Here is a 140,842-nt window from a genome sequence, read left to right as displayed (position 1 = left end):
CCGGGCGAGGTGGCGGGCGCCTGTAGTCCCAGCTACACAGGAGGCTGAGGCAGGAGAATGGCATAAACCCGGGAGGCGGAGCTTGCAGTGAGCTGAGATCCAGCCACTGCGCTCCAGCCCCGGCGACAGAGCGAGACTCCGTCTCAAAAAAAAAAAAAAAAAAAAAAAGGGCAAACATTAGTTGGGTGTGGTGGCACATGCCTGCAGTTCCAGCAACTTGGTAGGCTAAAGCAGGGGCATTGCTTGAACTCGGGAGGCATAGGTTCAGTGAGCCGAGATCACGTTACTGTTCTCCAGCCTGGTGACAGAGCGAGACTCTGCCTCAAAAAAAAAAAAAAAAAAAAAAAAAAAAAAGAAAGAAACAAAACAAAACAAAACAGAAACACAAAAAGCAACAACAACAACAAAAAACTAAGAATAATGCTAATGTCCGTTCAAGTTCTTTTTTTTGAGACAGGCTCTCGCTCTGTTGTTGCCCAGGCTGGAGTGCAGTGGTGGAATCACACAGCTCACTGCAGCCTCAAACGCTTTGGGCTCAAGCATTCCTTCCACCCTTGCCTCCCAAAGTGCTGAGATTACAGGTGTGAGCCACCAGCCCTGGCCCCATTCAAGTTCTTAAACAAACGTATATACTTCATTGACACATTACAAAAAAAAAAATTTCATGTTATTATATTCCAAAATAAATTACACATCCTGACAAATTACACATACAAATTGCTTTATCAAACTACAGTCCCTTCCCTAAAGATTCTGATAAATCCCCTAAGGGAACATACACTCTAATCTATACCTAATACAAAATAGCTGTTTTATAAGGAATGATATTTTGGGCTGGGCGCAGCGGCTCACACCTGTAATCCCAGCACTTTGGGAGGCTGAGACGGGTGGATCACCTGAGGTCAGGAGTTTGTGGCCAGCCTGATCAACATGGTGAAGCCCCGTCTCTACTAAAAATACAAAAATTAGCTGGGCATGATGACGGGTGCCTGTAATCTCAGCTATGCGGGAGACTGAGGCAGGAGAATCGCTCGAACCCGGGAGGCGGAGGTTGAGGTGAGCTGAGATCACGCCATTGTACTTCAGCCTGGGCGACACAGCAAGACTCCATCTCAAAGAAAAAGATAAATGATATTTTAAATGTAACACTGTCAAGAAAACAGGATACACAACTATTTTCATGTGTTTTTTTGCCTACAGCATTCTGAAGGCTAGTAGAGACTCCCAATCAATACATCCTGTACAGTATGGTATGAAAATCATTTCCTTTTTTTTTTTTTTGGAGATCGAGAGTCTCATTTTATAACCCAGGCTGAAATGCAGTGGAACAATCTCAGTTCACTGCAACCTCTGCCTCCTGGATTCAGGTTATTCTCCTGCCTCAGCCTTCTGAGTAGCTAAGACTACAGGTGTGTGCCACCACGCCTGGCTAATTTTTGTATTTTGAGTAGAGACGGGATTTGACCATGTTGCCCAAGCTGGTCTCGAACTCCTGACCTCCAGTGATCTGCCCACCTCAGCCTCCCAAAATGCTGGGATTACAGACGTGAGCCACTGCACCCGGCTCCATTTTTTCTTTCCTCTTGTCAAATGGACACTGAATTGAGTTTGGAAATCTGAATTCCTTCTGAACAGCCTCTGCAACAGGTAGGGGGATAAGAGGAGGCAGAAAATTTTATCTTGGGATATTGGATGCAGCACAGCCTAGAGCTCAGATACCTCTAGGCTCTTCGCTCTCACTGTTTGACCCTGGAAAATTAACTGATGTTTCATTTTCCTTATCTGTAAAATGGGGACACTACCCGCCTTAGCAGATTATAAAGATTAAATGTGAAAACAAGTAGGTTAACACTATGCACCAGTAAGTATTAAACAAATGGTAGCTATAAACTAATCCTTATCTAAAAATGTCTTTGTTGATTGTCTATTTATAGAAATCATAACTTAAATAAATGAAACCTATCTCAAATCACATTTCCTACTATCTGTTTTAGATAAGTGTGGTGTAACTTCTAGTTAAGACTTAAAGTATTTTTATTTATTTACTTTTAGAGATGGGGGTCTTGATATGTTGCCCAGGCTGGTCTTGAACTCCTAGCCTCAAGGAATCCTACCACTTCGGCCTCCCAAAATACTAGAATTACAGGCGTGAGCTACCGTGCCCAGCTTTAACATATATATATATATATATATATTTTTTTTTTTTTTTTAAACTTCACCCAGAAACCTCTCAACATTATTGTTCTAAGAATACTCTGAAATTTAAATGTTAGTAATATCCTACATATCTTTAATGCAGTAATGGGCAGGAGGAAGAGTAGGAAAAAAACCAAAGCAGAAAAGATTTTCCCAGAGACCTAAATTACCTACATAATCCAAGCCCAGAATGAAGTGGAATATGTACATAAATGGACTAGAAGTGAATACGTTTTAATTTCTTTTTTTTTTTGAGACAGAGTCTCACCCTGTTGCCCAGGCTGGAGTGCAATGGCACAATTTTGGCTCACTGCAACCTCCACCTCCAGGTTCAAGTGATTCTCCTGCCTTGGCCTACCGAGTAGCTGGGATTATAGGCGTGTGCCACCACATCAGGATAATTTTTTGTAACTTTAGTAGAGACGAGGTTTCACCATGTTGGTCAGGCTGGTCTCGAACTCTTGACCTCATGATCTGCCTGCCTCAGCCTCCCAAAGTGCTGGGATTACAGGCATGAGCCACCGTACCCGGCCTTAATTTCTACAACAAAAATGGATCTCCACACCTAAATATATCTGGTAAGTGCGAACATTTAATCAAAACTACATGGATACTGAATAAGTCTCACAAGACTAATATTCAAATTTAATATATCAGAAAACAAGGCCAGGTGCGGTGGCTCAAAAAAAAAAAATATATATATATATATACACACACACACACATACACACAAACATAGATTAGAACAACTGTCTAACACATTACTATCAAGAACTTAGGGCCAGACGCAGTGGCACTAGCCTGGGCGACAGAGTGAGACCCGTCTCAAAAAAAAAATTTATGAGCTACCTTTTTCAAAAGCTAAAGCTAGCCTTAACTGAATACTTAAAATGCAAATATAAAATGATACAATCACTTTGGAAGACTGTTTAAGCAGTTTCTCATCAAGTTAAACACAAACCTACCATATAACACAGTAATTCCACTTCTAAGTATTTACCCAGTAAAAGGTCTACGTACTCCTTCCCTAGAGGTAATTACCTGTCCTATCCAGAACACTGCTTCATGATAAGCGCAATTCCTTTTGTTCACTGCTGGGCATGGATTTGACTACATGAGTGCAATTCTTTGTTTCCTAACTGTGAATAAGATGACCAGCAACAGCAACTGCAAATCAAGGAGATCACCACCTTCAAGGAGTTGATCACATGTCTTCTGGAAGCCAAATTACAAACTGGTTCTATTACAAAAACTCTTTTATAAAACAGACCAGGCACGGTGGATCACGCCTGTAATCCCAGAACTTTGAGAGGCCAAGGCAGGATCGCTTGATGCCAGGACTGAGAGACCAGCTTGGGCAACAGAGACCCCCCACTCTCTACAAAAAACTTAAAAAATTAGCGGGGTTTGGTGGTCCCACCTACTCAAGAGGCTGAGGCAGGAGGATCCCTCGAGCCCAGGGCAACAAGGCTGCAATGAGCTATGACTGCACCACTCTACTCCAGCCTAAGTGAAAGAGCAATACTCTCTATCAAACAAATTAAAATAAATAAAATTTTAAAAACCCATACATCTCTTTCTGTAGGGGTAAAACAGACTCTCCCCACACGATTTAAATTATATTGTTAAATCCAGTCATGGGGAGAGCAGGATCTATTCTATTAGCTATGGACACATCCTCCACATGCTTAATATTTTTTTAGGTAAACTATACTAGCATTCTCTGCCCCACACACCCCACACCACTTAAGAACAGGATCTCCACCTAGTATTGAAGCTTGTAAGGCAAATTATTTTGGAAAACAATTACTCAGAGCTTTTACGTAACCTGAAAGTTCTAAAGAAAGAAAAAAGAAGCAGCTGTGAAAAATGAGGACATTTTTAGGGCTTCATTCTAAAAAGCTATTTCTAACACTGCTTTTTGGCATTCAGTTAAGCACTCCATTTAAAAACAAAAAAGGCGGGCGGGCGCGGTGGCTCAAGCCTGTAATCCCAGCACTTTGGGAGGCCGAGACGGGCGGATCACGAGGTCAGGAGATCGAGACCATCCTGGCTAACATGGTGAAACCCCGTCTCCACTAAAAAATACAAAAAACTAGCCGGGCGAGGTGGCGGGCGCCTGTAGTCCCAGCTACTCGGGAGGCTGAGGCAGGAGAATGGCGTAAACCCGGGAGGCAGAGCTTGCAGTGAGCTGAGATCTGGCCACTGCACTCCAGCCTGGGCGACGGAGCGAGACTCCGACTCAAATAAATAAATAAATAAATAAAAACAAAAAAGGCTAACATATATAGAAAAATAAAAGGGCTCATTAATCCTTCAGGTTTAAATTTAGTTAAATAGGATAGTTTTCCATTTAATACATAATCAACCCAGACAGGCCCAAAGAATGAACATTTTGGTGGTGGTAACTCTAGGAATGAGGGCACATTAACGAGTTATTGAGGCCAGTCACAGTGGCTCTCGCTTGTAATCCCAGCATTTTGGGAGGCTGAGGTGGAAGGATGACTTGAGCCCAGGAGGTCAAGACTGCAGTGAGCTGTGCCAACTGCACTGTAGCCTGCATGACAGAGTGAGACCCTGTCTCAAAAAAACAAAACAAAACAAAACAAAAAAGAGTAATCCCAGGACTTTGGGAAGCTGGAGGCACTCCTGAGCCCAGGAGTTCCCAGACCAGCCTGGGCAACATAGGGAGATACTGTTTCTATGAAAAATATGAAAAATAAAACTGGTGGGGCACCCTTGTGGTCCCAGCAACTTGGGAGACAGAGGCAGGAGGATCAGTTAAGTCCCAGGAGGTCAAGGCTGCAGTGAGCTGTGATGGTGCCACTGCACTCCAGCCTAGGCAACACAGTGAAACTATCTCCAGAAAAAAAAAATTAATTAAAAAAAAATTTTTTTTTTGAGATGGCGTCTCACTCTGTTGCCCAGACTAGAGTGCAGTGGCACAATCTCAGCTCGCTGCAACCTCTGCCTCCCAGGTTCAAGCAATTCTCCTGCCTCAGCCTCCCAAGTAGCTGGGACCACAGGTGCATGCCACCGCATCTGGCTAATTTTTGGATTTTTAGTAGAGACTGGTTTCACCATGTTCAGGCTGGTCTCGAACTCCTGACCTCAGGTGATCCACCCACCACAATCTCCCAAAGTGCTGGTATTACAGGCATGAGCCACTGTGCCCGGATGAAAAATGTAAATTGTACTGTTACTTTAGCAAAACACAAAATCTGAACAAACATCAGGATGGCCCAAACATAACTATAAGAAACAAAAATGGTTCCACCATTAAAAAGGAGTCAGTTTCGGCCAGGCGTGGTGGCTCATGCCTGTAATCCCAGCACTTTGGGAGGTTGAGGCAGGTGGATCACCTGACGTCAGGAGTTCGAGACCAGCCTGACCAACACGGTGAAACCCCGTCTCTACTAAAAACACAAAAATTAGCCGGGCATGGTGGCAGGTGCCTGTAACCCCAGCTACTCTGGAGGCTGAGGCAGGAGAATCGCTTGAGCTGAGACCACGCTATTGCACTCCAGCTTGGGCAACAAGAACGAAACTCCGTCTCAAAAAAAAAAAAAAAAAAACCAACCAACCAACCAACCAACCAACCAAACAAACAAGAATTCAGTTTCCCAAGATGGATTTTGGTTTCCTTTTCTACACAATAAAATGGTCTCCACGATCTCTAAAGCACACTCTAGGTTGGCTGCAGTGGCTCATGCCTATAACCCCAAACTTTGGGAGGCTGAGGTGGGAGGATCACCTGAGCCCAGGAGTTCAACATAGGGACACTCCGTCTCTACTTTAAAAATAAACAAAAATAAAGTACCCTCCAGCCTTACGATTCTATGACAAATGATAAAAGATAAAGTCTAAAATGAATGAAGCAAAACATATTATTTAGGTTCTGAAGTGTTAAAACACTTAGTCAAGGCAACAACCTTATTAGTTTTGAGTTTCTGAATTCTTTTTTTTCTTTTTGGAGATGGAGTCTCGCTCTGTCGCCCAGGCTGGAGTGCAATGGCGCGATCTCGGCTCACTGCCACCTCTGCCTCTCAGGTTCAAGCGATTCTTGTGCCTCAGCCTCCCGAGTAGCTGGGATTACAGGGGCATACCACCACACCCAGCTAAATTTTTTTGTATTTTTAGTAGAGACAGGGTTTCTCCATGTTGGCCAGGCTGGTCTTGAACTCCTGACCTCAGGTGATCCGCCCACCTCGACCTCCCAAAGTGCTGGGATTACAGGCATGAGCCACTGCGCCCCGCCGAGTTCTTTTTTTAATTAACTTCAGCATACCCTGAAATGAATTTCTGAGTTCTTATGTTTAAATATGCATGCACAGTTTCCAGTGATGCGGGTTCAAAAATAAAATATAATATGGATGCATTGGAGCTAAATTTCAAAATGTAGCTTATATAATCATCACGGACCAAGAGCGAAGTGCAATTACTGTAATTATTCTACAGTGGTGGACTCAAAATCTCCCAGTACACATATAAGGGGAAAGAAAGTAAGAATCAGCAGCACGTCTCATACTCCAGCAATCAGCCTTCTATTCCAAAGGGGAAAAAACAAGAAGCGTTCCTATGCTTGCAAAACCCAGTATTCCCGAGTCTGTGGCAATTTTCAAAAGAGTGATATTTTTATCATAAGCCCTATCAAAACTTCCGGAGATCAGGAAACAACCACACACGTCGATCTATTTTAAACGTGGAAGAATGAGAACCTGGCACAGCAGTCCCTAAAAATGACAGAAAAGGCTGTGAAGGTGACACACTAAACGCTAACCGAGAAATGTCTGATTAAAAAGTATAATCCTGTGTTCCACACGGAAGTATATTGTATTCTCGGACCCTGAGCGGCGCGCCCGAAGGCTCAATGTCACCTTCGCCGAGGCGCTGCAGGCCGGCGGCGGCCACTCTCGGTCATGCGGCCGCAGGGTCGGCGCCGGGGCAGGGTCATGGCCCGGGAACCGAAGGGGAGCGCTGCGTCCCCTCCTCGGCGCTCACAGCAGGTCCACATCTGACCTGTCCGCGGTGGCAGAGCCAAGAAGTTGCCCGGAGGGAGGCCCCGGGGGACCGCTCTCAGGTCCTCCACTACTCGAAGCGGCGGCCAGGGCGGCCCGCGGTCACAGGGTTCAGTAACCATTGTAGGCAAGGGCTAGGCCGGGGACAGCCCGCCCCGGAGTGGCGGCGGGGGCCCAGGTCACCGCAAGGACACGAGGGCGCGGGCAGTGGCAAGCAGGGACCTTACCCGCGGCGGGGCCGGGGGTCCGGGCGGAGTGCAGCAGGCCTCGAGGGCCGGCCCAGGTGGTGGCGGCCACAGCGCAGCGGCGGAAAGCGGCGCCCAGCATGACGGCGATGGCGGCGCGCAGGCTGAGGGTAGAGAGAAGCCGGTGTGAGCTCGCGGGTTACTCCGGAGCTAGCAGGGGCCGGACAGGCGCACGGCGGGCGGAGCACGTAGGCCCGCCCACTGCGACTCTGGCGCGTGGGTGAGAAGGGCCACCGTGCGGCCGCCGGCGGGCTACGGCGGCGCGCCGAGGACAAACTGTTAGCCTGGCGTCCCGCCTTGTCTCTTGTCAGGTGACCTGCAGCCGCCATCCTGGAAGTAAGAATGGAGGCGAGGGAGGAGCAACCGACCGTGCACTTTTTCGAGTCAGGCCCAGGAGGGCACTTAATCACCTCAAAATAGGAATGACAGCAATAACAACAAACTATAATAAAAATACCTACTTTGCGGCCGGGCGCGGTGGCTCACGCCTGTAATCCCAGCACTTTGGGAGGCCGAGGTGGGCGGATCACCTGCAGTAGGGAGTTCAAGACCAGCCTGGCCAACATGGAGGAACCCCGTCTCTACTAAAAATACAAAATTAGCCAGGCGTGGTGGCGCAACCCATGCCTGTAATCCCAGCTACTCGGGAGCCTGAGTCAGGAGAATCGCTTAAAGCCAGGAAGCGGACGTTGCGGTGAGCCAAGATGGTGCCATTGCACTCCAGCCTGGGCAACAAGAACGAAACTCCATCCCAAAAAACCAAACGAAACAAAAACCTACTTTGCTTAGCCCCGCCTTCTCGTTGTGGCATAAAATAAAACAACGAATTGGGGGAAAATGCTGCTGGACGCGGTTGCTCACTCCTGTAATCCTAGCACTTTGGGAGCCCAAGGCGGGCGGATCACCTGAGGTCGGGAGTTCGAGACCAGTCTGACCAACTGGAGAAACCCCCGTCTCTACTAAAAATGCAAAATTAGCCCGGCGTGGTGGCGCATGCCTATAATCCCAGCTATTTGGGAGGCTGAGGCAGGAGAATTCCTGGAACCCAGAAGGTGGAGGTTGCAGTGAGTTGAGATTGCACCATTGCACTCCAGCGTGGGCAACAAGATCGAAACTCCATTTCAAAAAAAAAAAAAAAAAAAACCTATATGTAAGGGACTTTATTAGTACATATATATGTACTAATATATATTAGTATTATATATTAGTGGCGCGGCGTGATCTCCACTCACTGCAAGCTCTGCCACCTCCCGGGTTCACGCCATTCTCCTGCCTCAGCCTCCCTAGAAGCTGGGACTACAGGCACCCGCCACCACGCCCGGCTAATTTTTTTGTATTTTTAGTAGAGTCGGGGTTTCACCGTGTTCGCCAGGATGGTCTCGATCTGACCTCGTGATCCACCCGCCTCGGCCTCCCAAAGTGCTGGGATTACAGGTGTGAGCCACCGCACCCGGCATGTCCATATTCTTATATCACAAACCAGCTTACATAAAAAATGAGTTCAACTACTTCATTTCACAGATTAGGAAAGAGACTCAGAAATTAGGTTGCTGCTGGCAGTCAAGGATATTGTCGCCATATTCTCAGTTCGGAGGACTCTCACCTGAATGTTTCTGCCCCATCTCCTACAGGAGGGCTCCTGAATCAACGATGGCTCTGAAATAGGGTCGATCAAGGTCCAAGGTTGTTGCATCTGATCTCACTAGCTACATCCTAACTTTGAGCCCATGGGCAGTCGGGGACATTTCTCCCAGGCCTGAAGTATCTGGATGCTGCCCAGAGTTAATGAGACATTCTGTTCTGTCTTGCTGTCTCCCATTCTCTATCCCTGGGCACACTGAGGAAAGAAAAGATGGACATTCACATGCCACTTCCTCACTTCAGGCCGACTCTCCAGGGCTTCAGCATCTGCCCTTCTCTTTTTCCTTCCTAGCAGTGTGGCTTCAGTGGGTAGGAAGCTAGCTGGGAAAGGATTTTAAAAATGTTTTCAAAGCACCTGCCCTCACCTTTTCCCACCAACCTAGTGTTGAGGCTTAGAAAACAATGCCACAAAGTGAAGGCCTAGGAAGCAGTTTCTCTCTGACCTTCTGCCCTCTTGTCTCTTGCCCCTTACTCTCCCTCCAGACATGCCACAGAAACTAGAATCTCTCCTCCCCAAGAGAGGGTCATAGGAAGTAGAACCCCTTTGCCCCAAAGCCAGCCATAAAGCCTACAAATATTGCTATAACCTCTTTGCTTTTCTATGTAACAGTTGGCCATAAAGGAATTAAGGCCGAGCACGGTGGCTCATGCCTGTAATCCTAGCACTTTGAGCGGCAGAGGCCCGGAGATCACTTGAGGTCAGGAGTTCGAGACCAGCCTGGCCAACATGGTGAAACCCCATCTCTACTAAAATTACTAACATTAGCCAGAAATCCCTTGAACCCAGGAGGTGGAGGTTGCAGTGAGGCAAGATCGCACCACTGCACTCCAGCCTGGGTGACAGAGTTAGACTCCGTCTCAAAAAAAAAAAAAAAAAAAAGAGAAAAGGAAACATGGCCAGGTGTGGTGGCTCATGCCTGTAATCCGAGCACTTTGGGAGGCCAAGGCAGGAAGATCACCTGAGGTCAGGATTTTGAGACCATCCTGGCCAACATGGTGAAACCTCATCGGTACGAAAAATACAAAAATTAGCTGGGTGTGGTGGCACACACCTGTAATCCCAGCTACTCTGAAGGCTGAGGCAGGAGAATCACTTAGACCCAGGAGGTGGAGGTTGCAGTCAGCCAAGATCGCACCACTGCACTCCAGCCTGGGTGACAGAGTGCGACTCCATCTCAAAAAAAAAAGAAAAGAAAAAAAGAAATTAAAGCTGGGCGCGGTGGCTCACGCCTATTATCCCAGCACTTTGGGAGGCCAAGGCAGGTGGATCACCTAAGGTCTGGAGTTTGAGACCAGCCTGACCAACATGGAAAACCCCGTCTCTACTGAAAATACAAAATCAGCCGGGCGTGGTGGTACATGCCTGTAATCTGAGCTACTTGGGAAGCTGAGGCAGTAGAATCGCTTGAACCTGGGAGGCAGAGGTTGCAGTGAGCCGAGATTGCGCCACTGCACTCCAGCTTGGGCAACAAGAGCAAAACTCTGTCTCCAAAAAAAAAAAAAAAAAAAGAAAATAAAAGAAAAGAAATTAAGACACTCATTCCAGAGGGATCATACCCCACAGTAGGGAGGACAGGGAGGAAGAAATGATACAAAAGAGAGGCCAGAAGGATTTGAACAGACAGGCTTTGCTGGGTTTTCCCACTCAATCCATTTCCATTAGCTTGGACCCTTTTTGTCCAATCACAAATCTACGTATGTTTTATTGAACCTAAGCATAAAAATGGACGATTTTCCTTCTATCTATGGGTCTTTAATCTGAAGCCTCCCATGTCACATAAAACTATGATCAATAAACTTGTTATGGTTTTTTTCTTGTTAACCTATCTTTCGTTATGGGAGTGTCAGCCATGACCCTTATGATGGGGAGGAAAAGGATCACCCCTTTCTGCCCCTACACTGGCCAAAGGCGACGGGGAAAGCTTTGACCTCCCTGCAGTTCAGTTAATGTTCATCAAATCTCCAAGTGCTAGAAGCTTAGGATGAGGTCAGGGTAAGAAAGTAAGAAAAGTAAGAAAAGCAAGTAAGAAAGCACTGGGGTATATTGCATTCGAATCCCATCTGGTCTCCCTGCTGTCAGAGTCCCTCCACTTTGCCTACAGTCACTTAGATTGGCTACTGGTGTATTTTTTTGCTTTTTAAAATACAATTATGACTATAATTTACAATGTGCCACTACCTGCCACAAACTATTATCCCATTTATGCCTCATAACAACTTTGTGAGATAAGTTTTTATCCCTAATTTATTTTTAAAATTTATTTTATTTTATTATTATTTTTTGAGGTGGAGTCTATCACTCAGGCTGGAGTGCAGTGGTGTGATTTTGGCTTACTGCAACCTCTGCCTGCCAGGTACTAGTTATTCTCCTGCGTCAGCCTCCCGAGTAGCTGGGACTACAGTGCTCACCACCATGCCCGTCTAATTTTGGTATTTTTAGTAGAGACGGTGTTTTGCCATGTTGGCCAGGCTGGTCTTGAACTCCTGACCTCAGGTGATCCTCTCACCTTGGCCTCCCAAAATGTTGGGATTATAGGCGTGAGCCACCGCGCCTGGCCTATCCCTAATTTATTGATAAAGGAATAGATTTAAAGGACACTTGCCAAAAATCGTACAGCTAACAAATAGTGGTACTTAGGTTTCAGTCCCCACTTTTCTGACTCCAGAAATTGTTCTTTCCCCATCAGTACTGTAGGTAGGTTTTGCTTATCTTTCAGGCAGTTCTGAATTCTCTGCTACCTTGACAGCAGTTCACAGCCCTAATTGCCTGCATTAATTTTTTGTTGCTTCATAACAATTTATCACAAATTAAGCAGCTTAAAACAATATTCATTATTACCCCTCAGTTTCTGTAGGTCAGAAGTCCACGTATAGCATAACTGGATTCTCTACTGGTTATCACAAGACTGAAATCAAGATCTCGGCCAGGTTTGAGGTCTCATCTGGAGCTCAGAGGCCTCTTCCGAGGTCATTCAGGTTGTTGGCAGAATTGATTTCATTGCAGTGGTGGGACAAGGTCCTCATTTCTTCTTGGTAGCTGTCAGCCAAGGACACTCTCAACTCCTAAAGAGTGCCGTGATATCCTCTCTCAACATGGCTCCCTCCGTAGACCCTTCTTACAATCTTGGAGCTTATTTAATCCAGGCAGCAGGAAAGTGTCTCTCTGACACTTCACCTGCTTTTAAAGACCTCACCTCGAGGCTGGCGGATCACTTGAGGTCAGGAGTTCGAGACCAACCTGGCCAACATGGTGAAACCCCGTCTCTACTAAAAATACAAAAATTAGCAGGGCATGGTGGCGGGCATCTGTAATCTCAGCTACTTGGGAGGCTGAGGCAGGAGAATTGCTTGAACCAGGGAGGCAGAGGTTGCAGTGAGTTGAGATCTCTCCATTGCACTCCAGCCAGGGGGACAGAAGAAGACTCAGTAAAAAAAAAAAAAAAAAGAGAGAACCTCACCTGATTAGGTCAAGCCCACCAGGGTAACTTTTTGATTCACTCAAAGTAGACTGACTAGTAGACTAGTCTTGGGAATGATATCTAAACAGATTCTGCCCCCTACTCAAGAGGAGGAGATTATACAAGGGCATGTACACAGGGGGCATGAATCCCGGGGCTATCTTTGAATTCAGCCTACCATATCACTAAGGCAGGGGGGCCCTTGCTTGTTTCCTAGTTGGCCCCCAGATTTGTCCACAGGTTGAAGTCCGTCCCATTGCTGGAGGGTACTCCTTCCCTGATGGGCTCAGAGCAGACATACATGGTTCTCACCGAAGGTCTTCAGGGTCTTTTGTCTCTTCCTGCCATTTCCTACCCTGAAATCCTTCGCTGTGCCTCTGGAGAAGCTACTTCTTCTTTTTGAAAACACAACAGCTGGACTTTTAATGGCTCAGAAATGTCATCATCACCAGTGGATCAGCCTATCAGCTTTCTGCTACAGCTCAGGGCCTTCATTCTGGAAAAGTGGTGATGAGGCATTCCCTCTGATATGTGTGTAGGATGGAATGACGTTACTGAGGAGTTTGCGAGGACAAAGACACTGTTCCACCATGTGAATTTCTAGTAAAGGTAAGTTCACATGCAAGAAAAGCTCTTTTTTTGTTGTTTTTTCTTTTTTTGTTTTTCTTTTTTTTGAGATAGGCTCATGCTGTCACCCAGGCTAGAGTGCAGTGACAGAATTATGGCTAACTGCAGCCTTGACCTCCTGGGCTCAAGCAATCCTCCCCACCTCAGCCTCCCAAGTAGCTGGGACTACAGGTACGCACTACCATTCCCGGCTAATTTTTGAACATTTTTGTCGAGATAGGGTCTTGTTTTGTTGCCCAGGCTGGTGTCAAACTCCTAGCCTCAAGCAATCCTCCTCAGTCCCTCAAATTGCTGGGATTACAGGCATGAGCCACCGCACCAGACTAGAAAAGCTCTTATTTTCTCTGGTGGGAATTAAGCCTGTGCTCAGGAAAAAGAGGGCAGGGGAAGAAAGAATCCTACCATTTTAAGACTGAAGGTGGCCCCTGAGGCCATTAGTCTACTAAGTCTACATTGTTTCCATTTCCTCAGGCCCCTACTTGAGCATCTCCAGTGACGGGGATCTCAATACTAGACTGCTTCGAAAACTGAGACAATGAAAAAAGGCACCCAAGAGAATGACACCCTTACCGCTGTTAAACTACAGTTCTGCCTTATGCCCTTGGGCAAATTATTCCAATTCCCTGAACCACTGTTTCCTTGTCTAAAAAATGAGAATAGCTGGACATGACAACTCACCCCTGTAATCCCAGCACTTTGGGAGGCTGAGGCGGACGGATCACCTGAGGTTGGGAGTTCAAGACCAGTCTAACCAACATGGAGAACCCTGTCTCTACTAAAAATACAAAATTAGCTGGGCGTGATGGCGCATGCCTGTAATCCCAGCTACTGGGGAGGCTGAGGCAGGAGAATCGCTTGAACCCGAGAGGTGGAGGTTGCGGTGAGCCAAGATTGCGTCATTGTACTCTAGCCTGAGCAACAAGAGTGAAACTCTGTCTCAAAAAAAAAAAAAAAAAAAAATTCGCCAGGCGTGGTGGCACGTGCCTGTAGTTCTAGCTACTTGGGAGACTGAGACAGGAGAATCGCTTGAAACCTGGAGGCAGAGGTTGCAGTGAGCCGAGATGGCACCACTGCACTCCAGCCTGGGCGACAGAGCAAGACTGTGTCTCCAAAAAAACAAAAAACATAACAAATGAAACATGGGATAATAATGGAACCTACCTAATAGGTTAATAGATTGTTGGGAAGATCACTTCAGAAAATGTACATAAAACACTATGTCCTGGCTGGTACACACTAACGGCTCAATAAATGCTTACTGTTGCTCTCTAAAAGAGCATTTTCTTGTTGTAAAATTGTAGCGAGGCAGGGCAAGTTGTGAGATGGGGATATTTTAGTCTGTTTTGTGCTACTATAACAGAATGCCTGAGACTGGGTAATTTATTTATTTATTTATTTTTTGAGACAGGCTCACCCAGGCTGGAGTGCAGTGGTATGATCTTGGCTCACTGCAACCTTGACCTCCTGTGCTCAAGCAATGCTCCCATCTCAGCCTCCTGAGTAGCTAGGACCACAGGCATGTGTCACCTTGCCCAGCAAATTTTTGTACAGGTAATTTATAATGAACAGAAATTTATTGGCTCATATTTCTGGAGGCTGAGAAGTCCAATACCAATGGCATCTTGTGAAAGCCTTCTTGCTGCATCATCCCATGGCAGAAGGCATCACATGGTGGAATGGCAAAGAGAATGCAAGAGGGAGTGAACCCACTCCCTTGATGAACAAATCATTCTTTTTTTTTTTTGAGATGGAGTTTCACCCTTCTTCCCCAGGCTGGAGTGCAATGGCTCAACCTCGGCTCACTGCAACCTCCGCCTCCCGGGTTCAAGCGATTCTCCTGGCTCAGCCTCCCAAGTAGCTGGGATTACAGGCACCTGCCACCATGACCAGCTAATTTTGTATTTTTAGTAGAGACGGTGTTTCTCTATGTTGTCTAGGCCGACCTTGAACTTCTGGGCTCAAGCAATCCTCCCACCTCAGTCTCCCAAAGTGCTGGGATTATGGACCACATCCAGCCTAGTTGTTTCTTGTGAGTGGCTTATAAATGGTCATCTTCTTCCTGTTTTCACATCGTCTTTCCTCTATGTGAACACGTGTCTGTATCCTATATTCTAATGCCCTGTTTTTTTTTTTTTTTTTTTTTTGCGATAGAGTCTCACTGTCACCCAAGCTGGAGTGCAGTGGCGCGATCTCGGCTTACTGCAACCTCCGCCTCCCGGGTTCATGCCATTCTCCTGCCTCAGTCTCCTGAGTAGCTGGGACTACAGGCTCCTGCCACCACGCCCAGCTACTTTTTTGTATTTTTAGTAGAGATGGGGTTTCACTGTGTTAGCCAGGATGGTCTTGATCTCCTGACCTCGTGATCCGCCTGTCTTGGCCTCCCAAAGTGCTGGGATTACAGGCATTAGCCACTGCGCCAGGCCCCCTCTGGGTTTTAAGCCACACATCCTGTGGTACTTTGTTATGGCAGCTAGGACTCTAATACAATAGGTGTTCTCGTAGCCTTCAGTGGGAATAGGGAAGATGAATGTGGGGTGTTTGCCAAGGCCCGTTATCAGAATTTGTTAAGTATATATATATATATGTATATATATATACACTTAACAAAGCAAGATGCGTCTTTGTAGCTGTTTGAGCTGAGCCTTCCTCCTTCATCCCCATTGAGAACCAGGGCTCCGGGTGGGGTAGCTTTATGCTTGCAGTCCACTAATTGCTCTCCTAAAATGTTCTCCCTCCTTTCCCTTCCAGCTACCTGAGCCCAGAGCTAGAGGCTCTATTTCCCAGCACCACCTCTAGTGGGCAGCTCCTAGCAGTTTTGTTTTGTTTTGCTTTTTATTTTTTAAGACACTGGGTCTGGCTATTTTGCCCAGGCTGGTGTTGAACTCCTGGACTCAAGCGATCCTCCTGCCTCAGTCTCCCCAGTAGCTGGGACTACAGGTTGCGCCACCACCCCAGGCTGTGGCAGTTCTTTTTTTTTTTTTTTTTGAGACAGAGTCTTGCTCTGTCGTCCAGGCTGGAGTGCAGTGGCCGGATCTCAGCTCACTGCAAGCTCCGCCTCCCAGGTTCACGCCATTCTCCTGCCTCAGCCTCCCAAGTAGCTGGGACTACAGGCGCCCGCCACCTCACCCGGCTAGTTTTTTGTATTTTTTAGTAGAGACAGGGTTTCACCGTGTTAGCCAGGATGGTCTCAATCTCTTGACCTCGTGATCCACCCGTCTCGGCCTCCCAAAGTGCTGGGATTACAGGCTTGAGCCACCGCGCCCGGCCTGTGGCAGTTCTTTAACAGTGTTTCTCTCCAGAAACATTGTTCAAACCATCACTGAAGGTGAAAAGTAAGAGAAGGGGATTTAATTTTGTGCCTATCTTACCACTATAAATGTGGCTACATAACATCTCAGAGATAATTTTGATGAACCATCAAAATCAGCTGAAGATCTTATTACAATGTATATTCCCAGGTCCCTCCTGGGAGAGTCTGATCCTGTTGGTTTAGAGTTTAGCCCAGGTAATCTGTTTTTTTTCTGTTGTTGTTGTTGTTTCATTTTGTTTTTTTGTTATTGTTTTGTTTTGTTTTTGAGATGGAGTTTCCCTCTGTTGCCCAGGCTGGAGTGGGGTGGCACAATCTCTGCTCACTGCAACCTCCACCTCCCAGGTTCAAATGATTCTCCTGCCTCAACCTCCCAAGTAGCTGGGACTACAGGTGGTTGCCACCACACCCGGCTAATTTTTATTTTTAGTAGAGTCGGGATTTCGCCATGTTGGCCAGGTTGGTCTCTAACTCCTGACCTCAAGTGATCTGCCCACTTTGGCCTCCCAAAGTTCTGGGATTATAGGCGTAAGCCACCGTGCCTGGCTTGTTTTTGTGTTTTTGAGACGGAGTATAGTTCTGTCACCCAGGCTGGAGTGCAGTGGCATGATCTCAGATCATTGCAACCTCTGCCTCCCGGGTTCAAGTGATTCTCCTGTCTCAGCCTCCCACGTAGTTGGGACTACAGGCACTGGCCACCATGCCCAGCTAATTTTTTTTTTTTGTATTTTTAGTAGAGACGGGGTTTTGTCATGTTAGCCAGGCTGCTCTCAAACTCCTGACCTCAGGTGATCTGCCTGCCTTGGCCTCCCAAAGTGTTGGCATTATAGGCGTGAGCCATTGTGCTGGCTTTTTTTTTTTTTTTTTTGACATGGTCTTGTTCTGTCACCTAGACTGGAGTGCAGTGGCGCAATCTCAGCCTACTGTACCCTTCACTTCCCGGGTTCAAGCAATCCTCCCACCTCAGCCTCCCGAGTAGCTGGGGTTACAGGCCCACACCACCAAGCCCCAGCTAATTTTTGTATTTTTAGTGATGGTGGGTTTTCGCCATGTTGGCCAGGTTGAACTCCGGACCTCAAGTGATCCACCCACCTTGGCCTCCCAAAGTGCTGGGATTACAGGTATGAGCCACCAAGCTCGCCCAGTAATCTGTATTTTTAAACTTGATTTTAGCCAAAAGGTGGAGAAGTGATAGTAATCTGTATTTTTAACAAGTGTCCAAAGCGATTCTGACAATGAGCCAAGGTTAAGAGTCCTGGTAGTATTATCTCCCTGATCTCCACAGTAATCTGGTTTATTTTGCAAACAAGAAAACTGAGGCTCAGAGAAGAATTAAGTTGCCCAAAGCCTCAGTCATACTGACTTCCTCCAAAGCCTATGATCTCTTGCATACAACATCAGACATAACATTTGTTGGCACAAGACTGCAAAGCAGAGACCTTCCCACTGTGCAGGGCTGGAAATTCTGATAACAGGGGCCTTGGCAACCACCCCACATTCGTCTTCCCTATTCCCACTGAAGGCTGTGAGAACACTTGTTGGATTAGAGTCCTAGCTGCCATAATGAAGTACTGCAGGCTGGGTGGCTTAAAACCCAGAGGGGGCCAGGTGCGGTGGCTCACACCTGTAATCCCAGCCCTTTGGGAGGCCGAGGCAGGTGGACCACCTGAGGTCAGGAATTCGAGACCAGCCTGGCCAACAGGATGAAACCCCATCTCTTCAAAAATACAAAAATTGGCCAGGCGTGGTAACGCATGCATGGTAACGCATCCCAGCTACTCAAGAGGCTGAGGCAGGAGAATGACTTGAACCCAGGAGGCGGAAGTTGCAGTGAGCAACTGCTGCTTTGTCATTGGCTGGATGGTTAAGAATTGTGATGTGACATGAGAACAGTTCAGAAACCTGGCTCAGAAAGTCTTTTTTTTTTTTTTTTTTTTTTTGAGACGGAGTCTTTACTCTGTCGCCCAGGCTGGAGTGCAGTGGCCGGATCTCAGCTCACTGCAAGCTCCGCCTCCCAGGTTTACGCCATTCTCCTGCCTCAGCCTCCCGAGTAGCTGGGACTACAGGCGCCCACCACCTCGCCCGGCTAGTTTTTTGTATTTTTTTAGTAGAGACGGGGTTTCACTGTGTTAGCCAGGATGGTCTCGATCTCCTGACCTTGTGATCCGCCCGTCTCGGCCTCCCAAAGTGCTGGGATTACAGGCTTGAGCCACCGCGCCTGGCCAGAAAGTCTTTTGCTTGTTTGAAACAGTGGAGTAATCATGGCTCATTGCAGACTGGACCTCCCAGACTCAAGCAATCCTCCCACCTCAGTCTCCTGAGTAACTGAACTGCAGGCACACACCACCACACCCAGCTAATTTTTTTTTTTTTTTTTTTTGTAGAGATGGTGTCTCACTATTTTGCCAGGGCTAGACTCGAACTCCTGGGCTGGGCTCAAGTGATCAGAGTGCCTACCTTGGCCTCCCAAAATGCTGGGATTACAGGCATGACCCACTGTGCCTGACCAGCAGCAAGTCCATTCAATCAACAACTCTTTAAGAGCTTCTCATGTGCCAGGAGCTGGGCAAGGAGCAAGGCAGGCAGGATCCAGTCAATTATGGGCTCATGGGTTAGTAGGGTGACTAATAGCCAAAAGGTAGGACTAATGAGGGCACACTTACGAACTAGTATCTGTGCTCTGAAAGGAAGGAAATTGATGCCTTCGAGGAGACCCTCCTGCAGTTGCATTTTCCTCCCTTCCTTCATTCTCCTTCCCTTCCTTCATTCTCCTTCCCTTCCTTCATTCTCCTTCCCTTCCTTCCTTTCCTTTGCCTTTCTACCATTCTCTTGTGTTTCAAACCTGCGAGTGTCAACATCTCAGTGAAATAGAGGGACTAGAGCATCGCCTAGTGGTCAGTGTGGGCATAGCAATGACCAAAACTGAATAATCAGCTTGGGAGATGAAGGGCAAGGGGTGGGCGGGGGGCAGTGTATGTCTGGCCCAGGTATGCCCCTAACAGTGCAGTGAATACACTCTGGCATATTCATGGCAATGGACAACAGCTCTTAGAGATTTACCAATTTGAAGCTGCAGATCCCCACCTCCCACAAAAAAGAATCACTCCATTGTTTGGTCCTGACATAGCATGTCCCCTGGGGTGCCAGAAAGGCAGACCAAGTCCTGACCAGGCAGGGTTAATGCTCAAGGAGAATCCCTCCCATTTACTGGCTGTAATGGCAGCGAAATCCTACCTAGCCTGGGTAGCTCTCACATCTGCTCCCATCTCCCTCCACATTGCCGCTGTCTCATCTCTTATCCCTGCATTGTCTCTAGGGTCTAATCAGACCCCTTCTGATCCATTCCCACCTACAAAGGTGTCAGAAGGATCCTTCTCAAACACCAATCAGACCTGGGCTCAGAGCACTCCCTGGCTCCCAGTGGCTTCCTCACTTCCCTGTGACCTGGCTCCCACCTACCACTCTAGTTTACCTGCATCTCTACATGCTACCCTCTGCCATCTCTTCTATCCATCAGACACCTGTGGAAGCCTCAGCATCATATGCACCCGCTATTCTCTGCCTGGAGCTCCCTGTCCAGTCTTGGTCAGCTGGCTAACTCCTAATCCTTGGAGAACCAGCTCCATCAGCACCTCTGGGCAAGGTATGTGCCCCTTCTCAGAGCTCCCATCTTCTATCATCACACTGTGCTGTAACTTCTTATTTGTCTTTCTCTCCATTAGACTAGGCCCTTTTTTTTTTTTTTTGAGATGGAGTCTCACCCTGTCACCCAGGCTGGAGTGCAATGGTGCATCTCAGCTCACTGCAACCTCCACCTCCTGGGTTCGAGCAATTCTCCTGCCTCAGCCTCCTAAGTAGCTGGGATCACAGGCGCCCGCCACCATGCCCGGCTAATTTCGTATTCACCATATTGGTCAGGCCGGTCTTGAGCTCCTGACCTCAGGTGATCCCCCCGTCTCTGCCTCCCAAAGTGCTGGGATTGCAGGCGTGAGTCACCACGCCTGGCCAAGGCTGGGCCCTCTTTGAGGTACAATGTCTGATTATGCTGTGAGTCTGTACCCAGCCCCACCCCATTCCTAGACTGGGTCCTGGTACAACAATGAACGCTTGCTGAATGAATGAAGGCCCAAGTGGAAGTCCACCACCCATCTGACCATGAGCTCTGGGCCTTGCATTATATACTTTTATGTTTCCAAATGGATTTTATTTTTGTGAACTAACAGTTTTCTAGGTGTGAGACTTCACTGCCACTCCTAGTCTGGAAGTGTCCTAAGGCAGGGCCAAGGCAAGCACCAGGCTGGGTCCCGGAAGTTCCTGGGTAGAGACCACTATTGGAAAAATGGGGTCTCACAAGAGGGGCTCTCCCACTCTGCCACTAGTTGGCTCTTGAAGTGGGCCTTGTCTCTGAGGTGCTCCCCTAGCCGCCCCTCCCTTTATCCCAGGACTTCTGAGGTTCCCACTTCAGCCTTGGTGGTTTGGAGCTGGTAGAGGAACATCTGTCACCTTCTTTTGGAGCCTGCTCGTAGGTCAGTGGGGCCAGAAATCAGCAGGGCAGAGATGGGGTGCTCATACATGCTGGGTCCCATTGGTGAGTCAGCGCACCTACTTTCGGAACCAAAGCTTCGGACCTACAGCGCACCTACTGAAAGCTTCGGAACCAAACTTGCTGGGGTGTCACGGGGGTGCAGAAAAGAAAGTGTTTCGTTACCTGCTTGGGGGAAGATTAATGCTTTGATGCTGGATAAACATGTTCCTCTCTTCTCTATCCCCCAGGATAGGTTTCTGGGCTGGAAGGGAACTTTTCCGTCTCATCAAGAGAAATACACTGCAGGCTGGGGGTGGTGGCTCACCCCTGTAATCCCAGCACTTTGGGAGGCTGAGGCAGGTGGATCACTTGAGGCCAGAAGTTCAAGACCAGCCTGGCCAACATGGTGAAACCCCATCTCTAAAAAAAATACAAAAATTAGCTGCTCATGGTTGCCCACACCTGTAATCCCAGCTACTCAGGAGGCTAAGGCAGGAGGATTACTTGAACCTGGGAGGCAGAGTTGGCAGTGAGCCAAGATTGTGCCACTGTACTCCAGCCTGGGCGACAGAGTGAGACTGTCTCAAAATAAAATAAAAAAATAAAAAGAGGTCGGGTGCAGTGACTCACGCTTGTAATCCCAGCACGTTGGGAGGCTGAGGTGGGTGGATCACCTGAGTTCAGGAGTTCGAGACCAGCCTGGCCAACATGGTGAATCCCCATCTCTACTAATAAAAAAATTAGCCGGGCATGGTAGTCCACACCTGTAATTCCAGCTACTCCGGAGGCTGAAGCAGGAGAATCGCTTAAACCCAGGAGAGCTGAGATTGCACCACTGCACTCCAGCCTGGTGACAGAGCGAGATTCCTTCTCAAAAAATAAAAAAAAAATTAAATAAATAAATAAATAAAAAGGCTGGGCATGGTGGCTCACACCTGTAATCCCAGCACTAGGTGGGTGGATCACCAGAGGTCAGGTGTTTGAGACCAGCCTGGCCAACATGGTGAGACCCCGTCTCTACTAAAAATACAAAAATTAGCTGAGTGTGGTGGTGCATGCCTGTAATCCCAGCTACTCGGGAGGCTGAGGCAGGAGAATCACTTGAACCCGGGAGGCAGAGCTTATAGTGAGCAGAGATTGAGCTACTGCACTCCAGCCCGCGGGACAGAGTGAGACTCTGTCTCAACAAAAAATAAAAATAAAAAAAGAAATCCATTGCAGCCTTATCTCCGTAACAAGACTAGCAGGCCCTTCTTTCTTTTTTTTTTTTGAGACGGAGTCTTGCACTGTCGCCCAGGCTGGAGTGCAGTGGGGCCATCTCGGCTCACTGCAACCTCCACCCCCCGGTTCAAGTGATTCTCCTGCCTCAGCCTCCTGAATAGCTGGGATTAGGTGTCCACCACCATGCCTGGCTAATTTTTTGTATTTAGAGTAGAGATGGGGTTTCACCATGTCGGCCAGGTTGGTCTCAAACTCCTGACCTCATGATTCACCCGCCTTGGCCTCCCAAAGTACTGGGATTACAGGATTACAGGCATGAACCACCACGCCCGGCCTCAGGCACTGCTTTCATAGTCCTGGTAACCCAGCAATCAGTCACTAGTGGTCTTGGAAAGTTGGCCCCTTTTTAGAACCAAGACCAGTCTCCCTTAAGCTTCTACCATGCAGGACCTTGTCCAAGTTTTATCACTGCCTTTAGATGCTGAAGTCCAGGAGAAGCTAGGGCATCTTGTCAGGACAGTTTACATTCTTTCCATGCTTCCTGGGCCACCCCTGAGAGGGTCAGACAAGCACAACCAAACCCCTTGGCCCTCTCCAGGGACTCATCAAGAGCAGGAATTTGGGGAGAGCAACGAGGGAAAAAGTCTGGATGACAAAGCTCACTGATCCAAAGCTCAAGCAGAGATAACTGCAGGAGAGGGAAACCTCCCTAAAGAGCCCCTCCAGTCAGCCACAGAACGTATCTCTTGTCACCAGCAGGATTTATTTCAGGGTTCTGCCAGCAAAATGACTTATAAATACATTCTTCCGCATCTCCCCCTTTCCAGGGGTGCTGCTGAGTTGCATGGGATGAGATCTACTTCTGAGATCCTGGGGCTGTATCCCACCCCCAACTCACCAGAGCTCTTCCAGCACACAGCACCACCCCCACCCCCCAGCTGGCTTAGAGTTGGGCAGAGAAGCTTATGAGGCTGTTATCTCTCAACAGACAGCTGTGCAGGGCTGGAGGCAGCAGCTTATCAGGAGGCCTGCAGTGATTCACAGCCCAAGTCCCAGCTTCTCTGCTGAATAGTAATTTCCAGCAGTGGATTTGCGCTCAGTCTCTCTCCTCCCCTTTTCCCAAGGGTGTGCTGTCCTTTCTCAGAGAGAGGGCAGTGAAGGGGAGATCCTACTCACGGAGCTGGGGGCTTTGTGCCAGCCTTCTGGGTAAGGTTCAGTTTATTGTCTGGAGGCTGCAGGTTCAGGGACCTCAGCAGGGTCTGCCACCCTTTGCAGTGACCTCCAGGAGAGTTCATCCATGCTCTCCTTCCACTCCTTCCTTTCCCTCCCAGAAAAGCAATGTGCCACTCCCTTTCCCTTAGTGGTGATGTACAGGGGAGCATGGGCCCCCCATGGGCCACAGCCCCTGAGGCCAGGGCCAGCCTGGGAGGGCAGAGTGGGGGAGGAGAGAGGAAAAAGCCAGGGACTGGGAAGTGCTTTGCACCATTTTGAAGCTGTCCAGTCTCTATGCCTGACCCTGAAGACTCCAAAGGATCAGGACGCAAGGCTGGAGGGGAGGGGAGACACAAAGGGCCAGGCCAGAGCTGTCTCTGCACAGGCGGGTGGTTAGAAAAAAATTTGGGGACAGAGCCATTTTTGTGCTTGTTTTATTGGAAGCAAGACTCCAGTTGCAGGGCTGGGGGAGGAGGCCTGGAGAGTTCAGTCCTGGGTCTCCCTCTGGGCCAGCAGGGGGAAAAGGGGTGTTAAAAGAGCTAGAACCCTCAGAGATGCTCCTCTGAAGCAGGGGAAGGAAAACTAGAAAGGAAAACTGTCCCAGGGCGGGGAGTGGAATAGGACTCCCACATCTCAGACTCTCCTACCCTCAAGCAGTCAAGTCTCACCCCCTGCCTTCTCTGTCAACGATGGGGGTGATTCCAATAACTCTTCTCGGCTTCCGCACTCCAGGTGCCCTTCGTGAATGCTGGGTGGCTTTAACCCTTGGGGGTCCCAATCAAGTTTCCAGAATCCCACTGTCCACCATTCTCCCCCAAAGAAGGTCCCACAAAAGGTGAAGGTGAAGTTCCGTGTCTTCAGGCAACACGGGCATAAGCAGCAATCATCGCACGAAGTTTTCCTAAGGTCGTCGGGGATCCTCTCCTGCCACTTCTGGGGCCCCTCTCTTGTCGCCTTAAGGTCCATGCTACCTGCCTTGAGGAGCTGTGTCCAGGTTGTGGGTTCCGGAGGACCGAGGAGTGAAAGGCTGGAGGTGCATTTGAGGGTGGAGGCGCTGGCGGAAGATCCCGCCCACAGTCCGGAGTTTTAGGCCGTCCGATCCTCGTCCGCAGCCCCTGGCTCGGGTTGCGATCGCTTCGCGGAGCCTTCTCCAGCTGCGGGTTCCCCTAGGCTCCTCTTGGACGTTGGCGCGGCTGGCGGGGACGACGGACCAGGATCGGGGTTCGGGGGCTGGTAGCCGGGCTGTCGCGGATCCAGCGCGTCCTTGGAAAGTAGGATGGCGAGGCTGGGCACGTTCTTAAGTACGCTGAGACTAGCGACCGGCTCGCCAGGCGTCTGACCCTGCGTGGGCCCAGGCGGGAGGCTCTGCCACACCTCGCGCACGCTCCGGTAGCGCAGCCGCGTGACCTGGTGCAGGCCCGCCAGGCGGCGCTTGAGGATCTCGGCGCACGTGACGGTTTTGGTGGTGGCCCGGCCGCAGCCGCTGAAGACGATGGCGCGCGTGGCTGGCTGCGCCATGCTGGCGGTGGCGAAGGCCATCAGGTTCCGGATCTTGCTGCCTTCCTTGACCCGCATGTGCACCGCGCCCGGCGCCAGGTCTGCGAAGGGGCCAGAGCCTGGGCCGCCCCCCTCGGCCCCGCCCCCCGCTGGCGCCTCTTCGGAGCGCACCTTACGGAAGTTCTCCATGCGCCGTCGTCGCCGGGACCGCCGGCTTTGCCATGGGGCGGCCTCAACCCCGGGGCTGCATGGCCGCCGGTCTCGCCCTGCAAGGGCCCGCAGGGGTAAGGGCGCGGAAGCAGCTCGGACGCCGGCGGGCGGGTTGGGACGGCGCGATCTCGGCCCCACTTCTCTCGAGCGGGCGCAGCTCTACTCCGCGCTCTCGGCGCCCGGTGCTCCGCGCCTTTAGCTGAGGCCCCGCCCCTGCCGCCAGGCCCCTCCCCTGACCCGGCCCGGCCCGCCCCGCCCCGGCCCCAGCCTCACCAGCCTTTCGTGGCAAGTCCGGGTCCTCAGCTGCGCGGGCGTGGGAGCGGGCGTGGGAGCGGGCGCGCTGCGGGGCGCATGGGCAGGTGAAGGTGAAGTTCCACTACAATCGCCATCAGCGCTCTCCGAGCCAACCCTCACAAACCGGCAGCCTAAATAAAAGCTGCGCTTGCGGTGCAAACACCAATTCAAACCCGGTATCCTAGCCCTTCCCCGTTGCAGTTGAAGGCCGCCCCTCGTCCCCTCCCAGGGAGAGATTTCCGAGAGGCTTGCTGGGGCCTCGCCCCTCCTCTCCCCGCTGGGGAACACCCCCACCTTTTTTCCGCTCCCAAGTATTCTTGCCTCAAGGACAGCTAGTGCGCGGTCAGCAGAGTGCGGGAGGAGCTGGCTGCGGCTCCACTCCGCGCCTCCCCTCGGGCGACTACGTCGCGGTGTGGTCCTCGCGGGGCGCGGGAGACCCAGGCTTCAGCCTCGCCACGCCTGTCTAGAGCTCGAGGCTCCCGGACCCCCGTCCACCCCTGGGACGTGAGGAGTGAGGCTTTGGGCCAAGCTGTTCCCCGAGGCGCGTGAGGAAGCGGGCGAGACCTCTTCTGAAAAGGCGGTAGGCTCGCTCCACCTATGCCCGAGAGCCCACCCTTAGGGCTGCGCGCTTTAGGGTGAGCCAGGCACGATGCCATGCCAACGTGGCCGCCCCTTTCCTCCCAGGCGAAATTCGATCAGGCAACCTTGGCCCCTTGAGATCCAGTGGGTCTTTTTTCGAACGGAGGCTGGGTGAACGCAGGTTTTAAGAAAGAGAAGGGAGGGGCCGGGCTCGGTGTCTCACACTTGTAATCTCAGCACTTTGAGAGGCCGAGGCGGGCGGATTACTTGAGGTCAGGAGTTCGAGACCAGCCTGGCCAACATGGTGAAAACCCGTCTCCATTAAACATACAAAAATCAGCTGGGTGTGGTGGCGCGCGCCTGTAATCCCAGCTGCTCAGGAAGCTGAGGCAGGAGAAGCGCTTGAACCCGGGAGCTGAAGGCTGCAGTGAGCCGAGATCACGCCACTGCACTTCACCCAGGGTGACAGAGTAAAACTATGTCTCAAAAAAAAAAAAAAAATTAATTAATTAAATAAAAAAGAAAGAGAAGGGAGGGAAAGCCCATTCTCCATGATGTGATTATTATGCATTGCATGCCTGTATCAAAACATCTCATGTACCCTCTAAATATAGACACCTATTATGTACCCACAAAAATGAAAAAGAAAGACTTTAAAAAAATAAAAGAGAGAAAGAAGGGAGGAAGATGGGGAGTTGAAGCCTTGGGGGCATTATAGAGCTACTGGATGCCTCTCTTCGGAAACTCCTCGGGACCGAAGGAGAGGCCCGGGGTCTCCTGCCGGGTGAGAGAAGCATTAGAGAAAGATGAGATTGGGGCTGTCAGGACTACTGATGGAAGGGAGGGGGTCTGAGAAGGGGCCCTACCCTCCCTAAAACTGCCCTCGGGCCTCGCCTGTCCTCCTTCCACCGGCCCCACGCAGTCAGGACTGAGGGAGGTCGGCAGATCTGGTCCCAGCCAGGGGACTGTGACGGGGCGTGGCGGGGAGGGACACAGAGAGCTGGGGCTGGCAGGCAACCGGAAAAGTGCTGGGGGCATGACGGTGCCTGGGATTGCTGGGCCTCAGTTGGAGATGAGGCTGCCAGACTATATTCTGTCTCCTCCCGCTGTTCTCACCTCCTGGGCATCAGCAGCAGCTCTCAGTCCCTGCTGTTCAAAACTAGGGTTTACCCCCTTACCACTTCCTGGGAGCGGCTCTCGGTCCCTGCTGTTCAGAACCGGGGTTTACCCCCTTACCACTTCTTGGGAGTGGCTGCGGCGCCTGGACCTTGGCACCCCAGTGTGTGAATGGCTGACCCCGTCTCCTGGTGGAATCAGGAACCCTCGGGGTATGCTCCGAACCAGGACTTCGGTCTCGCTCCAGTCTCCGTGGGCCCCACACAGCGGTGGGGGCTAGAGGCACAGCAGCCTTGGGAAGATACAAAGACTGTCCGCAGCGCGTAGCGGGGCGTGGAGAGCCGAGGGCTGTGTAAGGTCAGGCCCTGAGAAAAAGTCCCCGAAAGGCTGGAAGTAACGTTGGAACGGGCTGGTTGTGGAAGAAGCGAGCTCTCCGTCCCCGGGGCTATGCAAGCTTGGGCAGCAAGATCACTTGGAAGGGATTAGGCGGAGTTCTGTCATTTGGAGGAAGAGTCCTGGGAGCTTCGGGTTTGTGTAGGGCGAGGACAGGGCGGTTCTGCGTCCGGCCAGGTTGGCCCTCTATGACCCCACCGCCCCCACCCTCCTAAACTGCTGTAGAACACTCGCATTCACTGCTCTCCACAGTCGGTGAAGGGAGAACGCCGAAAAGGCCCGCATCCACTCCTGCCGGTCCCCTCCTCTTCCCCCGCTCCCTCTGCAGCACTTAAAATGTAAATGTACATCGTGATTAGCCGCGGGGTCGCTAATTACAGCTGAAGCCATTCATTACACTGTCAGCGCGCGTCGCAGCCCGCCGGCTGTGCGCTCCCTCCTGGCCGCGGAGGGGCGCGGAGGGTGGGGGCGGGAGATGAGGGGAGTGAGGGCGGAAGGATGGGGTGCTGTGAATTAGGGTAATGTAGCAGGCCCGGAGGAAGCTGGAGTGGGAGAGAGCGGGCAGCGAGCGGGGGAAACAGGGTGGGCGGTGAAGGACGGGGCGGGGTGGCCAGGAGAGAGGAGAAACGCGGGAGGCAGGAAGGAATTGGGGCATGAAGTAGTGAGGACACAGGCAAAGGGGCTGTATGAGGGGGGAAACAGCATAGGGGACATGGCGAAGGGAGAAAAAGCTGTGAAGAGGGTGGGAACCCCAGTGAGCGGCCAGAGTCAGAGGAGGGGAGCAGAGGGCTCAACTTCAGAAAGGCTGGTAAATAAAGTAGAGCATCAGTGGTGCACACCACACAATGGTTAGAAAAGTGGAATCAGTCAAGATGTTGTGTTAAAGGAGCTGGGTGCCAGCCATACACACAGTAGGGGAGCATTTAATTCCGTGTGTGTTTATAGATGTAAATGTATTTTTAAAATATCTGCAAGAAAACAGCACACTGACCTCTTGTTACCGCATTAAGTTTTCATTACCTTCTTTAAGAAAAGAACTATTAAATATGAATACAAAGTTAAATACAGAGTCTTGGAGCAGCTTGTATAAATGAGCTACTGACCCTGAAGCTTCATTTTCTATTAGCTTCTTTCTGCCTCTGTGTGACCTGGGACAATTTACTTAACCCATTTGCCTTGGCTTTGTCATCTGTAAAATGGGGCTAATTATAGTAATCTACCTCACAGAGTGATTATGAGACAGCCATCTTGGAACCTTGGCTGCTAAGTTCTTGGGGAATGTTAGCTGTTACTATTTTTCATATATTATTTGTGATTAAAATAAATTTTAAAAAAATTTAAAGGGATTGGGGAAAGAAAACTGGTGAAAAGGAAAAGAAATTGGGAAAGCCTCAGAAATAATAGCTGTTTTCACTCACAGTGACCTGGTGAGTGGCAAACTAGACTCCTTTCACCCTGGGAGGAGGTGTTGGTGTAGCTAGACTAGAGCCCAAGCCTAGCCAATACATCTCTGTTAAGGTTCCCTGGGACCTTTCCAGCAGCACACCCTACTTCCTGTGGACAAATCTCTCATGTTCACACTGAAGGGGGATCCCTGGTACAGCCCCTCTCCTCTGTCTCCTGTTGCAGGAGGAGGATGAGGAGCTCTTTTTTTTTTTTTTTGGTGATGGAGTCTGGCTCTGTTGCCCAGGCTGGAGTGCAGTGGCAGGATCTCCACTCACTGCAAGCTCCGCCTCCCAGGTTCACCCATTCTCCTGCCTCAGCCTCCCGAGTAGCTGGGACTACAGGTGCCCGCCACCACGCCTGGCTAATTTTTGTATTTTTAGTAGAGATGGGGTTTCACTGTGTTAGCCAGGATGGTCTCGATCTCCTGACGTCGTGATCCGCCTGTCTCAGCCTCCCAAAGTGCTGGGATTACAGGCATGAGCCACCGCGCCCAGCGAGGTGCTCTTAAAACTGTGATCCTAGTCCCAGCCTCTTTGGGCAGGGACTTGGAAGCTTTCGAGTAGAGTCAGGAATCAGAAAGTTAGCAGGGCCAGAGGGAACTCAGATTTAGCAGGCACCCACCGAGTGCCCAGCATTGGGTCAGATGTGTTCAATCTCTACAGTCTTCCTTTCCAGGAAGGCATCATCATTGTTTGACAGATGTGAAACTGAGACCCAGAGAGGTCTCAGTTGCTCTATGTACCACAGCTAGAAAGCAGCAACCACAGATGTTTGAAACCAGAATTCTGACTCCCTTTACTATCTCAGCTGAATATAAGAGAAAAATAAACTTTTAAATGACTCACACTGCCCAAAGGGGTTAGCTTTGGGAGATGAGGGTGTTTCCACAGTGGGAAAGATGTGTTGGTGATCTGTTCTGCATAAAAATTACCCCACAGCTCAGCAACTTAAAACAGCAAACATTTGGCCAGGTGCAGTGGCTCACACCTGTAATCCCAACACTTTGGGAGGCTGAGGCTGGAGGATTGCTAGAGACCAGGAAGTTGAGACTGCAGTAAGCTGTGATTACACCACTGCATTCCAACCTGGGTAACAGAGTGAGACACTGTCTCAAAACAAACAAACAATAAAACCCAAAAACAATCATTTATGATTGTGAGATCACACAATTTCTGAGGGTCAGAAATCCAAGAACAGCTTAAAGAGGTCTCAGCTAGCTCAGGGTCTGTCATGAGGCTGCAGTCAAGATGTCAGCTGGACATGGAGGATCTACTCCCAAACTTATTTCACATGTCTGTTGGTCAGAGACCTCTGTTTCTCCTCTGGTCTGATCATGACCTGGCAGCTGGCTTCCCCTAGAGCAGGTGATCAGAGAGAGACAAAGAGAGAGAGGGACAGAGAAAAGAAGCAGGAAGCTGCAGTGCCTGTTATGGGCCAGCCTCCTCTGAAGTTGCACGCCATCATTTCCAGTTTATTCTATTGGAAGGCAGCCCAGCCTACATTCAAAGGGAGGGGTTTTAGACTCCATTTTCTGAAGGGAAGGGTATCAAAGAACTGTAGGCATTTCAAAATCACAACAGAAGGGGAGTGTTTGGGAGGCAAATTTAGGAGGAGAGGGAAGAAGGAATCAACATATTGAAGCAAATACGTGGAAAGAACACTGGCCTTGAATCAGGCGAGCTAGATTTATTTCCTGGCATACAGCAAGCACCTAATAAATGTTTCAGTGAATGCAGGATTGACAACTTTTCTGAGACTGTTTTCACAGACATAAGAGCAGTTACCACCCCACATGCTCTCCTGAGGATTGAGTGGGATTATGGGTATCAGAGCTCTTTGTAAATGTAATAGTGCTGGATGATGATGCCTGGAAGTGAATGTGGTCTGGGACACAGGGAGAAGGCTCTGCCATACAAGAGCCTCTGCCCAGGCCAGGCATCTCTTCTATCAGACTGAGTCCCAGGCCCTGGGGTAGTGCTCTGATTCCAGCTCTCCTTCTCAGCTCTCTCTCTCAGCCCCAGTCCACCTCACCATGGCTCAGTTCTAGGTATTGCTTTTCTCCTTGAGCCAGTCAGGACAGGAGCCTTACCACTGGCCATGCCCCTTGCCTTCAGGCCAGTCTTCCTCTTGTGCTGGCTCTGGCCCCACAGATGGGGAACAGGGGTTTGCAGTGCAGATCCAGTGAGTGATGCCATTTGAGGACAATAACCATTAATCTTGCATGAAATTCAATTACTCTCCTAGCAGATAGGCCAAGTCACCCGAGTCCTGAGTGGGAGAGGGGGGCCTAGAATGAATGAGGGGACGTGTCTGTGGAAGCGGAAAGGAGAGGAGAGGCAAAAGCATCCATGGGACCTGCTTCTCATTCTCCCCAAGACTGGGATGCTGCCACTGGTTACCCCATCTTCCTTCCAGACTCTAGAGGCAAGTGCAGCAAACACCCACTCACCTCGGCAACATCAGTGTTCCCAGGAGAGCTCCTATTCCTGAACGACTTTCCACGAGCCTGCTGTGATGCCCGAAATCCTCCATTATTGCTTCCCTCCTTAGGATCAGTTTTGTCCTCTGAAGATAAAGTCCCTCCAAAACGGGAATTGATCAAAACAAAATAATCAGGATGCTTGAGAACCTCGGCATGGGAGGAAGATACAGAGCTGATAAAGTGAGGAATCATTATCAATTACAGCTGACATTTAGTTAGCATGTACTGTGTGCCAGACACTATACTAAGCACTTTACATGTACAAACTCATCACATACCACAAGCACTATGAGGTAGCTGCTACCCACTTCATGTGTAAAGTAGAGCCAGATCCAGAGACAGATGGTCTGGCTCCAGTGTCTGCTCTTAATCATGGCACTAGACCATTGTAGGAGGAAGGGGAGGCAAGGCAGAAAGCCACCAGCTATCATCAGGACCTCCCTGGCTATCCATAATGAAGGGCACAGCACTCCAGGGCGAGTTCTGCTTTGCATTTGCCTGGTGTGGAAGGCATCAGGGCTGGTCCTTCTCCAGCACTGACCTGGGGCAGAGATAGGGTGCTTGGTTGGGTCGGCTTCCCTGGAAATATATGCCCTTCAGGGTGCACTGAAGTTTGTTTGTTTGTTTGTTTTTGAGATGGAGTCTCGCTCTGTCACTAGGCTGGAGTGCAGTGGCACGATCTTGGCTCACTGCAACCTCCATCTCCTGGGTTCAAGTGATTCTCCTGCCTCAGCCTCCCCAGTAGCGGGGACTACGGGCGCGTGCCACCATGCCCAGCTAATTTTTGTATTTTTAGTAGAGATGGGGTTTCACCATGTTGACCAGGATGGTCTCCATCTCTTGACCTCATCATCTGCCTGCCTCAGCCTCCCAAAGTGCTGGCATTACAGGTGTGAGCCACCTCACCCGACCGAGGTTTTTGTTTACAACTCAGAAAATGCTTGCCCATCTGATACCCAGAGGCAGCTAATGGGGTGGTTATGAGTTTGGACTCTAGAGCTCCACTGCCTGTGTTGGAATCCCAGCTCTGCCACTTACTAGCTGTGCCCTTGATCAAGCTATGGAACGTCTCTGTGCCTCGGTTTCTTTCCCTGTGAAATGGAAACAATGACAATAGTACTCTTAGAATTGGCTCAGGTTAGGCCGGGCGTGATGGGTCGTGTCTGTAATCCCAGCACTTCGGGAGGCCAAGGCGGGCAGATAGCTTGAGGTCAGAAGTTTGAGAACAGTCTGGCCAACAGGGTGAAACTCCATCTCTACTAAAAATATAAAAATTAGCCGGGCATGATGGCACACACCTGTAATCCCCGCTACTCAGGAGGCTGAGGCAGGAGAATCGCTTAAACCTGGGAGGCGGAGTTTGCAGTGAGCCGAGATTGGGCCACTGCACTCCAGCCTGGGTGACAGAGTGAGACAGAGCACAAACAAACCAAAACAAAACAAAAAACCGAAAAACAAAAAACAAAAAAATGACTGTCTTAGGTTATACCCCAGTACTTCCATGGAGTTGTCACCCCGGGTTTCAGAGATAGGCTAAATCCCTTGTCTATAGACTCAGCTTCTGAGCATTAAAGCTTATAGGGAAACCGGTGGTGCAGGAATGGGGTAAAAAAACATGGGGAGACAGAAGGGGGATGTTGACTTCCATGTGGCAGCCAGCACTGTTGGGCCTCAGCTGTTCATTGACAGGCAGGACTGCAGGCCCAGTGGTTTTGTTTTGATTGTGTGTGATTGAACATTTTCTGCTTCATTTCAATGAGAGTTGGATATATCAGCTTTTCTGAATGCTACATACATATAACCCTTCTTCCTTCACATCCGGTTGAGTCAGGCTCATGACAAACAATGTAATTTCATTGCTGTAGAGGCCCCTAGGGTCTGGAGTACTGGGAAGAAGCCAGGAAATTGTTCCCTTTTTCCTGGGTCACCTCTCTTCATGACAGTTGTTCCTTTCCCACCTCCCCATGATGGTGAGAGCAGAAACAGCATTTTTCACATGCTACCCTTGACACCTCCATCCCCCAGCCTGCCAGCCTGGAACAGAGTCCCAAGATCAAGCTGGATGAATTGGGGTTCCTCTCAATTCCAGGAGACATTTGGTCAAATTCTCTTTATGGCCACGAGGGTAATTACCACCAGATAATTGTCTTCCTTCTCTTGAACCAACAATGAAGTAAATCAAGTGTGCCTGCCATCTACTCTGAAGTAAATCACAAAGCACCCTGTATGTATTCTCCCAGAAGATAAATTTTATACATTTCAACAAGGAAAAAGAACACATTTTGTTTGCAAAATTCCTGGGAGAACTCTCTACTTCTCTCTGCCCAGAAATTATGTGTACCTGCTGATGAATGACCTGCCTGGTGAAGCTGCCTTGGGAGAGATAATAGAGTTGTGATTGGATGTCACCAGCTCTCATCATACCTGCCCTGGGAGAAGTCACGGGAGCAGGCAGAACTCTGCCCTCCGATGAAGCGGTTGTCTTCTTGTAACCACAGATCTTCCTTCACTGGGGTTGTGGGCACACATTTATGATTCTGCCCTGAAGTCCAAGTGAGGTACACAGTTCCAGTGTTTTCAAAAAACAAGCCCTTTTTTTTGTTTTCAAAACTCATGTTTTTATGTGACAGTTTCAGGTTTTTATTTTTTATTTTTTAATTTTTTTTTTTTAGACAGAGTCTCACTCTGCTGCCCAGGCTGGAGTGCAGTGGCACGACCTTGGCTTACTGCAACCTCTCCGCCTCCTGGGTTCAAGCAATTCTCAAAAAAAAACCAAAAACAAGGCCTGACATGTATATATAGGAATGGGAGGAACTGTTGACAGCCATCTCTGCAGACAATCTACCACATCAAATAACTCATTTTTTTTTGTTCTCAAAAAAAACAAAAAACAAAACAAAACAAAACAAAAAAACAAACAAACCACAAATCACTTTATTTAGTGGCTAAAATAGCAATTTTTTTTTTTTTTTTTTGAGACGGAGTCTCGCTGTGTCTCCCAGGCTGGAGTGCAGTGACCGGCTCTTGGCTCACTACAAGCTCCGCCTCCCGGGTTTACGCCATTCTCCTGCCTCAGCCTCCCGAGTAGCTGGGACTACAGGTGCCCGCCACCTCACCCGGCTCGTTTTTTGTAATTTTTAGTAGAGATGGGGTTTCACCATGTTAGCCAGGATGGTCTCGATCTCCTGACCTCATGATCCGCCCGTCTCGGCCTCCCAAAGTGCTGGGATTACAGGCATGAGCTACCGCGCCCGACCCGATGTATTTTTTTTCTTTTTTACTATTATAATTTTGTTAAAAAATAGAGATGGGCTGGGTTCAGTGGCTCACGCCTATAATCCTAGCACTTTGGAAGGCCGAGGCTAGTGGATCTCCTAAGGTTAGGAGTTCCAGACCAGCCCGGCCAACATACTGAAACTCCATCTCTATTAAAAACACAAAATTAGCCAGGCATGGTGATGGGCACCTGTAATCCCAGCTACTCGGGAGGCTGAGGCAGGAGAATTGCTTGAACCCAGGAGGCGGAGGTTGCAGTGAGCTGAGATCAGTGTAGCCTGGGCAACACAGCAAGAGTCCATCTCAAAAAAAAAAAAAAGAGATGGGGTCTCACTATGTTGCCCAGACTGGTCTTGAACTCCTGGGCTCAAGTGATCCGCCCACCTCAGCCTCCCAAAGGGCAGAGGTTACAGGCGTGACCCACCGTGTCCAGCCAATGATGTATTATTTCTAATGACTTTGTTTTGTCTGGGTTCAGCTGGGCAGTTAGTTCTTCTGCTCTACTTAATGCTGGCTGTGGTCACTCACATGGCTTCCTTCAGCTGGGAGCTTGACAGAGGTCAGAACACTCAAGATGGCCTCATTCATATGTCTGGTGCCTCTGCTGGGGTGTCTGGAAGGATGGGGGTGCTGGCTGGGCCTCTCTATTCATGGACTCTAGCCTAAGCTGCCTTCTTGAGTGGCTTGATGCCAAAACTGAAAATGGGAGCTGTGAGGCCTTATAAGGCCTAGACCTAGATGTCACACATTATCACGTCCTCTACATTCCATTGGTCAAACCAAGATACGTGTCTAGACCAGATTCAAGGGATAAGGAAATAAACTGCACCTCTTGGTGAAAGGCCTGACATGTATATACAGGAATGGGAGGAACTGTTGACAGCCATCTCTGCAGACAATCTACCACATCAAGTAACTCATGTTTTTTTTTGTTGTTGTTGTTTTGTTTTTTTTGAGATAAAGTCTCGCCCTGTCGCCTAGGTTGGAGTGCAATGGTGTGATCTCAGCTCACTGTAACCTCCGCCTCCCAGGTTCAAGTGATTCTCCTGCTTCAGCCTCCCAAGTAGCTGAGATTACGGGTGCCCGCCACCACGCCCAGCTAATTTTTGTTTTTTTAGTAGAGACGGGGTTTCAACATGTTGGCCAGGCTGGTGTCAAACGCCTGACCTTGTGATCCACCCGCCTCGGCCTCCCACATTGCTGGGATTACAGGCGTGAGACACTGCGCCTGGCTTAACTCATGTTTTTAAACAACATATCTGTAGGTCAGTTTAGCCCAAGGTTGCAACTTCCTTTTTTTTTTTTTTTGAGACAGAGTCTCTCTTTGTTGCCAGGCTGGAGTGCAGTGGCGCGATCTTGGCTGACTGCAACTTCTGCCTCCCAGGTTCAAGCAATTCCCTGCTTCAGCCTCCCAAGTAGCTGGGATTACAGGCGCCCACCACCATGTCTGGCTGCTTTTTGTATTTTTTTTTTTTTTTTAAGTAGAGACGGGGTTTCACCATCTTGGCCAGGCTGGTGTTGAACTCCTGACCTTGTGATCCACCTACCTCAGCCTCTCAAAGTGCTGGGATTACAGGCATGAGCCACCATACCCAGCCTCCTTTTATTTTTTTAAATTTAAATTTTATTGTTTTTGAGACAGAGTCTTGTTGTGACGCCCAGGCTGGAGTGTAGTGGAGCAATCAGGGCTCACTGCAAACTCTGCCTCCTGAGTTCAAGCAATTCTCCTGTCTCAGCCTCTGGAGTAACTGGGATTGCAGGTGCCCACCACCACACCGGCTAACTTTTTGTATGCTTTTTTTTTTTTTTTTTTTTTTTAGTAGAGTAGGGGTTTTACCATGTTGGCCAGGCTGGTCTCGAACTCCTGACCTCAGGAGATTTGCCCGCCTCGGCCTCCCAAAGTGCTGGGATTACAGTTGTGAACCACCGTGTCTGGCCGCACCCAACTAGTTTTTGTGTTTTGTTTGTAGCGACAGGGTTTTGCCATGTTGACCAGTCTGGTCACGAACTCCTGGCCTCAAGTGATCCACTGCCTCAGCCTCCGAAAGTGCTGGGATTACAGGCATGAGCAACCATGCCCAGGGCAAATTTTTTTTTTTTTTTTTTAAGACAAGGTCTCACTGCTGTTGCCCAGGGAGGTATGCAGTGGCACTATCACAGCTCATTGCAGCCTCAACGTCTCAGGCTCAGGTGATCCTCCTGCCTCATTTTTAGAATTTTTTTTTTGTAGGGATAGGGGTCTTACTATGTTGCCCAGGTGGGTCTGGAACTCCTGGGCTCAAGCAATACTCTGGCCTCGGCCTCTTAAAGTGTTGGGATTACAGGTGTGAGCCACCTCTCCAGGCCAAGGTTGTGACTTCTACTTGAAACCTGGAAATGCAGGGGCTTTTTCTTTTCTCCTTTTTTTTTTTTTTTGAGACAGAGTCTCACTTTGATGCCTAGGCTGGAGTGCAGTGGTGCGATCTCGGCTCACTGCAACCTCGGCCTCCCGGGTTCAAGCAGTTCCTCTGCTTCAGCCTCCCAAGTAGCTGGGACTACAGGCATGCACCACCATGCCTGGCCAATTTTATATTTTTAGTAGAGACGAGGTTTCACCACGTTGGCCAGGCTGGTCTTGAACTCCTGACCTCAGATGATTCTAGTTTGGGATTTTTTCCACCCATCAGCCTGAATCCCAAAGCTGTCTAGTTCCTAACCTGAAGGGAAGAAGGCCAGGTGATTGGCCGGGCGCGGGGGCTCACGCCTGTAATCCCAGCACTTTGGGAGGCCAAGGCAGGCGGATCACCTGAGGTCAGGAGTTCGAGACCAACCTGGCCAACATGGTGAAACCCCATCTCTACTACTACTAAAAAAAAAAATTAGCCGGGCATGGCGGCACATGCCTGTAGTCCCAGTTACTTGGGAGCCTGAGGCAGGAGAATTGCTGGAACCTGGGAGGCAGAGGTTGCGGTGAGCCAAGGCTGCACCGCTGCACTCTCCAGCCTGGGCAACAAAGTGAGACTCCATCTCAAAAACAAACAAACAAACAAACCCCAAAAAACAAGGTGATTATGAGATCTCTTTATTTATTTTATTTTTTATTTTATTTTTAGAGGGAATCTCACTTTGTCGCCCAGGCTGGAGTGTAGTGGTGCAATCTTGGCTCACTGCAACCTCTGCCTCCGGGGTTCAAGTAATTCTCCTGCCACAGCCTCCCTAGTAGCTGGGATTACAGGCGTGTGCCACCACACCCTTTTAGTAGAGACAGGGTTTCCCCATGTTGGCCAGGCTGTCTCAAACTTCTGACCTCAAGCGATCTGCCCTCCTCAGCCTCCCAAAGTGCTGGGATTACAGGCGTGAGCACTGTGCCTGGCCTATTTTATTTTTTTGAGACAGAGTCTTGCTCAGTTGCCCAGGCTAGAATACAGTGGTGCGATCTCAGCTCACTGCAGCCTCCACCTCCCTGGTTCAAGCAATTCCCCTGCCTTAGCTTCCCAAGTAGCTGGGATTACAGGCGCATACTGCCACGCCTGGCTACTTTTTTTGTATTTTTAGTAAAGACACGGTTTCACCATGTTGGCCAGACTGGTCTTGAACTCCTGACCTCAAGTGATTTGCCCTCCTCAGCCTCCCAAAGTGCTGGGATTACAGGCATGAGCCACCACGCCCCACCTATTTTATTTTTGGAGACAGATTCTCACTCTGTTGCCCACACTGATGTGCAGTGGCATAATCATAACTTACTGCAGCCTTGAACGCCTGGGCTCAAGGGATCCTCCTGACTCAGCCTCCTGAGTAACTGGGACTACAAATGTGAGCCATCATGCTGGCTAATTTTTGAATTTTTTGTAGAGATAGGGGCTTGCTATGTTGCCCAGGCTGCTCTCGAACTTTTGGCCTCAAGTGATTCTCCCATGTTGGCCTCCTAAAGCTCTGGAATTATAGCTGTGAGGCACTGTGCCTGGCCTGAAATCTCTTATTTATTTATTTATTTATTTATTTATTTATTTATTTATTTTTTGAGACAGAGTCTTGCTCTGTTGCCCAGGCTGGAGTGCAGGGGTACAATCTCAGCTCACTGCAACCTCCGCTTCCTGGCTTCAAGTGATTCTCCTGCCTCAGCCCCCTGAGTAGCTGGGATTACAGGCGTGTGCCCCACGTACAGCTGGCTTATTTTTGTATTTTTGGTAGAGACAGGGTTTCACCATGTTGGCCAGGCTAGTCTCGAACTCCTGACCTCAGGTGATCTGCCCACAGCCTCCCAAAGTGATGGGATTACCAGCATGACCCACCACGCCTGGCCCTGAGATCTCTTTTAATATCCTGTAGTGCTCACCAACTTTGACTTTAGCCTGAGGAGTCATTGCAGAATTTTAATCAGGCCTGTCTTGATTAGATTAGTACTTTAGAATGTTCACACAGGATGCTAAGGGGCCTTTGTTCCAGTTATCAACTGCTGCATAACAAATTATCAAAAATCCAGTTGTGTAAAACAATTATTTATTTATTTATTTATTTATTTATTTACTGAGACGGAGTTTCGCTCTTGTTGCGCAGACTGGAGTGCAATGGCATGATCTCGGCTCACTGCAACCTCTGCCTCCCGGGTTCAAGCAATTCTCCTGCCTCAGCCTCCCACGTAGCTGGGATTACAGGTGTGTGCCACCATGCCTGGTTAATTTTTTTGTATTTTTGGTAGAAATGGGGTTTCACTATGTTGGCCAGGCTGGTCTCGAGCTCCTGACCTCAGGTGATCCACCCACCTCGGCATCCCAAAGTGCTGGGATTACAGGCGTGAGCCACCACGCCCCGCCAAAACAATTATTTATTATGCTCACAGATTCTGTGGGTCAGGAATTTAGGCAGGGCACACTGAAGATGGCTTTGTTTCTTCTCCATGATGTCTGAGGTTTCAGCTTGAATGCTGGGGCTGAATTAATGGCAAAACATTATCTCTAAAAAAAAAAGTTAAAAAAAAATTTTTACAGCAATGGTCCCAAGTGCTAGGATTATAGCTGTGAGCCACCACACTCAGCTTATTATTATTATTATTATTATTATTACTTTTTAATCATTTAGTGCTGGGCATGGTGGCTCATGCCTGCAATCCCATCATTTGGGAGGCCGAAGTGGACAGATTACTTGAGCTCAGTTTAAGACTAGCCTGAGCAATATGGTGAAGCCCCATCTCTATAAAAAATACAAAAACCAGCCAGGTATGGTGGTGCATGTCTGTAATCCCAGCTACTCAGGAGGCTAAGGTGGGAAAATCACTTCAATCCAGGAGACAGAAATTGCAGTGAGCCAAGATCGTGCACTGCACTCTAGTCTGGGTGATAGAGCAAGACTGTGTCTCAAAAAAAAAAAAAAAAGTAATAATAAAGAGAAACATTAATTCAAAGAAATAAAACTAGAACAGTGGTTATTAAAGTGTGGTCCTTAAAGTGTGATCCAGGATCTTTGAGGGTCCCCAAGACCCTTTGGTGTGGGAGGATGTGCAAGGTCAAAACTTTTTTTTTTTTTTTTTTTTTGAGACAGAGTCTCGCTCGCCCAGGCTGGAGTGCAGTGGCGCGATCTCGGCTCACTGCAAGCTCCGCCTCCTGAGTTCTTGCCATTCTTCTGCCTCAGCCTCCCGAGTAGCTGGGACTACAGGCGCCCGCCACTACGCCCGGCTAATTTTTTTTTTTTTTGTATTTTTAGTAGAGACAGGGTTTCACCGTGTCGGCCTGGATGGTCTCAATCTCCTGACCTCGTGATCCACCCGTCTTGGCCTCCCAAAGTGCTGGGGTTACAGGCGTGAGCCACTGTGCCTGGCTCATCTCTTTTATTAAACAAAGAAAGGAAAGGAAAAGGAAGGGAGGGGAGGAGAAGAAGGGAGGGAGAAGAGGAGAGAGGCAGGAAGGAAAGGAGCAGCTATGGGAATCTAGCTGTCTTCTATTAAGCCAGACATTAAAGAGATCTGCATAATTATAAAATGATGCTACTCTTCTCACTTTTTAAAAAAAGTAACTAATTTAAATAACATGTTTTTTATGTTAACATGTAATGAGTTTATTAATTTTTTTTTTTGAGACAGTCTTACTCTGTTGCCTAGGCTACAGTGTGGTGGCACGACATCAGCTCACTGCAACCTCCACCTCCTTGGTTCAAGTGATTCTCCTGCCTTAGCCTCCCGAGTAAATGGGCTTATAGGTGCGCACCACCACACCGAGCTAATTTTTGTATTTTTAGTAGAGATAGGGTTTCGCCATGTTGCCCAGGCTGGTCTCGATCTCATGACCTCAAGTGATCTGCCTGCCTCAGCCTCCCAAAGTGCTGGGATTACAGGCCACCTCAGCCGGCCGGGTTTATTAATTTTTTAAAATGAATTAATAATAAATGTTTTCCCTGGGTGCGGTGGCTCATGCTTGTAATCCTAGCACTTTGGGAGGCTGAGGCGGGCAGATGCTTGAGGCCAGGAGTTAAAGAGCAGCCTGGGCAACAAAGTAAGACCTCGTCTCTACAAAAAAAATACAAAAATTAACCGGGTGTGGTGGTGCACACCTGTGGTCCAAGCTACTAGGGAGGCTGAAGTGGGAGGATTGCTTAAACCCAGAAGATTAAGGCTGCAGTGAGCCGTGATCATGTCACTGTACTCCAGCCTGGGCAACAGAGCAAGACCCTGTCTCAGTAAAAAAAAAAAAAAAAAGAAAAAGAAAAAAGAAAAAAGAAAAAAAAAACCTCCCAAAGAAAAAAAACCCAAAAATGAATTAATTAATAATAAATATTTATGCTGGGTGGTGGCTCACACCTATAGTCCTAGCACTTTGGGAGGCTGAGGCAGGATTGATTGAAGCCAGGAGTTGAGATCAGCCAGGCGGCATAGTGAGACCCCCTCTCTATAAAAAATTTAAAAAATTGGCCAGGCACAGTGGTTCATGCCTGTAATCCCGGCACTTTGGGAAACTGAGGTAGGTGGATTGCTTAAGCCCAGGGGTTCAAGACCAGCCTGGGCAACATGGTGAATCCCTGTCTCTATAAAAAATGCAAAAATTAGCTGGGTGTGGTGGCACGTGCCTATAGTTCCCAGCTGCTTAGAAGGCTGAGGCCTGAGAATCACTTTAACTCTGGAGGCAGAGGTTGCAGTGAGCCGAGATCACGCCGCTGCATTCCAACCTGGGTGACAGAGCAAGACCCTGCCTCAAAAAAAAAAAAAAAAAAAAAAAAATTTTGCCAGGCATCGTGATGTGGGTCTGTAGTCCTAGGTACTCGAGAGGCTGAGGTGGGAGGATCATTTGAGCCCAGGAGTTCGAGACCAGCCTGGCCAACATGATAAGATCCCATCTCTACAAAAAATCAGAAATTAGCTGGATATGGTGGCATGCGCCTGTGGTCCCAGCTACTTGGAAGGCTGAAGTGGGAGAATTGCTTGAACCTGGGAGGCAGAGGTTACAGTGAGCTGAGAGCATGCTATGCCAGCTGGGGCAACAGAGCCAGACTCTGTCTAAAAAAATAAAATAAAAAAGAGATGAGGATTGGAAGGAGGCTGAGAGACCTGGAGACCAGGGAAGAGTTGATGTGTGCAAAGGAGTCCAACAACATGATGGCCTATGCACTCATTGAGGAATAATCTCAGTGCAGCAATCTCCAGGTTCAGAGATGACCAAAAATGCTCTAGGAACAGTCATGTTTAAGTTGACTGTTTGTTGTTTTTTTAAAATATTTTTAATTTTTTGGTTGTCCTAGATTGTTTATTAGGTGTGCATTTTACAAACTTTACTTATACCAGCAGTAACGGTGGAGCTGGAGAGTATTGTGTCTTCTCCAAGCTGCAGGGGAAGAACCACCAATAGTGTGGTGGAACTTATGGTCCTTTCCAAGGCCACAGCTCTTTCAGCCTGCAGGTGTCAGCCCACGCATTTCCCTGTGCTTGCGGACTGGTTTGGTGATCCACTGGATGTCAGGATTTCTTCTGATAGCTTTATGGAATGGATCAATGAGGATAACGTCAACAAAATTTTATGTGGAATCTTCACCAACCCACTAAGAATTCAGGACTCTTAGAGCCCCACAGTGGCATCCAGTTTGCTCCCCTGCACAAGACTGAAGGCTTTGAGCAAACTTTTAAAAAAAATATATATGTATCTCATATATAATATATAACATATATAATATATATAGCATATATATATTTGCCCCCACAAGGACACATGTTCAAAGAGTAAGTTGCATGTAATAATAAAATAAAATCCTTGAAATAAAAAAATGAAAAGCATAACACTGGTGAAAGTTAGCTTCAGTTTCCAAAATTGAAAGCCAAGCAGGGAAAGTAATATTTTTTTTCTTTGTACTTTTGTATTTTTTTTTTTTTTTTTTAGTAGAGACAAGGTTTCACCATGTTAGCCAGGATGGTCTCGATCTCCTGACCTCGTGATCCACCGGTCTCGGCCTCCCAAAGTGCTGGGATTACAGGCTTGAGCCACCATGCCCGGCCTTATTTTTTCTCTTATTAAAGTATGAAGGTCACAAAATTAACAACTCACAAAAGACAGGCTGTTGTATAGCCAATAAGCACACAAGAGATGGATGAATAAATCAGACACAAATTGTTAAAGGGACTGGCAATCACATCCTCTGAGTGATTACAGACCTAGGCAAGGGCCATGGGAGGCCAGGTACTGACCAGAGTTATGACTAATGGATCTTGAGTCAGAGTGAGAGAGCTAGTTTTATATTTTCTAAATAGCATTTCTGCTCACGTTAGCTAGAGGTGGCTTCTTCACACTTAATAACCAAGAACTCTGATTGATCAAACAGTCTTTAGCACATGGTGGGTACTTACTGCCTTAGGAATGGTTAAAATATTCCAGGCGTAAGAGTTAAAGAATGACTTGGGTGAACAGAGGGATAACAGTTTTTTGTTGTTTCTATTGGGAGATGCTTGAAGGATAAATAAAAGAAACAAGGCGAAGTTGACAGCACTGAGGGAAAAGGGTAATTGATAGATCAAAACCCCTGAGGAGATAAGAAGTGATGAGAATCAGAGCACAATTGTGGGGCTGGCCTGAGCCTGTGAGGGGGGAGGGGAGCCATCTCTTCCTCTGAGACAGGTAGGAAGGAGGAAGGGATACAGGAGTATGTTAGTAAATGCATCCCCCTGAAGAGGCTGAGGTTGCCTGCAGAGAGTGAACAGAATGGGCAATACTGGGGAAGAATTATCCCTAGCGGGCTTTTTGCAGGATCCACACTGAAGGACAATAGGTGATGAGTTTATTAAGAGTTTGCAGCGGGCACGGGTGGCTCACGCCTGTAATCCCAGCACTTTGGGAGGCCAGGACGGGTGGATCATGAGGTCAGGAGATCGAGACCATCCTGGCTAACAAGGTGAAACCCCGTCTCTACTAAAAATACAAAAAAAACCAAAAACCAAAAAACAACCAGGCATGGTGGCAGGTGCCTGTAGTCCCAGCTACTCGGGAGGCTGAGGCAGGAGAATGGCATGAACCCGTGAGGCGGAGCTTGTGGTGAGCTGAGATCACACCACTGCACTCCAGCATGGGTGACAGAGTCAGACTCCATCTCAAAAAAAAAAAAAAAAAAAAAAGAGTTTGCATGGGATACAATGTAGAATACAATAATGAATCATTATTCATTTATTTTGTTTTAAAGCCCTGAGCTTAATTCTCTATATTAATTCATTCAAAATATTAATTGTCTGTATCACATGACAGGCACTGTTGTGGGTGCTGGGAATATGGCAGTGAACAGCACAAAAGTTGTTCCTGCTCGTGGAGGTCACATTTTAGTGAGATGAAAACAACCAAGTGTGTGTTCACCCCCCCCCCCCCCCCCCCGTGGCACTGAGTCACTGGGGGAGCTGAACTCTCGGTTGCCTCTGCAGCCAGCACATGAAATGCAGCCCAAAGCCACCTGAAAGCACTCACTTGGTAACAGGGCGCTCCGTAGTGTGGCAGACACCACTGGTGCTCTACTCAGCATCCATTCTCCTTTTCTTCCTTGCTAATACAACCCTGATTTTATTGGCAGAGGCAATGTGCCCATTTAAAAGGTATTTTCCAGCCTTCCATGCCAAATAGGAGTGACTGTATGACAGTTTAGGCCAACGGGAAATAAACGGAAATGGTTGAATAGGACTTTTTGGAAAGCTAATTAAATGGGGACGCAGACTCGGCTGGCATGCCGATTGTCCCTTTGCCCTTCCTTCTTCCAGCTTCTTGCAATGCAGCCATGATGACTGGAGTTGAGAAGCCCTCTCAAAACTCTGAGGGCAGCTGGGCACGGTGGCTCACACCTGTAATCCCAGTGCTTTGGGAGGTCAAGGCAAGCTGATTGTTTGAGCTCAGGAGTCTGAGATCATCCTGGGCAAAATGGCAAAACCCAGTCTCTACAAAAAATACAAAAATTAGCCAAGCTTGGTGGCATGCACATGTAGTCCCAGCTACTTGGGGTGTTGAGATGGAAGAATCCCTTGAGCCTGAAAGGTACAGTGAGCCGAGATCACGCCACTGCACTCCAGCCTGGATGACAGAGTGAGATCCTGTCTCCCCGCGCCCCTTCCCCCACCAAAAAAAAAAAAACTTCTCAGGAAAAGGCCAAGAGAATTTCAGAGACCTCTACCCTGTATCTTAAAGTCACTGAGCCAGGTCACTTATTTGGATTTCTCATTGTGTGAGAACAAGAAGAGGTATCTTGTTTAAGGCATTGCTATTTAATATTTGCATTTTCTGTTATATGCAGCCAAGCGTAAGCCATACTTGATATGCAAAGAATCAGCCGTGTTTGTTACCTGTGGCAGCCATGAGAATGGCTTCTCAAATCTCTGACTGCAGGAAGTATAATTAACCAAGGACTCCAGCTGCTGGCTCCGAAATGCATCATTGCATTTATGCCAAGGCCAGATTTTCCATGGACTGCTCCTGGCTAATGACAGCGTGGATGGGATACTAAGGCAGGCTCATTCTTGGGAGAAGGGTGAAAGATGGGTGACTTTAAGTGAAGGATGCTGCAATGGCCTTGCTGAAAACTTTCCTTAGAGCTGCACTGCAGTTTAAGAGTTGTTCACTCAACTTCTTTCCTTCCCTCTCTTCTGCACTCAAGAGTCAGACTTCTATTATGCTCTGATGTCTCTCCCAACCTTTCTTAGTTCCCTCCTCATTTTTTCTCTCTCTCTTTTTAAAATAGAGATGGGCACTTTGGGAAGCCGAGTTCGGTGGATCACTTGAAGCCCGGATTTCAAGACCAGCCTGGCCAACATGGCAAAACCCCATCTCTACCAAAAATACAAAAATCAGCTGGGCCTTGTGGAGCTTGCCTGTAATCCCAGCTATTCGGGAGGCTGAGGAATGAGAATCGCTTGAACCCAAAAGGCAGAGGTTGCAGTGAGCTGAGATCACGCCAGTGCGCTCTAGCCTGGATGACAGAGTGAGACTTTGTCTCAAAATAAATAAAATAAAATAAATAAAATAGAGATTGGATCTTGCTATGGCTAAATAAAATAGAGATTGGATCTTGCCCAGGCTAATATGGAACTCCTGCCTTAAGCAATCCTGCCTCAGCCTCTCAGTGTTGGGAATACGGGTGTGAGCCACCATGCCCAGCCCCTCCTTATTTTCTCTAACAGATGGTTTCCTAATAAATATCTTGCATATTTAATTTTATCTTGGAATCCCACCTTCTCTGAGGACCTGGACTAACACATCCCCAAATCTGTTTATGCCTGTTGTAGGTGCTATTGTAATTACATAATTTAACTAAGCCATAACTAAACCATAGAAATATGAATACAGAAGGAAGGTGAGTTGTTATTTCTATGAAAACCAAGTTGACTACTTTAGAAAGGTTTGAAAAGGGTATTTGCTTAAAACAAAAAACAGGCCGGGTGCAGTGGCTCACGCCTGTAATCCCAGCACTTTGGGAGGCCGAGGCAGGCGGATCATGAGGTCAGGAGATCGAGACCATCCTGGCTAACATGGTGAAACCCTGTCTCTACTAAAAATACCAAAAAAAAAAAAAAAAAAAAAAAAAAAAATTAGCCGGGCGTGGTGGCGGGCGCCTGTAGTCCCAGCTACTCGGGAGGCAGAGGCAGGAGAATGGTGTGAACCCAGGAAGCGGAGCTTGCAGTGAGCCGAGATCGCGCCACTGCACTCCAGCCTGGACGACAAAATGAGACTCCGTCTCAAACAAAAAAAAAAAAAAAAAGAAAAAGAAAAAACAAAAGCTGTTCACAAAAAGACAAATAAGGTCTTTTTACAAAAAGACAAATAAGGTCTTTTTACAAAAAGACAAATAAGGGTGTGGTGGCTCGCGCCTGTAATCCAAGACTTTGGGAGGCCAAGGCAGGCAGATCATTTAAGTTCAGCAGTTCAAGACCAGCCTGGGCAACACGGCGAAACCCCATCTCCACAAAAATACAAAAATTTGCTGTGTGTGGTGGAGTAAGCATGTAGACCCAGCTACTCAGGAGGCTGGGGTGTATCACTTGAGCCCAGGAGATTTCAGCTGCAGTGAACCATGATTGTGCTACTGCACTCCAGCCTGGGCGACAGTCGTTACAAGGGACTGGAGGGAGGGAGAAATGGGGAGTTGTTTAATGGATATGGAGTTTCAGTTTTGCAGGATGAAAAAGTCGTGGAGATCTCTTGTAAAACAATGTGATTACACTTAATACTACTGAACCACACACTTTAAAATGGTTAAGATGGTACGTTTGGCACACCTGTAATCTCAGCACTTTGGAAGGCTGAGGCAGGAGCTCAGGAGTTTGAGACCAGCCTGGGCAACCTGCAGTGAGCCATGGTAACACCTCTACACTCCAGCCTGGGCAACAAGAGCGAGACGCTGTCTTGAAAATAAAATAAAAATAGGCCAGGTTCGGTGGCTCACACCTGTAATTCCAGCACTTTGGGAGGCCGAGGTGGGTAGCTCACCTGAGGTCAGGAGTTCGAGACCAGCCTGGCCAGCATGGTGAAACCCCGTCTCTACTAAAAATACAAAGATTTGCTGGGCGTGGTGGAGCGAGCATGTAGTCCAAGCTACTTGAGAGGCTGAGGCAGGAGAATCGCTTGAACCCAGGAGGCAGGGGTTGCAGTGAGCCTAGATAGCACCATTGCATTCTGGCATAGAGACAGAGTCAGACTCCATCTCAATAAATAAATAAATAAGTAAATAAATAAATAAATAGATAAAAATAAAAATAAAGATTGTAAGTTATATATATATATATATATATAAAATATATATATTTTACTACGGTTAAAATATTGGGCTGGGTACTATGGCTTATGTGTGTAATCCCAGCACTTTGGGAAGCCGAGGCAGGGGTATCACTTGAGGACTTCAGGACCCGTCTGGGCAACACAGTGAGACTCTCCAAAAACAAACAAAAAACTAGCTGGGTATGGTAATACATGCCTGTAGTCCCAACTACTTAGGAGGCTGAGGTTGGAGGATCGCTTGGGCCCAGGAGGTCAAGGCTGCAGTGAGGTGTAATCACACCACTGCACTTCAGCCTGGACAACAGAGGGAGACCCCGTCTCAAAATAAATAAATTAATAAATAAAATAAAAAACTAAATGTCAGTACGTATTGTAAAAAATAATTAAAAATTACAACATGGCTGGGCGCGGTGGTTAATGCCTTTAATACCAGCACTTTGGGAGGCCGAGGCGGGTGAATCACTTGAGGTCAGGAGTTCGAGACCAGCCTGGTCAACATGGTGAAACCCCATCTCTACTGAAAACACAAAAATTAGCCAGGCGTGGTGGCGGGCACCTATAGTCCCAGCAACTCGGGAGGCTGAGGCAGGAGAGAATGGTGTGAACTCAGGAAGCTGAGCTTGCAGTGAGCCGAGATCGCGCCACTGTACTCCAGCCTGGGTGACAGAGCAAGACTCTATCTTAAAAAACAAAAACAGGCCGGGCGTGGCTCACACCTGTAATCCCAGCACTTTGGGAGGCCAAGGCGGGCAGATCACGAGGTCAGGAGATCGAGACCATCCTGGCTAACACGGTGAAACCCCGTCTCTACTAAAAATACAAAAAATTAACCAGGTGTGGTGGTGGGCACCTGTAGTCCCAGCAACTTGGGAGGCTGAGGCAGGAGAATGGCGTGAAGCCGGGAGGCAGAGCTCGCAGTGAGCGGAGATCGTGCCACTGTACTCCAGCCTGGGCGACAGAGTGAGACTCCGTCTCAAACAAACAAACAAAAACCAAAAATTAGCTGGGTGTGGTGGCATGTGCCTGTAATCCCATCTACTCAGGAGGCTGAGGCAGAAGAATCGCTTGAACTCAGGAGGTGGAGGGTGCACTGAGCCGAGATCACACCACTGCACTCCAGCCTGGGCACAGAGCGAGACTCCATCTCAGAAAATAAAATAAAATAAAACAAAAACTTACAAAGTAGCTGTTTGGTTTGGAGAGACTACTGGAAAAGGTTGGGGAAACGCTAAAGAAACCCGACGCTGCACTCACACTGGATCTTGAGCCTAGATGGAGTAGAAGGAAAAGGAAGGCAAGGTGGAGGGATGTTACAGGGATCAGGAGGAAGCTGATAAAAAGACCATTTGAGGACTGGGAAATGGTGTTCTTCAAGCCCATTCTCAATCTTGCTTTGCAAGAATCCTAAAGCATTTAGGCACTTTATAGGATGTGGAAATCTAGACAATTTGTCATGAGTATTGTTATGCAAGAAAAGAAATATGCCAGGAAGCTGAGGCAGGGAGATTACTTGAACCTAGGAGTTTGAGGCTGCAGTGAGCTATGATTACACAACTGTACTTCAGCTTGGGTGACAGAACGAGACTCCATCTCAAGGAAAAAAAAAAAAAAGGGCTGGGTGCGGTGGCTCACACTTGTAATCCCAGCACTTTGGGAGACCAAGGTGGATGGATCACCTGAGGTCAGGAGTTCAAAACCAGCCTGACCAACATGGAGAAACCCTGTTGCTACTAAAAATACAAAATTACCCGGGCATAGTGTCGTATGCCTGTAATCCCAGCTACTCAGGAGGTTGAAGCAGGAGAATTGCTTCAACCTGGGAGGTGGAGATTGCAGTGAGCCGAGACCGTGCCATTGCACTCCAGCCTGGGCAACAGGAGCGACACTCCATCTAAAAAAAAAAAAAAGACAGGCGCAGTGGCTCATGTCTGTAATTTCAGCACTTTGTGAGGCCTAGGCAGTAGAATTGCTTGAGCCCAGTAGTTCAAGACCCTGGGGTGAGACCCCATCTCTACAAAAAATAAAAACTTGGTCAGGCATGGTGGCAGCACCCCTAGGCTCAGCTACTGAGGATGCTGAGGTGGGAGTGTGTCCAGAATTGGTGGGTTCCTGGTCTTGCTGACTTCAAGAATGAAGCCATGGACCCTCATGGTGTTACAGTTCTTAAAGATGGTGTGTCTGCAGTCTGTTCCTTCAGATGTTCAAATGTGTTTAGAGTTTCTTCTGCGTTCGTGGTCTTGCTAGCCTCACGGAGTGAAGCTGCAGATCTTTGCAGTGAGTGTTACAGCTCATAAAGGCAGCATGAACCCAGAGTGAGCAGCAGTAAGATTTATTGCAAAGAGCAAAAGTAGGAAGCTTCCCTAAGGTGGAAACAGACCCAAACAGACCCAAGCACATGGCCACTGCTGGCTCGGGGCAACCTGCGTTTATTCCCTTAGCTGACCCCACTCACATCCTGCTGATTGGTCCATTTTACAGAGAACTGATTGGTCCATTTTGACAGAGTGCTGATTGGTGCATTTACAATCCCTGAGCTAGACACAGAGTGCTGATTGCTGCCTTTACAATCCTTTAGCTAGACACAGTGCGGGACAGAAAAGTTCTCCAAGTCCCCACTAGGTTAACTAGATACAGAGTACTGATTGGTGTATTTACAAACCCTGAGCTAGACACAGAGTACTGATTGGTGTATTTACAAACCTTGCCCTAGACACAGAGTACTGATTGGTGTATTTTAAATCCCTTAGCTAGACATAAAGGCTCTCCAAGTCCCTGCTAGACTCAGGAGCCCAGCTGGCTTCACCTAGCGGATCTCCCACTGGGGCTGCTGGTGGAGCTGCCTCACCTGCAGTGCGCCCACACTCCTAAGCGTCTGGGCGGTCAATGGGGCCGGGCGCCAAGGAACAGGAGGCGGCGCTCGTCTGGGAGGCTCAGGGGGCGCAAGAGCCCAGGGCGGGCGGCCGGAGGGTGGGGATGGGGAGAAGCTTGAGTCCTGCCCCGCAGGGAGGCAGCTGAAGCCCGGCGAAAATTAGAGCGTGGTGCAGGCGGACCAGCACTGCTGCGGGACCTGGCGCGTCCTCTGCAGCTGCTGGCCCAGGTGCTAAGCCCCTCACTGCCCCGGGCCGCCGGCCGCCGGCTCCGAGTCCGGGGGCCCGCGGAGCCCGCGTCCACCCGGAACTCGCGCTGGCCCGAGAGCGCCGCGTACAGCGCCGCTTCCTGCCTGCGTCTCTCCCTCCACACCTCCCCACCAGCGGAGGGAGCCGGCTCCGGCCTCAGCCAGCCCAGAGAGGGGCTCCCACAGTGCCTTGGCGGGCTGAAAGGCTCCTCAAGCGCCGCCAGAGTGGATGCCGAGGCCGAGGAGGTGCCCAGAGCTAGGGCTGCTGGCATATTGTCACCTCTCAAGAGGATTGCTTGAGCCTGGGAGTTCCAGGCTCCAGTGAGCCACAGTCCTGCCACTCCAGCCTGGGCAACAGAGGGAGACCCTCTCAAAAAAAAAAAAAAAAAGAAATTCCAATCAGCAAACCCATACTCAAAGAAAAAGCCTTGGCATTACATCAAAAGATTGGCAAGTTAGTGTATATTTAAATGTTTTACATTAAAGCGAAATATACAAATACGAATCACTTTTTTTTTTTTAGGCCAGTCAAGTGAGTCAGTGGGAGTGGAGAAAGAAACAAAGAAATCTGCAACTAGCCCGGCGCGGTGGCTCAAGCCTGTAATCCCAGCACTTTGGGAGGCCGAGACGGGCAGATCACGAGGTCAGGAGATCGAGACCAGCCTGGCTAACACGGTGAAACCCCGTCTCTACTAAAAAATACAAAAAAAAACTAGCCGGGCGAGGTGGCGGGCGCCTGTAGTCCCGGCTACTCGGGAGGCTGAGGCAGGAGAATGGCGGGAACCCGGGAGGCGGAGCTTGCAGTGAGCTGAGATCCGGCCACAGCACTCCAGCCTGGGTGACAGAGCGAGACTCCGTCTCAAAAAAAAAAAAAAAAAAAAAGAAATCTGCAACTAGTTGTAATCAATGGTAAACACCACTGCACTCGGACTAGCCCACTGTTTTTTTTTTTTTGTTTTTTTTTTTTTTATATGGAGTCTCCCTCTGTTGCCCAGGCTGGAGCGAGTGGCTTGATCTCTGCTCACTGCAAGCTCCACCTTCCGGGTTCACGCCATTCTCCTGCTTCAGCCTCCTGAGTAGCTGGGATTACAGGCACTTGCCACCACGCCTGGCTAATTTTTTGTATTTTTAGTAGAGACAGGGTTTCACTGTGTTAGCCAGGATGGTCTTGATCTCCTGACCTCGTGATCCGCCCATCTCAGACTCACGTATCATTTTTAATGATCCTTTTAAGCTTACTGTTTTTTTGTTTAATTGACCAACTTCTTGTCGCAATTACATCACATAAAAAAGCTTCCACTGAAATAATAATAACTGTGAATTGCTTTATTGTGTAATTACTATATACCTGGGTGAAAGGCTCAAGTGTTGGTCCAGTAGAAGAAAGGCAGGGAGGAGGGACGTTCCAGGCATCAGGAATATGTCAACAATAAACAGAGACTAAGTGAGGGGTTGGGGAGCAGTGTTCTTCAAGGTGGAAGTACGTGCATGGGGGTATTGAGAGGGCTGGAATAAGAGGAGGCTGTAGTCCAGAAGCAAGAGAGGAAAGTGTGATTCAGTGGGTGAAACAGTTTTTGGTGATGACAAAACCTCTGGTGAGGCCAGGGGAGTAAGTGGGTGACTGAAGGAGAGACAGAGGTCACCGGAGTTGAGGAGGAATCACAAACCCCGGGTATTGGGTGAGTCATCCTATGAACTCAGAAGTCTCCTAGAATGGCAGCAAGATTGGGCTTGGAGAGAAAATTGGGGGCAGGTGTCCAAGCAGTAGTGTGCTAGAAGTAAGCTCATATTGGCTCAGGAAAACCAATTGTTAAATTTTCAATTTTGTGGGCTGATTGTTACACATTGCCATTATTAAAATGTAATTATAAAGGCCGGGTGCAGTGGTTCATGCCTGTAATTCTGGCAGTTTGAGAGGTGAAAGCAAGCAGATCGCTTGAGCCTACAAGTTTGAGACCAGCCTGGGCAACATGGTGAAACCCCGCCTCTACAACAACAACAACAAAAGCAAAACAAGACAAAACAAAACAACATTAGCTGAATGTGGTGGTGGGCGCTGTAATCCCAGCTACTCAGGAGGTTGAGGTGGGAGGATCACTTTAGCCTGGGAGGCAGAGGTTGCAGTGAACTGAGATCACGTCACTGCTCTCCAGCTTGGGTAACAAAGTGAGACCCTGTCTCAAAAAAAAAAAAAGTACATAAACTTACAATTAAGTAAAGCATATTAAAACAAAGGTAATGAATATTCAAAGCTCATTGCTTTCTAATAACTTTCCTACATCTTACTACTATTCACGCTTTTGGAGTTATTTCTGCTTCTCGCATCTGTATGGTGGAAATACTATATAATGGTGTGCTATGGTGCATCTCTGCCCAACTCTGCATTCAGTGGCATCATGTTATTAACTCAAAATCAGCTGCGGTGGAAATATATACACCATGGAAATTAGCCAACACTACAGATACAGAGCTTGAGTTACTGAGTTGTTGTTGTTTTTTTTTTTTTTTTTTTTTTTTTTTTTTGAGACAGAGTCTTGCTCTGTCACCCAGGTTGGAGTTCAGTGGCGCAATCTCAGCTCACTGAAACCTCCGCATCCTGGGTTCACGTGATTCTCCTGCCTCAGCTTCCTGAGTAGCTGGGACTACAGGTGTGCACCACCACGCCCGGCTAATTTTTTTTTTTTTTTTTGTATTTTTAGTAGAGATGGGGTTTCACCATGTTGGCCAGGCTGGTCTTGAACTCCTGATCTCATGATCCGCCTGCCTCGGCCTCCCATAGTGCTTGGAAAGACTGGTGGACGTGATGCCTTTGGGAAGATACTCATGAGCCACCGCACCTGGCCCACTGAGTTATAGTTTTGTGAAATACCTATAGTCATATATCAACTACAATCTTGAGTTCTGCAAAAAACGACAGCATTCTGTGAGAATCAATTGGTTATATGGAATTTACAATAAAAGGCGTTGCATATAATGTGTAAGGTCTGTGTTAAGCATCCTTTGTACAGTAAAATTTATAGTAAATATATTTTCACATTATATATATACACACACACATATATATGTAAATACACACACACACACGTACATTTTTCCCTGAAGAGCTGGTTGGTAAACATTTACGAACGCATCATTCTGCCAAGGACTCCTTTCCCTGAGACTGGCATTGGGGTGATGGTGAGCAATACCATTCATGGTGGAGCTGACCCTCCCTCCTGCCCCTGAGCTCCCATTCTCATGGGGAGTCAGGAACTGAGGTAACAATACAGCAATTGGTGTCAGGAAGGAAAGGAACTGAGACCAAGTAGAGGTAGGGAGGTGTTCAAAGCAAGTGAGATTTATGTAGGCACTCAAAGGATGAGTAGGAATCAGCCAGCCAAAGGAAAAACATGAGCAAAGGCCCAGCTGTTGTCAGAAACAATGGGAGGCAGGCCGGGTGCAGTGACTCATGCCTGTAATCCCAGCACTTTGGGAACTGAAGCAGGTGGATCACCTAAGGTCAGGAGTCCAAGACAAGCCTGGTCAACATGGCAAAACCCTGTCTCTACTATTAACACAAAAATTAGCCAGGTGTGGTAGTGCATGCCTGTAATTCCATCTACTCGGGAGACTGAGGCATGAGATTCACTTGAACCAGGAGGCAGAAGCTACAGTGAGCCAAGATCGCATCACTGCACTCCAGTCTGGGCAACAGAGCGAGGTTCCATCTCAAAAACAAAAACAAAAACAAACCAAAAACAAAACCGAAAAAACCCCACAACAGGTTATGATGTGCCTGAGGAGAGTGGCCATGGGGTGCTCCTCCTGGAGCACCTGGAGAGTGGAGAAAGAGCAGCCTGTACTGGAAAGGGTTTTTCTGAACCCTAGACCTAAGAAGAGTAAACATTTCTGGACAAAGGGACAAAGATGGGAGTCAGGTGATGGGAAGAGAGAGTATTCTAGGCAGAAGGAACCACGTGAGCAAAAGCAAGGAGGTGAAAGAGAATCTGATTACATAGATCTGTAGGCAGTTCTGGGTGACTGGAGTGCATGTCGGGCAGAGTGTGCAAAAGACAAGGCTGGAGAAGTGGCCGTGGCTGAGGCCAAGAGGGCTGAGAACCAAGCCAGGGAGAGGGTGTGTGTCCTCAGGAGCTGTGGGGAGCCTTAGGAGGGGCCTGAGTAGGGAGTGACATGATTAAGATCCCCGTGGCTGCTTGGAGGAGAATGGCTTCAGTGGGTATCAGGTAGGGAAAGACTGGAGGATGTGATACCTTTGGGAAGATACTGCAGTAACATAGGTGAGAGATGATGAAATAGGGTAGTGGATGTGGAGAGGGAAAAAAGGAAAATTGATTCCAAAGATTTGGGGAAGCGGAATTGAAAGGACTCAACTTTCAGGAATCTGGCATGGGTGATTGAGGGCTGATGCAGTTGTTTTCGAAGAGCACTGATCCGTTATTTCGTAGAATGTCCCTCCACTGGAGTTTGTCTGATGTTTTCTCATGATTAGACTGAAGTTGGGCGGGCATGGTGGCTCACGCCTTTAATCCCAACACTGTGGGAGGCCGAGGTGGGCGGATCACTTGAGGTCAGGAGTTCGAGACCAACCTGGCCAATATGGTGAAACCCCGTCTCTACTAAAAATACAAAAATTAGCCAGGCATGGTGGTGGGGGCTCCTGTAATCCCAGCTACTTGGGAGGCTGAGGCAGGAGAATCACTTGAACCCGGGAGGCGGAGGTTGCAGTGAGCTGAGATTATGCCACTGCAGTCCAGTCTGATGACAAAGTAAGACTCTGTCAAAATAAATAAATAAATAAATAAATAAATTGAGGTTACGCATTTTATGCATAAATATACAAATATCACACAGATCAGTGAATCCTATCAGGAAGTACATGATATACCCATGTCTTATTACTGATGATAGGGCCATCTTTGGGGGCAAGGCCAAAGGAGGAGGGACAGTAATAGGGAAAAGACCTAGGGTTCTGGTTTGGGATGGGGCTAGAGTGCAGAAGAGAATCCAGACCAGAGACAGGGCTTTGGGAACACTCAGCACCATGGAGGTAGCTGAGGACTTGGGAAGGGGCAAGGTTGCCAGGGCAGAGGATGTCAGAAGGAAGAGAAACAGCAGAAATAGAAGCAATACTGGCTTTGCATTGTATCCAAGTGGTCAGGTGGGCGAGGACTGGAGTGTGTCCTATGGATTTGGTATCCAGGGGCTTGGCCAGTGCCTGCAGTTAGTGCTCACCAGGGCCAGGCCCAAGCTGGGACTTGTGGAGGGCGTTTTTTCTTTCTGGACAGTTAATTGGAGCAGATTTGGATGGGCATTCCTGGCCGCACTGTTCCTGTGGTTTTGTTTTGTTTTTTGTTTTGTTTTGTTTTTGAGACAGGGTCTTACTCTGTTGCCAAGGCTTGAGTGCAGTGGCATGATCATGGCTCACTGCACCATTGACCTCCCCGGCTCAAGTGATCCTCTCCCTTCAGCCTCCCGAGTAGCTGGGACTACAGGTATGCACCACCACACCCAGCTAATTTTTTTTTTTTTTTTTTTTTTTTGAGACAGAGTCTCGCTCTGTTGCCCAGGCTGGAGTGCAGTGGCCGGATCTCAGCTCACTGCAAGCTCCGCCTCCCGGGTTTACGCCATTCTCCTGCCTCAGCCTCCTGAGTAGCTGGGACTACAGGCGCCCGCCACCTCGCCCAGCTAGTTTTTTTGTATTTTTTAGTAGAGACGGGGTTTCACCATGTTAGCCAGGATGGTCTCGATCTCCTGACCTCGTGATCCGCCCGTCTCGGCCTCCCAAAGTGCTGGGATTACAGGCTTGAGCCACCTTGCCCAGCCAACCCAGCTAATTTTTGTATTTTTAGTAGAGATGGGGTTTTGCCCTGTTGCCCAGGCTGGTCTCAAACTCCTGGGCTCAAGTGATCTGCCCTCCTAGGCCTCCCAAAGTCCTGGGATTACAGGTGTGAGCCACTGAGCCCAGCTCACTACTTCTGCTTTAACTCAACCAGTGAGAAGTGGGCAGCGTTCTGAATTCCATGTTAAGAACTCCTGGCTAAGGTGCAAGAGGTGGCAATGAAATTGACTTGTGTGCAGGCCAGCAGGCTGCCTAGCCCCCAGCACTTCCAGTTGTGGACAGAGCCACCTAGCTGGTGGAGAACTAGCTCTGTGGGTGTGGGTGCCCCCAAGTGGTCTGTTGGAGGCCCTGCTGTTGGAAGGGAAGCAGTGAAGGGTGGCCGTTTGTAAATCTTTGGAGAAATTTCTATTCAGATCCTTTGTGCATTTTTAAGTGGATTATTTGTCTTTTCATTATTGAGTTGTAAGAATTCTTCATATATTCTAAATGCAAGTCTCTTTTCAGATATATCACAAGGGGTAGAAGGTGGGGTCCTTATTCCTTAGACTCAGGCTGCCCCAATATATGTAAATATACACACATACACATATATTTTTTGAGACAGGGTCTCACTCTGTCATCCAGGCTGAAGTGCAGTGGCATCAATCATCACAGCTCACTGCAGCCTTGACTGCTAGGGCTCGAGCGATCCTCCCACCTCAGCTTCTCAGTAGCTGGGACTACCGGCATGTGCCACCAGGTCAGAATGATTTTTTTTTTTTTCTTTGTAGAGATGGGGTTTCACCATGTTGCCCAGGCTGGTCTTGAATTCTTGGGCTCAAGTGATCTGCTTGCCTCAACCTCCCAAAGTGCTGGAGTTTCAGGCATGAGCCACATTGCTTGGCCTCTCCCCGACTTTTAAAAATGACAGTATTTTAACTGAGTTCTAGTTTACATATAATAAATTGCGTCTATCTTAACTTTTCAGTTTGATGAGTTCTGATTTTTTTTTTTTTTTTGAAACGGAGTCTTGCTCTGTCGCCTAGGCTGGAGTGCAATGGCACGATCTTGGCTCACCACAACCTCTGCCTCCTGGGTTCGAACAATTCTCTTGCTTCAGTCTCCCAAGTAGCTGGGATTGCAGGTGCCTGCCACCACAACCAGCTAATTTTTGTATTTTTAGTAGAGATAGGGTTTCTCCATGTCAGTCAAGCTGGTCTGCCCTCAGGTGATCCACCTGCCCGGGCCTCCCAAAGTGCTGGGATTACAGGCGCGAGCCACCATGCCCTGCCGAGCTCTGATAATTTTATACATTTGTAACTATCACCCTAAACAAGATCTAGATTTTATTATTATTATTTTTTAGACAGAATCTCGCTTTGTCACCCAGGCTGGAATGTAGTGGCATGATCTCAGCTCACTGCAACCTCTGCCTCCCAGGTTCAAGTGGTCCTCCTGTCTCAGTCTCCCAAGCAGCTGGGAGTACAGGCGCATGTCACCACACCCGGCTAATTTTTGCATTTTCTTTTTCTTTTCTTTTTTTTTTTTTTTTTGGGACGGAGCCTCACTCTGTCACCCAGGCTGGAGTGCAGTGGCGCGATCTCCGTTCACTGCAAGCTCTGCCTCCCCGGTTCACACCATTCTCCTGACTCAGCCTCCTGAGGAGCTGGGACTACAGACGCCTGCTACCGCGCCCGGCTAATTTTTTGTATTTTTAGTAGAGAAGGGGTTTCACCCGATCTCCTGACCTCGTGATCCGCCTGCCTCGGCCTCCCAAAGTGCTGGGATTACAGGCGTGAACCACTGAGCCCGGCCTAATTTTTGTTTTTTCAGTAGAGATGGGGTTTCACCATGTTAGCCAGGCTGGTCTCCAACTCCTAGCCTCAAGCAATCCGCCTGTCTCGGCCTCCCACAGCGTTGGAATTACAGGCGTGAGCCACCGCACCCGGCCAAGATCTAGAATATTTCTTTTTTTTTCTTTTCTTTTTTTTTTTGAGACGGAGTCTCACGCTGTTGCCCAGGCTGGAGTGCAGTGGCGCGATCTCGGCTCACTGCAAGCTCCGCCTCCTGGGTTCACGCCATTCTCCTGCCTCAGCCTCCTGAGTAGCTAGGACTACAGGCGCCCGCCACCGCGCCCGGCTAATTTTTTGTATTTTTAGTAGAGACGGGGTTTCACTGTGGTCTCGATCTCCTGACCTTGTGATCCGCCCGCCTCGGCCTCCCAAAGTGCTGGGATTACAGGCTTGAGCCACCGCGCCCGGCCCAAGATCTAGAATATTTCTATCACCCCCTTCTCCCCACAAATTTTATTTTTGCCCCTTTCCATTCAATCCACACACCTCCTCAACCAGCAACCACTATTCTGACTTCCATCACATTAATTTTCCTGTTCTTGAACTTTATATAAGTGTAATCATATAGTTTGTATTTTTTTGGTCTGGCTTATTTTGCTCAACATAATGTTTTTGAGATTTATCCACGTGTTGTATCAGCAGTTTATTCATTTAAAAAAAATTTTTTTTTTTTTTTGAGACGGAGTCTCACTCTGTCGCCCAGGCTGGAGTGCAGTAGCGCGATCTCGGCTCACTGCAAGCTCCGCCTCCCGGGTTCATGCCATTCTCGGCCTCAGCCTCCCGAGTATTTGGGGCTACAGGCGCCCACCACCACACCCAGCTAATTTTTTTGTATTTTTAATAGAGACGGAGTTTCACTGTGTTAATCTCCTGGCCCAGTTTATTCATTTTAATTGTTAAGTCATATTCCATTGTATGAATATGCAATGATTTGTCTATCCATTCTCTTGTTGATGGTTGTTTCCAGTTTTTAGCTACTATGAATGCAACGCAATAAATATTCTTGGCCATTTTGTGAATATGTTTTCAATTCCCTTGGTTATATACCTAGGAGTAGAATTGCAGGGTCAAATGATAACTTGCTTAAAAAAGTTTAAATTTTGGCAGGGCGTGGTGGCTCATGCCTGTAATCCCAGCACTTTGGGAGGCTGAGGGGGGCGGATCACGAGGTCAGGAGATCGAGACCATCCTGGCTAACACGGTGAAACCCCATCTCTACTAAAAATACAAAAAATTAGCTGGGCGTGGTGGCCGGCGCCTGTAGTCCCAGCTACTCTGGAGGCTGAGGCAGGAGAATGGCGTGAACTCGGGAGGTGGACGTTGCAGTGAGCCTAGATTGCCACACTGCACTCCAGTTTGGGCGACAGAGCGAGACTCGGTCTCAAAAAAAAAAAAAGTTTAAATTTTTTGGGAACTGCCAAACTGTTTTCCCAAGTGGCTGCACTATCTTACTACCAGCAGTGTATGAAAGTTCTGATTTCCCTACATCCCTGCCAATATTTATTATTACCTATCTTTTAAATTATGGTAATCCTAGTAGATATAGAGTGGTATCACATTGTGGTTTTGATTTGCATTCCCCTGATGACTAATAATGTAGAACATGTTTTCACGTGCTTATTGGCCATTTGTAAATCTTCTTTGGAGAAATTTCTTTTCAGATCTTTTGTACATTTTTAAGTGGGTTTTTTGTCTTTTTGTCTTTTTATTATCCAGTTATAAGAATTCTTCATATATTCTGGGTGCAAGTCTCTTTTCATATATATGATTTGCAAATATCTTCTTGCAGTCTGTGGATTGTCTCGGGGAGCTTCCAGTCTGTTTGGGCGAGAAGGGACAAACACAGGGACAGGGAGGTGTGGAGCAGTGTAAGGAGGAGAAGCACTGTTCAGGAAGGTCTAGGGTGAGCTCTCTGAGCCTCAGAGTTGCTCACTGCTGGATGAGCTGATCTGACATTTCTGTGGCTCTGTAGCAAGAATGTGTGTCCCTGTGTGCTTGTTCTGTGCAATCAGGAATACATGCTAAGTGTCAGGGAGGTGGCATCTTGCAAAACCAGGAGCATGAGGGGGGAAACTGGGGGAAGCAGGAGTTTCTTTCTCTTCTTTCTTTCTTTTTCTTTTCTTTTCCTTTTTTTTTTTTTTAGACAGGGTCTCATTCTGTCGCCCAGGCTGGAGTGCAGTGGTGTAAGAACATGACTTACTGTAGCCTCAACATCTCAGGCTTAATGTGGTCCTTCCACCTCAGCCTCCCAAGTAACCAAGACTATAGGAGCGTGCCACCATGTCCAGCTACTTTAAAAAACTTTTTTTTTTTTTTTTTTTTTTGAGACAAAGTCTCACTCTTGTCCCCCAGGCTGGAGTGCAATGGCGCAATCTCGGTTCACTGCAACCTCCGCTTCCCGGGTTCAAGCGATTTCCCAGCTTCAGTCTCCCAAGTAGCTGGGATTACAGGCGCCTGCCACCACGCCCAGCTAATTTTTGTATCTTTAGTAGATATGGGGTTTCACCATGTTGGCCAGGCTGGTCTTGAACTCCTGACCTCAGGTGATCCACCTGCCTTGGCCTCCCAAAGTGTTGGGATTACAGGCCTGAGTCACTGCACCCAGCCAGGGGAGGCTCTTTCTTAAGAAAGAATACTCCATATTGTAAACTTCCACAGGACTAACAGCATAGATAATAACGTGATTAACAAGATTATCATGGAGGTGACATAATGTCGCTCAGGAGCCAGGCTGATGGGTTTAGGTCCTGGCTGTAGTAGATTGTCACGACATAGTGCCCTTCTCATACCCCCTTAGCCATTCCTGATGTGTTTTTTACTGCAAGCCCCTGGGATTTTCTGCCTGAGGGTGCTCTCTGCTCAAAAGGCACACTGGCAAGCTGGAGGTGCCAGGAACAGCTCTCATGTAATGAAGAAACCGTTAGTGTCATCACTCCTTCAGTGGGATGAGTACATTGTCTTCTTCACTCTCCCAGAGATGCCCAATACAATCAAACCCCATTTGTCCACAGTGGTAACCTGCTAATTATTGCACCCTATACTGCTTTTCTTCATTTCTTTTCTTTTCTTTCTTTTTTTTTTTTTTTTGAGACGGAATCTCTCTCTGTCGCCCAGGCTGGAGTGCAGTGGCGTGATCTCGGCTCACTGCAAGCTCCGCCTCCTGGCTTCACGCCATTCTCCTACCTCAGCCTCCCGAGTAGCTGGGACTACAGGTGCACGCCACCACACCTGGCTAATTTTTTTGTAGTTTTAGTAGAGACGGGGTTTCACCATGTTAGCCAGGATGGTCTTGATCTCCTGACCTCGTGATCCCCCTGCCTCGGCCTCCCAAAGTGTTGGTATTACAGGCGTGAGCCACCGCGCCCAGCCGATTTTCTTCATTTCTTTGTTTCACCCCCCCGCCGCCTCCTACTAGTGCTCCATGGAATCATCTCTCAAATGGACTATTTGTGTGAACATCCTTATCTCAGTGTCTGCCTCTGGGGAAATCCAGCCTAAAGATAGTGGTTCTTTTATTTCTTAGATCTATCTGTTCAATTTCCTTGGGCAGATCACTTTACCTCTCTGATTTTCACTTGTCTCATCTATAGAATAGGGATAATAGCACTTATTTCTTAGGATGGCCATGCAGTTTAGCATCTCACTCAGACATTAAAAGTTCAGTAAATACTTCTTTTTTTTTTTTTGAGACGGAGTCTCACGCTGTTGCCCAGGCTGGAGTGCAGTGGCGCGATCTCGGCTCACTGCAAGCTCCGCCTCCCGGGTTCCCGCCATTCTCCTGCCTCAGCCTCCTGAGTAGCTGGGACTACAGGCGCCCACCACCGCGCCCGGCTAATTTTTTGTATTTTTAGTAGAGACGGGGTTTCACTGTGGTCTCGATCTCCTGACCTTGTGATCCGCCCGCCTCGGCCTCCCAAAGTGCTGGGATTACAGGCTTGAGCCACCGCGCCCGGCCAGTAAATACTTCTATTCTTTTCATTTGTTTACTGGCATGTAACATAAATATTCTCCAGAGACTCTTGGATGGACATGCCTCATTCAGGTATAGCTAGGCAGGGAAAGATAAGCAGCCTGGAGCTGGCCCTGTGCGACATTGATTGATTGGGTTCCTGCTCCCAGTTACTTGCTTCCTCTGCAATGGGATTAAATGTCCTCACCATTTGCCATGTGACTTATCTGGCATCCTGTATGGGTAGCATACCTCCCTGGCCCCCATGAATTAGTTTGGGGCTTACCCATGTGACTTGCTTTGAGTAATGGCATATGAGCAGATGTGACATTCTCCACATCTGCAAAGAAGCTTGAAATGTGTTACTGCATGGTTTGGCACAGGCTCTCTCACTCCTGCCCTCCACTACAACAAAGACATGTCTCCAGTGCCTGCCACACAGTTTGAGCTAGCACCTTTAAATACTTTATTTATTTAATTTTTTGAGAGGAAGTCTTGGTCTGTTGCCTAGGCTGGAGTGCAGTGGCATGATCTCGGCTCACTGCAACCTCCACCTCTTGGGTTCAAGCGATTCTCATGCCTCAGCCTCCTGAGTAGCTGGGATTAGAGATGCACACCACCATGCCTGGCTATTTCTGTATTTTTAGTAGAGATGAAGTTTCACCATGTTGGCCAGGCGGGTCTCGAACTCCTGACCTCAAGTGATTCGCCCAGGACCCTTCCTTCCTGGTTGGTCTGGTGGCGGGATTATGCTTCCTGCTCAGCCCTTCCCAGGCACCGAGGCTCTCTCCCTCCTTTCCCCCTCTGCCACACTAGTTCTTGTCTGCCTTTTTTCACTCCCACCCCCTTTTCATGCCAGCTGTGGGAGTGAGGCACCAATCCTGGCAGGCTGGAGCCAGACAATGAGCCCTTATTCTAGGCAAAGAATCCCTGCAGTGTCTCCCACCCACTGAGGCTCCCTTCCAGGCCTAGGATGCTGTGGGTGGGGGGTGGAGGGTGGGAGGTATGGTGGGGGGGGAAGGAGCAATTGGCTGGCAGGACAGAGTGGCCCTGGCTGTAGAGATCCCATGGAGGTTTACTATGTAAACACCAATCACAATAAAAGCTTGTCTTCACTCCCAGCCCATCTCTCCAAGTGGGTCTCTCTCAACCCTCCAAAGCTCTGGGTTTTTAAACATTTACTCTGGCCTCTACTCTCTCGGTGTTCATCTCTGCACATCACTGTCTCTTTCATTCCTTTTTCTGAGTTTCTCTGTTTCTAAGCCTCTCTCTCTTTCTCTGTCTCTCTCTTTCTCTCCCTGCTCCTTTGCGTAATTTGTCCCTATTTCTTGCTTCTTTCTTGCTTCATTATGCTCCCTTACCTATCTTTTTTTTTTTTTTGAGACGGAGTCTCGCTCTGTCGCCCGGGCTGGAGTGCAGTGGCCGGATCTCAGCTCACTGCAAGCTCCGCCTCCCAGGTTTACGCCATTCTCCTGCCTCAGCCTCCCGAGTAGCTGGGACTACAGGCGCCCGCCACCTCGCCCGGCTAGTTTTTTGTATTTTTTATTAGAGACGGGGTTTCACGGTGTTAGCCAGGATGGTCTCGATCTCCTGACCTCGTGATCCGCCCGTCTCGGCCTCCCAAAGTGCTGGGATTACAGGCTTGAGCCACCGCGCCCGGCCTCCCTTACCTATCTTATCTTTCCATGTCTTTTTTCTCTCCAGGCCTTGATCTCTCATTTCAATCTCTCTCTCCGTGTGTCTCTGTCTCTGTTTGCAACTCTTCTTTCTCGTCCTCCTATGTCTGTCTTCCCTTGGATCTGTGTTCTTGCCTCTCTGAATATCATCTCCGATCTTCCGTCCTCTGTTCTCGCTTTCCCCCTGCGCCTGTAGATCTGAAGGACCTTCCGCAGTCACCACACTCTCCTGCTCTCAGCTCTTTCTCACTCCTTTCTGGCACGTCTCAGAGGCTCCTGGCATCGGCATGGGAGGTTATTCTCCCCAGTTTACAGATATGGAAGCTGAGGCTCTGGCTGCTGGTGCCAGGCTCCCATCTCTGGGTCTCTTGCTTCTGCCTACTTGCCATGCTCTTGTCCCTGAGGTGTCCGTCAACCACCTGATCCGGCCGGGGCCCGGGAACTAGCACCTCGGACAGCTCCTGGAAGGTGCTGGGGAGGCCGGGTCGTCCTTCTCGCGAGCTCAGGAGGAGCGGCCTTGGGAGTAGAGCGGAAGTCTCGCGAGAGTGACTGCTGCAGGCAGCGGCGGCGCGGGCGCGCGCGGAGACGACCCCGGGCGCGCGCGCGCGCGCGCTCCCCGCCTCCAGCCCGGGAGCGGCTTGCGGCCGGCTCCGCGCCGCATCGCTCTGGTGCAGCGCAGCTCAGGGCAGCGCGGCGGCCTTTAGGCAGCCGAACGGCCGCGGCAGGTGAGTCTGGGCATGAAGGCTGGGAGGAGAGCTTTGCAGGGAAGCTGGGCGCGTGGCGAGAGGGGTGGGGGTCGCTGGCTGCAGCTTTGTACCCTCTACACTTCACCTTTGGATTCAGGGAGCAGGCCGAACTGTTGAAGAGGTGGGGATGGAGGTGACCTTTACTGTTTGGGGCTGGGGAAGAGCGCTCAGGGCGCACCCAGGCCCCCCAAACCCACCAAGCACCCCCATTCCCATCTGTGACTCCCGCAGAGGGAACTGGGCCTTTGGGTGACGTCAGACCCTGGATCTGGAGCCTGAGCTTTGGGCCCTCCATCCCCCCCAGCCCCACCTGGCGTTCCCTGGAAACCGACCTTCTGGGGATGGCGCGCGCGGCCGGGGATGGGGGCGACTGGAAGGGGGTGCCAATGGACTCCTTCGGGTCTTTCCTTCCAACCAGCGCCTGCAGGTGGACCTGGGTTGACTTCCCTCACCTCCCTGGGGCGGGCGACCTTTGGATGGCGGACCTCAGCCGCCCCAGGGTTGCTGGGGTACGGGAGCGCTGGCCCAGGCCACCAGGCGGGCTCCATCAGGGCTTTGGGTGGTGAGCTGGGGGCGCCGGAATTTGGCTCATTTCAGCGCTGGCTGGAGTCGGTCACGAGGATGGAGGTGAGGTGTTTGGGAACCGATTCCTTTCCCCCGCCTCCGGGAGCTCCTGGTCTGGGGGGTTGGGGGAACCAAGTAGAGACTGGGACTGAGCATTCGCTGTCACAGGCGGCTTAAACCGGTAATGTCCCAGCTTCCCGGTGGGGAGATCTGTGAGGGCCTAGCAGACTTTCCCAGGGACACAGAAAGGGAGGCGACAGCCAGCGAATAGGAGACTTCCAGAGGTGATGGGATTTGGGTGGGAGGAGAGGCAAGAGAGGGCATTCCAGGAGAATGTATGGGCAAAGGCACAGGGGTGAAAACGAGCACAGCTGTTAGGGGCTGAACCTGGGAGCTCAGCCATGTGACTGCCGGTGGGGTGGTGAAGTCTGGAGAAATTTGCAACCTGTACCCTATGTGTTCTGCCTCACGAAGCAGGGCTCTGAAAGAGGTAGATGGTTCTTGCAGAGGCATGATTGGCAGAGAGATTTTGTTTGGGGCTACACAGGTCTTGCTAACTTAGGTTTGTTCTGGGCTTGGTGAGCCCTAGGGCAAAGTCTCCAGAGCTGAGAGGGGGCTGTCTCTGGTGAATGGGCCCCTGAAAGAGGGTCTTAGCTTTAGCAAACCCCTTGGACAGTTAGTGGGGTCCCAGGATGGGAGTTCTAGAGAGAGACCTCGGTCTTTGTGGCTGTTTTTAATATTTTCCTGAGTGGCCACCTCCAAGCAAGTTTCCCAAGTCACCTGCCCTCTCTGGGCATCTCTTTGCTAGCACCTTTCTCTAGGGATGAAATAATAGGACTAAGTAGTGACCTCTCTTGAGGATGCTCCTTGTTCTAGTTTAGAGCATCCCCTCGTTCTTCTCCCTCTTCCTTTTCCTTTCCTCCCCCATCCCTCTGCCTCCCTGTCCCTGTCCCAACCCCTTGCCCCCCACAGCATTTCCTTTACAGGCTGCACTTCCTACCATGCTGCCAGCCGGGAGTTTCGGAAGGTTTCCTGGAGGAAGTGTAATACAGCAGGTTTGACAGCAGCTTTGGACTTAGTCTCATTGGGGGAGGGTGTTAATTGCCTCCCTCCCACCCCTTGGGAGAGTGTCCAAGTCTTAAGCAAGTATATGGATTCACTGTGCCCTGTGCTGGGTCCCTCCTGGAAACTCCATCCAGGAGAGAGTAAAGAAGAGATTATGGGAGAAGACGTGAACACTTAGTGCCCAATGACTGACTCAAATGTATGCAGCGGGATGCAGAGCAGCGGTTTTTGGAAAGGCTTCCCAGAAGGGGTGGGATGTGAGAAGGTGGCAGGACTTAGAGGATCTGATAGTGCTGCCAGTTTAGGGGCACTGGAAGCAGAGGAGGCAGCTAGAGATGATCTTCTGCGTGAGGCTGGGAGTGTAGGAGGCAGGTCAGCCTGTAAGCAGCAAAAGGTTGTGGGGAGGGAGGTTTGTAGCTGACTGGCAGAAAGCCTTGAATGCCAGGCAAGGATCTGTAGGAGGCTACTGAACAGTCATCAGTAGGACAGGGATAGCATGGCCAGGAGACTGCTGCTTTCTGAGGATTATTCATAGTTCTGGGATTTCAGGACAGAAGATGGGGCTAGGAGTGGGATGAGGGGATTAGAGGTAGAGCAGGAGGGGGAAACTTCCATCTTAGCAGATTGACTCTGGGCAGCAGAAAAGAATCACCATTTCTGTGCCAGGGATGAGGGGCCCATCCTGGTGAGCAGGGAGCCCTGGAGTTAGCCCTAGGGCTCTGGCCTGATCTGAAGCCAGGCTTGACCCTCTTCTGCTGCCAGGGGCCTCAATCTCCCCACTGTGGGGGCTTCTGTCCTCCTAGCTTCACAAAAAGGAATGGAATACATTATAGTCAGGGTTTCTTAAACAAAATTCAGGTAGTATATACTGTCTTATTGATAATTAAGGAGGTGTTTCCCAAGGCCTACATCTTTGGAGGGGTATGTAGCCCCCATCCCCATTATAAAAGATTATCAGTTGAGCAGATTGCTACTTCTTCTGTTTTGTAGTCTTTAAGAACTTTGGTTTGGCCAGCACGGTGGCTCATGCCTATAATCCCAGCACTTTGGGAGGCCGAGGTGGGTGGATCACCTGAGGTCAGGAGTTCGAGACCAGCCTGGCCAACATGGTGAAACCTCGTCTCTACTAAAAATACAAAAATTAGCCAGGCATGGTAGTGCACATCTGTAATCCCAGCTACCAGGGAAGCCGAGGCAGGAGAATCATTTGAACCTGGGTAGCGGAGGTTGTAGTGAGCTGAGATTGTGCCACTGCACTCCAGCCTGGACAATAGAGTGAGACTCCAGCTCAAAAAAAAAAAAAAAAAGAAAGAAAGAAAGAAAAAAAAAGAACTTTGGTTTGCAGAGGCCAGTGATTGCTGTCTTCCCCTCCAACCCCCCACCCCCCATTTCAAAGGCTTGCCCTGAAACAAGGGCAGAGAAGCCTGGAAGCTTCCATTTCTGTGACCCTAGTCTTTTACCGCCCTCTCAAGTCCCAGATTCTCTCTGCCCTAACCTTTATATACAAACAAGGCAGCTTTGCCCTGTGCTCTGGTTTCTACTCTGAATCATTCATACTTTGCTGCACTGACTTCTCTGGAACTGTAAGCAGACTTTTGGGAGATTGTCTGGGACCAGGGACAAGGGTTAGGCTAGAGCCCGGTTAGGGAGGAGACTCCTCCTTTGAGGCCCCTATGTTCTAGTTGTTTTCTCCTCTCCCTCTGCTTCCTTGTTTTCCTGGAGGTCTTTAGTGCTAGACCACAGTTGCCCACTCCACATCCCATTGTCTCAGGGGAGGTAGTGCCTCTTTCAGTCACAATTTTTACCAACTACATCTGAATGTGGTCCTCATTGGCATGGGGCCACCTCTGAAATCTTAAACTCTAGTATTTTTCTCTAACCACAGTCCAACTTCTGCTTTATGTGCTCTGACCTCAAGGAGACCTCTGGTTCTCAGACACCTCCATTTTCTCCGTCTCATGAATTGCCTCTTCTGTGTTTTTTCTGAACTCCATGCCCTCAACCACTGTGCCACTTTGCCTGTGTGTCACTCCAGCTGCCATGAAGGGTCTCCAGTCTTAGCCATCCCTCCATCACTTATAGAAACCCCTCTCCTCATTCCCATCAGTTCCCCTTTCTATTCCATGGGAGGAGTATTCCAAACTGGACTACTCTCGCCAGGCCCTTTGCTCATGTAGAGGTTGGTTGGATTGTGTGTGGGGGAGGTGGAACCACCCCCATGTTTTCCCATTTCTCTCAAATCCCAGTAGAAGAAGATTCCTACTCTAATGCACCTGATCTGTGCTATGGATGCCGACCCATCCTGTCTCTTTTGTACCATTGTCCATCAGTTATTTTCCCCTTCATTGTATTTTTAGACTCTCTGGTATTTCCCTTAATAACTCTCTCCCACCTTATAAATATGCTCAAGTCTTCTATTCTGGGAGAAGCCTTTCTAACTCTGTGTCCTCCTCTCACTGCTGCCATTTTAAACCTATGACTTTGTCTTGATACAAAAGATGGATATATGACCATTGTAGAAATTTTAGAAAATAAAGAAAACAAATAACTTATCCCACTATCAAGAGACAACTACTTATTTGTTTATTTTTATTTTTATTTTTTGAGATGGAGTCTCACTCTTGTCACCCAGGCTGGAGTGCGGTGGCATGATCTCAGCTCACAGCAACCTCTGCCTCCTGAGTTCAAGAGATTCTCCTGTCTCAGCCTCCCAAGTAGCTGGGATTACAGGTGTATATCACCACACCTGGCTAATTTTTGGGTATTTTTAGTACAGACGGCATTTCACCATGTTGGCCAGGCTGGTCTCGAATCCCTGACCTCAAGTGATCCGAACACCTTGGTCTCCGAAAGTGTTGAGATTACAGGTGTGAGCCACTGCACCCAGCCAAGAGGCAACTACTATTAATCTTTTGGCGTATGATGTTTCACTCTTGTCCCAGATATTCTGTGACTGTGTGTATTAAAATTTCATTCAAGCTTTTTGAAAGACTGGTCTGCTAGATCTGTCTCTTTTTCTTCTCCCTCATATTTTCCTAGTTTCTTGGCAGCTTGGCTTCTCCCCTTTCACTTCCCTGAAACCATAGAGCTCATAGCTGGCTCAATTTTGCTAGTGTAATAAAACACTTCCTGGCCGGGTGCAGTGGCTCATGCCTATAATCCCAGTACTTTGGGAGGCCGAGGTGGGTGGATCATGAGGTCAGGAGATCGAGACCGTCTTGGCTAACACAGTGAAACCCCGTCTCTACTAAAAATAGAAAAAATTAGGCCGGGCACAGGGGCTCTCACTTGTAATTCCAGCACTTTGGGAGGCCAAGGCAGGGGGATCACAAGGTCAGGAGATCGAGACTATCCTGGCTAACATGGTGAAACCCCGTCTCAACTAAATACAAAAAATTAGCCAGGCGTGGTGGCGGGCGCCTGTAGTCCCAGCTACTCAGGAGGCTGAGGCAGGAAAATGGTGTGAACCCGGGAGGCAGAGCTTGCAGTGAGCCAAGATCGCACCACTGCACTCCAGCCTGGGCGACAGAGCGAGACTCCATCTCAAAACAAAAACAAAAACAAACAAACAAACAAAAAAATTAGCCAGCCATGGTGGTGCACGCCTGTAGTCCCAGCTACTCGGGAGGCCGAGGCAGGGGAATCACTTGAACCCAGGAGACGGAAGTTGCAGTGAGCCGAGATTGCTCCACGACACTCCAGCCTGGTGACAGAGAGAGATGCCGTCTCAAAAATAAATAAATAAAATAAAACACTTCCTGATTGCCATATCAACTTGTCACCTGACTGCTTCACAGCCATGGACGTTGTTGACCCAGTTGACCAGTCATTAAAAAGATTGAGATGGATCTGTATTCATTGACATGAAAAACTTTCACAAGATACTGTTGAGTGGGAAAAAACAGGTTATAAAACAGGATGTGTGGAATGATCTCATTTTTGTCATATATGCTTCTATATACATTAAAATTGAAAGCCAACAAAATCCCCCAAACCTAAAGATCAGACTGTTAAAGGGGTGGCATCTGAGAAGGGGGATTTTGGGAAGACTTTTCTACTTTATGCGCTTAGATTTTTGTTTTAATTGCATATATTTTTACACATAACTAAAAAGCAACATATTAATTAACTAATTAGTTTAGAGATGAGGTCTCACTATGTTACCCAGGCTGTAGTGCGGTAACCATTCACAGGTGCAATCATAGCTCACTGTAGCGTCCAACTCCTGGGCTCACACAATCCTCCCGCCTCAGCCTCCTGAGTAACTGGGACTACAGGCACACACCACTGTGCTAGGCATATTTAAAAAAACTTTAAGGCCATTTTTTTTTTTTTTTTGAGAGGGAGTCTTATTATGTCGCCCAGGCTGGAGTGCAGTGGCGCGATCTCTGCTCACTGAAAGCTCCGCCTCCCGGGTTCACACCATTCTCTTGCCTCAGCCTCCCAAGTAGCTGGGACTACAGGCACCCCCATCACGCCCAGCTAATTTTTTTTTTTAGTAGAGATAGGGTTTCACCGTGTTTGCCAGGATGGTCTCGGTCTCCTGACCTCGTGATCCGCCTGCCTCAGCCTGTCAGAGTGCTGGGATTACAGGCGAGAGCCACCACGCCCAGCCTTTTTTTTTTTTTTTTTTTTTTTTTTTTTTTTAAGGAGAAGAAGAATAAAATCCTTCAGTGGCTCCCATGACTCTGAGGACAAACTCCAAATCCTTCCCATGGCCTTCAAGGCCAGGATGACCTAGCCCCATTTACCTTTCAACTCCATTTTTGCCTTTCCTTTGCTCCCTCCACTTTGAGATTCATCCTCCCTCTGCCTCTTTCTCTTCCTTAAGTATGCCATGCTATTGCTCTTCTGACCTTCACACCTGCTTTCCTGATTCTCTTTCCCTGGCCAACTCCCTATTCCTTGTTAAAGGTTCAGCTCCAGACTGGGCACTCTGGCTCATGCCTGTAATCCCAGCACTTTGGGAGGCCGAGGCGGGTGGATCACGAGAGGTCAAGACATTGAGACTAGCTGAGATCATCCTGGCCAACGTGGTGAAACCCTGTCACTACTAAAGATATAAAAAATTAGCCAGGTGCACACGCGCCTGTAATCCCAGCTACTCAGGAGGCTGAGGCAGGAAAATCACTTGAACCCTGGAGGTGGAGATTGCAGTGAGCCGAGATCGTGGCAATTGCACCCCAGCCTGGGCGACAGGGCAAGACTCTGTCTCAAAAAAAAAAAAAAAAAAAAAAGACTAACCTGGGCAATATGGCGAAACCCCATTCTACCAAGAAACAAAACAAAAGAATTAGATGGGCGTGATGGCACGCACCTGTAGTCCCAGCTACTTGGGAGGCTGAGGTGGAAGGATGTTGAGGCTGCAGTGAGCTGTGATTGTACCACTGCACTCCAGCCTGGGCAATAGAGCGAGACCCTGTCTCAAATAAAAAATAAAACAAAATTGAACGCCTGTGAAAATAAAAATAATAAAACAGAAAATTGAAGCAGCCATCCGGGACGCTCTCGCTGCCCATCTAAGACCTCAAACCTGCCTGCATCTGCTTGGATCCTGTTTGGCTTCCCACCTGTTAGGATCAAGGCTTGTCCACCTCCTTGCACTGGTGCCCCTGTGTCTCCCTCTTCACAGGCTTTGTCTATCAGGTAGCCTCTATCTCTACTGTAATTGCAACCTTTCTATATATCCTACACATCTCTGCCTTATTTCCATCTTAAATGACCCCCAGCTGCAGCCCTCCCTGGGCCCTCTCCCTACCCCCATATCCTACCCAGGTAGTACCCTATCTTTATTCTTTTTTTTTTTTTTTTTTTTTTTTTGAGACGGAGTCTCGCTGTGTGGCCCAGGCTAGAGTGCAGTGGCCCGATCTCGGCTCACTGCAAGCTCCACCTCCCGGGTTCGCCATTCTCCCGCCTCAGCCTCCGAGTAGCTGGGACTACAGGCGCCCGCCACCACGCCCGGCTAGTTTTTTGTATTTTTTTAGTAGAGACGGGGTTTCACCATGTTAGCCAGGATGGTCTCGATCTCCTGACCTCGTGATCCACCCGCCTCGGCCTCCCAAAGTGCTGGGATTACAGGCTTGAGCCACCGCGCCCGGCCCCTATCTTTATTCTTGCTCTATATTCTCAGCCAGGCTTCTCTCTCACTACTGTCACCACCAAAACCATTCTTGCTGGATTCACAGCTGACTCGATGCTGTTAGTGTCATGAACGCGTTAGTCCCAGTAGTGCCATCCTTTCACATGGGAGCCCTCAGTGGCATTGTCACATTTGTCCAGTCTCTGCTCCTGGCTGTGGAGACTCCACACTCTCTGGGGTCTCCTCCTGCCTCATCAGCTGCTCCTTCTCATTCTTTCCCAACTATCCTATTGTGCTTTTTTCTTTTTTTTTCTGCTTGACTTTCTTGACTTTTTATTTTTTTGAACAGGTAATGCATTTATATGATTTACAGTTCACAAAGATGTTCCAAATTTTGTCAGTTCTAAGATGAACATTTTGATATTTCTGAAAACATTTTCATGTCTGTGTTTTAAAATTTCTGTCATCTTACAGTTACAAATTGGCTTTTTTTTTTTTTTTTTTGACATGGAGTCTGGCTCTGTTACTCAGGCTGGAGTGCAGTGGCACAATCTCAGCTCACTGCAACCTCTGCCTCCTGGGCTCAAGTGATTCTCCTGCCTCAGCCTCCCGTGTAGCTGGGATTACAGGTGCATGCTGTTGCACCCGGCTAATTTTTAAATTTTTAGTAGAGACAGAGTTTCACTGTGTTGGCCAGGCTGGTCTCGAACTCCTGACCTCAAGTGATCTGCCCACCTCAGCCTCTCAAAGTGCTGGGATTACAAATGTGAGCCATGGTGCTCAGCCTGCAAATTGGCAATTTTTGTTTTTACTTTTAGTCAATAAAATAATGGTCTATCTTAAAATTGATGATTTCATCAATTATATGGAAATAGCATAAGGATATATAGTAAACATTGTTTCCCATCTACTCTATATCCATTCCGTACCTTTGTTCTCCAGAGAGCCACAATTACCATGGTTTTTTTTTGATATCCTTCCAGAGATTCTTTGTGCATATATTGTCATTGTCAAATACAGATATGTATATTTTTCCCCACTTTTTATTTTGAAAAATTCAAAGCTACAAAAAAGTTTAAAGAATAGGGCAATGGGCTGGGCACAGTGACCTCATGCCTGTAATCCCAGCACATTGGGAAGCCAGGGCGGGCAGATCGCTTGAACCCAGGAGTTTGAGACCAGCTTGGGCAATGTAATGAGACCTTGTCTCTACAAAAAATAAAAAAATTAGCTGGGCATGGTGGTGCACACCTGTAGCCCCAGCTACTTGGGAAGCTGAGGTGGGAGGATTGCTTGAGCCCAGGAGTTTGAGACTGCAGTGAGCTGTGATTATGCCACTGCACTCCAGCCTGGGTGACAAAGTGAGACCCTATCTAAAAAAATAAATAAATAAAATAATGCAGTGACCAACTGTATACCCTTCTCCCATCAATTGTTAATATTTTGCAACATTTGCTTTATCTTTTATTTTTACTTTTTTTTTTTGAGATGGAGTTTCGCTCTTGTTGCCCAGACTGAAGTACAATGGCATGATCTCCGCTCACTGCAAACTCCACCTCCCGGGTTCAAGCGATTTTCCTGCCTCAGCCTCCTGAGTAGCTGGGATTACAGGCCTGCACCACCACGCCTGGCTAATTTTGTATTTTTAGTAGAGACAGGGTTTCTCCATGTTGGTCAGGCTGGTCTTGAACTCCCAACCTCAGGTGATCTGCCCGCCTCGGCCTCCCAAAGTGCTGGGATTACAGGCGTGAGCCACCATGTCCGGTCTATTTTTACTTTTTAGAGACAGGGTCTTGCTTTATTGCTCACTGAAGGCTTGAACACCTTGCCTTAGCTCCTCATGTAGCTGAGACTATAGGCACACGCCACCATGCCTGTTTCTGCTTTATATATGTGTATAAATTTTTTTGCAGAACCATTTGAAAGGAAGTTACAGACCAGACACTGCTTCTAAAGACCAGCGTGTATCTTCTAAGAACAAAGATGTTCTATAGGCTGGCATGGAGGCTCACGCCTGTAATCCCAGCACTTTGGGAGGCCAAGGCAGGTGGATCTCTTGAGCCCAGAACTTCAAGATCAGCCTAGGCAGCATGGCGAAACCTTCTCTCTGCAAAAAATACAAAAATTAAAATTAGCCAGGCATGATGGCATGCGCCTATAGTCCCAGCTACTCAGGAGGGTGAGACTTGAGGATCTCTTGAGCCTGGGATATCGAGGCTGCAGTGAGCTGTGATTGTGCTGCTGCACTCCTCCAGCCTGGGTGAGAGAGTGAGACCCTGTATCAAAAATAAAGAAAAAGAAAGAAAGAAACAAAAACATGCACACACACAATACCCAAGAAATTTAATAATGAATAGTAGTATCTTCTATGCAGCCTATATTCACGTTTCTCTAGTTGTCCTAAAAATGTCCTTTGTAGCTGTGATTTTAAAATCCAGGACCTGGCCGGGTGCAGTGGCCTGTAATCCCAGCACTTTGGGAGGCCAAGGCGGGCAGATCATGAAGTCAAGAGATGGAGACCATCCTGGCCAACATGGTGAAACCCCATCTCTACTAAAAATACAAAAATTAGCTGGGCGTGGTGGCATGCGCCTATACTCCCAGCTACTTGGGAGGCTGAGGCAGGAGAAATGCTTGAACCCGGGAGGCAGAGCTTGCAGTGCAGTGAGCTGAGATTGCGCCACTGCGTTCTAGCCTGGGTGACAGAGTGAGACTCCGTCTCAAAAAAAAAAAAAAAAAAAAAAAAAATCTAAGATCTGGGTTGGTGTGGTGGCTCACGCCTGTAATCTCAGCACTTTGGGAGGCCAAGGCAGGCGGATCTCCTGAGGTCGGGAGTTCGAGACCAGCCTGACCAACATGGAAAAATTCCATCTCTACTAAAAATACAAAATTTGCTGGGCGTGGTGGCGCATGCTTGTAATCCCAGCTACTCCAGAAGCTGAGGCAGGAGAATTGCTTGAACCCTGGAGGTGGAGGTTGCAGCAAGCCACGATTGTGCCATTGCACTCCAGCCTGGGCAACAAGAGCAAAACTCCATCTCAAAAAAAAAAAAAAATCCGACAGCCTTCCCCATTGCATTTGGTTGCATGTCTCTTTTGTCTCCATTAATTTAGAAAGTTCCCCCTGCCAATTTCTGTCTTTCATAACAATAACATTTGTCTTGTAGAATTTCCCACAATCTGAATTTGTCAGATTGTTTTTTCATAGTTATTTTCAGATTAAACATTTTTTTTGGCAACAGTATTCATCCATGACCTTGAGTCCTTCTGTGCACAGCATAGCAGGAGGCACATGATGTTCTTTCTTTTTTTCTTTTTTTGAGACGGAGTCTCACTCTGTCGCCCAGGCTGGAGTGCAGTGGTGCGATCTCGTCTTACTGCAACCTCCGCCTCCCAGGTTCAAGCGATTATCCTGCCTCAGCCTCCCGAGTAGTTGGGACTACAAGTACGTGCTACCATGCCTGGCTATTTTTTGTATTTTTTGGTAGAGACAAGGTTTCACTATGTTGGCCAGGCTGGTCTCTAACTGCTGACCTCAAGTGATCCGCCTCGGCCTCCCTCTCTTTTTTTTTTTTTGTTTTTTGCTTTGTTTTTTTGAGATGTAGTCTAGCTGTGTCACCCAGGCTGGAATGGAGTGGCACGCTCTCCGCCCACTGCAACCTCCCTCTCCTGGGTTCAAGCTATTCTCCTGCCCCAGCCTCTGGAGTAGCTGGGATTACAGGCACCCGCCACCACGCCCAGCTGAGTTTTCGTATTTTTAGTAGAGACAGGATTTCACTGTGTTGGCCAGGCTGGTCTTGAACTCCTGACCTTGTGATCCTCCTGCCTCAGCCTCCCAAAGTGCTGGGATTACAGATGTGAGCCACTGCACCAGGCCCTCCCTCTCTTTTAAAAAATAAAATAGACTGGGCGCGGTGGCTCAAGCCTGTAATCCCAGCACTTTGGGAGGCCAAGATGGGCGGATCACGAGGTCAGGAGATTGAGACCATCCTGGCTAACACGGTGAAACCCCGTCTCTACTAAAAAATACAAAAAAAGTAGCCAGGCGAGGTGGCAGGCGCCTGTAGTCCCAGCTACTCAGGAGGCTGAGGCAGGAGAATGGCATAAACCCAGGAGGCGGAGCTTGCAGTGAGCTGAGATCTGGCCACTGCACTCCAGCCCAGGCGACAGAGTGAGACTCCGTCTCAAAAAAAAAAAAAAAAAAAAAAGTCACTTTGGATTCATGGATTTTTTAAAAACAATAATCCATGTGGGCCAGGCAATGTGGCTCATGCCTGTAATCCCAGCAGTTTGGGAGGCCGAGGTGGGTGGATGGCTTGAGGCCAGGAGTTCAAGACCAGCCTGGCCAACATGGTGAAACCCTGTCTCTACTAAAAATACAACGACTGGCCAGGTGCGGTGGCTCAGGCCTGTAATCTCAGCACTTTGGGAGACCAAGGCAGGCGGATCACGAGGTCATGAGATCGAGACTATCCTGGCTAACACGGTGAAACCCTGTCTCTACTAAAAAAATACAAAAAAATTAGCTGGGCATGGTGCTGCCTGTAGTCCCAGCTACTCGGGAGGCTGAGGCAGGAGAATGGCGTGAACCTGGGAGGCGGAGCTTGCAGTGAGCCGAGATCGTGCCACTGCACTCCAGCCTGAGCGACGCAGCGAGACTCCATCTCAAAAAATAAATAAATAATTAAATAAAAAAACAGTTAGCTGGGTGTGGTGGCGGGGTGCCTGTAATCCCAGCTACTCGGGAGGCTGAAGCAGGAGAATCAGTTGAACCCAGGAGGCGGAGGTTGCCTGAGCTGAGATCACGCTGCTGCACTCCAGCCTGGGCAACATCGCGTGACTCTGTCTCAAAAAAAAAAAAAAAGAAAGAAAGAAAAGAAAAAAAAATTCACATGGTTATTACTTTTGATACTCTAATTGTCCCAAATTTGGTTGGTTGTAGCCTTTTCAGATTGGCTCTTGTGGCCTTTTGACTTGCCTCCATTAGTTATTGAGTACTTTCTTCTTTCTGATACCACAAGATGTTCCAGGCTAACCTTGTATTTCCTTTTCCTGGCTTGGAACCAGCCATATATATTTAAAAAATTCTGTGTTCATACTGATACCTCCGCTTTGAATCCAACACCACAAGGCTCTTTCTTACCTTTCCATGGTCTGTATTCTGTCTCCTTCAGTGAGAACCCACCTTCCCCAAATCATCAGCACACTGACTCATTTGCCCTCTTCTGTAGTATACATGGCAAAGCTTTAGAGTCATTGCAGCAGTACCAGCAGTAAGAGTAAACCTGCTAAAATTCATGACTTTTTTGCAGTTTCTTTTTCTTTTTTTGAGACAGGGTCTTGCTCTGTCACCCAGGCTGGAGTGCAGTGGTACAATCACACCTCACTGCAGCCTTGACTTCCAGAGTTGGAGTGATCCTCTCACCTCAACCTCAGGAGAAGCTGAGACTATAGGCGCACATCACCATGTCCCGCTAATGTTTGTATTTTTTTTTTTTTTTTTGAGATGGAGTCTCACTCTGTCGCCAGGCTGGAGGGCAGTGGCATGATCTCGGCTCACTGCAACCTCTGCCTCCCAGGGTCAAGCGATTCTCCTGCTTCAGTCTCCCGAGTAGCTGGGACTACAGGCACATGCCACCACACCCATGTAACTTTTGTATTTTTAGTAGAGATGGGGTTTCACCATGTTGGCCAGGATGGTCTTGATCTCTTGACCTCGTGATCCGCACGCCTCGGCCTCCCAAAGTGCTGGGATTACAGGCGTGAGCTACCATGCCTGGCCATGTTTGTATTTTTTCTAGAGACTGTATCTTGCTGTGTTACTCAGGCTGGTCTTGAACTTCTGAACTCAAGTGATCCATCTGCCTTGGCATCTCAAGGTGCTGGGATTCCAGTCATGAGCCACTGCACCCAGCCTGTTTGCACTTATTTTTGCCCTTGAGGTTTATCTTTCTAAGAGTACACAGAATTACTGTGATCAAAAGTTACTTGGGCCTTTTTTTTTTGTCTGTAAGATTGTTAGCAATTTAAAGTATAGTTAGCTTGATTTGTTTTTGTTTCAGTTTTAGGGTTTGCTTTTCTTTTTGGTTTAAGTTTTTGAAATATGGAAGTCATTTTATGTGTACAAGTATATTAAAAAAGCTTGTTAACAAGTATGTAAAGAATGGAAGTCTCTCTACTCATCCATTACTTTCTGGTTGATTCTTCCTGTGTTTCTTTTCAAAAATAAGCAAATTCATATGTGCATTTTTACTTCCCCTTTCTTACATAAGGGGTAGCATATGATTTACACTTTTCGTCCTCTGCTTTTTTTTTTTTTTTTTTTAAACTTAATATATCCTGGAAAGCATTCCACAGCAGTTTACTGAGCTCATCTTTATTTTTTTTTTTAATTTATTTTATTTTTTTGAGACATGGTTTCACTCTGTCACCCAGGCTGGAGTGCAGCAGCGCAATCTTGGCTCACTGCAACCTCTGCCTTCTGGGTTCGAGATTCTCCCACCTCAGCCTCATGAGTAGTTGGGATTACAGGCTCATGCCATCATGCCCGGCTAATTTTTGTATTTTTTTGGTAGAGATGGGGTTTCACCATGTTGGCCAGGCTATTCTCAAACTCCTGACCTCAAGTGATCCTCCTGCCTTCGCCTCTGAAAGTGCTGGGATTACAGGTGTGAGTCACCGTGGCTGGCCTCTTTTTTACATCTGTGTAATACTCTATTGCATGATGCATCTTGTATATTTAAATAGTCACATTTAGGTTGCTTTCAGCATTTTGCTAATGCAAGTAGTGTCATGTTGAATAACGTGTGTGTTTGTCATTTCTTATATCTGGGTAAATGACTAACAGGATCAGGATTATTAGGTTAAAAGGAAAATATATTCTTTTTTTTTTTTTTTTTTGAGACGGAGTCTCGCTCTGTCGCCCAGGCTGGAGTGCTGTGGCCGGATCTCACCTCACTGCAAGCTCCGCCTCCCGGGTTTACGCCATTCTCCTGCCTCAGCCTCCCGAGTAGTTGGGACTACAGGCGCCCGCCACCTCGCCCGGCTAGTTTTTTGTATTTTTTTTTTTTTAGTAGAGACGGGGTTTCACCGTGTTAGTCAGGCTGGTCTCGATCTCCTGACCTCGTGATCCGCCCGTCTTGGCCTCCCAAAGTGCTGGGATTACAGGCTTGAGCCACTGCGCCCGGCCAAAAGGAAAATATATTCTTATTCTCTTCCTTTAACATGAAAGGTTTACCATACAGACTGTTGTACATCTTGCTTTTTTTAACTAATCATGTTTTTGGAGATTTTTCCATATCAGTACCCGGAGAACCTCTTTCTCTTTTTAAAATTTTTAACAGCTGCAGAGCATTTTTAAAAATAGCTGCGGAACAGTCCATTGTATGACTGTACCATTGGTTTAATCAGTCCCCTATTGATGTTATCCTTTGTTATTCAAAACAGTGTTGCAATTAATGCGCCTGTGTATGGATATCATTTCCTGATTGTCTCTATCATACCCTTATCTTTTCTTTTTGTGGTAGATGTTACTGGGTTTTTATATCTGTATTTGATCCCATATCACAAAAGGGCCCAAAAGATTGTAATTGCCTGATCTTTTAATCAGGTCCAGAGGAATTTGACTGGAATGCTAGAAGTGTTTTTATATGTGTGTGTGTGTGTGTGTGTGTGTGTGTGTATGTTTTTCCTTTGAGACAGTCTTGCTCTGTTGCCCAGGCTGGAGTGCAGTGGTACAATCACGGCTTACTGCAGCCTCCACCTCCCAGACTCAAGCAGTCCTCCCACTTCAGCCTCCTGAGGAACTGGGACTATAGGCACGCACCACCGTGCCTGCCTAATTTTTTATTTTTTGTAGAGATGGAATCTCACTATGTTGGCCAGACTGGTCTTGAACTACTGGTCTCAAGTGATCCTCCTGCCTCAGCCTCCCAAAATGATGGAATTACAGGTGTGAGCCACTGCGCCTAGCCTGAAGTTTTTATTTTAAAGCAAACTTCTCATGGAAGTCTAACACACAGGAGATTGCACAAGTTGTAACTGTATGCTTGGAGAATGTTCACAAAATCTACCTCTGTGTATCCAGCACCCCTACCAGGAACAGATGCTGGGCCCTCAGTCGCTGCCCCATCAAGGGTAATACTGTCTTGACTTCTAATACCATAGATTAGTTTTTCCTGTTCCAAAACTTTAAGCAAATTTCTGCCCAGCTTTTAAATGTTGCATTGCCTTAGCACTTGGTTGTGGACCATTTTCTGCTGTTGACTATATAAATGTCCACCAAAGTTACTGTTCTAACAAGGTGATTGCTGCTTGGTTTCCTTGGCGTTAACTTGCCAATGATTACTTAGCATGGGTCAACCAGGCCTGCTGCTGAACTTCCAGGAGCAGAGCATGTTTGTACATTCCAGATTCCTATAAGACGCCCTGTCCAGGTGTCCCCCAGCGTCTCATATCCTGCATGTCCATAGCACACGCTGCTTGTCCTCCCCTGGAACCTCCGCCTCATCTCACACAGGCTTGTCATGATGGGTCTCCACCATCCACTCGGAGTTAAGTGGGCAGGGAGTCTTCCAATTGCTCTCTTTCCCCTACTCCTTAAAACCACCTCAAGACTCCTTCAAACTTGTCTCCGAAGGGTCTCAGGGAGCACAGCCTGCCCACCTTGCCTCTCTAGCCTCATCTGCTGCTCCCTCATTTGCTTTCTGCTTTGGCCATAGTGGCTTTCTTTCCCTTATGATAGGTGGCTCATGCCTATAATCCCAGCACTTTGGGAGTCCAAAGCGGGAGGATTGCTTGAGGCCAGGAATTTGAAACCAGCTGTGCAACACAGCAAGACCTCCTATCTACAAAATATTTAAAAATTAGCATAGTAGCCTGTCCCTGTAGTCTAGCTACTCGAGGCTGAGGCAGGAGGATGGCTTGAGCCCGGGAGTGCCACTTTACCCCAGCCTGGGTGACAGAGTGAGACCCTGTCTAAGAAAAAACACAAGTGTGAAGCTCCTTCCTAGTGAGGAACTGTCCCTGTAGGATGCTTTCCCATCTGTCTGGAAGGCTGTTTTGCCCGGGGAACTCTTCTTCATTCTTCAGGTCTTTGCTACCACTTGTATTTAATTTCCCTGAGGCTGGGTACAGTGGTTCATGCCTATAATCCTAGCACTTTAGGAGGCTGAGGCAGGTGGATTGCTTGAGCCTAGGAATTCAAATTAGCCTGGGCAATATGGCGAAACTCAGACTCTACAAAAAAATATAAAAATTAGCTGGGCATGGTTCATGCCTGTAGTTCCAGCTACTTAGGAGGCTGAGCTTGGAGGATCACCTGAGCCTGGGGAGGCTGAGGCTGCAGTGAGCTGAATTTGTACCACTGCACTCCAGCCTGGGCAACAGAGAGAGACCCCATCTCAAAAAAAGTTTTTTTAATTAAAATAATTTAATTTCCCTGACTCCCCAGACCAGATTAGATCACTGTGACATGCTATATATGTTTTCACGGCAGCTGTGCTTGCCTTTTATATGATTTACTGCAGAGGTGATTGTTTCATGGGGAGAGCAGGGACCACATCTGTCTTGCTCATTCTCTCTTCCAGCACCATATAAGTGTCTTAATAAATGAACAAAGGCAAAAGGAGTGAAGGGAGGCTAGCCTGTGACCAAGGCTGAGGCTCAGTCTGTACTTCAAGGTCAAGGAATAGAATGTCACTTGGCTTTCCCTATATGGGATCCCTTCCCAGGTTCCTTTCCCATCCTTGGATGGGGTTTTCAGAGGGTAGATTTTGTACCTTGAGGCAGAGGGCAGGAGCAGCTGGGAAGATGCAGCTGGTGGAAGGGTGGCTCTGGGAGGAGGGGAGCTGCCTCCATTGTGTTCACGGTACTGTGGGAGTATGTGCTGGGTCCTGTCCTGGGGAGCTTGCTACGCAGATGGGGAGTAGAGAGGGACTGGGTTGAGTGTGGTCCGATCTCATCCTTCTCTGGCTTTTCTTTTCTTCCAGTTCAGGACAAGAGGTGTGGGCAGGCCACTGGGCCAACTGGTACCATCATGGCAGGTAAGGAGAGGGGCAGGCTGTGTGGGTAGGATATGACAGTGAGCATAGCGTGGATGGCCCTCTTCCTGGTCCCCTTATCTCCCCTAGTCTTTGGAGGCCAGGTTCTTTCCATCTTATTGTCCCTAAGCTTTCCCCACTCTCTCCACTGAGGCCTGTCTGAGAACCTCAACATGACATTGTCTAGCCCTCTGTCAGATCTTTGGTCCTAGGGACCAGGAATTGAGCACCTTGATGTCCTTGTCTTACTGTCCATCTGCCTGATTAGTGGCCCCCCTCCCCTCTGTCTCTATTGCTTTCTAATACTCTGAGGCCTTTTTTTATCTGGTTCAGAAGGCTCAGAGGTATAGAATGCCAAAGTTGGAGGGAACTTTAAGAACTGTGTAGCCCAGCCCCCACTAGGCAGATAAACTGAGGTCTAGAGAGGGGCGATGATTTGCCCCAGAGCACAAATGCTGAATGGAGGCTGGAACCCACATCTGTAGATTCTCACACATCCCGCTTCCTCTGCTTGGAGCTGCCCCCGCTGAGAGGGTGGCACCTTGAGGCCCCGAGACAGTGTCACTCAGAATTAAAAAACAATAACTGTGGTCTGTCAAGGTGACATTGTTTTTTATTCTGAGTGACACTGTCTTAGGGCATTTGGCTACTTTGGGATCATCTCAGCTGACCTGGGGAGGTAGGGACGGCTGAGTGGGGGAAACAGAGCGGCCGGTGGCCACAGGGGCCAATAGGGCAGCACAGCCAGAGAAATGATGAGTGTCTTGGATTGTCAGGGGAAAGACTGGAGGTGATGTTGTGCAATGTGTCTCATCCACAGAGAAAGTGAACAACTTCCCACCATTGCCCAAATTCATCCCGCTGAAGCCATGTTTCTACCAAGACTTTGAGGCAGACATTCCTCCCCAGCATCTCAGCATGACCAAGCGCCTCTACTACCTCTGGATGTGTGAGTGCCATGGGATGGGGGTGGGCCAGGGTGACTGGAGGAGGAAGGAAGACTGGGCGTGCTGGGCAGCAGGATGGGGTGCCCACAGGCCCGACTGTCCTTCAGTCCCACTGTGGCATATGCATGGACCATAAGTCTTCCCCTGCCAGGCTCCCGGAGGCTTCTTCCATGGGCCACTTCCCCGACTGGGCCTCAGTTTCCATCAACCTCCCCATCTAGGCCTCTCCTCCCTTCCTTCCCCTCCACCCTCCTTTCACAGAGCATCTGGACAGGGGTCCCTCTCTGCAGTGTAATCCCTGTCTTCTTGCTTCCCCTTTCCCTTCCACTGGAGTAACTTTCCAGGGAACATCTGAGGACTGTCAGGACCTCAGGATTCTGGATTTGGAGAGGAATCCTTCCCTCAAAACCTTATTTGTCTTGCTTTCTCTGGAAGATTGCTCAAAGAGGAGGATTCAACTGGGAGTTGGGAGCTGTGGGGTCATGTTCGCCTGGACACTGTGCTTCCCAAGCAGCAGGTTCCTCATTTGTAGGAAGAGAGTATTGGCTTGGCGATTGCTGTGATTCCATGCAGCTCTGTGTTGGGTGGTCTGTACCTGTAAGAATCTAATGTCAGGCACAGTGGTTCACACCTGTGATCCTGGCACTTTGGGAGGCTAAGCCAGGAGGATCACTTGAGGTAAGGAGTTTAAGACCAGCCTGGGCAACACAGCAAGACCCCTATCTCTACAGAAAATTAAAAAAAAAAAAAAAAATTAGGCCTGTGTGGTGGCTCACACTTGTAGTCCAGCTACTCAGGAGGCCAAGGCAGAGGATCCAATGAGCCTAGGAGTTTGAGACCAGTGTGGGCAACATAGCAAGACTCCATCTCTTAAGAAAACTAGCTAGGGATAGTGGCACTTGCCTGTAGTTCTAGCTACTCAGGGGACTAAGGTGTGAGGATCACTTGAGCCCAGGAGTTCAAGGCTGCAGTGAGCTATGATCATGCTACTGCATTCCACCTTGGGTGACAGAGTAAGCACCTGTCTCTAAAAAAAAAATTAAATAATCTAGAATTCTTTCAATGTTCTAAGGTTTTAAGGTTGAGAGTGTAAAGGCCTCATTTCTGGTGATCTGCAGCAGGTGGTGGGAAAGGTGTCTTCTTGGGAGGATGGGACTTGGCTGTGCTGAGGTTGGTTAGAAGGTACCTCTTAGGCATGTGAGGGGAAGGCAGGCTGGCTATCCTGTGCTGGGTGTGAACCCCAGAAGCCAAAGATACCCGCAGTGTGACTACAGTTGGATTCTGCTATGTGTGACATTGCCCTCAGTGAGGCCTGCACTTAGCTGCCTACCTGGGCAGATGCTTGCACATGCCAGGAAGGTGGTAAAATATGCTGTCTTTGCAGCAGGTCCCCCATGGCATGGTAGGAAGAGGATGGGGCAGACAGACTCCGTTTCAAGGCCTGGCTTGGCCTTTGAGTGAAGAAGGGATCTCCTACCATGTAACCTGAGAGAAGGGGGGATGGAACAGGTGTGGGTAAGTCTGTAGATGTTGGGAAGCAAATAAGGAAGTTAACTCTGATGGCTTCCGTTTTTTCCATCAAATATGATGTAGTGGGGAGAGTGGGCTCAGGACGAGGCTATGGCCATGTTTGTAGACAGAGAGTGAGGACACTCTCCAAAGAAACCTGGCCCCTAAGATTTCTGGGCCACACTCAAGGTCCATTTGAGGTTGGCTGATGTGAATTTATACTCCTGCCAGTCTTCCTCATGGGGTCCCCTTTTTTCTCAGCGACATTCAGCTCAGGTACAGATGAGAATTATGTTCATCTAGGATGAGTGTGACCAGAAGACAGGGCAGGAGAGGGAATAAGAAAATGAGTAATGAATTATGGAATCTAAGCTGGATAGGGGGAAGAGTGAAGACAGACAGAAACTGATCGCTAGAGAGAGAGGGGCTGAGCCCATGGATATCCATTCCAGAGAGGAAGCAGAGTAATTGCAGCAGAAGTGTTTGAGCAAGGGAGCTGGGGACAGGTTGGACTAGGGAGAGATGTAACCAATGTAATAGGTTAGTGTCTTTTCTATATAAAGAGCAAATAAAATCAGTTCTTAACACCAAGCCTCCAGGAGATTTTGGGACAATGAACAGGGATAGAGGAAATACAGCTGAATGTACAGGAAGAAATGCCCACTCATTATGAGGGGCCCTGAGATGGGTGACATGGTGGTCAGGCCAGGCTTGTGGGTCACTGTCTGACCTGGACTCTGGGAACTCCACTCCTGGGAACATCTCATCCAGAAGCTGGATTTAAGGGCTATAAATATCTCCTTAAGTCCTCACTAGGCACTCGCCAGGTGGTTTACTCCCAAGGAAATGTATATAACCCTTGAGGTGCTTAAGAGTTTTATTCAGAAGACAGGACCACAGATGCCTGGCTGTTTGAGGCCATGATTGAGCCCTCCTTCGTTTGTTTGTTCAGCAGGTCTTTGTGGACTTGGCTTTGTTTTCAAGGAAGGGAGTGCCCTGATGTTAGATAATGATGTGCTGCACAGACCTGGGTGTGTGTTAGTACCAGCATCACTTTTATCTGTAAATCTTTGAGGTCCCTGCTGGCCATGACTCAGTGACACTATGCCTCCTAGTTCAGATAGATGAGGTGGGGACAGAGGAGGGAGAGCCTGGGTCCTGTTCTTGGGGAACTTTTAGTCTGGTTGATGGGCTGGGATTTACATCTGGGGAAACTTGAGAGCAGCCCAGGTCAGCAGAAGGTCAGAGGGATGGGAGATGATGAGGTTGCAGTAGCAAAGGAAGACTTCTTCGAGGAGCTGGCATGAGAGTTATCTAAGAAATAGATTAGATAGCTGGGCACAGTGACTCACACCTATAATCTGGCACTGTGGGAAGCCAAGGCGGGTGGATCACCTGAGGTCAGGAGTTCGAGACCAGCCTGGCCAACTTGGCGAAGACCCATCTCTACTAAAAATATAAAAATTAGCTGGGCTTGGTGGCGGGTGCCTGTAATCCCGGCTACATGGGAGGCTGAGGCAGGAGAATCGCTTGAACCTGAGAAGTGGAGGTTGCAGTGAGCTGAGATCACGCCACTGCACTCCAGCCTGGGCTACAGAGCAAGATTCCATCTCAAAAAAAAAAAAAAAAAAAAAAAAAAAAAAAAAAAGAAATAGACTAAATAAAGACTGAGATTCCAAGGCCAGGTGTGGTGGCTCATATCTGTAATCCCAGCACTTTGGGAGGCCTTGGAGGGTGGATCACGAGGTCAGGAGATCGAGACCATCCTGGCTAACAAGGTGAAAACCTGTCTCTACTAAAAAAATACAAAAAAAATTAGCCGGGCATGGTGGCGGGCGCCTGTAGTCCCAACTGCTTGGGAGGCTGAGGCAGGAGAATGGTGTGAACCCGGGAGGCGGAGCTTTCAGTAAGCCAAGATCGGCCACTGCACTGCAGCCTGGGCGACAGAGAAAGACTCTCTCTCAAAAAAAAAAAAAAAGACTGAGATTCCAGCCGCCAATGCCTGCCCTATTTAAGTGCAAGGTAGATGGCACAATGGCTAGAAGAGATGTTTCCACAAGGCCTTTTACTTTTCCTTTTCCATGCCCCTCTTTCAAAAGAGAAAGTGTAAGGTCGGTTTCCCATGTCCTGGACTTGGTGATTGCTGTGAGTCTGGGAGGGTGAGGGGCTGAAGCCATTCTTATAAGGACAAAAGCATTTTACCACCCTGAGGCTTTGGAGCCCTTCAAAGGGGCTTGCTGGGCAGAAGCTCTGGGTTCTGGAGCCTGTGCTCTCCAGATTTCTCAGGAGTGGGTGCTGGGGTTGTTGGGGTGGGGGGCGGCGGTTGGTTCGAGCTCCCAGCTTGCTTTCTTACAGTCTTTACTCCTCTGTGTGTGTATGTGTGTCTCATGTGTCTCTGTATGTATTTGTTGGTACGGGTTGTGGGTCTTTTGTGTGGGTGTGAATCTGTGAATGTATCTGCATCTCTCTGTGTTTGTCTGTGCTGTTGGCCTGGCTTGATTGTGGGTCTCTGTTGCGTTACTGGTGTGTGCGTGCCCATGTCCATGTGCTCATGTGTCTCTCTATGGGCCTGGGTGTCTGTCTCTATGTGTGCATGTGCTCCTGGGCCTGCAGTGAACAGCGTCACGCTGGCCGTGAACCTGGTGGGCTGTCTCGCGTGGCTGATCGGAGGCGGGGGAGCCACCAACTTTGGCCTCGCCTTTCTCTGGCTCATCCTCTTCACACCCTGCTCCTACGTCTGCTGGTTTCGGCCCATTTACAAGGCCTTCAAGTAAGTGGTTGGTACTAACTGCAGTGCCTAGCCGTCTCTTTGCCTGTCTCCCCTGCCTCTTCTCCATATCTTTTCTCACTTCTTTTTTTTTTTTACCCTCCCCCAAACTCACTTTCCTTTGTTCACCTTTGGCTCAGATTGCTAGGTAGGGCTGGGCTTGGGCTTTCTGGGGGTATCAGGTTGAGGTGAGAGGGCTGAGAGTTAGTTCCTTTCCTCCTCACTCTACCCTTGGGTAGGGGAAATACAGAGAGACCAGGCCTATTTTTTCTTCTGTCATCACCTTCCTCGGGCAGCTGCATGTTAAATTTTGCCTGTGGGGCTGCCTGTCTTGGTGGAGCTGCCCATCCTAGTACCTGTGGGGCTAGCCGACTTGGTGCCAAGGACACCATCTATCCATGTGCCAATGGAACCAGCCAGCCACGCACCATGGACGCTGTTCATGTGCAATGAGGTCATCCAACTGTGTGCCAAAGGGAACACCCATCCACGTATCAGTGGAACTTGCTGTCTCGGTGCCAGTGGGTGTCCACCTAGTGCCAAATGGCATTTTCTTTTTTTTTTTTTTTGAGACGGAGTCTTGCTCTGTCACCCAGGCTGGAGTGCAGTGGCCGGATCTCAGCTCACTGCACGCTCCGCCTCCCGGGTTTACGCCATTCTCCTGCCTCAGCCTCCCGAGTAGCTGGGACTACAGGCGCCCGCCACCGCGCCCGGCTAGTTTTTTTTTTGTATTTTTAGTAGAGACGGGGTTTCACCGTGTTAGCCAGGATGGTCTCGATCTCCTGACCTCGTGATCCGCCCGCCTCGGCCTCCCAAAGTGCTGGGATTACAGGCTTGAGCCACCGCGCCCGGCCGACGGCATTTTCAATCTTTGTGCCCATGTGACTATTCATCAGTGTACCAAGGCTATCTGTCTTAGTGCCAGTAGAATATCCATCTCAATGCTAATGGGGCCTTAAATCTCTTTGTGCCAATCAGGCCATCTATCTAAGTGCCAATTAGCTACTATTTTGGTGCCAATAGGGTGTCCATTCTAGTGCCAATGCGACTTTCTATCTCTGAGCCTATGGGACCATCCATTCATGTACCAGTGGAGCTAGCTGTCTTGGTGCCGGTGTCCATCCCCTTGACAATGAGACTGTTTATTCCTGCCTCAATGGAGCCATCTATTTCTATGCCAATAAGCCGTCCATCCATGTAACAGTGGGTGATCTGTTCATGAGGAAATCCCTCCCTGTGCAATGTTGCAACACACAGGTCTACCATGTGGAAACTTGCAAAGATGTATGGGTAAAACTATCCCATTCTGACCTCTCAATTAAGGCCTTTAAATGTCTTCTGTCCATTACGCACTTAAACTTGGAAGGGCTTGGGGGCCTTGAAGGCAGGGAAGCCCTGGCCTTCTGCCCAGGTGACGGGAGCCACCTCCTCTGCCGCAGGACTGACAGCTCCTTCAGTTTCATGGCATTCTTCTTTACCTTCATGGCTCAGTTGGTCATCAGCATCATCCAGGCCGTGGGCATCCCAGGCTGGGGCGTCTGGTAAGAGGCAGGGGTGTGGCCTGGGGCTGGAAGGGGTGGCACTGCGGGTGTATCTTTTGCATACCTTTGTGTGCTAAGCTGCCTAGCCTATGGGGCCTGAGTGACATGGGTTGTTGGGAGAGTGAGAGGATTCGGGATAGTGTAGTAGTACAGCCATAGCATCAGAGGGAAGGAGAACCTGGCAGTGGTTTCTTGAGGGCTGAGGGGTGTCAGGGATTATGGGAAAATCTGGGGAAAGGAAGTGTTGTATCTGAAGAGCACCTCTGAGCCACAGGGAAGGGGTCTTCTTGAGCCACTGACACAGGCCCTTTGGGTGTCAGTAAGATGGTCCCTCTGCATCCAGTGATATGTTTCCTCCCTGTGACAATGAGATGGTCCCTTCCTCTGGGAGAGGGGCTCCTGGGCACCGCTCATCCTGCCCGCAGCCCCACACTGGCCTCTTCCTGCAGCGGCTGGATTGCCACCATCTCCTTCTTCGGAACGAACATTGGCTCGGCAGTGGTGATGCTAATTCCCACTGTCATGTTCACAGTGATGGCCGTCTTTTCCTTCATCGCCCTCAGCATGGTACGTGGTCCCCTCAAGGGTGAGAAGGTGGCTTAGGGAAGGGGCTGTGTTCTGAAACAAACCCTCCTCCAAGTTACAAGAGGATCCTGAGGTCTTCCAAGAGACTCACTCTGGAATGGCCTGCAGGACTCTCCTACAGAGGCATGCATAGGGAGGGAGCACTGTTTTTTTTTTTTACAGATAGGTCCCATCTATTTCCTGGATGTGCTGTCTTTTTTTCTTTGATTAACCCTTTCTTATGCTCTTTTTTCCTACAGGTTCATAAATTTTACCGGGGAAGTGGGGGTAGTTTCAGCAAAGCTCAGGAGGAGTGGACAACAGGGGCATGGAAGAATCCACACGTGCAGCAGGCGGCCCAGAATGCAGCCATGGGGGCAGCCCAGGGTGCCATGAATCAGCCTCAGACTCAGTATTCCGCCACCCCCAACTACACATACTCCAATGAGATGTGAACCAGCCACACCTACCAGGTGGCAGGGCTGGGGCCATTGGGACAGGGGGCTCAAGCCACATCATCATTTGTGGTGACCAAGCAGGGTTCCCCCTTTCCTTTTTCTCCTTCCCTACTTTGTACAAAGGACCAGAGATTTATATATATATATATATATACACACACACACACACACACACACACACACATATATATATATATATATATGTATATGTCTGTCCCCCGGCCCCCAACCTTTGTATTCTGCTCTTGGCACTCAGCTGTGGGCTGCACGTGGAGCTGTCCCGTGCGGTGGTAGCTGTGTCCGTGTCCCCTCGTGAAATAGTGTGCAGTGGAGGTCTCTTGTTGTGGTGCTAGATGTGTGTTTAGAGCTAAACCAGCCCCCACCCCCATCCTCCACCTGCCCCTCCTGCCCCTTGCCCCTCTGACCCTGGTCCAGGGACCCCTCACAGGGCCAGGGGATGCATAGCGGAAAGACTGGCCCCTTCCTAGGGTTATAAGCTGGAACTGCTTCCACTTTCAGTCTTCCTGGGAAGCAGCAGTTTTTAGCACTCTTGGTGGTGGGTGGGAGGATGGGTACAAGCCCAGGATATTCCCTTGCTCTTCTCATCCGTCCAGGCCTCCCCTCCCTCAGCCTCCTCCTCCCTCATCTGTTCCCTAATGTCACATTCCCTGTGCTATCTTCCCTTGCCCAGGGTCTGTCTGTCTCTTTCCTACGTGGCTTTTCTTTGTCTTCCCCAAGGCTGAGTATCCCAGTTTTACCTGCTCCTGAGACTGAGCCCAGATCCCCAAATCTAACTTGATTTACAGTTCAAGGAAGCTGATGAGGGAGTTGGGCCTTACCCCTGATGTAGGAGGGGCACACAGCTGGGGGCGCAGAGCCCACCTGGGTAACTGACACCCAGAGGATGGAAATACAGGGTTTCTACTTGGGCCTGAGAGTTTGGTCTGCAGGGGCAGGCTCCTTTTTTCTCTCCCCTGCCTTCTCCTCCTTCTCTCCCCAGAGCCCCCTTGAGCCCCTCTGCATATGTCCCTCTGCCTCCTCCCCATGCCCCCAGCTGCTGTAGCTTGATTCTCCTACCCTGACTGCACCATGTGCCAGGTGGCATCTGCCTTACTGCCTTCCCTGAGGAGTTGGGACATGCTGGGCAGTTGTCAGATGTAAAGGCACAGCTGGAGCAGAGGGCATGTCAGTAATGATTGGTCCCTGGGGAAGGTCTGGCTGGCTCCAGCACACTGGGGCATCTAGGTGTCTCTCAGTGACTGTTGGATTCCTGGGAGCAGTAGCTGTTCTGTTTGGATCTGGTAGAAGGGACAGGGGCTCAGAGGGCTAGGCCCAGAGGGAAGGTCAGAGGAGAAGGCAGGCAGGGCCCAGTGAGAGGGGAGCATGCCTTCCCCCACCCTGACTTGCTGTTGGTCACAGGGCAGTTCTGGGCACTTGAACTCAGGGCCCAAGCAGAAGCACAGGCCCAGTCCTGGCTGCAAGCACAATGGCCTGAATGGGATTTCAGGTTAGGTGGGGTGGGAGGCGAGGCTCTCTGGCTTTAGTTTTGTTTTGTTTTCCAAATCAAGGTAACTTGCTCCCCTCTGCCTACAGACCTTGGTCTTGGCTTGTCCTCCACCCAGTCAGAACTCCCTAGCACTTTCAGGAGAGTGGCTTTAGGCCCATGGGGCTGTTCTATTCCAAGCAGTATAAGAACATGGCTGGTAGAGGCTCCAGCTGTGTGCAGGGCCTGAAGGGGAGTGGGTTCTCACCCAAAGAGCATCTGCCCATTTCCCACCTTCCCTTCTCCCAACAGAAGCCTGCCTGAGCTGTTTGGACAAAAATCCAAACCCTGCTTGGCTACTCTGGCCTGGCTTCAGCTTGGAACCCAACACCTAGGCTTCCAGGCCACCCTGAGCCAGGGGCCTCTGGAAGTTCTCTTCCTGATGGTCCTTTAGGTTTGGGCCACAAAATATAATTACCTCTCCTCTCTCCCATTTTCTCTCTAGGGAGCAATGGTCACAGTCCCTGGTACCTGAAAAGGGACCCTAGGTCTAGGCCCTTCTTCCCTTTCCCTTCCTCTCTCCTACCCGAGACCTTTGGCTCCCTTTTCCTTCTCTCTCTGGTGGCTCCAGGAGGCCTGTGATCTAGCTCCCTGCTTAGCACCCATGACCTGTTGGATGTTACCTCCAATCAATATCCTGTCCTACCTGCCTCTTTGGCTCAGACCTATATGGCCACGCTCTGGCTTTACCCTTGGGAAAGCCTGATCCTGGTGTGTGGCCCAGCTTGTTCAGGCCCTGGGATGCTGCATCTCCAGGCAACTATGCACTCTCCCAGGGAGGGAACCAGTATGAGAAGTGGGGGCAGGGCACACATTTCATCTTTGCAGGAAGGTCTGGCCTGGGGTCAAGTGGAGGAGGGCCCAGGTCAGTTCTGGGGTCCCAGTGACCTGCTTTGCTATTCTCCTGGTGCCACTGCTGCTCCCTATTTCTGGAGCTGGATGTTCCCCAGCTGGCAGTTGAGCTGCCTGAGCCAATGTGTCTGTCTTTGGTAACTGAGTGAACCATAATAAAGGGGAACATTTGGCCCTGTGTGTTCTGCTGTGCCATGTGTCTTCCTGTGGGCTTGCATGGAGCCTCACGGCAGGCTGTGGGGCAGGGGCATGAAAGTATGGGGGCTGGGTGGGTCTGTGGTCTGTCATTCCTGGGATCTAGAGCTATACGACCCTGTGTGGCTCTTTATCTGATGCAGCCTTGCGTAGGTGATGAAATTGCCACCGAGGCCCCCTGCCTTGGGGGGAGGAAGTGGAAGAAGCAGGCTTGATCAGCCGGGCATGGTGGCTCACGCCTGTAATCCTAGTACTCTGGGAGGCCAAGGCAGGTGGATCACGAGGTCAGGAGATTGAGACCATCCTGGCTAACAAGGTGAAACCCCATCTCTACTAAAAATATAAAAAATTAACCAGGCGTGGAGGTGGGCACCTGTAGTCCCAGCTACTTGGGAAGCTGAGGCAGGAGAATGGCGTGAACCTGGGAGGTAGAGCTTGCAGTGAGCCAAGATCACGCCTGGGAGACAGAGCAAGACTCCATCTCAAAAAAAAAAAAAAAAAAAAAAAAAAAAAAAGCAGGCTGGATCCCTGGGTAAGGGATGGTTTGGCCCAGATGGTCCATTGCAGCCAAGGGCAGGGGTAGAGCAGAGGCCCCACCTCAGCTCAGGGCAGGGAACCCACAGCTGCTTTAGCCACCTCAATGAATACAGAGGTTTCTGGGGCCTGTGAAGGCTAAAAAATGAAAGGGGCAGGGAAGCATGCCCAATGTGCATTCTCCTGCTGCCTTCCCTTTGCCCATTCGATGCCCTCCACCTGGATCGCTGTTGGGATCCTGTATCTAAGCTCCTGGCTGTCCTTCAAGATTCATCTCAAGTCACTCCTTCAAGAAGGCTTTCCTGCCTGGAGGTGTTGCTTCCTCATGGAGGATCTTACCCTGTCATTTTCTGTGTCCCTGTTTGTGTCAAGAACAGGGACGCATCTGATTTATCCTGTATCCTGTGTGTATCCTGTGCACCTAAAGTAGAAGAACCTTGGTAAATATTCAGCATTAAGTGCCCCGAGCCCTCTTTTACTAAGGACCTGCCAACATGGGCCCCATTCACACTAACACCGTGAAGATGGCCCTTTTCTATATTCCGTCATAAAAAAGTACTACACGCACCCGGGCAGCAACTTCCACACAAACAAGCACATGTGAAAGGAGATCACCATTATTTCCAGCAAAAAGCTCCCCAGGCCTGGGTGCGGTGGCTTACTCCTGTAATCCCAGCATTTTGGGAGGCCAAGGTGGGCAGATTGCTTGAGCCTAGAAGTTTGAGACCAGCCTTGGCAATAGAGTGAGAACCCGTCTCTACAAAAAATACAAACACTAGTCTGGCATGATGGTGCACTCCTGTAGTCCCGGCTACTCAATAGGCTGAGATAGGAGGATGGCTTGAGCCCGAAAGGTGGAGGTTACAGTGAGCGGAGATAGCACCACTGCACTCCAGTCTGGGTGACAGAGCCAGTCCCTGTCTCAAAAAGGAAAAAAAAAAAAGCTCCCCAACAAGATAGCAGGCTAGAACATGCATGTGATGAAGGTGATTTGAAGGGCTCAGTGAGAGGTATCTCCATCAAGTTGCAGGAGGAGAAGAGAGAAAGGAGAGGTGATCATGTTCCTGAGGTCTCAGGCCTGGATCAGGAGATCACTGAAGTATTAACAGATCCTGATATTAAGGAAATGCTGATGTTTTTGGACTTTGGCAGTCTGTCCAACCTGCAGGTCACTCAGCCGACAGTGGGGATGAATTTCAAAACGCCATGTAGAGCTGCTTGAATCTTTTTGGGATACTGTAATATATTCAATAAACCTGGGACAACAGCAAAAAAAAAAAAAAAAAAAAAAAAAAAAAAAGGCTCCAAGCAACGAGCAGTGTGTATGGGGCTGATAGGAGTGAGGAGAGGCGGTCGGACAGTTATGCCAGCCCCTATCGAGAGTCCCAGCAATACAAAGAACAGGAAGCCAGGGTTTGCTCCAGGATTTCCCCAGTGGACTACAACTCCTGGAAGACAGAGAAGTGGACTACAGCTCCCAGAAGGCTGCGCGACACACAGCCCCCACGGTGCTCTCGTGAGGCGTGACAGTCAGATTCCGCGGGAGGGCGGCAGAAATACCGCGATATTTGGGGTCGACCCCGAGACGCGCCTGGCGCGGGTGAGCAGTGGAACGGGGCCGGGAAGCTGGGTTCTCGCGGCGGCGCGGGAGGAGAGGTTCGGGGAGCTGTGTCTGCGAGCGTGGGTCCGTGGCTGTCTGTGTGGGTCCTCACTTTCCCCTCTGTGGCCATGAAGCTCTGCTTGCGACTGTGCGTGGGTAGGCGGCTGTGCATGTGTGCGACCTCCGTTTCCCGGCTGTACGGGTGGGGCCGCCTGGAGCAGGAGGGACTCCAGAGCCCGGAGTGGAGGGTTTGCATCTGTGCACGTCCAGCCCAACTTTGTGCTGCTCTGCGATTATTTGTCCAGCGTCGTTTAATCTAGTTTAAATGATGGCCGTGTCAGCTCCTCACACTTAGCGTTTACTCGGGCTGCCCAAAATACAAAGTGTATTTTAAAAGTTGGTAAAATTAAAAAAGGAAAGCCATGGGATATTGGAAGTAGCCCTAGGCCTGCCAAAAAGTGCAGAATGCCGTTTAAAAATTAGGCCAAATCTTGTCGAAAAAGAACTTCCTGCTGTCCTTGAAGTATTTGGAAGCAGGTGCTAGATGGTGAGCCGGAGAGGTTCCCAGGTTGGGGAAGTGGTGGGTGTCTTGGACCAGGGGTTTCCCCCTCTCTCACAGTGGCTGGAAAGTAGCAGTACGCAATCACTGCCTTTCTAGTAGCCCACGTGTGTGAGTGTGTGTGTTAGATACATTCATCCCTCAGTATCCGCAGGGGATTGCTGTATACTTTTTTTTTTTTTTTTTGTCCGAGACAGGATCTCATTCTGTGACCCAGGCTGGAGTGCAGTGGTGGGAACATAGCTCACCGCAGCCTCGACCTCTTGGGCTCAAGGGATTCTCTTGCCTCGGTCCCCTGTGTATCTGGAACCACAGGCATAAGCCACCACACCCGGCTAATTTTTATTTTATTTTATTTTTGTAGAGACAGGGTCTCACCATGTTGCTCAGGCTGGTCTCAAACTCCTGGCTCAAGCAATCCTCCTCCCTTGGCCTCTCAAAATGCTGGGATTACTGATGTGAGCCACCACATCAGCCTTCCCGTATACTCTTTTTTCTTTTTCTTTTTTTTTTTTTTTTTGAGTCAGGGTCTTACTCTGTTGCTCAGGCTAGAGTGTAGTGGTGTGATCATAGCTCACTGCAACCTCGAACTCCCTGGGCTCACATGATCCTCCCACCTCAGCCTCCCAAGTAGCTGGGACTACAGGCCCAAGCTACCACGCCCCACCATATAATTTAAATCATCTCCAGATTACTTATAAAACCTGATACAGTGTAAATGCTATGTAAATAGTTACACACTTTTTTATTGTGGTACAATTTAATAATAATTTATTATTAAATTATACAATATAAATTACAATAATAATTTATTATTATCATCATATTTTGAAACAGTCTCTGTCACCCAGGCTGGAGTGGAGTGGCAAAAACATGGCTCACTGCAGCCTTCTAGGCTCAAGTGATCCTCCTGCCTCAGCCTCCCAAGTAGTTGAGACCACAGGCATGTGCCACCACACCTAATTTGTAAATTTTTTGTAGAGCTGGGGTCTTGCTATGTTGCCTGGGCTCAAGCAGTCCCTCCACCTTGCCCTCTTAAATTGCTGGGATTACAGGTGTAAGCTGGAGCAGAACCCTGGGCGGCTGGTAGTGAGGGGCTTTGATGTTAGGCTAAAGGATTCGGGCTCATAATGGATCTTGGATCCCTGCCTACCCACCACCCACTTCCCTTGTTTGGTTCTGCTTTGTCTTAGGCTCAGTTCTCATCCTTCCTGTATTGAGCTTGAATGTATACCCTGTCTGACCTTGCTTTCCTTGCTCTCGTCTTTAGTCTGTTCTGTGCCAGCTCCACCTTTGCCCATATAGGGACTGGCAGGTATCCCTGAAACCTAAAACGCTGCCCTGAATTAAACTCATCAGAGGAGACTTAAACACACAAGCCAAGGCTCTTTGCGCTGTCTGTCCCTGTCTTTCTAGAGGATAGAGAAGCTGCCATTTTTCTGGCTGTGGCTTGCCTGCTTGGCTTGGTGCCCTGGGATCTTGAGGCTCAGTAATCACAGCCTGTAGCCCCATAATCTGCCTGCTTGCCAACTCTTTTTGCTGCTCAGGAGTTCCTGTGAGTTCAGCAGAGCCTGGGGAAGTGAGGTACTGTCTCCAGCTACCCTTCCCGTGCAAATAGGTGACTCCAACAGGATCTGGTTAGAGTAATAGACTTACTGGTTTGGAATTTGATCCTCTTTGCAAGCAAACAAAGGAATCCTGCCAGCCGTCACCCTTCCTGGAATTCTCAGGTTGAACTGATTTGACCTCGCCTCCAAATGTTGGTTAAATGATCCACTTTCTATTCCTCAAGTATATTAAACACACACGTACACACACACACCCTCTTTTTTAGGAAGGTAGGTAGGTTTGATCCTTAGCACAGCTTTACTAAGCAGGCTAAGTACTATATTTCGGACTATAGTGCCTGCTGTGGGGAAGCAGTTGAAGTCACTAACACAGAATCCTGCCCCAAATTTAACTGATTGCTTTCTGTAACCCGTTTCCTAGGAATGAGATCAGCTTGATGTGGATGAGGTTCAGGGGCCTCAGAGAGAAAATTTGGCTTCTGGTTTTGCAGGAATCTACCTATCCTAGCACCAGTTGGCTAGGGTGGGACAGGGTCAGGGTTTGAGATCTGGCAGGTAGGTTTCCCTGGAGAATAAACAACGTGCTCCCATCATCTACCAATGATGTGTTCTGGGAAGCAGCTGGCTGGTAGGCCCTCTGTACCTTGTCAGATGCTAACAGGGTTCCCCACTCCCTGGAGTAAACTGAGTTCTCCAACTCTGACCAAGCATTGCCCTGCAGTGGAGCAAACATTGAGATTACTGGCAAATCAAACTTTGGGTGATCTTGCCCTAGGGAACCAGCCTGTGGTTAACCCCTGCTGAGAAGTGGGATAATGCAGCCAAGCATGATCCTCAGCCCACGTGGGTTGTGCCCAAGTACTGAAGGCAAATCCTGGGCAGAGAGGCTAGAGAGCCAAGGGGCCTGTGAGTGAAGAGGAGACAGGCCCCTGTGGATGCTCAGCCATGGAGGGAGCCATTGGGCGACTCACCAGCATTGCTTCCTGGGCAGCTGCCTGGGTTTCCCTTGCCCTGCTGGTTCTTTTTTAAGTGTATCTTCTAGGACCTTCTGTCTTGTACGGAGAAGCCCTTACTGCTCTCTTTCATGTATCGAGTCAAAGTTTCTGCTGGAAGGAGTTTCTGAGATCATCTGGTCCTACCTCTTCATTTTTCTGATGAAGGGACAGGTCCAGGGAGGGAATGACCCTGGACCAAGGTCACTCCAGGTCAGGAGCACACCATGGTCAGGGCCCAGGGCTTCTGATTCACAGGCTGGGTATCTGTCTTCTGCCCCACACTGCCTTGGAGGGTATAGTTATTCATTCAGCACATGTTCAGGACTGCCAGCTAGTGGACTGCTGGTTGGCAATTAGACTTGGTCACACATTCAGGGAGCTTGCTGGTGGAGGGAGAGGCAAGGAAACTGATGTGTAAATTGAGTCTGTGATCACCAAAAAGGTACATCCCAGGGAAGGACTGATATCAGATAATTTCAGACAGGTGTGATTCCTGTCTTCTCGAACTCAACCTACAGATTCCCCAGAGGCAGCTACTGTGTTTTCCACAATTCCTTTGCATGGTGTTCAGTGTAATCGGTCCTCAGTGATGGTTGCTGATGAAGCATGTTCTGCTGGCCCAACCTGCAGCGTGTAGGTTTTGGTGTCCATCAGCCATATTATCAAGAGCACTCACTTCTAGCAACGTCTGAGAGTCAGAGGAAGAAGCAAACCAGCTGGTCTCCTGGGGTGGCCTGCATCCTCTTTATGCTGGTTTCTTCTTGGGCTTTGATTTGTACGGTGGTGCCCATCTTGATTAACAAACAGGGACAGAGAGGCAAATCTCCTGGCTCCCTGGAGCACCCAAACCTCCTTGTTGCCCAGGGTTCCACCACATGAGCATCTTTGGAACCCATCCTCTCCTAGTCCAGTCTCTCCATTAGCCCAGTCCACTGCAGCAGCTCCTCTCACCCTCCAGTCTCTCCATTAGCAGGGTCCCTTTGACACTATCACTAGGTGTCAGCACCATCTTTCTAAAACCGAAACTCCTCACCCTGGCCCTCGCTGCCCATGGCATTCTGGCCTCACCCCGACTTTCAGCCTCACCTCCTACCCCTCCACCACCCCACATCACACTCTGGCTTCACTACTAAGGCACTCCCTGTTCCCCAACCTGCCGCACTCCTTCAGGACTTTCACCTTTGCAAGATTGTACCTTCTTTTGAAGTGATTTCTTCCCATCTCTGAAAAACTAACTCGTCCTTCAGGACTCAACCCTAACATCATCTTTTCTGGGATGCAGTCTCTGACTTCCAGAGATGGTCACTCTGAGCAGCCACGGCACCTGGTACAGCCCTTCCCCACAGCACTGCAACATTCCCTTGTGACTGACTGGCCCAGGTGTGGGGATGGCATCTCACTTTCTTTTCAAACTGTGTGCTCCCTGAAGCCGGGACTGCTGATCCCTTTAGCTGCCTCAGCCTCTGGCCTGGGGCCTAACACGTGGTGCTGCATACATTCTGGTCAGGTATATGAATGAAGAGGGTGGCCCTTGTTCTGCTTTTAGATCCTAATCCTGACAGCTTTATGGAGCCCAGGCCTGGCAGGCTCCCAGAACTTGAAGCCACCAGACCCCACATGGAACCAAAGGCCTCCTGTCCAACTGCTGCACCCTTGGTGGAGAGAAAATTCCATGTTCTTGTGGGTGTCACGGGGAGTGTTGCAGCCCTGAAGTCGCCTCTTCTGGTGTCAAAGCTTTTGGACATTCCTGGGGTGAGTATCCTCACCAGACAAGCATGGCAGCCTCCGGCATGGGAGGCCAGTGCTCCTGGGGACGGCCCATTGTTCTGCAGTGGGTGCAATTTTCTTTTTCTTTATCATGTTAATCATGCTTGTGGAGGTCCTGTGTGTGTAGTGCTCTGTGGAGGATTCAGGAGACAGAGACCAGTGTCCAGTGTAACCAGGGGCTAGATTAGATAGTACAGACAGAGCCTGAGGGGAGGCTGGGAAGGGACCCGGTGAACGGAGGGTTTGGGCTCCCATACATTAACCCTGAGAATCTGTGAAGTCCTGTGTGGGAGGAGGGCTGGTTGGAGAAGTGCAACAAGTTCTTAGTACCCATTCCTGCCTTGGGCTCCCCCACCCCCACTTTCATGAAGAACACTGCGGCAGTGTTCTCCCTCCTTGTGAGACCCCATGGTTGTCCTGTCAGTCAAATGCTCTGAAACCCCATTGCCTGAAGCTCTAGGTTCAAACTTTGCTCCTTCAGGCATTCAGAGATGCCCCAGGGGCCCCCAACTGTGTGCTGGGGTCAGGGACTCTAGTCCCCGTCCTTGGCCAGACCCTCAACTTGGATCTATTTTCTATATTGGATTTATTTTCTTTGGGTGCAGAAGTTCAAGGCTTTAAACAGCGTGAAATCTAACAGGCAGTGGCCCCACTTCCTATGTTCCGCCTCCAGGGCCCTTTGTTGGTCTGTCTTACCTCCTTGGTCTTTGAGTGGCTGGGCCCTGCTGGGCTGGCTGCCCTCTCTGCTCCTCTCCCGCCTTTTCACATTCTGTGCAAAGCCTTCCCTGACTGCCCCAGCCCAGTCCCTGTGGTTTTGGCCCCTTCTTTTAAACTCATTTGACATAGAACTATAGGTTGCCTTAGACACTGCTAATGTTACTGGCCCCTAGTTTTGGTGGGGTCTTGTGAAGTTGCTGGGACCCAGGCCTGGCTTTTCCCTCTCTTGTATCAGCTGAGCACCCAAGGTGCAGTGGCCCAGGCAGCCATATCTGGCATGTCCAGCAGGGGGCGGTGCTTACTCACAGTGGTCCCATCAGCTGGGGCTGGTGGTCCCATCAGCTGGGGCTGGGCTGGGAAGTGTTTCACTTTTTTACTTTCCACCAACTTCCACCCAGAAAGTCACCCCGTCACCCCACCCCCAGGGCTGGGATAAGCCATGAAGCTGCTAGCCAGGGATGACAGCTGGCCAGAGTGGGGGAGGGAGGAGAGTCTCGTGGCACTCTGAGACTGGGTGCTGCACTTTTAGGGCAGTACTACTTAGGCCCAGCCACCCCCTTTGTACCCAGAACCACTGGTAGGAGCTGGCCAGCTAGAGCCGTGAGGGCGGGAGGCCTGGAAGGGTTTGCAGCAGTGAGAGCCTCTGCCACCACCCCCTGGGGAGGGAGGGAGCCATGCAGTTCCCTTTTCCCATAGCCCCAGAGCAAGTGAGTTTCCGGACTAGGGGTGGATAGGGGCGGGGAGTCCTATCCCAGGAAACAGATGGGCAGCCTCAGAACGGAGGGAAATGGCAACCCCACCGCTTCCTCCCATCCCACGCAGCCAGCGTTTGGCTGGGGGGCGGTGTGTGGAAAGGGTTGCCTGGAGCGGGGAGGCGATCGAGCCCACCCCAGGGCTTTTTAGCCTGGGCCCCGTGGGAGGGCAGGCCATGTCTGGAACAGGACTTGGCTTCCCCTCTCTGGTTGGAGTTGACGCCAAAAGTGAGGCAGCCAGAGGGCACTGAACTGGGAGGGAAGGCTCCCCGACTCAGCCTCTTGGAGCCTGCCTTTCCCATTTGAAAATAAGGCTGATTCCTGCTACCCATCCCCCAGGCTCTTGTCAGGCTCCCTGAGATGTTGGCTGGGGTGGGAGGGGTCACAGATGAAATAGTCCTGTGCCAGTGACTTGGTGCAGAGCCTGGCATGTTGAAGCACTCGGTTGTGTGTGTTTGCTGGCCATCACCGTGTCCTTTCCCCTTGTTCATGTCCTTTGGGCCAGCCACATGGTGTGGGGCAACCCCACTGGGAAGAGCCATGGAAGCCACAGTTCACCTGCACTTGTGGAGGGCCCATGCCTTTCATCTGCAGGGAGACAGCTCTCCAAGCCTGGCTTTGCTTATTGGGGCCTTCCTGAGGTGTGGGATCCAAAGGTAATCCCTGGATTGCCTTGTGTTGGCCCCAGTGGTGGCGTCTACCCCTGCACACTCCCCTGGATTTCCTGATGGCCCTGATCTCCACACTGCCTCCTGCTGGATCTCCTGCAGGAGCATCATTGTCCCTTGGAGCAGTCACTTTCAGCTCTTCGCCTGCCGAGTTGTGGGTTCGCATGCTCAAGGCTTTCTGGAACTACCTTAGGTACCTCCAGATTTGGTCTAGCACATGAACAGCTGGGGTGTGGGCTGCAGGGAGCTGGGGGATTCTACAGATCTGGCCCATCACTGTTTCTGATTGACCAGCATGTCCAGACATCCCGGGAAAGCCGCTAACCTCAAGGTAGCCAAATCAGGGAGACTGTGAGGGGTGCTGGAGAGACATGGATTAGGCACAAGCCACACACACCAGCACGATGGGGAGAGTAGTCACTAGCAGAGACGACCTTGAGTATGTTGGGGCAGATGGGCAACCGTGTCACAAGAGAGGCAGCTGAGCACATTTCTGATGCTGGGACGCTGGGCAAGTCAGTTCTTTTTGGCCATAGTTTTCTTATCCACACAGTGAAGGACGGGCAGGTTCTCAAATGATCCATCTCCAGGGTCTCTTCTGGCACTGGTGTTAGAATATTCTAGATGTGAGGGCAAAAAGGACTAGGACCCAAAGGCAGCCTGAGAGAAGGTCCTGGGGCCCAGGAACTTCAGGGGGATCGGGGGTTTTGTAGTTCCATGGTTGTCATGTAATTGAGTGGCAGTAAAATCTGGTTTGTCAGCTCAGGCAGTTTATTCCCTGGGGTTGGCAGCCTGGCCCGTGCAGGGGAGCAAAAATGGCTTTCCTCCATCTTGCTAGGCTGCTTGGCTGGGCTATGAGTTCAACTAACTTATAAACAAAATTAACAGGACTGGGTGCAGTGGCTCACTTTGGGAGGCTGAGGTGGGCGGATCACTTGAGGCCAGTTCAAGACCAGTCTAGCCAACATGGTAAAACCCCAACTCTACTCAAAATACAAAAATTACCCGGGCGTGGTGGGCGCCTGTAATCCCAGCTACTCGGGAGGCTGAGGCAGGAGAAGCGCTTGAACCCGGAAGGCAGAGGTTGCAGTGAGCTGAGATTGTGCCACTGTACTCTATTCTGGGTGACAGAGCAAGACTCCACCTCAATAACAACAACAAAAAACAAGATCAACAGGAGAAAACCATATTTAATTACATAATCTGCACGTGGGTGTACCACAAAATATGAGATTCCCAGAAGGGTGAGATGACTGAAGCCTGTATAGCAGCCTGAGTTACAGAAGGAAATAGGGGCTTGGGGCTTCTGGGGGTGGTGGCGACACAAGTTATGGGAGGGTGAGGGGAGGAATTGTACAGTGAATAAACGTCTTGTGAGGCAGATAAAAACTTCTCAGATAATGAAAGATGCCTCAGCAGATTGTCAATAAGTCAGTCTTCCCTTCTCAGGGAGGGGGACTCAGGACAAGGGGCATCCCTCTTTAGGCAGATAAGAGAAGTTCAGAGAAAGTTCCTCCCTGCATCTGTTTTTTCCCAAGTGTCTTCAGGTTTGAAATAATCAGCATACCAAAGCCACATATTATGGGATGGCATTTCCTGAACTCCTTCATCCACACCCTTTAAACTTGGGAGGAGAAGGCAGATATCGCCCTAGCTTTTGCCAGGGCAGGTGTCAGCAGAATTCAGAGCCAAAAGGGGATTTCTAAAGATAGAGAAAACCCCCGACTCAAGGAGTCAGCAGGCCTCGGGCTCAGAGGAGGATACATTTCTAGGGTGTCCGTCGGGACATCCAGGTCTGTTGAGGGTGAGGAAAAGAAGGCTGTGCTCATAGGTAGTGTGGAGTAAATTCTGACTTTCTGGAGGACCACTTGACAGTATTGAGAGAAATTAAACATGTTCATAGCCCTTGATTTACCCACAGGATTAAACCCTGTGGGGTGTATTTACAAAATAAAAGGATGTTCATTATAGCATTATTTATAATTTCAAAGCAAAACTGGAAGCAAACAAAATGTCCAGCAGTACAGAGCTGTGGTGCCCTTATGATTTATGGGACAATCTCTCAGTGAATTACTTGGCAATGTTTCAGAAAAATGGGGTGGCTCTCTCTGTGCTAATGGGAGCAATCCTCAAGATAGAAGCGGAATAAGCAAGGTGTAGGAGCTAGTGAACTGGACCCCCAGGCCAAATTCGGCTCAATGCCTGTTTTTGTATAGCCTCCAGCTAAGAATGATTTTTATATTTTAATTTTTATTATTTATTTTTGAGACAGGGTCTTGTTCTCTTGCTCAGACTGGAGTGCAGTGGTGTGACCACCACTCACTACAGCCTCGACCTCCCAGGCTCAAGCAATCCTCCCACCTCAGCCTCCCAAATAGCTGGGAGTGCAGGTGTGCCATCACACTCCACTAACTTTTTTGCATTTTTTTGTAGATACAGGATTTCGCGATGTTGCACAGGCTGGTCTCAAACTCCTGGGCTCAAGTGATCTATCTGCCTCCACTTCTCAAAGTGCTGGGATTACAAGCATGTGCCACTGTGCCCAGCTTGATTTTTACATTTTTAAATGGTTGAATCAGAAGAAAAATAGTATTTTGTGACTTATAGAAAAAGTGATATGAAATTCAGATTTCAGGTCCAAGACAATTTACTGGAACACAGCCATACCCATTCATTTACGTATTGCCTATGACTGCATTCGTGCTACTACAGAGTTGAATCTTGCAACAAAGCCTAAAATATCATCTGGCCCTTTATAGAGAAGGTTTGCTGACCCCTGGTACGCAGCCTGATTCCTTCTGTGTGTTTTTTTTTTTTTTTGAGACGGAGTCTTGCTCTGTCGCCCGGGCTGGAGTGCAGTGGCGCAATCTCGGCTCACTGCAAGCTCCGCCTCCTGGGTTCACACCATTCTCCTGCCTCAGCCTCTCGAGTAGCAGGGACTACAGGTGCACACCTCCACGCCCAGCTAATTTTTTTGTATTTTTAGTAGAGACGGGGTTTCACTGTGTTAGCCAGGATGGTCTCGATCTCCTGACTTGTGATCCGCCCGCCTTGGCCTCCCAAAGTGCTGGGATTACAGGCGTGAGTCACCGCGCCTGGCCTCTATGTGTTCTTATGCTGACTTACTGCGCACAGTTTTTTCCTCTGGAGGTGGTTACTCTTGTGGAGGGGGACCGGTAGAGGAAGGGAAACTTGGATTTTTCATTTTGTATCATTCTGTTCAGTTTTAATTTTCTAACCTATGTGTATATTTGTGTGTGTGTGTGTGTGTGTGTGTTTTTTTTTTTTTTAGTCAGTGGGGCTTTTGGTGGGAATATTGTGGAACATTCTTGGTAACTTTGTGCTTTTTTTTTTTTTTTAAAGTGCTCACTGAGGAAAGAGCAGACAACATAAGGCCTGGTTTGATGATCTCCTTTTTGTTCTGGGTGGGGGCCACCTGCCCGCTCTGTGTCCTGATGTGGAAACTCTGAGACCTTTATTTGTGTCTCCACCTGCTTGGCTGGCTCCTTCCCCCTCTGGCCGGCAGCCCTGTCGCCTGCTCCCCTAGGGACAGAGCTCTGTCGGCCGCTGGTCAGAGGGTCCTGCACCCCAGGGTCCTTCCCTGATTGCCCAGAACAACGTCCCTGTGCAGGGCCTCCATGGACCACCTCTCTGGTTTCCTTCTGGAGAATTTTCTGGAGTTGGGGAAGCACACAGAAGGGTTGGCATGAGAAGCTGGCACAACCCGAACACCAGCTCCCCCAGGGGCAGATGAGAGAGCGGCTGTTTCCTGCAGAGCCAGGTGGGAAAGGGTCAGGGTCACAGAAGGGCTGGGGTGGCACAGTGAACTGGATGGACCCCTACCATGTGGTCTAAATGGCTCATGCATGGGTCATAAGAGGAAACCAGGGACAGAGGAAGAAGGGCTCGCCCATGGCCTTCCAGGGAATAAGTGAGTTAGTTAGCAGAACTGGGGGCTTGAGGCCAGGTTTTCTGGGTCCTATCAGTGAGTGAATTGAGGAGCTCAGACTTGGAGCTCATTCTCTGCTCAAGCTCACCAGTGCTTGAGGATGGTGGAATTTGTGGATTCCTATCTTGGTCTGCCTTGCAGTTAGGAGTTACCTGTACCCCACCTATCTGTTAGACTGAGCTGCAGCAGAGGGTAGAGCTTGGATCTTATCAGCCCTGCCCCCACCATATAAGAGGCTTAGTAAATGTTTGCCGAGTAGAGGCATCATCATAAGCCATGGAACCCACGGAGCCAACCGGAACTCCCTTGGGGGTTTTGTTAAGGAGGCCAGCTACCTCCTTCACAGCTCCCGTGCCTCATGTGCCAACTGCACTGGGCCCCAATAATCCTTTGTCCTAGAATGTACCTGCCACTCCCATGCTCAGGTTAGTGTTACTTCTTGGCTGGCCGCTAGGTCCTGGGCACAGATCTGGAGCATGCCAGCGTCAATACTGGTAGACCCAATGTCAGGGTCCTCTGCTGTGCATCCTGGTCCTAAGGACTGGGCCACCAAAGCCCTGGGTTCCTTGCCTTGTCACGGCTTAAGTGCAGGGCTACCACTTCCTCTTTAGAATCCTCCTTTGTCTCCAGTGGAGGCATCATCACGCCCTACTAGAAACACCTGCTCTCCAGCCACTCAACTGCTGGTTCCACTTGGGCTCTTCTCCTTTTCTTGTATATGCCAGAGCTGTGCTATCTGATACATTTAAATTTTCTTGTATATTCCAGAGCTGTGCTATCCGATAAATGTAAATTTGAATGTGGCAGCCGCTTGCCACATTCAAATTTAAATTAATTAGAATTTAATAAAAAATTCAGTTCTTCAGTCACAGCAGCCACACCTCAGGTGCTCAGTGGCCACACATGGCCAGTGCTGCCACACCGTACGGCACATGTAGGGCCGTTTCCATCATTGCAGAGATGGAAATGCTCTTCATGGATAACGCTGTAGAGTTGTGGTTCTCAATGGGGGCAATTTTCCTTCCCAGGGCACATTGGATAATGTCCAGAGACATTTTTAGTTGTCCTAACTTAGGGGTGGTGGTGCTACTAGCTCTTGGTTCTAGTGGGTAGAGGCCAGGAATGGGCTTGGCAGTGGAGACTCAGGCCATGGGATTTGTCTCATCCCATGGCTGCGAAGTGCCTCTCCACGGGTTCCTTTGATAATCTGCCCCAGAAGTAGCCTGGCCACACTAAGGGCCTGAAGTAGAAACAGGAGGTATCACTCTAAATCCTGATTCCATTTCTCCTGACCAAGCCCAAATCAGGATTCCTGATGTCTCTTCAGCAAAGAAAAGGAAACCAGACTTGCCAACTGGTTTCGGGAAGGAATCTCTATACATGCTAGATAAAATGCAGGCAGCTTATGTAATAGGGTCTGTCCTAGCCTCAGTCACATACACAAAGAGATTCAGTTTAAAAATATTAGCTGTAAAAACTTTTCTCAGGTAGGCCGAGCATGGTGGCTCACGCCTGTAATCCCAGCACTTTGGGAGGCTGAGGTGGGCGGATCACCTGAGGCCAGGACTTTGAGATCAGCCCGGCCAACACGCTGAAACGCTGTTTCTATTAGAAATATAAAAATTAGCTGGGCATGGTGGTGCACAACTGTAATTCCAGCTACTTGGGAGGCTGAGGCAGGAGAATCTCTGGAACACAGGAGGCGGAGGTTGCAGTGAGCCAAGATAGTGCCACTGCACTCCAGCCTGGGCAATAGAGCAAGACACTGTCTCAAAAACAAAAAAAAAAAAACAAAAAAAAGAGGAAAAAACTTGTTTCTAAGTGATGTCAGCAGGGGACCAAGCCAGGAGCTACCTTTCAGGAATTCTGTAGCATATGGGAGATTCTTTTTTAATGCCCAGCCCTGCTTCTACCAGGACCCACAAAGGTGTAAGAGAAAGCCAAGGAAGGCTCCTGCCCTCAGGGAGTTTCTGCCCTGCCGGGGTTCCTTGGCATTTGCTGGGAAGAGGTCAAGGTACATGAGTAAATGGTCAGAATTATTTAGTATTATAGAAGGTAACACAGGCCTTTTTTTTTTTTTTTTTTTTTTTTTTAAAGTGTGTACAGACCCAGGGCCCAGCCCTTGGCTCCCAGGACCTTTTGGTGGAGTGAATGAAAATAAAAGAACAAAGCCCATAGGGCTGATGAATCAGATCAAGTGACATCCCTCTAAAACCAGAAAAACTAGTCTGGGCCTGCTAGACAACACTGGGGTCAGTCAGGGTCACCTCCAAGGAGAGTCAGCTGCTTCAGTGGGTCAGAGGTGAGGCATCAGGAAGGACCCGCCCATCACATATATTTCACATTACTCCTTAGTGAAGACCTTGACCCCAGGAGGCTCCCTAACAATGTGACTATGTAACCTGGGAGGGTGGCTAGAGAGTGGAGCCTCTGAGAGTTAAGGCAAAGAGCTTAGAGGGAAGATCTCAAGCAGGGTGAGAGGCTTAACAGGACCCGGGTTGGAGCTCCCCAGGGGACAGTGGGGGCTTAAAGGCTCTGAGACCTTGAGTGATGGTGTAGGGAAGAAAGAAAGGGTAGAGCTGAGAGGGAGGAGAGAACCCCCTGAGTCAAGGGCATTACCTATTTGGGGATTTTTTTTTTTTTTTTAGGTTTTTATTGATTGATGATTGATTGATTATATTTTTTTTGTAGAGAAGAGGTTTTGCCCTGTTGCCCAGTCTCATCCCAAACTTCTGAACTCAAGCAGTCCGCCCACTTCTGCCTCCCAAAGTGCTGGGATGACAGGAATGAGCCACCATGCCTGGTGCCCAATTTGGGGATGATTCTGAAGTCCAGCACTAGGCAAGGTCCTCTGCTTTGCGAACTGGAAGATGGTTTTGGGAGTTGGGGAGAGTGGAGGACCTAGATCTTCAGGAAGTAGCTTTCCAAATTTCAGAATAGAGGCGATGAACCCGATGAACCTGGGACGTTCTTTTTTTTTTTTTTTTTTTGAGATGGAGTCTCACTGTGTCTCCCAGACTGGAGTGCAGTGGCGCGATCTCGGCTCGGCTCACTGCAAGCTCCGCCTCCCGGGTTCGTGCCATTCTCCTGCCTCAGCCTCCCGAGTAGCTGGGACTACAGGCGCCCACTACCACACCCGGCTAATTTTTTGTATTTTTAGTAGAGATGGGGTTTCACTGTGTTAGCCAGGATGGTCTCGATCTCCTGACCTCGTGATCCACCCACCTCGACCTCCCAAAGTGGTGGGATTACAGGCGTGAGCCACCGCGCCCGGCCACCTGGGATGTTCTTAAGTAGCAAATAGTTCAGGATGGTTAGGAAGCTCTTAGAAATGAAAGATGGGGGTCCCATGAGCAGAAGCAGGCAGTGTATCAGGAGAGATGTGGTCTCTGGCTACCTGAAACCTTCTGTTGAAGGAGTTGGAAAACAGTTAAGTGGAAGGGAGGACATGTAACTAGAGATGAAGGAAGAGTGTGGTCCAGAGCCCCCCCGGGTGAACTGAAGCTTGTGGCAAAACTCAGGAGGCTCGAGAGGGCTGTTTTATGTATTTGGAAGAAGAACAATGAAGCAGTGTCTGGTGCTGGAGGTCAATGGTAACATTAGCAGAGGACAAGAAGAAATGGGAGGGGCTGGGCGCAGTGGCTCACTCCTGTAATCCCAGCACTTTGGGAGGCAGAGACAGGTGGATTGCCCTAGCTCTGGAGTTCAAGACCAGCCTGGCCAACATGGTGAAATCCTGTCTCTAGTAAAAATACAAAAATTAGCTGGGCATGGTGGTGCACACTTGTAATCCCAGCTACGTGGGAGGCTGAGGCAGGAGAATCCCTTGAACCCGGGAGGTTGCAGTGAGCCGAGATTGCACCACTGCACTCCAGCCTAGGTGACAAAGTGAGTCTCTCTCTTTTTTTTTTTTTAACAAAAAGAAATGGAGGGATTCTTTGATCTCATTTTGTTCATCTTCTCTTTTGAGCTTGTAGTGGTAGGAGGGACCTGAACTGAGGGTGGGTGATTCATCTCCTGTCCTGGGAAAGTTCTCTCCTGGGGTGCTAGGGAACTGTGGTTGGTGACCTACAGGAAGTATGGGAAATGTCAAAAGGGGTCAGGGGCAGGAGATGGCTAATGTCCATTTATCCAAAAGGTGAAGGAGGTGAGCTCTGCAAATTGCTACAGATGAGGCTTGTAAATGCTAAGAAAAGCTAGATTGGGATCACTAGGAACAAGGCATATTGATTTTAGTTTATGTTTTGGATAGTAGCAAAGTATTTTTCGATTTAGATGAGGCCTTTGATGGAATCCTAGGACCTCTTCCTAGACTGCCTGGGGATGTTGTCAGCATGTTATAACCAGTGAAAGATCCAACTTGGAAACAGTTTCTTCTTGGTTCTTTCTTACCCCTTGCTCTGCTGCCACACCCACTTCTGTGGACCTTGTGGATGGCCTCTGCCCTTGACTTTGTTCTGTTCATAATTTGGATTAGTGTCTCTGGGGGCTACTGATGGTGGTGCTGGCTGAGAGGAGGAGCAACAGGATTGAGCTCTCAGGAGCTCTCTGTAGGCTGAGCAAACAGCAGGCCAACTCTGATAAGGGGAAATTTGCCAGGGACATGTGAGGGACTGCATTTGGGACCAGAAAAATAACTGCTCAGATACAGCCTGGCGCTTGCGCCTAGTAGCAGCATGAATGAGAAGAATTTTTTTGAGTTTTTGCTGATTGCAAACTCCATACATCAGCAGGGGGATGTGGCCACCAGAAGAGCTGCTGTGGGTTCAGGCTGCATCGATAGACATGATGCTCTGGTTTCTTCATGAACCTAACAGTGGGGATGCCTTCTCCCACCCCTGCAGGCAGAGTAAATGGCTCTCACCTGTGGGTTCTTCACTTCTGGAAAATTTAATTTATTTTTAATTTTTTTTGTAATTATCTCCTCTCTATTTTTCTGTTCTCTCTGGAACTCTTTAATCAAAATTTTTAACCTACTGAGTTGATTAGATTTTCTCATCTTTTTTCTACTATTATCCGTCTTTTTTTTTCTCCTTTCTGGAAGATTTCTTTTAAACTTGTGTTGAATTTTTTATCTCACTGTTTATAATGTTAATTTCTAAGAGTTCTTTTTTGTTCCTTGAATATTCATCTTAAAAAGTGTTATGTTCTTGTTTTTTGGGTGTAATCTCTCATTTTTAAATTTTCTTCTCCCTCCATTGCCGCTGGGTTTCTATTTTCTGTTTGTGTAATCTCTTTCTTGCTAGAGGGCTCTCCTCAAATACCTGATACTCCTTGGCTGTTCTTATTTGGGTGCCAAAAGCTGATTGGAAACTGTCTTCACTGCCAGGGTACTCATCTGGTATTGAAATGTTTTGTTGGTGGACCTCTGAATTCCATATCTGAAGGTTTCCTTCCCTACCACATCTCCCTACTCCCAGGGTTATTTGTTTTTTCCAGACCAGTAGTCTCCTGCCTGGTTGACCTAGCATTCTTAGGGTCAAGTAGGGGAAGCAGGCTTGGGTCTCTCTGTTTGGTCTATAGATACTCACTTCTGCTCCAAGACTCCTTTGTCCTCTGTTGTGCTAACTCTTCAAGGGTAGTATGTCTGGCTGCCTGGGGTGGGAAGAAGAGCTGGGGGGACTTTAGCTGTTCCTTCTAACAGGTCAGGAACCAGTCCTTTTGTATTCAGCTGTCTTCCTCGTGCTCACCTTTGTGGTACTCACTTCCTCAAGTCCTAGGCTCCTGGGTTCTAATTGGCTTGTGTCTCAGTTACTGTGTAGGCTTTGGATATTTTCTTATCTAATCTAATCTGATCTGATCTAATCTAATCTAATCTTTTAGGATCTGCTCTGCTAGTGCTTCCTTTCACTTCCATCTTCTGAAAGCTCATTGGCACGTCTTAACTACTGTTGGTGGTTGTTCCTCTTCTTTTTGTTCTTGGGAGTTTCTTTCTTTTTTTCTTTTCTTTCTTTTTGAGACGGAGTTTAGCTCTTGTTGCCCAGGCTGGAGTGCAATGGCGCGATCTCGGCTCACTGCAACCTCCACCTCCCAGGTTCAAGCGATTCTCCTGCCTCGGCCTCCCGAGTAGCTGGGATTACAGGCATACGCCACCACATCCAGCTAATTTTGTATTTTTAGTAGAGACGGGGTTTCTGGCTGGTCTCAACCTCCGCACCTCAGGTGATCCGCCCGCCTCAGGCTCCCAAAGTGTTGGGATTACAGGCATGAGCCACCGCACCGGCAGTTCCCTCCCTTCCCCTCCCTTCCCCTTCCCTCCCCTCCCCTCCCCTTCCTTCAACAAGGTCTCACTTTGTCACCCAGGTGGGAGTACAGTGGCATGATCTTGGCTCACTGCAGCCTCGACTTCTTGGGCTCAAGTGATCCTCCCACCTTGGCCTCCAGAGTAGCTGGGACTATAGGTGTGCGCCACCATGCCGGCTAATTTTTTTGTATTAAGGATGTGGTTTCACCATGTTGGTCTTGAACTCCTGTCCTCAAGCAATCTGCCTGCCTCAGTCTCCCAAAGTGCTGGGATTACAGGCATGAGCCACTGAGTTTAGATCTTTTTTTTTTTTTTTTTTTTTTACTTTTTTTTTTTTTTGAGACGGAGTCTCGCTCTGTCGCCCAGGCTGGAGTGCAGTGGCGCGATCTCGGCTCACTGCAAGCTCCACCTCCCGGGTTCACGCCATTCTCCTGCCTCAGCCTCCCGAGTAGCTGGGACTACAGGCGCCCACAACCGCGCCCGGCTAATTTTTTTTGTATTTTTAGTAGAGACAGGGTTTCACCGTGGTCTCGATCTCCTGACCTTGTGATCCGCCCGCCTCGGCCTCCCAAAGTGCTGGGATTACGGGCGTGAGCCACCGCGCCCGGCTGAGTTTAGATCTTTTCTAAAAAATTACTTTGCTTTTATTTTAGTGGGTTTCTGGGAGGGAGCAGAGTTTACCTTATTTTAACTAAAAGCTTTTTCTTCTGTTTAACCTTTATATGTTCTTTTGCTTTAAATATATCTTTTTAGACAACATATTGATGGATTAAACAACATCCAAGATGAGAATCTGAATTTTAATCAAGGAGATAAGCCTGTTATATATTTACTATAATTATTATTATGTTAGAATTAACCTATGCTGTCTTATTTAATGCTTGCTTGCTTTTTTTTTTTTTTTTTTTTTTGAGATAGGGTCTCACCCTGTCACTCAGACTGGAGTGTAGTAACTTGATCTCTGCTCACTACAGCCTCTGCCTTCCCAGGCTCAAGGGGGTCTGCCCACTTCAGCCTCCCGAAGGTAGCTGGGACTGCAGGTGCACACCACCATGCCTGGCTAATTTTTGTATTTTTTGTAGAGATGGGGTCTTACCATGTTGCCCAGGCTGGTGTTGAACTCTTGGGCTCAAGCAGTCTGCCCGTCTTGGCCTTCCAAAGTGCTGGGATTACAGGCATGAGCGTAATCCCATTACTGCTCCCGGCCAAATGGTTTATCATACGTTCTCTCTGCTTCTTTTTCTCCTTTTGTATCCTTTATGTGTAGATTGAATTTCCTTCTGTGGGTTTGAAAGGTGTAGGTTATTCTTCTTATGGTTACCCTGACTTATTATGCCCTCTCCTTTACCTTATCACTACCTTGTGTCTTCCCCACGAAAAAGACAGGCCTTCAGCATGGCCCCGCCCTGCCCTGCCCTACTCTCCCCACCTGTGCTGGCCCAGTGGCATCTCTAGGACTGGGTTCTGGGGAGGGATAAGGCAGCCCTCAGAACTGGGCAACACTTGTTCAGGGTCATCCTAGGGGGACTCCAGCATTCAGTCGGGGTTTGGTTTAAATGACCTCTAGGCCGGGCATGGTGGTTCATGCTTGTAATCCTAGCACTTTGGGAGGCAAGGTGGGTGGATTGCTTGAGCCTAGGAGTTTGAGACCATCCTGGGCAACATGGTGAAACACTGTCTCTACCGAAAATACAAAAAATTAACTGGGCATGGTGACATGCACCTGTAGTCCCAGCTACTCGAGAGGCTGAGATGGGAGGATCACCTGAGCCCAGGGAGGTTGAGACTGCAGTGAGCCATGATCACGCAACTGCACTGTATCCTGAGCAATGGAGTAAGACCCTGTCTGTAAATAAATAAATAAGTGACGGACCTCTGAAAAGGTCCCTGAGGATTTTTTTGCAGGTTCTGGGCATGGTAGATCCTAAGGGGGAGTGAGATGGAGAATGGACAAGTTAATAGAACTCAGAACCCCAGACTTTCTGAAGTTCTTCCTTAGTCTTCTTCTCTGAGACTTCTACTCCTTGGTCCTAGCTTTTTGCCTAGGTGCCGTGCCAATGTGTCACTCACTCCGTCCTGTACAATATACAGGAAGCAAGCGAGGAGGGGGTGCCTCAGAGAGACAGTAGTGAAGAATGAGGACAAGGTGAAATTGGCATGGGCACGCTCTACAGAGCGAGAGGCAGGCCTTAGGGCACCACGTCGCTCTCAAGTAGGAATGTGTGTCCAGCAGCGCCGAGCCTTCAGCTTTTCACAAGAACTGAGGAAATTGAATTTTCTATGCGAAATCTCCCAACTTGGACATGTTGGCTCAAAAATGTTAATGATCGGCCGGGCGCGGTGGCTCAAGCCTGTAATCCCAGCACTTTGGGAGGCCGAGGCGGGTGGATCACGAGGTCAGGAGATCGAGACTATCCTGGCTAACATGGTGAAACCCCGTCTCTACTAAAAATACAAAAAACTAGCCGGGCGTGGTGGCGGGCGCCTGTAGTCTCAGCTACTTTGGAGGCTGAGGCGGGAGAATGGCGTGAACCCGGGAGGCGGAGCTTGCAGTGAGCCGAGATCACGCCACTGCACTCCAGCCTGGGAGACACAGCGAGACTCCGTCTCAAAAAAAAAAAAAAAAAAAAAAAAAAAAAATGTTAATGATCTTGTATAGGCCAAACAGCATGTCTGTAGGCTGGGTCTGGCCCAGACATGGCCCACGACTATAGCTCTGGCTGCTTGATGGTTCTGTCCTTGCCACCCTTGACTTTTCTTTTTTCTGGATAAATGTCCAGAGAAACAAATGTCCTCTCCTGACTCATTGGTTTCCCCCAAAGATGTGGTTTCCTACACTCCCCTCTCCCTGCCAGCTACTTCTTCTGGGCCCCTGTACTTTGCCAGCTTGTTAGTCTAAAATCTTGTTTTACAGGCTGGGTGCGGTGGCTCACACCTGTAATCGTAGCACTTTGGGAGACTCGGGTGGGTGGATCACCTGAGGTCAGGAGTTTGAGACCAGCCTGGCCAACATGGTGAAAAACCTCGTCTCTACTAAAAACACAAAAATTAGCTGGATGTGGTGGTATGCACCTGTAATCCCAGCTACTTGGGAGACTGAGGCAGGAGAATCTCTTGAACCTGGGGGCGGAGATTGTGGTGAGCCGAGATCATGCCACTGCACTCCAGCCTGGGCGACAGAATGAGACTCCATCTCAAAAAAAAAAAAAAAAAAAAAAAAAAATTCTTGTTTTACAAATGATGACCAACCCATCTAGTGCCCTTCACACTCCTGGGTGCTGTTTCTCACAGCCATGTGTTCTGTTAAGCAGATTGCAGGCAGCCCTGGTTTGCATTAGTAATTTCTTAGTGAATGGGTAGTGTGCGGGTAAACCTCATTCTCACCCCATGAGTGTAGGGCACACACAAGCTGGGTTTTCCAGGAGCCTGTCTGCAGCCTGTGCCCATGTTCCTAGAAGTACGTGAAGGGACACTGTCTGCCTTCTCTTGGGGGCATGCATGCACAGAGGACATGCTGTGCCTCAGCCCCCAGTGCCTTGGCCTGCAGAGGGCAGGGCTGCTGTGTGGCACAGAACTCAGGACCTATGAGCCTCCTTGGGTGGCCCCTCCTGCCTGCTGTGGCCTCTGCAGCCCTGGCCTTGACTTCCTTTCCTGTCACTTGCGTGCCTCTGCCCCTGGGCCTCCCTCTGCCCGAGTGGCAGGAGCTTGCAGCTTTGTATATATGGGCAGTTGGTGACTCATTCCTCAGCAGCCCCTCAGATAGGGAAGTGAAACAGCCACACCTGGTAGGGCCTGACCTTTGGGTGACAGCAGAAGTAGCTAAGCAGACATGGAGCTTGCAGCTAAGGAGGGAAGTCCTCTCTAAAGCCAGCCTGTGAAGATAGCACTTGCCTGCCCTGACCCTCCTGTGACCTCCAGGCCTGTGACTCTGGTAACAGTTTCTTCCTCCCTCCCCACCACCCCCTTTTTCTTGGTGACAGCTGGAAGTAGCAGTGGTCACAACTGAGAGAGCCAAACATTTCTACAGCCCCCAGGACATTCCTGTCACCCTCTACAGCGATGCTGATGAATGGGAGGTCAGTGCTGGGGGCTCCTGGGCTGAGTCCCGTTGACTTTCCACCAGCAGGACAGAGCAGTCCTCCCTGCAGCCTATGGTCTGGCAGCTGGAACAGACAGGCTGGGCTCAAATCCACGGTCAGGGCCCTCTGGGCAGAGGCAATGAAGAAAACATCTGTCTAGCTTCTGGCCTGCAGGAGGCCCTAGTCTCCTCCCAGCCCAGGCGGAGCTGGGCTTTGGCCTGGTGCCTGAGGTTGAGTGTCCTTGTACTTATCTGGGCTGATGAAACCACAGAGGAGCTCTGTTCCCACCACCCTTGTCCACGTGGCTCCTGGCGTCAGGGCTAAAGAGAACGCCTCACTTCCCACGGCCACTGGGCTCTGCTGCATCTCCCCTGCGGATGGGTGGGCACTGGCTGATTCACCAGACACTGAGTGTGGGCCTCACAGGGGTTCCCTGCCAGGCATTTCCAAACATTCTCAGCCTAGAACATTTCCGGCTGGTCTGTCTTCCCTGCCCCCACCCCCTCCATTTCTCACTGCCCCAGAGCCTTCCACTGGCTTGGACAACCCAAGCATCCGCCTCAAGCAGACAGGCCGGGAGCTCCCTGCCAGATGTCAGTTCTCTTGAAAGCCAAACCGTGAAGGGAGTAGCTCAGAGAGACAAGGGGCGCTTGTTTCCTCTGGCCTGGTTCTCTCGGCTGCTGGCTCCATGGCTAGTGCTCGCCAGCTTAGCTGCAGGAGGGAACGGAGGTTGGCCTGGGCAGGGCAGGTCAGTGGGCTTCTCAGTCTCCTGGCCTGCCTTGGCGCTGCATCCCACTTCCTCCACACTGACCCCTTTTTCTTCCCTCTGCCAGATGTGGAAGAGCCGCTCTGACCCAGTTCTGCACATTGACCTGCGGAGGTGGGCAGACCTCCTGCTGGTGGCTCCTCTTGATGCCAACACGCTGGGGAAGGTGGCCAGTGGCATCTGTGACAACTTGCTTGTGAGTGATGCCCTGGTGCCCTTGTCCCTCCCTGGGCTTCACTCCCAGTTTGCTGAGCTGCAGACATCCTTGTACAAGGAGACCTGCTGCTGTGGGGCCCCAGTCTACTCAGGGAGATCATGCTCTCCCATTCCCCCCATCGCCCCCTAGTCGTCTCACCTTCTCTCCAGCACGTGGGCACAGCCCTGGTCCTGATGGGTCAGCTTGACCTACTGCTGCTCCCCAGGAGTGTCCCCTTCTCCCCTGCCCTTGGCATCCAGCCAGGTGCCCACAAGCAGACCCTCGTTCCTTGTTCTTTGTCCCTCTCTGTGGGCTGCCTGGATGTGCTCTTCCACTGTTTCTGCCCAGCCCCATCACCTCCTGCTTCTGCCTTCTCCCCAGATCAGGGTATACACGTGGGCAATGTGATTGGGGATTCACTTCTTCATAGATGTCTCATACACTTTATTGCCCTTGTAGTGTTCCTATATATTATGGGAAGCTTAGAGGGGAAGAGGGGAGAAAGATAGGGGCAGTGGCGAGAGCCGATGGGTGGTAGGGAGAAATGGAAGTCCAGCTGTCCAAAGTGGGCGCTGTCCTAGGCCTAAGATGCCTCCAGGGAGCTGTTGCCCGTAAAGGGGAGCTGCCTTTGTTTATATAATCGTTCTGGGAAGATTTGGGTGTGATTTCTCTCCTCCCTCTCCCTTATTGCCACCCCTCACCTCATTTATTGAGCTTTCGCCTACCACGTACTGGGGTCTATGCTGAGAGCCTCACAGGACACGGAGCTCCCAGGCTGGAAGGAGAATGCCACGCTTGATCACCCATGGCAGTGGGAAGGGAGTATCCTCTGGTGAGGACTACAGTCCTGAATGACCCCAGTCAGTCCTTTGACTATGGAGTCACCACCTTGCATAGTGCTGGGCCTGTGGTAGACATCCAGTAAATATTGCATGTATGGGGTAACTAGCAGTTTTACTTTTGCAAGTAGCTGGGAGTTTTTCAGAGTTTCATGTGGTGAAGAAGGTGGATAATGAAGCTGGGACAGGATGTTTTTTGGGGTCACAGATTAGTGTTCTTGTATACTTGTCAATGGGCTCTAAAGGCACTCCTCAAAGAATCTGCCAGTGATTTAAGCATCATTTGAATAAGAGCACAGGGTGAGCAGAAGAACAACTTGTGTGGCCAGGAACAGGGGAAGGGAGTGCAGAGAAGAGAGCCTGGGAGTAATGTCATCAGGAAGACTTTCCCTATAGTCCCAGCTACTTGGGAGGCTGAGGTGGGAGGATCGCTTAAGCCCAGGAGTTCTAGGCTGCAGTGCCCCTTGATTGTGACTGTGAATAGCCAGAATAGCCAGTGTGGTCCACCCTGGGCAACATAGCGAGACCCTGTCTCTATTGAAAAAAAAAAAAAGAAAGGGCTGGGCATGGTGGCTCATGCCTGTAATCCCAGCACTTTGGGAGGCTGAGGCAGGAAAATCTATTGAGCCCAGGAGTTTGAGACCAGCCTGAGCAACATGGTGAGACTCCATCTCTACAAAAAATACAAAAAAATTAGCCAGGTGTGGTGGTGCATGCCTGTGGTCCCCAGCTACTCAGGAGGCTGAGGTGGGAGGATCGCTTGAACCCAGGAGGTCAAGGCTACAGTGAGCTGTGATTGTGCCACTGTACTCCAGCCTGGGCTACAGAGGTGAGACTCTGTCTCAAAAAACAAACAAACAAAAAGGCTTCCCAGCAGCACTGGTGCCACAACTGACATAGCAGCTGCAGCTAGAACAGTTGAATTTCCTGGCTGCTCTCATCAAATTGGGTCAGAGTTCTGTGTGGCCAGCACCATGTCACCAAATCTCCAGGCTCCCCGCTGGTGGGTCAGCAGCAGCTGGTGTGACAAAGCACTGGCCTCTGGGAGCTAAGCCCTGGCCTGGGTCAGCTCTGCAAGGGTGCTTTCCTCCTTCCTGCAAGCTCTGCTTTCCATTTTCCTTCTAAGCTGCCATCACTTCATGAAATCCCTGGGCTTCCCTCCTCCAGAGTTGGCTGGGAAGTGAAACATGTTCCCAAGACCAGCCCCCGGATCATTTGCCTCAAAGGTTTTCCTTGGAAGTCACAAACGTTTCAAGGAATCTCAAATTTTACAAAGTTTGAAGTGTGGGCATTGGTGGCCTGTGGCTGTGTTCTCTCTCTGTAGCTGTTTTCTCCCTACATCCCTGAAAGGAAGCTGAGCCTGCTCCTCCCTCCACAAACCTCCCTTTCCAGGGCCCAGGGCGTGGAGTGCTGTGAGGGCAGTGTGCTAGGCGTGACCGTGCTCCTGGCCTCCAGGCCCATCTCCCTCTGTCCTCTAGCTCAATAAGGCCCTGGCCTATTTGTGCTAAACAGGCAGTCGGACCTAGAAAGAGCAGACAATCTCTCTGGGTCACCATTCTGGCTAGGAGCCGGTCTCCTAACTGGGATCCAGGCCTTCTCCCCTGTCCACGTGAACTCCCAGGGGCATAGCCTGAAGTGTTGAACACAGCACTGGCCAAAGAGATGTCACCGTGGGAACCGAGGCCCTCCTTTCCCCCTGTCTGCTTTCGTGGGTTCAGAGGAGCTGAGGCTTGTCTGAGAGGAGGTGGAGTGCTGGTTTTCACCCTGGTTGGTGTTCTTTGCTTTGAGGGCACTTAGAAAGCCAAGCCCAGCCCTTGCTCCCACCCTGCACACAGTGGAGAGACTCTTCTAGGTATGCTCTTGACTTCTGCAGAAGTAGTGGGTGGCACGGAGCCAAGAGGAAGTGTGACTGAAACTGTCCACTCATAGCCCGGGTGCCGCATTGAGAAGGCTTGGTGGGAAACTAATGCTGTGGCTGATGCAAGCAGCCAGGTCCCAGGGCTGTTTGCTGTCCTGCTTCCTCCCTGTCCCTGGGACTTGGGGGAGGTGCTGGTCCTGGCCTGTCGAGGCATTGTTCTCTGGACTCCCTCTTTTCCCAGATGAGCTTCCCTTCAGGGGAGGGGTTCCAGCCCCTGTTACCCTGAGGGGCTCACAGCCCTGGAAGAAGTGTCTGGATTAGTCAGAGCACTGGGAGCTTCTCTCTCCCCAGGCGGCCCCCAGCCCAGGGAGCCTACGCCTGTGGGAAGCCCAGGAGTCACTGCCCTGGAGCCTGTGCTTTGTGCCTGGCCCTGCGCTCAGAGCTTTGTAGTCATTCTCACCTCAGTCTTCACTGCTGCCCAGGGAGGGACCTTTCTAGAGAGGAAGGCAGGCCCTGGCCTTCAGTCCCATGTCCAGGTTCTCACAGCTAGTAATACAGAGCACAGCCAGGATTTGAACTCAGCGCTACGTAATTTCAAAGTCCATGGCACAAAGGACTCTGTGAGCTGGATGGCTCCTTTCATAGCTGCTCAGGTCTGTGGCTTGGTGGGACAGCCTGGATTTGGGAGATGGTGAGGCTGTGCAGTGGAAAACTGCCTGAGTGGCGCCCATTGTCCGGGTGTGGACTTGGATGACTGCTTACCTCTCAGGGAGCTGCAGCTCCCCATCTGTGAAATGGGACAGCACCTTCCTTTTTTTTTTTTTTTTTTTTTTTTTTCCTGAGATGGAGTCTTGCTCTGTCACCCAGGCTGGAGTACAGTGGTGTGATCTCGGCTCACTGCAAACTCCGCCTCCCAGGTTCAAGCGATTCTCCTGCCTCAGCCTCCCAAGTAGCTGGGACTACAGGTGCCTGCCACCACGCCTGGCTAATTTTTTGTATTTTTAGTAGAGACAGGGTTTTACCATGTTAGCCAGGATGGTCTTGATCTCCTGACCTTGTGATCTGCCTGCCTCGGCCTCCAAAGTGCTGGGATTACAGGTGTGAGCCACTGCACCCAGCCAACACCTTCTTTATAAGGTCACAGTGAGGGTTAATGAGATCCTATACATGAGAAGGTTTTGGTAACGGCAGATGTTTTCATTGCCAGACTTTAGCTGGCCTTGCAGAGCTGATGTCGGGTAGATGGGCCCCACTGAGGAGCAGCCTCGTCCTTTGCTTTCTGGTGTAACCAAAAAAGCCTGCCTTCTGCTCCCCAGGGTTGCTTCTCCCAGGAGGTGTGAGCCTACCTGGAGGAGGCTTAGGCACAGGGATACCTGCTGGAGGTCTGAGCGTTGGTTGAGCACCTCCTGTTTGTAGGATCCTGTGCCAGAGCCTGTGGGGAGGTGGAGAGAGGCGAGGAGACACAGCCTCCACCCCTGAGAGACGAGACAGTTCCCGGCAGCCAGGCTGTGCCCATTCATCTCAAGCCCACAGCTGGGCTGCTGGCTGCAGGGTCTGGAGGGCAGTGGGGAAGGTGGCAGACAGAGTAGCAAGACCCCCACTTCCCCGGCTTTGTTCACAGACCTGCGTCATCCGGGCCTGGGACCGCAGCAAGCCCCTGCTCTTCTGCCCGGCCATGAACACCACCATGTGGGAGCACCCTATCACAGCGCAGCAGGTAGACCAGCTCAAGGCCTTCGGCTATGTCGAGATCCCCTGTGTGGCCAAGAAGCTGGTGTGTGGAGACGAAGGTGGGTGTCTTGCCAGGCTCATAGCCCATGGCCGTAGAAGGGGCTCAGCTTTGGGGTCACATCTCAGTTCAGTTCCTGGCCTGTTATGACCTTAGCAAACCATTCTCTGAGCTTAGCTTTCTCAGTTGGAAAATGGGAATTGTAATTCCTGCCTCCAGATTGGTAGGGTAAAATGGGATGGACCATGTAAAGTACGTGGTAGAGTCCCTGGCACGCAGCCCACACGTAGTTAAGGATGGCTACTGGAACGATTCCCAGGGCCTCACCGGGGGTCTCGGGAGAGATATGATGTGTCTGACTCAGGCAGAGACAGACCTTGCCCTCTCAGGCCTTGGGCTCTCGGTGGAGCACTCAGGGAGCAATGGGCAGGGGTCTGCAGGGCTACAGGCACTGTCTGCCTGTCTGGCTACAGCGGAATTTTGCTCCCAGGTCTGGGAGCCATGGCTGAAGTGGGGACCATCGTGGACAAAGTGAAAGAAGTCCTCTTCCAGCACAGTGGCTTCCAGCAGAGTTGACCTGGAATTTCTGTCATGGTTGTCCCTCTGTATTCGGCATGTGTTCAGGCCAAGTCGGTGAAGATGGATGTTGGCAAAATAGGAGGATTCCCTTATTTGCTGAATGGGGGACCTGCTCTGAGCCTCCCCAGGGGCTGGGCCTGCTCCAGGTTATACTGGACAGAAGGCTCAGGTCTCAGCTTCTTTCAACCAAGAGAGGCCGCTGCCTAGAGCCCATCCCCACCTTTTCCTGGATGGGTGAGGCAAGCCAGGAGAGCAAGCAGTGTTGTCCTCACTGGAGGAGGACTGAGTGACTGGGAAAACTCGGCTCTACATCTCACCCAGAATGACTTTTAGAAACACCACAGCTGGAGAGTCCTGGCTGAGCCTTGGGAGCTTCAGCTCTTTGGCGGGGTGCCCAGATGCCATGCGATCAGCGAAGCCTGCGAGTTGGCAGGACTCTGAGGTTTCCTGCAGACCATGCCATGAGATTGAAGGTGCGGGGAAATAAAGAACAATCACCGTTTAGGAGGCTCCATTCTTTCCCTATAACCCAACTGTGGTCCCAGAGACCAAGGGGTGTTGCCAGGTGTGGCTGGGGAAGGGTCTGGGTTGATGACTCACTGGTACTCTTTAGTCCCCATATAACATGGTGGTTAAGGATAAAGTTCTGAAGCCAGAAAGCCCCTAGTTCCAATCCCAGCTCTGCCACTTACTGGCAGTGGGAGTTTGGTTCAGGACTTAGCCTTCCTGACCTTCACTTTCCTCAGCTATCTTGTTTCCTACCCTCAGGGAGTTGTTGAGAGGATTCGGTGAAATTATGTGTGCAAAATACCCATGCCACTGAGTGCCTGGAACATAGTAAATGTCAAATCAATGGAAGTTAAAACTAGGCATGCTTATATGCCAGAGAGCTTTCCTAACATTTACTGCAATGCCCCATCTCATTTTGGGAAAAAGAAAATCCTGGATGCTAAGCTGACACATCCCTTTATGCAGGTGACAGGTAAGCAGCCAGGAGGGTTGACCCTGCCCTGGGTCCCAGGCCTCTTTCCTGCTTCCTGGTTTCCTCTGTTCTCATCCTTTCAGCTTTGCTGGACCTGAGGCAGGGGCCTGGGTGTCTGTGACCCCCCGACCCCCAGTATACATGACCAAGGGAAGTAGATCCAGAGACACCATGCACTCTGGCCCAGAAACCCTCTGCTACCCAGCTTTTGACCTAATTGCCATTTGGTGTGGCTGCAGTGGGGAGGGCTTGTCTGCATATTTGGAACTGAGCCTGAGGCTGGCTTCCTGCCCTCCGACTTCCAGGCCAGGTATAGGGGACATCCCACGTGGGCTCTGAGAACGCTGAGAGTAGAGGTGCCTTGAGGGGACCAGGAAGCCCTCTGGCTGGAATCAGTGCTCCAGCAGCCTCCACAGCCTTTATCTCAACAGCACTTGACTTCACCTGTGACCCTTTGGGATAAAATTGCCTTAGGGCACGAAATAAACTATAACTAGTAACATCAAGAACCAACTTCTTTGGCTAGCTTGGGGATGGGGCCTGAAGGGAACCTGGGTAACTGAAACCCGGGGATGGTCCTAAAAGTCCATTTCCAGGGTTTCCAACTTCCTTCTTGTCCACATTGCCCTTCCTCTCCCTCAGCAACCCACCAGTAAATGGTGAGGCTTCCCAATTTTATTTTTATTTTTATTTATTTATTTTTTGAGACACAGTCTCGCTCCGTCGCCCAGGCTGGAGTGCAGTGGTGCAATCACAGCTCAAGCCATTCTCCCTCCTCAGCCTCCTGAGTAGCTGGGATTACAGGTGCCCGCCACCACGCCCAGCTTATTTTTGAATTGTTTGTAGAGATGGGTTTTGCCATGTTGGCCAGACTGATGTCGAACTCCTGACCTCAAGTGATCTGCTGGCCACGGCCTCCCAAAGTGCTGGGATTATAGGCGTGAGCCACCGCGCCCAGCCACTTCCCAATTTTAACAGAAACTGATACCGTTTTCTGAGTATTCATCATGTGTGAGGATCTATGCCAGGCATTTTAGGGAAGGCAGTTGCCCAGGGAGATCAACCAAAAAGTGCCTGTGTGAAAAGGCCATGGGAGCAGGGAAGTTCACAGGCCACTGTCCCAGAGCTCTGAAAACAGCTGTTGCTGCTCAGTAGGACTTTGCCTTGTTGGCTAGAAGGGAACATAGATCTCTGTGGACTCAGGCCAGCTGGAGGCCCCTGTCCCTGGGGGTTCGCCTCTCCATCTCCCACCCACAGCAGTCCTGCATCCCTGCTGCTCATTTTGAAGGGGGGGTCTGGATGAATGGGGCTGGGCTGGGCCTAAAGAGCCCAGCTGTTGCCTGAGCCAGACTGGAGCTAAGAGGAGCAGGTGCTGCATTTAGCTGGCCCCATCTGCCAGCGAGGTGCTGAGTGGGAGTGACAATCACCGCTTTCCCCATGAGGTGTCCAAGCACTGGAAATTATCTTCATCTTAGGGAGAAATGTTTCTCAGAGAAGATTCTAGCCTCCCTGATATTTTTATAGAATTCTGGAAGTTTCAGAGAATAGAACATTTGGGTCTGAAACATGCACTGTTGTGTGGCAGCCATGAGCCCTTCAAGGCTGCTGTGGATGCTGCTGGGTGGGAGGCAGAAGCCTCCAAACCAAGGCCCAGCTTCCACCCTGGGCCGCCTCCAGCCCTTCCTGCACCCCGCTGCGCTGGTCAGGTCCCGCTGCTGCCTCCCCACTGCCTCAGATCAGGCCCAAATTCCTGGGCAGTATACACCTGGCCCTTTGTGATCTGGCTCCTGCCTACCCTTCTAGCCCTGCCCTTTACCACACACGCCAACCCTGAAGGGCTCCCTATTCTCTTGCCAGGCTGGACGACCTTGAACTGGCCAGGCCTCTTGCTTGTGTACATGCTGCTGCTTTTACTGGGACAAGACTGACTCCCACACATGCCTCTGGATGTACCTGGGTGCTACCTCCTTTGGAAAGCCTTCCCTGGCTGACTGCATCCTCCTTGCCCAGGTTCCCATGGTGCTTCCTACTATTATTTTTTATTTTTATTATTTTTTTTGAGATGGAGCCTCATTCTGTCACCCAGGCTGGAGTGCAGTGGTGCGATCTTGGCTCACTGTAACCTCTGCCTCCTAGGTTCAAGCAATTCTCCTGCCTCAGCCTCCTGAGAAGCTGAGATTACAGGCATGCCACCACGCTCTGCTTTTTTTTTTCAGACGGTGTCTCGCTCTGTCTCCCAGACTGGAGTGCAGTGGCGCGATCTCTTCTCACTGCAAGCTCCGCCTCCTGGGTTCACACCATTCTCCTGCCTCAGCTTTCCGAGTAGCTGAGACTACAGGCGTCTGCCACCATGCCTGGCTAACTTTTTTTTGTATTTTTTTAGTAGAGAGGGGGTTTCACCATGTTAGCCAGGATGGTCTCGATCTCCTGACCTTGTGATCCGCCTGCCTCGGCCTCCCAAAGTGCTGGGATTACAGGCGTGAGCCACCGTGCCTGTCCTGATTTTTAATTTTTTTTATATATTTTTTTATTTTTAATAGAGATGGGGTTTCACCATGTTGGCCTCGCTGGTCTCGAACTTCTGACCTCTTGATCTTCCTGCTTCGGCCTCCCAAAGTACTGGAATTACCGGAGTGAGCCACCGTGCCCTGCCACCACTATTTATTACAACAGAATTGTAATTGTCAGTTTACTTTATTTCCTCCTAACACTGGGATCTCTTGGAGAGCAGGAGTTGTCCTATTCCTTACAGAACCCAGCAAGTCACTCCAAGCTTGTACTGACAAAAAAGTGGTGTGTGTGTTGGGGCTATTGGTTTCTGCTCCTTACTGCACAAGAGACAACATTTAGGAACCACAAAAGCAAAGATTGATAAATTTGACTATAGAAAAATAGGTTCACTGAGCAACAACCCAAAGTCAAGGTCAAAGGACAACATGCTGGGGAAATTATCTGCAGGTCATAAACAAAGGGCTGATTCTCCTAATATATAAAGAGTTCCTATGCATTGATGACAAAAAGACCAAGGGCTGGGCACAATAGCTCACACTTGTAATCCTAGCCCTTCAGGAGGCTGAGGCGGGCGGATTGCCTGAGCTCAAGGAATTTGAGAGCAGCCTGGCCAACCTGGTGAAACCTCGTCTCTATTAAAATACAAAAAATTAGCCAGGCATGGTGGTGCATGCTTGTAATCCCAGCTACTTGGGAGGCCCGGGCAGGAGAATTGCTTGAACCCGGGCAGCAGAGGTTGCAGTGAGCTGAGATCATGCCACTGAACTCCAAGCCTGGGTGACAGAGCGAGACTCCGTCTCAAAAAAAAAAAAAAAAAAAAAAAAATTACATATGCACCTTACCCTTTGACCCAGCAATTCTGCTTCTAGGAATTTGTCCCACAGATAGACTCAGTTGTATGACATTATGTCTGAACAGGAGATTTATTGCAGCCTTGTATATGGTGCTAAAAGACTGGAAACACCCTCACTATCTAACAGCCAGGAGATTGGGTAAATAAATTAGTGTTCCTTCATACACTGGAACTCTTTTTTTTTTTTTTTTGAGACGGAGTCTTGCTCTGTCGCCCAGTCTGGAGTGCAGTGGCGCAACCTCGGCTCACTGCAAGCTCTGCCTCCCAGGTTCACACCATTCTCCTGCCTCAGCCTCTCGAGTAGCTGGGACTACAGGCGCCCGCCACCACACCCGGCTAATTTTTTGTATTTTTAGTAGAGACGGGGTTTCACCGTGTTAGCCAGGATGGTCTCGATCTCCTGACCTTGTGATCCGCCCACCTCAGCCTCCCAAAGTGCTGAGATTACAGGCGTGAGCCACCGCACCCGGCCATACACTGGAACTCTACACAACCATAAAACAAAGTGTTGAGGAAGCTGATTTGGGAAGATTTCTGAGGTACATTGTTAAACAGAAAAAGCAAGGTGCAGAAGAATGTGTGTCACATGCACGCTTGTGTAGAAAAAATGGGGGTGGGGAAAGAAAAGGAGGATATATTCTTATTGACTTGTGTATGCATCAAATGCTTTTAAAAAGATAAACAGAAAAAAAGTCTATTGTTTTCCTCTTGGCAGGGGAACTAACTGAGTGGTTGAGAAACAAAGATAGGAGGCAGGCCAGGACTCTGTCTCAAAAAAAAAAAAAAAAAAGGAGGTGACTTCATTTTTAATTGTTGGGCCAGATGAATACATTTTAAAAAGAGTTCCTTCTGGTCAGGCACAGTGGCTCACACCTGTAATCCCAACACTTTGGTAGGCCAAGGCAGAAGGATCAATTTAAGACCAGAAGTTTGAGACAGGCCTAGGCAACATAGTGAGATTCCATCTCTACCAAAAGAAACACAACTAACTGGACATGGTGGCACACACCTGTTTTCCCAGCTACTTAGGGGGCTGAAGTGGGAGGATCACTTGAGCCCAGGAGTCCAAGGCTGCAGTGAGCTATGATCATGCCAGTGCACTCCAGCCTGGGTGAGGAGTGAGACTCTGTCTCTAAAAAATTTAATAATAATAAGTAAAAATATAAAAAGATTTTTCTGCTCTTTTTGTTTTTTTAAGGTAGGGCCTCAGTCTGTCATCCATGCTGGAGTGCAGTGGTGCAATCACAGCTCACTGCAGCTTTGACTTTCTGGGGCTCAAGTGATCCTCCCATCTTAGCCTCCTGAGTAACTGGGACTACAGGTGCATGCCACCACGGCCCAGCTAATTTTTGTATTTTTGGTACATACGGGGTTTCACCATGTTGGCCAGGCTAGTCTTAAACTCCTGGCCTCAAGTGATCTGCCTGCCTCAGCCTCCCAAAGTGCTGGGATTACAGGTGTGAGCCCGGCCTCTTTCTGTTCTTTATCTAGAAGTTCTTAAAAATGATGGTAGAGAGTTAGTGCAAACAAACAAACAAACACAAAGACTTGGCAAAGGCATCTGGAGATTTTGTTTTTGAGACTGGGTTTCACTGTGTCACCTGGGCTGACTGCAGTGCAGCGGCACAGTCACAGCTCACTGTAGCCTGGAACTCCAGGGGTCAATCGATCCTCCCACCTTAACCTCCCCAGTAGCTGAGACTACAGGCACATGCCACCATGCCTGGCTAATTTTTTATTTTTTGCAGAGATGGGATTTTACCATGTTGCCCGGGTTGGTCTTGAACTCCTGGACTCAAGTGATGCGCCTGCCTTGGCCTCCCAAAGTGCTGGGATTACAGGCATGAGCCACCATGCCTGGCCTTGAAGATATTCATCAAGGCCTTTGGAGTAGAAATGGGCCTTCTTTTCTTGTCACAAGCTAACAGAGGAAAATGAATTTTGAGTATCCTTGTGTGCTTTTAATAAGCCTTTAAGATCCCTGACCTCAAGGAGTTTATGTTCTTACGGGAGAAAGACTCACAATGATCAAATAACAGTAAACAACGAAAGTGAGACTGTGTGGCATGGACTCTACTTCAGAATTGAGCAGTCAGGGTGGGTCTCCTGGAGGGAACAGAACTTGGAATGGGGCTTACAGGAGGACCAAGGATACAAAGGGTGAAGACATGCTGCCATGTGCTTGATGTAGGACACCCAAGGAGGAACTCAGGCTCCACGTGCTGGGGAGGTTGGGAGCTGTTAGCAGGGGAGGCACATGGTGAGTGTGGAGTGTGGTCAAGATCACCGAGGCGGTATGTGCAGAACAGACTGGGGCCGGATTGAGAAGCTGGAGTCTAGGAGGAAGCCAGGATGCTGAGAAGGGGAATCTAGGTTGTGCTGAAGGCCTTGACCACACCCTTGATTCTGGAAAAGGGGTGACAAAAGTGAGTAACAATGTGAAGAAAAATCAACACCATTAAAAACTGTAAAAGCCATGGTCTTTCCCTAAGGTGGTGAGTGCTAAAAACAAAACACAATATCCAACAAACAAACAAAAACAACCCACTCTCCTTGTGGCCAGTGGGGGAGGGAGACTAAATGACACTGTGTGTGTGTGTTGGTGCAAGATTTATAGCAGTCTTCAGCCCCATCCACGAAAAATAATTTTGCTTTGTTTATTATAGTATAGTTTTTTTCTCTCTCCTGACCTCACAGTGTTGTTCAGTCTTTCCTTGTGGCCAGGCGCAGTGGCTCACGCCTGTAATCCCGCACTTTGGGAGGCCGAGGTGGGCAGATCACTTAAGGTCAGGAGTTCAAGACCAACCTGGCCAACATGGTGAAACCCTGTCTCTACTAAAAATACAAAATTAGCCAGGTGTGGTGGTACATGCCTGTAATCCCAGATACTCAGGAGGCTGAGGCAAGAGAATTGCTTGAACCCAGGAGGAAGAGGTTGCAGTGAGCCGAGATTGCACCACCGCACTCCAGCCTGGGTGGTTTGGAGTTGGCTTAATAGGGTCTCAGAGCAGCTAAGGGGTAGAAGGAGATGGGGTGGGGGAATAAAAGGATTTTTGAGGAATGTTGCTGAGAATTGTGAATTTGACACACTTTATGTTCTTCAAGAGACCCAAGTAAAGATCAAGGTTCTCTCTTTTTTTTTTTTTTTAGAGATGGAGTCTCGCTCTGTGGTCCAGTCTGTGGTCCAGGCTGGAGTGCAGTGGCACGATCTTGGCTCACTGCAAGCTCTACCTCCCAGGTTCACACCATTCTCCTGCCTCAGCCTCCTGAGTAGCTGGGACTACAGGCGCCTGCCACCACACCCGGTTAATTTTTTGTATTTTTAGTAGAGACGGGGTTTCACCGTGTTAACCAGGATGGTCTCAATTTCCTGACCTTGTGATTTGCCCGCCTCAGCCTCTCAAAGTGCTGGGATTACAGGCATGAGCCACTGCGCCTGGCCAAGATTCTTTTTTTTTTTTTTTTGAGATGGAGTCTTGCTCTATCGCCAGGCTGTAGTGCAGTGGCGCGATCTCAGCTCACTGCAACAAGATCGAGGTTCTTTTTAAAGCCCTTTGCAATGTGTAATTCTCTGAGTGCAGCTGAGTAGGACTGAACTATGTGGTGGAGCCCTAGATAATACTTGGGTTATGGGTATGTGTTACATGTTCTCCATATTGCCAAGTGTTTCTTTGATCTCATTTCACCCTTTTCACATCACAGCTTCACAATGGAGTCAATTAGCATATGTAGCTGTTTTATAGACAAGAAACTGAGGGCCACACAGCCAGTGCATTGTACTAGGGTTTTCTCTTTCTGCCCTACAGCTACGTGCAAACAGGCTCCTGCACAGGATTCTACCCTCATTTGCATTTACCTCCTTGGGATCAGTTGAAACACCCCTTCCACCACACACCAGCACCACCAGATGCCTGCCCTTTCAGTCCCAACTGGACAGCTGCTTCATTACCTTTTTCTTCTCATGGCTTCCTTCCTTCATGTATTGTGGTTTCTAGGGCAGGATGAAAATCCGTGATTAAGTGTCATGCAACTGCCTCTGAGCTAAGAGTCAACCCCAATAACTGACAGGTTGTTTACACTGAGAACTTCCTGGTGGAACCAAATATTCTACAATATTTAAGCCAGGTTTGGTACCCCCTGCGGCAAGGCAATGGGAATGGTCAGGCCAGAAGAACTACCGGTTGTCTCATAGCAAAAGAATGTGGGGAGTGGGTGGGAGTAAGGGCAAGAGGCAGATACATGAGCTTCAGGGCTTTTGGAGGACATGTGGCTAATCCAGGTAGAATCTGGGAGCAAGTCATTCCCTTGCTGCTATGGGCTCATCTCATGGTGGCTTTATCTGCTGAGATTACATGGTGACCCTTTGCCTGCTAGCCCGGACAGCAGGTCCTTAGGGACTGGAGGCCCAGCACTCCCTTTCAGGCCTCTGGATTCCTGGAAGAGGAAGGAGCGTTCAAAGGTGAGTTCAAAGGTGCCTTCCGTCTGTATAGGCAAAACGATGTTACCAGCAATAGCAATGCGCTTGGAAGCAGCCAACGTGGGTTGAACATGAACACATGGATGCTGAAGATCCTTTCTTTCTCTCTTTAATTTTTTTTTTTTTTTTTTTGAGACAGAGTCTTGCTCTGTCGCCCAGGCTAGAGTGCAGTGGCGCGATCTCGGCTTATTGCTAACTCCACCTCCTGGGTTAATGCCATTCTCCTACCTCAGCCTCCCAAGTAGCTGGGACTACAGGCACCTACCACCACAACTGGCTAATTTTTTTTTGTATTTTTAGTAGAGATGGAGTTTCACCGTGTTAGCCAGGATGTTTCAATCTCCTGACCTCGTGATCTGCCCGCCTTGGCCTTCCAAAGTGCTGGGATTACAGGCATGAGCCACCATCCCTGGCCCTCTCTAAAATTAAAAAAAATTTTTTTTTTTTTTTTTTTTTTGAGACGGAGTCTCGCTCTGACTCCCAGGCTGGAGTGCAGTGGCCGGATCTCAGCTCACTGCAAGCTCCGCCTCCCGGGTCCACGCCATTCTTCGGCCTCAGCCTCCCGAGTAGCTGGGACTATAGGCATCCGCCACCTCGCCCGGCTAGTATTTTTTGTATTTTTTAGTAGAGACGGGGTTTCACCGTGTTCGCCAGGATGGTCTCGATCTCCTGACCTCGTGATCCACCCGTCTCGGCCTCCCAAAGTGCTGGGATTACAGGCTTGAGCCACTGCGCCCTGCCCCCAATTTTTTTTTTTTAACTAGGTCCTCACCAGACATAAAATTTTTTTAATTAAAAATTTTTTTTGGCGAGGCGCAGTGGCTCACACCTGTAATCCCAGTACTTTGGGAGGCTGAGGTGGGTGAATCACGAGGTCAGGAGTTCAAGACCCACCTGGCCAAGATGGTGAAACCCCGTCTCTACTAAAAATACAAAAATTAGCTGGGCATGGTGGTGGGTGCTTGTAATCCCAGCTACTCAGGAGGCTGAGGCAGAGAACTGCTTGAACCCGGGAGGCAGAGGTTGCAGTGAGCCAAGATTGTGCCACTGCACTCCAGCATGGGCGACAGAGTGAGGCTCCATTTCAAAATAAATAAATAAATAAATAAGTAAACAAAATTTTTTTAAGAGACAGGGTCTTACTCTGTCATCCAGGTTGGAGTGCAGTGGTGCGATCATGGCTCACTGCAGCCTCGACCTCCCTGGGCTCAGGTGTTCCTTGCACCTCAGCTGCCAGAGGAGTAGCCAGGACTACAGGCAAGAGCCACCATGCCCAAGCAATCTTCCTGCCTCAGCCTCTCAAATTGTTGGGATTACAGGTGTAAGCCACTGCTCCTGGCCCTGAAGATTTCCTGCTCTCAGAAGAGACCATGGCCTGGCCCTGGCTTGGGAGCTGATATGTCACCTGGAACTTCTGGAAATTGCTCTCCTGGCAGGGGAGAAGTTGAGTTCTGGTGTGCCATGCTTGGGGGAAACTGGCATGATGGAGGGAAGAGAGAGAAGGCCATGGAAGGGAACTCAGGTTTATTTGGCTCTTGGCCTGTGCCAGACCCTACATTTAAGCCTCCTAAATATCCTTCAAGATGGGCATTGTTACCCCCATTTAGGAAATAAGAGGCCGGTCGGCCGGGCACGGTGCCTCACGCCTGTAATCCCAGCACTTTGGGAGGCTGAGGGGGGTGGATCATGAGGTCAGGAGATGGAGACCATCCTGGCGAACACGGTGAAACCCCGTCTCTACTAAAAATACAAAAAATTAGCTGGGCATGGTGGCGGGCGCCTGTAGTCCTAGCTACTGGGGAGGCTGAGGCAGGAGAACGGCATCAACCCAGGAGGTGGAGGTTGCAGTGAGTGGAGATCCTGCCACTGCACTCCAGCTTGGGCAACAGAGCCAGACTCCATCTCAAAACAAACAAAAAAAGAAATATGAGTTCGGGCACGGTGACTCACACCTGTAATTCCAGCACTTTGGGAGGCCAAGGTGGGTGGATCACGAGGTCAGGAGTTCGAGACCAGCCTGACCAACATGGTGAAACCCATCTCTACTAAAAATACAAAAATTAGCCAGATGTGGTGGCACGTGCCTGTAATCCCAGGTACTCAGGAGGCTGAGGCAGGGGAATCACTTGAACCCAGGAGGTGGAGGTTGCAGTGGGCTGAGATCGCGTCACTGCACTCCAGCCTGGATGACAGAGCAAGAGTCAATCTCAAAAAAAAAAAAAAAAAAAAAGAAATAAGAACTTGTGCTAGGTGTGGTGGTGTGCATGGGCAATCCCGGCTACTCAGAGGCTGAGGCAGGAAAATCGCTTTAGCCCAGGAGTTCGAGGCTATAGTGTGCTATGATTGCACCTGTGAATAGCCACTGACTGCAGCCTGGGCAACATAGGGAGACCCTATCTTTAAAAAATGATAATAGTATAAGAGGAACCTGAGGCCCAGAAAGAAGGATATAACTGAAATTGACCCAATAGTTTCATAGTTTTTCCTAATAAACAGAAATTGACACATCTGGTCTTAGAGCCTGAAACTCACCAGATTCAGACAGTGAGATACCAGGCCCCTCAAAAAGTATCAAATAACTGAAACTCACAGATCATAGCATCCAGACAGGGAGACCCAGGCCCCTCATTACCATGATCGCTTCCTTACCCCTCCGGAGTTCCTGTTTTCCCTTACATTGTTACGTGTCTTCCCTGCTGTACAAACCCCTAATTTTAGCCAGGGAGATGGATTTGAGACTGAGCTCCCAGTTCCTTGGCCGCAGCACTCGATTAAAGCCTTCCTTGGCAATCCTCTGTGTCTCAGTCATTGGCTCTCTGTGTGACCCACAGCAGGACCTAGACCGAACCCCTGGTGTGTCAGTAACATAACCACAAACCAAACATGGCCTGTTGGAGGGGAAAGTAGAAATAGTGGTGCTGCTCATGCAGGCTGGACCTGAGCTGGGAATAGAAAGAAACACAGATAGGCTGACTATATTTTGTCTAAACTGGGCGCTTCTGAGAGAGAAAAGGGGCAATTAACATGCCAGGCCAGTAGACATCAACCGGACTGTTCCAGGCAAACCAGCATGTATGGTCACTACTCACAGAGCACCAGAGGGAAGCCATGCTCTGTGAAGCAATGGCCACGATTTACAATTTAATCCTCACAGCAACACTAAGGTGGATATTGTCCCCTGGCCATGATTTCTTCTGAGAGCAAGAATTTGACAAATGAGGATGCTGAGGTTCAAAGAGGTTACTTAACTTTATTTCTTTTTTTGAGACACAGGCTTGCTCTGTTGCCCGGGCTGGAGTGCAGTGGTGCAATCTTGGCTCACTGTAGCCTCCACCTCACGGGTTCAAGTGATTCTCCTGCCTCAGCCTCCTGAATAGCTGAGACTACAGGTGGACACCACCACGCCCAGCTAATTTTTTGTATTTTTAGTAGAGACAGGGTTTCACCATGTTGGCCAGGCCGGTCTTGAACTCCTGACCTCAGGTGATCCACCTGCCTCGGCCTCCCAAAGTGCTGGGATTATAGGCGTGAGCCACCGCGCCTGACCAGTTACTTAACTTTCTGAAGGTCCCACGGCTAGGAAGTGAGGAAGTTCTGGCAGGCTCCAAGCCCTTGCTCTTTCTGTGAGTCATGTTGCCTCCAAGGCCCAGGGCCATTGGAGGAAGACCAGAGGAGGAGGTCAGCTGGAGAGAACGATGCTTGGGTCTTGGAGGGTGACAGGCCAGTCACCAGACCATCCCTGAAGTCCCTGTATGGCCTCTCCCAGGGCTGGCTTGCAAGGGAAGGTGAGTGTGCAGTGGGGGTTTAGGGCAAGGTAGAGGCCCCCCCAGGCTTCCACAAGGATCGTCCTGGGCTTCCAGGGAGGCAAGACCAAGGTAGAGGTTTGCCTGGGAATTTTCTAGGAAAGAAGTCATGCCCTGAGTTGCCCCATTTTTATGACTGGAGAACAGGAACACTAGTACCTGGAGGTATCCTGGAGCCAGGACTGTCCCCTCTGGTCTATAGATTCTGCCATGGCCCCGGCTCAGTCTCTTTGGAACTTGAGAGAATCACGGTGGTTTGGGATGCAGGAATACTCCAGATTAGCAGCAGAAGGTGTGCAAGCATATGCGTGCATGGAGAATTTGTAAGCCTCAGGGGTTAGTTCTTGCTCCGCTCACAAGCCAGCCTGACCCTCCAGGGTGGACCAGTGGCCATAGCATAGACAATGGAGGGCACACACCAAAGCTCAGATGGCCTTTGGACTCCCCTTGACTTATGACATCGCAGGCAGATGGGTAGGAAATAGGCCACCCCGTCATCCAGTCAGGTGGATCACAGCACCTGCTCGCACCCAGGCCTGGGCCAGTGGCAGGTCTGCAGGGCGAACAAGGGAAGGAAAGTCCTGGCTCTCAGGGGGACGAGTCTGCCTGTGGTACTTCACACAAGCATAATGGCCTGAGGCCTCTGCAAGCCAAAGCTGTATAAGCAAGGGCTGATCATATGTCTTCACTCATTTATTAATTTGTTTAATTAGTAAAGTTATTTGAAGTAGTTTTAGGTTCACAGCAAAACTGAGTGGAAAGTACAGGGAGTTTCCATATCGCACTGTCCCCACACATCCACAACCTCTTTTCATTCATTCATTTTTCTTTCTTCCTTTTTTTGAGATGGGGTCTCACTCTGTCACCCAGGCTGGAGTGCAGTGGGTGTGGTTTTGACTCACTGCAACCTCCGCCTCCCAGGCTGAAGTGATCTTCCCACCCCAGACTCCCCAGTAGCTGGGACCACAGGCGTGTCCCACCATGCCCAGCTAATTTTTCTGTATTTTTGGTAGAGACAGGGTTTTGCCATGTTGCCGAGTCTGGTCTCGAACTCCTGAGTTCAGACGATCCACCTTGGCCTTCCAAAGTGCTGGGATTACAGGCATGAGCCACCATACTTGGCCTGTGAGAAAACATTTTAAGTGGTCAATTTTTAAGGCATGATAAATCTAAGTAATGGCAGCCAGCCTGAAAACGTAACAAACCACAGGGCTCATGCATCTAGAAGGTCACAATAAATGAACAGAATGTAGAGGAGGGGTGAACCCATAAAAGGGAAAAAAGTTTCATTATTGGGAAATCTAAACAACTGGGGAAGGGGATGGGGTATAATCTTATAAGGGGGATAATAAAACGTTGGCAATGTCTGGAAAGATTGTAACCCCATAGTACTCGATCAATGAGGAACTGGGGGAGGGACTTTTGTGCTAGGAGATAAATTACCTGCTGTGACTGTCCTAGGTGTGCCTGCCTGCAAGACACCCGATATTGCAAGACCACTATTAAAAGTCTCACTTTCACTGTTCTTCATGCCTCTAAGTCCATTCTTTGGGTTTGGACAGGTGACCATGTTTCTCACAACCTGGGGGCCTGTCCGGGATCTCTGTGCCTGCGTGGAGTGGGACTCTGGCCAAGAGAGGAGACATGTCCTACGCAATTTAGGTGGCCTGCTCTGTCGGACAACCCAGCTCCCCACAGAAGCCACAGACAAACCCAAGACTTACTCAGGAGACAGTTGAGATGACACAGGGAGAAAAGCAGGCACTGTGGCAACCAGGCAACCTTGTGCATGAGCCAAGGTGGAAAATTGGACTATAAGTACTGCCTTGGTGGTTGGGCATTTTCGGCAGTTGAGTGTGTGTGTGACTGACATGTATCTTAGATACAAAGTGAGTGCAGAGTCCCAATCTGTGGTTCTATTCTCCCGAGAGGGAGATGGCTGGAAATTGATGAAGCTATTCTCGGGGTGTGCAAGAAACCTTCAGTAAGGGGGGTTGAGTACACAGGGAAACTCAGAGACTGACTGAAAATGGGAAACAGGAATTCTAGGCCTAGGTGACAAAGAAAATAGGGAGCCAAAGAGACTCCCTCTGACGTTCCCCCAGATAGTCCTTTGGGGAGAATGTGGCAGGTTTGGAGGAACAACCCTTGAACCAGGGACAAGGAAAAGCAAAAGATAATAAAGCATTGCTGTTTTACCTGGCCCAAAGACCCATTTGTAAACCTTCAGTCTTTTGGCCCAAGTTAGGCTCAGATGAGGATTGGGTGTGCCAAGCTTTAATTCTCTATGTGAATGATAAAACCCCATCCTCATAAGAAGAGATGTTATGCTGTCTGCTGGATCAAGGAATTCACCCCCATGTTCCCCTTCAAAGAAGAAGAAAAAGAGCTAGTAAAAAGCCCTCACCTAGGGAAAAGCCCTGGGACCCCCGTCATGCGTGCCCGCTCCATATGTCTCACAAAATAGGGGACAGGAAGATCAAGGGGCAGCAGGAGGGTTAGAGGAAAAAAGACCTGGAGACCATGGGGGAGCTGAACCAACTGCTTCTTTAAATCCTTATCAAAATTTAAAAAAAGAATTAGAACAGTATAGGAGAGAGATTGAGAACTTCCCTATCCACACAGCAGGCATCTAGCATGTTCCCTTTTAGGGAAGTTCTTATGGAACAGGGAGAGATTGGCTTTGTAAATGCTCCTCTTACAAGTACTAATGTTAGGAATTTCAAGAAGGAAATGAAACCACTCCTAGGAGATCCCCTCGGTTTAGCAGACCAGCTGGACAAATTCATAGGACCCAGCTTTTACACCTGGGCTGAAATGATGTCTATCTTAAATATCCTGTTCATAGGAGAAGAAAGGGGAATGATTAGGAGAGTGGCCATGACTATATGGGAGAGGTAACACCCTCCCAGGCAAGAAGTCTTGACAGTCGAACAAAAAACTTCCAAATGTTGATCCCAAATGGGATAATAATGATCCCAGGGACCAGGCTCAAATGCAGAACCTCAGAGAACTAATAATTAAAGGGATCAAAGAGTCCACTCCTAGGACTCAAAATGTCTGAAAGGCACTCGAGATTCAACAAGAAAAAGAGAAAACTCCCTCTGCATTCCTGCAGAGGCCAGAGATCAGATGAAAAAAAAAACAACCTCCAGATTGAATACAGAGGACCCAGTAAGTCAAAGCCTTTTAAAAGTTAATTTTGTAACTAAGAGCTGGCCTTGTGGGCCAGGAAATGCAGCTGCAGGTGTGGGGGTGGCAGGAGCCGCAGAGCGGGAGCAGACAGCTGAAATAAAGGTGGACAGTGTGAGAGAGAGCTAGTGTGAGTAAACCCTTGATAAAAGAACTAATGTCTATAGTACACAAAGGGAGTCATTGGGGACCCCAGGCTCTGTGTAATGCAATACTTAGTGAGGCAGCCTTGTTGGCTGGGGTGGATGCCAGGATTCTTGGTCTTGCAGCTGGGGAGATCAGGGTCCCACAGGTGGAGTGGGTTTGGAGCAGGAATTTGGTGGCCGGGGGCGGGAGCCGCTCTGCATTGAAAGGGGGATCCTAAGCAGGTTGCCAAGTTGCAATAAAAATGTTTAGAGTTTTCATAAATGGGCTAGCGAGGAGGGGGCTAGTGAAGAGGGGATGTATTATCCTCCTAGGGTCTGATGATTTAGTTGTGACCAGGTGTGCTATCTGTTTAGAGCAGAGTTTCTATCACCTTTACCCCATTTTGTCACTTACCTGGGAGGGAGAGTGTCTGTGTCTGTTCCAGGCATCTTCTTGCAGCTTCAGGCACCCACCCCCCAACCCCAGTCCGTTTTTAGCCTCCCTATCTTAGTGTGCCTAAAGGGAAAGGAATGTGCTTATTAAGGCCCACTGTTTTTACTGGGGCCCACTGTATGAGTGTGAAGTTTGGTGATTACCCAGGAGACTTCCCCCCAATCCCAACCCCCCCAACCCCCTTCCTTCTGTGCCTGAGCTGTTTATCTGTGATTTACAGGCTGAGCTTTTAGGCTGCCCTTTGTTAGAAGAGAAGTAATTTCTTTGAACCACATGAGGTTAGAAAGGGAGCTTTCTGAGCTGCTTTTTGTTAGAGGGAAAGTTTTCTGCCAGGGACTCACTTTACCCTGTCTACCTAAATTTCTTTCTGCCTCCTATAACATTAGGAATTATGGGTGTATAGGGACTTATACCCTCGCTAAACAAGTATGTGGAAATTGTGTAACTTGTCAAAGGATAAACCAAAAGGTAATTAGAAAACAAGCCATGGGAGGAAGACCTCCTGGACTAAGACCATTTCAAAGCATCCAAGTAGATTTTACAGAAATGCTCAAAGTAGGAAGATTAAAGTATTTACTGGTGATCGTAGATCACCTTTCCAGCTGGGTGGAAGCCTTTTCTCTCCCAACAGCCACTGCCAGGAATATGGTCAAAATAATATTAGAACAGATTGTACCTAGATTTGGTCTGGTGAAAAATATTGATTCAGACAATGAGAGCCACTTTACCTCAAGGGTGTTAAGGGGAATTATGGAAGGTTTACCAATTAGATGGCATTATCACACCCCTTGGCATCCCCCTTCCTCTATAAAGGTAGAAAGAGTGAATCAAACTCTCAAAAAGCATATCACCAAACTAATCTTAGAAACTAAAATGCTTTGGACCAAATGTCTCCCAGTAGCACTCCACAGGATTAGGACAGCTCCCAGAAAAGACTTGAGATTGTTCCCCTACACGTTATTATATGGGCTCCCATATTTAGGCAGAGCTACAGATCTCCCTTCTATGAAAACCAAGGATCAATTCTTAAGAAATTATATACTGGCCATATCCTCCACCCTGTCATCCCTTAGGTTAAAAAGACTTCTAACTCAAACTCCGCCCTTAAGTTTGTGGTTCACCACTTCCAGCCTGGTGACTTGATGCTGATTAAGACTTGGAAAGAAGACAAGCTCCACCCAAGCTGGGAAGGTCCCTATCAAGTGCTCCTGACCATGGAGATGGCCCTGCAAACAGCTGAATGGAGATGGACTCACTATACTAGAGTCAAGGGACTGGTAAAAGAGGCCCTGGAAGGGAGGGAAAAAGACCAGTGGAAAGTGCCCGAGTCTAACTTTAACTTTAAGGAACCCTTAAAGTTAACTCTAAGAAAAATTTAAAAAGAAAACATGGGCTGGCCCCATTTCTGGAAGTTAATATGACTGGGATGGGCTACTATGCAAAGAGCAGAAGGTCAAAATGGAAGCTGGCAGGGGACTTCTCTCTACCCAGTCAGGTTGGTGATTAATGTGACCAAGATGGTAGCACCCCAGACTATAAGATTTAATGCCTGCCAGGTTTTACCTTGTGGAAATTAAAAAAATCAGAGACAGATCTCACAGGCAGATAAGTATCTTTGCCCTAAACCAAATACAGGTTACAGTAGGGCATCACCCTGCCCAAACTGGGATAATATATGGTGGACTACCCAATTTCAGGGTTGGACAGTAAACATGGGGTGGGTAACTCCAAGCTGGAGACCCCTAAAGAATAAACTACATCTGTCCAAGGGCTTCCTGCCAAATAACTGCCAGAATTTTTTTTGAGACGAGTCTCCCTCTGTCGCCCAGG

General features: G+C 49.3%; 4 protein-coding genes across 12 annotated transcripts in view; 2 read left to right on the top strand and 2 right to left on the bottom strand.

The window, feature by feature from the left end:
* The window catches only part of LOC105490971 (cytochrome c oxidase subunit 5A), a 19,286-nt gene extending 11,650 nt beyond the window's left edge, over positions 1-7,636 (bottom strand). Inside the window, exon 1 of the mRNA XM_011757016.3 lies at positions 7,442-7,636. Coding sequence (XP_011755318.1) covers positions 7,442-7,541 — 100 coding nt within the window. The 5' untranslated portion in view covers positions 7,542-7,636. The remainder of the gene's footprint in view (positions 1-7,441) is intronic.
* A 16,232-nt stretch (positions 7,637-23,868) lies between these two features.
* LOC105490972 (ribonuclease P and MRP subunit p25) lies at positions 23,869-25,357 on the bottom strand. The gene has a single exon (XM_011757018.3). It carries the CDS (start codon positions 25,134-25,136, stop codon positions 24,537-24,539), a length of 600 nt encoding a protein of 199 aa, XP_011755320.1. The 5' UTR covers positions 25,137-25,357; the 3' UTR covers positions 23,869-24,536.
* A 39,636-nt stretch (positions 25,358-64,993) lies between these two features.
* On the top strand, positions 64,994-93,201 carry LOC105490973 (secretory carrier membrane protein 5). 4 transcript variants are annotated; one of them, XM_071100989.1, is made up of 8 exons: positions 65,049-65,072; positions 80,887-80,936; positions 82,790-82,843; positions 83,661-83,789; positions 87,910-88,066; positions 89,503-89,604; positions 90,054-90,171; positions 90,429-93,201. In XM_071100989.1, exons 3-8 carry the CDS (start codon positions 82,837-82,839, stop codon positions 90,621-90,623), a joined length of 708 nt encoding a protein of 235 aa, XP_070957090.1. In that variant the 5' UTR covers positions 65,049-65,072; positions 80,887-80,936; positions 82,790-82,836; the 3' UTR covers positions 90,624-93,201. The 4 variants fall into 4 exon arrangements, with proteins under 4 accessions (XP_024651563.1, XP_070957090.1, XP_024651564.1 ...); XM_024795795.2 differs by lacking the exon at positions 80,887-80,936 and having other exon boundaries at positions 64,994-65,072; XM_024795796.2 differs by lacking the exons at positions 65,049-65,072; positions 80,887-80,936 and adding an exon at positions 65,697-65,720.
* Positions 93,202-95,067: 1,866 nt separating this feature from the next.
* Positions 95,068-123,117, top strand: LOC105490974 (phosphopantothenoylcysteine decarboxylase). 6 transcript variants are annotated; one of them, XM_011757020.2, is made up of 6 exons: positions 95,313-95,350; positions 100,019-100,224; positions 116,550-116,645; positions 117,482-117,610; positions 121,929-122,097; positions 122,527-123,117. In XM_011757020.2, the coding sequence occupies exons 2-6, from the start codon at positions 100,039-100,041 to the stop codon at positions 122,610-122,612; spliced, it is 666 nt and encodes a 221-aa protein (XP_011755322.1). In that variant the 5' UTR covers positions 95,313-95,350; positions 100,019-100,038; the 3' UTR covers positions 122,613-123,117. The 6 variants fall into 6 exon arrangements, with proteins under 6 accessions (XP_070957088.1, XP_011755322.1, XP_011755323.1 ...); XM_011757023.2 differs by lacking the exon at positions 95,313-95,350 and adding an exon at positions 95,416-95,434; XM_071100988.1 differs by lacking the exon at positions 95,313-95,350 and adding an exon at positions 105,740-106,157 and having other exon boundaries at positions 100,091-100,224.
* The last annotated feature ends 17,725 nt before the right edge of the window (positions 123,118-140,842 follow it).

Source organism: Macaca nemestrina, chromosome 7 (genome assembly GCF_043159975.1).
Source record: "Macaca nemestrina isolate mMacNem1 chromosome 7, mMacNem.hap1, whole genome shotgun sequence".
Lineage (NCBI taxonomy): Eukaryota > Metazoa > Chordata > Mammalia > Primates > Cercopithecidae > Macaca > Macaca nemestrina.
Note: the sequence above shows the minus strand (reverse complement) of the source record. Positions and strands in the feature narration are given on the sequence as shown.

Excerpts from the sequence above, each read along its gene's own strand:
- LOC105490973 (XM_024795795.2), top strand. Across the intron at positions 88,067-89,502 it reads CCCATTTACAAGGCCTTCAA|GACTGACAGCTCCTTCAGTT; the intron begins GTAAGTGGTTGG and ends CCTCTGCCGCAG. Across the intron at positions 90,172-90,428 it reads CCTTCATCGCCCTCAGCATG|GTTCATAAATTTTACCGGGG; the intron begins GTACGTGGTCCC and ends TTTTTCCTACAG.
- LOC105490972 (XM_011757018.3), bottom strand. The coding sequence starts at position 25,136 with ATGGAGAACTTCCGTAAGGTGCGCTCCGAAGAGGCGCCAGCGGGGGGC.
- LOC105490974 (XM_071100987.1), top strand. The coding sequence starts at position 95,075 with ATGGGGCTGATAGGAGTGAGGAGAGGCGGTCGGACAGTTATGCCAGCC. Across the intron at positions 116,646-117,481 it reads GCGATGCTGATGAATGGGAG|ATGTGGAAGAGCCGCTCTGA; the intron begins GTCAGTGCTGGG and ends TCCCTCTGCCAG. Across the intron at positions 117,611-121,928 it reads GCATCTGTGACAACTTGCTT|ACCTGCGTCATCCGGGCCTG; the intron begins GTGAGTGATGCC and ends CTTTGTTCACAG.